The sequence below is a fragment of the Eschrichtius robustus genome, chromosome 1 (assembly GCF_028021215.1).
Source record: "Eschrichtius robustus isolate mEscRob2 chromosome 1, mEscRob2.pri, whole genome shotgun sequence".
Classification (NCBI taxonomy): Eukaryota; Metazoa; Chordata; class Mammalia; order Artiodactyla; family Eschrichtiidae; genus Eschrichtius; species Eschrichtius robustus.
Window position 1 is genome coordinate 45,457,435 of NC_090824.1, and position 138,824 is coordinate 45,596,258.

The following is a 138,824-nucleotide window of genomic DNA, read 5'->3' on the forward strand; positions in this document are numbered from 1 at the left end:
CCTTTCCAGTTCATCCCTGCCTGTATCTGGTCTCATCCACTGAGCAGGGAACAAAGCCAAACTGCCCCAGGGATTGGGGGCAGGGAGCTGCTGACTCTTCCAGATTTACTCTGGTTCTGCATTTTCTTTCAAATGGTAAAGTGAGGGGTGGGAGAGAATCTAGGCCAGGTATATCAGACCCTCTGAGCAAAAGCTGAAGGGGTAAGAATCCTTTATTTGGGTCCCCACGGGGGTGGAGTTGGGCTGAGCCTAGGGTCTTCGAGCCCACATTCTTACTTCCTTTCTTGTGAGTCCAGGATTCTGCAGCCGCGCAGGAAGGCAGGTAGCACTGCACTGTTGCAGAAGTAAAACGTGAGCTGGTTTCCCCAGCTTGGCACTAGGGGGCTCTGAAGCACAGCATCTTTCTCCTAAGAGGAAAAGCTACACTTGCCTAGAAATGAAGACCAGGGTGCCCTCGGGCCCCACCTGCCAAAATCCTCTTGTCATTCACACAGACACCCCTGGGAAGTGGGTCTTGCATCACGGTTCAAAAGGGATCATCAGTGATTCTGAGAACCCTGAGAACTGCATGCCAAGATGGGGTTAGGGCATCATTCTTCCTGTCCGTGGCTCTTGGTCAGTTCAGGCCCTCGCAGACTCACAGCTTGTGTCCCACGTGAAAACCACATCTAGAACGGCTGACTTGGGAAAACCACCTGGGCACATGTAGAAGAACCAAGAGCCAATAACAATGAAAGCTAACATTCCACACACCAAGCTGTACGAAGTCCTGCATGTGCACATCTCCTTTAATCCTAAATTAGGAGTCACAACAAACCTATTAGGAAGGTACACACAGAGACAGATTGCCAGTTTAGAGCAAACCACCGGGGAGGACGACAAGCGCTGGAAACTTCAGCCCAGGGTATGGAAAGCATTCTCATGTACCTCGGCTGGGGTGAGTCGTGAGGAAGGACCCCGACACCCTGAAGGGGAAGTCAGCCTTCGCAGCCTCTCCTGGTCCTGTGTCACAGACAGGCTCCAGCCGAGCATGTCGCAGGTATCATCGCGATGTGCCTGCAGGGCAGACTTGTTCAGCATCCAGAGACACTTTTCAGTTTCAGTCCCCCCTCTTCAGGCAAGAGCAGCTACCGCCTAAGGATAAGGTAAGAAAGAAGCTGCTCTGTGGCCACATACCACCTCAGCCACAGGTGAACCTGGCTCCCGGACTCCAGCCCTGCCCCACTCTGCTTGGCAGCCCTGGCCAAAGCATACTCCACCTTTCCATCTTTCTCCTGTGGGACCACCAGAGCCTTCACCCATCCCTTTCACGTGAGCCCCACCCCTGGCACATTTACCATCGCTTCTCCACAGCCCAGAGCTGATGCAGCTCCAAGGCTTTTTTGGTGGGTTCTCAATTTCAAGCCAACCTAGCTTCTAGGTCCTCCACAGCAGCTTTCTGGGGCCAGATACCTTCCAGCCCTGCCAAGCGTTACATGACCATAGGTCTGAATATATTCTCCATGACTTCTAAACAATTAACTCATTACGCATAGATAATAATACCTCATCCAACAGGAAATACAGAGGGTGCTGGGCAGACAACAAATTCAAACTAAGTGTTAAAGGGTTGCAAAAATGTAAGCTCATAATGTTAAGTGAAGATGGTCTCTTTCCAGTGGTAGAAAAGAATTCTCTCTCCCCTTACAACAACTCAATTTTTTTTTTTTAATTCTTAGGATTCAGTTCACAATATCCCTCATCAATATTACCTCAAAAAAAGAAAACACATCTGCAAAACTCAGGTCCCATTTAAGATGCATGTTTTTATTGAAGTTAAAAAAAATTTGTAACCAGACAGAAAGAATAAAATAGACAAGAATGTTATAATCTGACTATATAATATTCTCTCATTCTTGGTGAATCACTAAAATATAACAAAGGATTGTTCTCTATGCTAATTTTTTAAGGTTGTCCAGTTAAACCATCATTTGGTATCCTTTCAACAGGTTAACCTCAACTATTTAGAGTTTCTTCTCAGAAACATTCATATATTATACAGAAAACATTCATAGTTTATTTGGGAAACATTCATATTTTATACAAATTTGAGACGAGACCAAAAAAACAAAAAACCAAAAAAAAAGAAAACCACACAATTGTAGCTGCAACACTATCCTAGCTGCATTGTGGTGATTATGTTCAGTCAGCTGTCCGCTATTCACAACTGGATTTTAATAGTGTTATTTACAGAGGGGCCAAAAGCACTCATCTAAAGTAAAGGCGCTCGGGTTTAATGTGCACTTTCATAGCCCTATGAAAACACAACCATTATATACACTGTAAACACCACAGGGCATGAAATCCATCTCCAACCACAAACATCAATCTCACAGATCAAGCATACAAGGTCTAAGGTAAGGTGCCTAACTTTTCTTTGTAAGCATACTTTTCACCCAAGAGTACTGCTATTCTTTTCATAGGACACTATTCACTTATTTCGGATATGGTGCCAGTGCTCAAAACATGCCCAGAACCCCTTTTTGGGGATTGCCTGCATAGTCTGCGATGAACTCTGCTGAACATTCTTGACGGTGGCAAGTCTTCTTTGAACAATCCTTTGAAGAAGGATTTGGTTTGGGAAAACAGGCATAGTTATTCACAGCCAAGTGGATCAAACTGGGGGATACAACCCTGGATCAAACATGAGGCACCACTAGAAAACGATGAGACCGATTTTCTTGTACAGCTCGTAAATTCAGAGATTTACGATGCCTGAGCAATGGCGGTCCTGATGGAGTAGCAGAGATTCTCCTGGAGCGAAGACTGAGAGGCAAGCAACACTCACTGGAACGGCGTATCTCGGTGGTGTTTTGCAGTTTTAAAAATCAGTCCGTTGCCTCGCACATAAACTTTAGTACTCCTCTTCAGTTTCAGTCCCTTTTGCTTTCTTATGGATTGCCCGATTAAAGCTATGGCAAGCAGGGACCCAGTGATTGTCATGAAGCCCCAGCTTACAGCCAGGGAAGCCCTTCTGAGACCGGTGGCAGCACATCCAGTATCCCGGCCCATAGGGCAATGCCTGGCAATAGGGCTTGGGGTGCCACCGGCACAGGGACACATCCCCTTTCACATATTTTTTCTTGCACTGCTTGCACGGATCCTCTCTATAGCGTGGATCCCGAACCCAGCGAGAATCTGCTGGCCTGATATTGTAATATTCAATGATAAACTTGAAATAGCAGCAGGTACATTTAAGAGCCACTAAACTCTTAGTGGGAAGTAACCTGAAGATTTTCACCATAATGTGGTGGGGCAGAAAAGCCATATACTGCTGAGGCTCCAAAAGCTGCTGGATTTTAAACCTGGTCTCCAGAAAGTCATGCGACACCTGCTTCTTCCAACTGGATGCCTCAAGCACTGGTAATGTACTTTCCCCAGAAGCCAGTGGGACAAATGAATCAGCCGAGACACTTTTCTCCTCAGATGCACAGTCACCCTCAGCAGCATCGTCAAGCTGACTGGCCTCGGAAGACTCTTCTGTTGTGCTTTCATTCCGCTGGGAACAGCCCGGCTGGTGCTGACCCGATGGCAAAAAAAACAACATCCCTGGAAGTGGGTCTTCGCAGGACTTTGAACTGGAAGGCTGGTCTTTCTCTACCTTGGACACAGTGATACTGATGCACAAAGATTCTTTTCTTCTCTGATCAGGATTTTGGCTAGCAAGAGGCACAAGCTCTTCACTCATACCATCAATAGCATCTGGGGGCAATTCAATGGCTTGGGGACAGGTGCGAGGAGGAAAAGGTGACCCAACAAGTTCCTCTGTCATTTCCACATCATGTCTATTGCTGTTTTTCATGGCAGTCTGCTGGTCTGGCTCTAATTCTGCACTGTCCGTGTGCAAACTCACGCCTGCTGGCAATGAGGGACAGCCCCGAGGAGCGCCGTCCCAGGCCTGGTCCCCCTTGGGAGGACAATGGTCAGCCCTTAAGGGGCCACAGTCCACAGATACAGACCCCACAGTTTTCACCTGAGTGTCAGGTACCTCCAAGGCGCCTTTGTTCGTTTTGCTTTCCTCAGCCTGGGTGCCACTCACAAGCAACACGCGGCCCACGTTGCGACGGAAGCTGTTATTCCTCGAGAGGCTCCCAGGCTCACGCTGGCTCTGCCGCTTCAGGCACTCGGACTCTAGCCTGGCCACCATGTCAAGGACACGGACTGGCTCACTCTGTGGTTCACCACCCTCAGGATTTCTCCTTTCCATGGGTTCTTCACATGCTCCTGGGGCAGACAAGGGCTCGGGGGCTGGGGGCACACCTCTGGATTGCCCGGAAAACCGCACCACAGCAGGTGAGTTAGTGCAGTTTTTCGCACAACTGGCTAGCAGAGCACTGGCTCTTTGCTCGAGGAAGGCAACCATTTGTATGACCGACAAAGGCCTCCCAGCATAGACTCCGTCCCCGTTGTCACTCACGTAATGCACAGAACAGTGCTCGATGCCACACGCAAAAGGCTCAGGTTGGTAGCATCTGCTGTTGCCTTCCTTCATCCTTTCCAACTGTATCTTGGCTTTTTTAAGATCCCCTGATTTTTTCCTTCTTTTAGTAGCTCTCCCATCAATATCCCAGGAGCTTTTTATTTTCATAGATCCTATTCTATTACTACACTGGTGGGCTGCAAAGAATGCAATCTTTTCCTTGGTATTTCCCGGTTTCACAACAGCCCAGATATCAAGCGGCCCTTCCCCTTCTTCACCCTGGTGGATTGTTGCAGACGATGCATTCTTCTTGGTTTTAACATTCAAGCTGCTCTCTTCAGGACTCTTCCCACTCATACTGCACAGAACATTTGGAGAAAGGATTCCAAAAGGCTTTCGAGATGATGCTTTAGCAAGAGAGGCTGAAGGAAAGACACTTGGTTTCATACAGCTAGCTTTGCATTCTTCATCATTTATAGCCTGTTGGTGGCTCATAGGAGTTCTCAGAGTTTCCTTGCTGATTTCCAAAGGTCGCACTTTCTTCTGGAGTTTCCGGTATGGCTTTAGGTGCATAACAGAGGCTCTACAAGGAGGAAATACACATTTGATTAAGATACTGATTTCATTTTTAGAAAAGCTTTTTTTTTTTTTAAACTTACACTCAGATGGTTCTAGCAAGTAATAGAAACATTTTCTATCAGTTCACTAAATCTTTACCAACTCTCATTTCAGCTAGTTTTTAACGTACAAATCAAGAACAACAAAAGCAAAAATAACTACTTTCCGTGGTATACAGGCCGGAAAATAAATGGGTGAATTTCAGACTGACTAGACTACGTGAATTTCAGACTGACATTAGTTAACATTCTATACATAAAATTAGTGCTTTAAATGTAAAGAAATTTGAACTTACTAAAAACACTCAAGGGTCAGTACAAGGCACAGTAAAGAAACGAAAGTATAAAAGGAACCCATCCAGAATCTCTAGTATAGTAACACTATTTCTTTCTAAGTCATCACAACTAGCATTTTATTGATTGCAAAACAGTCTATCAAAATTGTTATATTGCTTTCTAAGCTATTCCCATACTGTTGAATATTTTAGATATCTGTATTTTCACTTGTCTGCTTATGTTGCTTTGCCCATCTATTAGTGTTGATTTTCTAAACAATCTACTTTTGTAAGCTCTTAACTGTTAAATTTTCTGCAAATTAAATACAAAGCCCCAATCTTTATTAATTCACTAGTTCAGAAAAAAACAGTGCCTGTTTTGTTCCCTGGCTAGGGGTGGAGATGGTGACCATTTTAGAAATTGTAAAGATGATTACATGCAGAGAGATGTGTTCTAGTCCTTGTCATATCACTAATTAGCTAGACAGGGTGATTTTACCTTGGGTAAGTCACTTCCTCTCTGGGTTTGAGTTGAAATGTTAACTGAGGGGTTGGAATACTAGATTATTTAATGATTTTGTCAATTTGTATGTCAAAATATCCCATTGCTACACAGAACACCCTGGATTGAGGAAAAAGTGTCTTGTAGGGATGCCTGGTCTCCTACAAAGTAAGCCTACAGACCAAAATAAACATCTGCAGTCACAGATGTGGAGCAAGAGCAAGAGCTTCCACAGGCCTAAGCACATGGGCTCGCACCCACTCTCGCTCCTGGGGACAAAGTCTGAGACACACACATGGGGCAATCCAGCATATCACTTTCTCATTCGCTCCATAACATTTACCCAGTGCCTGCAATGCGGCAGCCTCCATGGGAACTGCTTTCAGGTATCAGTTTTATTCATCAAGAATGAAAGTGATCATCCAGAACAAATTTACCTTTCACTTCAAATTTAATTCCTAGAGTCCAGTCTCAGCTAAAAGAAGAAATATGGATATGAGTATCTTCCAGCTAGGTAAAGAGAAATCTTACTTTTAAGGCACACAAAGTACCTTTTAAAAGATACCCCTGAAATAGATCAGATTGATTTGTTTCTTATCTTTAGCAATTATATCCTACATCTGTTGAGATCTCCCCCCTTTGTGCACTACAGCATTTTTAATAGCTTTATATTTTATAGAATTATAGAAACATTATATTCTATATTTATAATTTAGTCTTATAAAAAGAGCCACCCAGAATTCTTCAAGAACAAGATAAAGATATATGAATAAAATAAATGAATAAAAGAGGCACATCTAGTGCCATCTCTCTGTGTCAACAATTTTCTGGTTTTTCATATCCCTTCAATCCCTCTCTAAGTGAAATCTAAGAAATGGAGGTTGTTGAAAAATCCAATTAATTCTCACATAATGATCTCATTACAGAATGTCTGTGAATAAATTTAAACTTCAGTAATGTGTGTGCCATTCTGCATCACACAATATGTTCTCTTTGCATTCCTCCCCCACAAATTATTTTAGGTGCCATTATTGATAGACAGCAACATTTGGAAGAAACTAATGTGATTGCAGATGGCTTCTGTTTGCGTATATTAACCTGTAAAGTCAGCTCAACTGATACATTACTAATAGACAAGGTTTCAGCGGGATTAAAACAGAAGATGATCCCATGGAACAAAAGTGAAGAAAGGTACAACAGCGAATGAAAAAAGCCAATAAGGTCATTCGATGCAACCAGAGTGGCTGCTGGAGGGTGGGTGGTGATTCTGTGGGACCCCCAAAGGAAGCAGAACCTTTAGGCACAGGCTCACGTCCTCCACTGGCTGAAGGATGGCTGGAGTATTAACCTCTCCCCCTTCCTGTGCTGGGCTTGAAGGCCCTGAGACAGAAAAGTGCTGGCAAGACTCAAAGAAACGGCAAAAATCTGAGTCTGGGTTGAAATCAGTGGTGGACCATGAGGATATGATGCAGAGCATCAAGGGCATCTACTGCAAAAATTCATAAAATAAAAGCTTTACATCTCTAACAGATTATATCAGATGGTGGTGCTTTCCCCACCCCCCCAACTCACCCCCTCAAATACAGACAGGCACTGCAGAAAGCTCCAGCCAGGTTTCCATGGTTGCCAATCTCTTCGCACAAAAGTATTTTAAAAGTTCGCCACGATAAAGTCCTGCTTTATTAAAGTTCTGCTTTAATGCAGGGTTTATAGCACCTACCCATACATGAGTGTTCATTAGACACTCAGAAATGTCCTTGTAAAAAGTTAAGATCCCTGGGCCCATTGAATCAGAATTTCTGGGACTGGGCCAACAATCTGTTTTTAACCTTAGATTTAATTTGGAAGGGAACTTAAAGGTCATGTGTTAGATCTAAGTGTGTCAGGGGGTTTCTGGATTGGGGCTGGGGGGCTGGGCTACTGACAGGGGTGAGGTGGAACTGCCCAACAAAAAGCCAATCGGACAGTCCATACTGAAGCGTCTACTCTAAAAGATGCGTAAAGACAGACCCATCTTCTTACCTGTTATTCTCTTTAAAACACCAAAAAAGTCAATGGCCATTTTATTGCCAAACTTCCTCTCCAACTGCAACTCCTCAGTTTCTTTGACACTGCTTTCCCAGCTCTCTTCTTCTCCAGCCTTTAAGCACTGATGTATTCCTCAGAGTTCTTTCTTTTTCTAGACCATTATTACTCTTAAGCTATATATCTAAGTGACCTCATAGTTTTAATGACCACAGATTCATGACTCCCCAGTGGTATGCTCTCCCAAACTTCATATCCTATGACATGCCTAACAGACATACTCACCTGGATGTCAAAAAGAATCTCAAAAATCAAAATGACTATTCAATGACAGCACCAAGTACCTGGTCAACCAAGCCAGAAAGCTGAGTCACTTCGATTCCTCCTCCCATCCAATCACCAAGTCACCCTCCCTTCTTGTTCATCCCTAACACAACTGCCCTAGTTTTAGCTGTCATATCTTACCTCTGCTACACTGTTGTTAGCTACAGGAAAGCCTAACCTCTTTATCAATGAAATGCAAGGTCATGGAGCCCACCCCAGCCAACCTATCACAGCTTCACTCCTGCCCTACCATAATTCACTCCTGCCCTACCATAATTCACACTTTGGAAGCTTGTTCACAGACCATTACCACAGGGCCAAGTAGATGAAGGCCAATCATATCACCTAATGCACAAATTTTAAGGCAGGCAGAGCCATAAAACTAACGGAATAGCTTCAAACTTTTTTCATACTAACTGCCACCCATTTCTTTCTATCCATTTATTATCTGAAATTTACTAAACACTCTGGGCTGGATATTAGTGGTGCAATTATGAATAAGACATAGTTACTGCCCTTAAGGAGACAGAAAATCAAATAGGCAATTACGACAGCATGTGATATGTGTTATAAGGATAGTACAGGTGCTGGGAGTCCACGAGGGGAGGAAGGGGGAAGGAGAGGACAGAGAAGGAAGGAGTGTATGAAAGGAAGAGAGGAGACCACCAGCACCAAGCTTAGTCTTGAGGGTACAGAAACAGGTCAGAAAAGCCCTGAAGGAAGATAAACAAAGTCCTAAAAATTCAAAAGGTAGGTGAGGTAGGTGAGAAATAATCAAAGTCCCAGCTAAGGTGGACAGACAGAAGTAAATGGGTTAGAAAGGAAGAACAGGCAGGATTTTAGCTACTGATTGTAAATGGAGGTTGAGGGAGAGGAGTCAAGGATGGGTCCTCAAGGCTAGAGCAACTGGATGAAGAGTGGTACCTTTTAGTGAGATGGTGACAAAGGTAGCTGAGCAGATTTGGAGCAGGGGAAAAGGTAAGTTCAGTTTTTAAAAAATGCTGCATGCAAGCTAGAGATATCTAGTAGGCAGACTGACACAAATCTGGCCAAGAGAAAATGAGGAAAGAAACAAGACAGTTGTGACAGAAATTCAATGAGGAAAAAGTTTTCTGGACAGAGATTACATATGTCTTTTTCCAAAATTTTCACAATGAACATATATCGCATATATTACCGTTATAATAAGAAAAAATGTAGATAAATAAAGAGCAATCACACACCCTACAGCAAGGTCATATAAAGAATTCCGTCTGGGGGAATCCCCTGGCAGTCCAGTGGTTAGGACTCCACACTGTCATTGCTGAGGGCCCAAGTTCAATCCCTGGTTGGGGAACTAAGATCCCACAAGTCACACGGCGTGGCAAAAAAAAAGGAAAGAAAAAAAGAGTTGTGTCCAGTTAGTGATGGAGACCCCTGATGACTCTGCTGTGAGGAACTGCAGTGGGCGAGTAGGGCAGAGCCAAAAATTCATGGTGAAGGAGTGAATGGAAGGTGAAAAAGTGAATGTTAGCAACTTTTTCACGAAGTTTGGCTATAAAGGAGAAAGTCTTTGTACATACCTGTCACCTTAAATCCTTTCCAGGAATAAACTGAGATATAATAATGAATCAATTAAAACTTGAAAAACTTTCCTCCAGTAAAGACCAAAATCTTGCTTTCAAATAATTCCAGTATTCTTTATTGACTCTTAATTTCTGATTTCAGCTCAAAAAAGCTGGAAAAACTCTAACCTAAACATATTGTACTATCCAAAAATTAAGCCATGGAAGAGAATTTAACTTTGCAAAAAGGCCTAGATAAATGCTAAAGTCTAAAGAATCACACTAACTCTAGTCTATAGAGGACTGAACTTGATCAATGAGGAATCAAATGGCAATATGGGATCAGAATACAAGAAAGGACAAGATTTCTCTTAGTGCTAACAGACTTAGTGCTAATAGGAAGCCTAACATTGAAGGCCTGTTTCCTAACTTGTCACTCTTAGTCCACAGCCTTGCCCATCTAAACAGGCTAGAAGATAAGGTGTTTCCTTTTTCTTTCTACTTTATCAAAGCTTCAGGAGTGCTAATTCCAAAGAGGAGTCATTTATTAGTATAACAGGAGCTACTCTTTATTTACAAAAGGTTAGAGGAATAAACATAGAATAGTCCCTGAAAGATCCCTCCCATGGTACCTTCAGAGGGGAAAAAAAGTGTACAGTAAATAAATGACTGTTTCTTAAAAACATAAAAGCTCCCAGAGAACATCTTATGACCGCCTTCTTCACTGGACCTTTATAGAAACGATAAGCAATTTCAACAAAGTACTCCACGTATATAAACAAAATCCTTATTTTTTGCAAATGAGGTGACAGAGCTAATATGACTTTTGAAGCCCCACAGGTAGATAGTAGAAGAATTAAGATTAGAATCAGATAAGTCTCCCGGATCTATATTTTCCTTGCTTACAAAAATAAATAAATAAAAATTAAAATCCTAGGTTCAATCATGACACAAATAGAATTAAATAATTCTGACAGCATCTATTCAAAGAGCTTCTATCTTTCAAACTGGGGTCAGTTTTTCTTAAGTGCCACATAAAACCTCTACACAGTACTGTGATGATGTAAAGCAGACATATCATATAACGTAAGAAGCCACACCAATTTAAAAGTATGTAGAAACTGCTCCTATGGCTATTAAAGCAGAAAAAAATGCCAAGACCAGGAGGGTGTGAATACAGGTGGAGACATAAGAAAAGACTCCCATTAACCTCTAAGCACTGACGGAATGCATCCAACTCTCAGAGTACCTTAACAATAAAACAGAACAAACTCTAAGCCAGAAAAGACGGTATTTCTCAAACTGAGTTCCAAAATACTGGGGACTGGCTTTTTTCCGAGAGGGAGTTCACTCCTTTTTTTAAAGTAATATTACCTAAAACCATTTCATGGGAACTTTGAACTTCGCCTCAGGAGGATCAGATGGTTAGTAGTGCACAATTTAATGGAAAAATCCTTTACTGTCTGTTAATAGATACTGAATACAGAAAACAGCCTTTGGAAACACACATGCATGGTTTTCAAGAACTCACTGCTCACAGCTTTCATCAATCTCAGAATTCACAATGGTATTTAAATATAAGACATACCTGCTTCATAGTTATCTGCAACATAGATTCTATATGATTTAAAACTTCCAGAAAATGAAGGTTTATGATGAACTTGATGGGACAACAAAGTATCTAAAACATCCTGAAAAGGTTACAAATTAAGATGCATAGCCACTACTTTGCTCTTCTACTATGACTGCAACAGAAGCAACACCTAACACATTTTAATTGTATTGCAAAATACTGATTTAGTGATATCATCCAAGTTTACATGGGACCCCTCCCCCTTTTCTTAAAGTAAGGAGGAAAGGGAAGGGCCTGGAGGACAAAACACTCACTACAGCTCTTACCAATTATTAAATAACAATTGGGAATAGAGACAAGTGGAAGTATTAGGTTTTGTTAAATTTACCATGTTGTGAACAGTAGTTCACAAAATTATTCCCTATTGCTCCTGTGACATAATGCCAAATACTCACAAAACTCTGGCATATCACAATTTACTGCTATCTAAGCTGATGAGACATCTACTATTTGGTGGTCCCTGCTAGAATGAACATCAAAACAAATGAAACCTAATAAAAAGTTTAGTTCCCCCAAAATCATTAACGTATTTTGAAAAGTACACTGAGCATTACCAAGAAAATTTTGCTTCCACAAATTTTCAGATATTCAGCATTTCTGTTAAAACCCTACTGCTTACGTCGACTTAAAAAAAAATGCACCATGTAAAAGTTGTGCATTAAGTTTTATTAGGGGACCTCACTGAGTACTATAGCCCAGGAGACAGCCTCTCAGATAGCTCCAAGGAACTGCTCCAGAAAGGTAAGGGAGGAACCAAGATGCATATTTGTGGTTTATCAGCGTGGGGGCGGGGGTGGGGGGGTGGAGAAGCCGTGCAGTTAAGCAAAAGATTACTGCCAATCACAAAGAACAGACGTCTCAAGGGGATGCTTTCAGTGCTTTTCTATGTATGGGAAGATATAAGAAGCTGGGTTCATTGAAATTATTCCTTAGCTACGCATCTTAACTATCTAGGTCCATGTGTCCAAAGCACAAAATGCCTCCTGTTTTTCTCCATCCTGAATTCCCCTCAGGCTGGACTGCAGTTGCTAATGGCTTGATCCCTGTAGAAGGGGAACTGGAGCAGCATTCTTTGTTTACACTTATTTTTCCTATTCTAATATTTCTTACAAAAAACAAAGGAAAAGAAAACCTCTACTCTTTCGCATAGAAAGCTGTTACTTCCTTGAGTGTGCTGATGCTTTTTTTTAAACTTTGAAACGAATCATTCTTCCATACATTTTTAAAAGTATATTTATTTGTTTGGTTGCGCCGGGTCTTAGTTGCAGCATGTGGGCTCCTTAGTTGTGGCATGCGAACTCTTAGTTGCAGCATGAATGTGGGATCTAGTTCCCTGACCAGGGACCGAACCCAGGCCCCCTGCATTGGGAGCGTGGAGTCTTATCCACTGCGCCACCAGGGAATTCCCTCCATACATATTTTTATAGAATTTATATATTTTTAAGGCAACAATTTTTGATATCATTTGCACATGCAGTACTTTCAAAGAACTAATCAGAGCTTTAACATATGCCCTATTTGATCAAAATGTAACTCAGACATAAGGATGTCATCCCCTTTAGGGAAGACATGTTAAAAGATTCTAAGGCCAACCATGAATGCAGTTCAAAAATCCATTAGGTGCCAAATAACATTTCATATGAAAAAAATCAGAGAATAGCAACTAATTCTCGAGTATAAATAAATGCAGCACCACACTGTGCTTGACTGCCAATGTACTCACACCACTCAATCTCGAGCCTCGATATTGAGCCAAGCACCTAACATAGCCCACTGGGCACAAGCTGGCCCATTAACACTGTTATAGACAACTAAATTTTATTTTATTTTTAATTTTTATTAGAGTATAGTTGATTTACAATGTTGCATTAGTTTCTGCTGTACAGCAAAGTGTACTGGTTATACATATACATATATCCACTCTTTTTTAGATTCTTTTCCCATATAGGTCATTACAGAGTATTAAGAGTTCCCTGTGCTATACAGTAGGTCCTTATTAGTTATCTATTTTATATACTAGACATCTGAATTTTAAAATGGCTTATCCCCTCAGGAAGGGAAAAGGTAAAAAAGTAAAACTTCAGGGTAACAAACATTAAGGCATCAAGCAAAAACAGTTTGCATTATCAATGCAGACAAATGAGCTGGCAAGTTAAGATTTTTGTCAGCAATCCTGGGTGGCGGCGGAAGGGGTGGGGGATTACTTCAGAAATAGGACCCAGAGTGTTCATCAAAGAAATAAGCCTCAATCACAGTCCTGACTGTGCCCGGCTGTTTAGTATTTACTCTTCCTTCTACCACATCCCTCTAGAATCTGCTGAACCAAGACTGAAGTAGCAGTCTGCACTGCGTGGTTAAAGTACCCTTTGTTAAGAATCACCACTTGTAGAGAAAAGAAGTTTATGGTCAATAGAAACCTGAAAAAGTTGTTGCTTTGAGGCTCTTATTAGAGCTTACTAAAGCCAGTTTAATATTGAAGTTAAAAATGAGTATTTTTCCAGGGGTAAAAGTGAGAAATCTACACTACAGAAAACCAACCAACCATTAGGCACTGAGGAGCCCAAACTGTCACGTTATTGGACAAAAACTACATACTGGGTTTTATGTACTTGTATAAGACATCTCATAGAAAACTATTCCTTGAATACACACAAGGTCTGTTCATCTTTGCAACCCCACAGCCAATCCCATTCTGCAGAATGTAACTAAACCTGGAGCTCCCAAACCAAATAGGAAGAAAGGTAATGGTTTATAACATGATATAAAGAACTCAATTTCAGGGTTAACTTTGGGTCTTTAGAACCAGCTTTATATAAATCCAGAATCTGAAAAGAAGTCAGGGGGTTAAAAGAGCCCTTACAAGCCTTATCCTCTGGAAATTCCTGGATGTATGTATTTATTTAACATGGTTGTAATCATATTGTACATACAATGTTTTACTTTTCATCACAAATATTTTCCATGTTATTACACGGTCTTCAGACCCATCAACTGTAAATGTGTAAGTGCCAAAATATATTAAACCATTCCCTCCAGCCCTGGACATTATAAAACTACATCTTCGTGGATACAATCTCTTAAGCATTTAAGGGTATGTCCTTAGAAGATTCTCAGAAGTGGAATTCATGAATCAGAGTGTCACTATTTTTATGACTGGATATATCTTGCCCAACCATCTCCAAATAGGTTAACGCTAATTTACATTGCTACCACCACGAAAACCATGCCAGTTTTTTTTTTAATTTATTTGTTTTATTTATTTATTTTTGGCTGCGTTGGGTCTTCGTTGCTACGCGTGGGCTTTTCTCTAGTTGTGGTGCATGGGCTTCTCACTGCGGTGGCTTCTCTTGTTGTGGAGCAGGGGCTCTAGGCGTGCAGGCTTCAGTAGTTGTGGCACACGGGCTCAGTAGTTGTGGCTCACGGGCTCTAGGCACACAGGCTCAGTAGTTGTGGCTCACCGGCTTAGTTGCTCCACGACATGTGGGATCTTCCTGGACCAGGGCTCGAACCCACGTCCCCTGCATTGGCAGGCAGATTCTTAACCACTGCGCCACCAGGGAAGCCCCCAGTTTTTAAAAAAAAATAAATTTATTTATTTGTTTGTTTTTATTTTGGGCTGTGTTAGGTCGTCATTGCTGTACACGGGCTTTCTCTAGTTGCAGTGAGCGGGGGCTACTCTTCGTGGCAGTGTGCAGGCTTCTCATTGTCATGGCTTCTCTTGTTGCAGAGCACAGGCTCTAGGCACGCAGGCTTCAGTTGTTGTGGCACGTGGGCTCAGTAGTTGTGGCTTGCGGACTCTTGAGCGCAGGCTCAGTAGTTGTGGCTCATGGGCTTAGTTGCTCCGCTGCATGTGGGATCTTCCCGGACCAGGGATCGAACCCGTGTCCCCTGCGTTGGCAGGCGGATTCTTTTTTTTTTTTTTTTTTTTTTATTTATTTATTTTATTTATGGCTGTGTTGGGTCTTCGTTTCTGTGCGAGGGCTTTCTCTAGTTGCGGCAAGCGGGGGCCACTCTTCATCGCGGTACGCGGGCCTCTCACTGTCGCGGCCTCTCCCGTTGCGGAGCACAGGCTCCAGACGCGCAGGCTCAGTAATTGTGGCTCACGGGCCCAGTTGCTCCGCGGCATGTGGGATCTTCCCAGACCAGGGCTCGAACCCGTGTCCCCTGCATTGGCAGGCAGATTCTCAACCACTGCGCCACCAGGGAAGCCCGGCAGGCGGATTCTTAACCACTGCGCCACCAGGAAAGTCCCAACCATGCCAGTTTGATGACAAAGATTTGGTTATTTGAAGTGAATTGGTTTTGTGCCTAGAGAAAGAAATCAATGTAGAACTAGAGATAAAACATACAAATATGTGAGAATAATCTGTTTCTACTCTAGGATAATACTAGCTCTAACAGCTTTAAAATGTTTACCATGTGCCAGGCATTGTTCTAAGCTCATAATTTCCAAAAAAAACTTGGAAATTGTATACTCTTATTGTATACTCTGATTATCTCCAATTGCTGATGAAGAACCCAAAGTAGAGGTGTGGAGATTAAGGACTTGCCAAGATCACATGAGCACATCAAGGAGCATGGATGTGCACTCAGTCAGGAGCCAGAGGCCAGGCTCTTACCTACCACACCACGCAATGAGGAAGAGAGCAGATGAGGAACACGTGGATGGAGCAGGTACTCCTTAACAAGCTTATTCTCAGTGTCATGAATAAAGACTGAGAAGTCTGTGAAACAGCAGAATCTGGGCTATGGGTTCGATTTTGGATACTTGGGTTTGATCCCTTACTTAAAATTAATCTACTCATTTATCAAATATTTGATTTTCCTTGAAACCAGGTGTTGTGCTAGACCATGGGGCTTCAGCCTAAACAAAACTGATGGAATTCCTGCCCTCATGGCAAATTTGAGAAACACACATTGTTCCCTTAGCCTTTCATTCATTTCCAAATCTAAAAGTTTCCAATGTATCAAATCAAGTTAGCAGTAGAAGCAGACATCATTAGATATATTTAAATTTATTTCTGACAAAGAGAAACTTCAAAAATTGAATGTAAGTATGGTGGCCTGGAACAGAGGCCTAAGGACAGATGACATTACTGAATAAGGCTGGGCTGGAATGACTGTACACAACACACACAGAAGAATACACAAAGATATGTTCTGGTGTTGATTTAAAATAGACCTACTTATAAAAATTAGTTCCATAAAATGAGAAATGCTAGAGAATAAAAGAGACTGACATTAAGATATAACCATGGGCAAACGGGAAATTGTAAAAGGATAAAACAAATCAATAAAGAATAAGACCAATAAGAATAGAAATTAATATGTTCTATTGAGATTTCATAGGTCGTACCATCTCTTTCAGGCACTAGATTATGTGAAGCTATACACAACACTTCATCATTTGTCCCAAATGCACTGGGACAAAGAGAAATAGTTGCCTTGCTATAGTTTTCATTGTCACTCAACTGCTACTTCATCATAAGTGTATTAGTTTGCTAGGGCTACCATACAAAATACCACAGACTAGGTGGCTTAAACAACAGATCAGTTACTCCTCACAGTTCTGGAGGCTAGGAGTCCAAGATCAAGGTACGGGCAGGTCTGGCTTTGTTCTGAGGCCTTTCTCCTTGGCTTGCCAATGGTCGGCTTCTCATTGTAGCCTCACACGGACTTTCCTCTGTGCACAATTGCCCCCGGTGTCTCTCTTCTGTGTTCCAATTTCCTCTTCTTCTAAGGGCACCAGTTAGATTACATTAGGGACCACCCTATCTACCTCATTTTACCTTAATTACCTCTTTAAAAGCCCCTCTCCAAATTCAGTCACATTATGAAGTACTGAGGGGGTGGCGGGGGGGGGGGGGGGGTTAGGCTTCAAAATATGCAGGTGGGAGGAGTGCACAATTCAGCCGGTAACAATGGGGTAAGTGTAAGGACTCACAGGTTAAAGTGTGATGTTTTAAGAACACATGAAAGAAAAATAACAAGAAAACTATTTCAATTTGATCTCTGTATAACCTAAGGTGGCTCTAAAGAACAATTCAAATGATTCAAGAGCTCACTGCTCCAATAGTAAACAGCTGGACAGTCTTCTAACTTTCTGCAAAATATGTCTGGAAGGGAAAAAATGTCATCATTCCTATTAATTAAAATCTCTTTTATACAGAATACAGTGGTTATTAGCCATTTTGCAGTCCCCATAAGCACTTTGAAATTCTGATGAAAATAAAGAGGCCTCTCCTGAGTAAAGGGCACTTATCTACAAAGTTTGGCATCATTGTTTCAGGAGATCTACAAACCACACCTCCCTGAGGTTCATCAGGGTCCATGCATTCAGGTTAAAGAGGACTATCCTAAAGGACCACTTACTGTCTAAATTAAAAACCAAATTTGTCCAAAAATGGAACAAAATAGTTGAAGTTGAGATTATCTTGAAAAATACAGGATATGTGATAATCATTTACGTTTAGCTACTTCCCAAAGGCCTGGAAGTAGCTAATGATCAACCAAATAATATCAGAATAAATTTTAATCTTACTAGCCAACACTAAAGGTGGGCAGAGGGGAGAAGAGAGAAGAAATATTATTTCAGAAAATCTAAACTAAGAAAACCTATTGCAATTCAGCACAAAATCTTAGAATAAAAAGAAAATAACAATAGGCAGAAATCACTAGCAAGTCTCGTTTAGTGAAAGAAGCTCCATTATTTTCTACATACCAAACTCATAGCCAGCAAAGATAACATTGTGTTGTGAAATTTTAAAACCTGGCTTGTATTCTACTCTCTCTATGCAAAGGTACTCTCTTTGACTTTCCTCAAAAAGCAGCTTTGGACATGTTCAGACAATTGGGCAAAAGAGACATTTATGTAGAATTTGACCTGGGGAACTCTGTGGATAATTTCACTAAGATGTAACCTCCCAAGGACAGGGACCCTTAATCTGCCTGGTTTACCACTGCTGCCCAGAGTTTTACTCAAAAAAATGTTTGTTGAATTTGAATGAATGATGTATTCTAAATGAGACAGCCTGAATCTGGAAAACCGAGTGAGAATGTAACATCCATCTCTACTGTACAAGCACCTCAACTGGATGGCTATAGCCTGTTGGATCCAACAAGGTATTAGTGGCAAGATGAAGCCTCAGAAAACAAAACTGCTATTTGTTAAAGGGATACCATTATTTTCTAAAGAGTTAGGTAACTCTTTAGAGTTAGGTAATTAACTTGCTGAAGATCCATCTGGCAAACTACTGAAAAAATCAGGTTTATTCCATTGCAGATGTATCTGAAGAAAAAATTCAACCACACTTATTAGCTATGAATAGTAAGGTAAATTGGCTCACCTCAGGAGCACTGAGCTTGACAACAAGATGTGAAGAGAGTACAGAAGAAAGTCAGTAAGAATGTATGAGAGGAAAGAAGCTAATTATCTGGTCATTTTTAGATTTACTGAAGAAAACCTCCCCTATTAACCCCACCACAGATATTCTTATGAGCTTCATTGAGCTGCTCAGACCACTAGGCCTTAGATCACTCTCTAGTCCCCAGCTTCAGCTGCTTGCTTTAAATGAAATACGAATGAGGTGACTGGTTTTTTTCTAATAAACAAATTAATTCTTTCCATAAACAAAAATACTGTCATATTATAAATATTAATAGGAATATTTGGAAGGTCATCAAAGATACCAAGTGGGCCCCACAAACCAGTGAATAATACTCAAATGTAGGGCTTCCCTCGTGGCGCGGTGGTTAAGAATCCGCCTGCCAATGCAGGGGACATGGGTTCGAGCCCCGGTCCGGGAAGATCCCACATGCCGCAGAGCAACTAAGCCTGTGCGCCACAACTACTGAAGCCCACGCGCCTGGAGCCCATGCTCTGCAACAAGTCACCGCAATGCAGTGAAGAGTAGCCCCCGCTCGTCACAACTAGAGAAAGCCCATGCACAGCAACAAAGACCAATGCAGCCAAAAAATAAATAAATAATAAACAAATAAAAACAAAACAAACACTCAAATGTAAAACGTGGCAGTTATGAAATAGGACTAAAAAAATCAACAAAATCAGATCATCTTCCAAGCCTCCCTTCTACAATTTTACAAGAAAACTGCACAATTTTGAAACCAAGGTCTTCAGTAAGTAATACCAAAGTTAACTATACTAGGCAGACATATTTTAAGCACTCTAAGGTAATTTCCTAACTAGGTGAACTACATGGGTTTGAAGTCATTCTGAAGTTATCAGCTACCCAATATAGCATATTGCACATCTCAACACCAAATCATGTACTATATTTTAACCACTGCTACAAAGTCAGAGAGAGAGAGAATATTAATTCAAATAAATATTTATCCAAAATAAAATACACTTAAAGCCATTAAATGCCTTAAATTTTATTTCCCGACAGGTTTTGATTCAAAATAAATAGAAGGAATGATAGAAATAGACATCACCATTTTCCAAACTTTACTGAATTAACGGACCTAGGCAATGATCATCAGTAGCTGCTAACATCACAAAACTGAAACACAACCAGACACTATATGCTCCTGATGGGGGGGAAAAGACACTTAAAAAAAAAAAATCTATTCTAATCTGGTTAATCCTTTAAAGCCAGCCTCAGACGAAATGCAGGAGACAGAGAAATATGCTAAAAACTTGAGGAATACAAAATAGCAAAATCTAGATTGAGGGGAAACTACAGAACAAAATAAGACTGGTTTCTTCAAGCAAATTCCAAGATGGGAGGAGGGCTGGGGGGAGAAAGAAAGAGAGGGGAGCCTATACATTAAGATATTTAACCAACCAATCAGCCAAATATGTGGATCCTCAGTCAAACAGACATACCATAAAAATTAACATATATGTATGTATGTATTTTGAAGTCCTCATCCCTTAGATATACATCCTAAAATCTTTTTAGCTTAAATGATATGATGTCTTCAAAACAATATGGGGGAGAAGAAGAGATTCAGAGTATAAATCAAGCAAGACTGGCCATGAGGTGATAAATTGTTGAAGCTGGGCAATGGCAAAGTGGGGTTTTATCATTCTAGCTCTGTATTTTTGTTACACAACTAAATTTTCTCAGAATTAAAAGGGGAAATAAATAAATGGAAGCATTTGGAAACAATGGATGAATGAGCCCAGAAATGTTCATTATGCACACACAGTTGGAGCTGCATACCATCTGATCTGGAGTGAGAAACTGTGGAATTCACAGGTTCCCTGGGTAGGGCAGCTCTGCAGGGATCATTGTTAAGTGCATCCCCACTAAGCCCCAGGCTGTCTGACGCAGGGCACCAACCAACGTAAGTTCTTCTTGCCCTACTACACACCCTTTACTGAAAACTGAACAGGAAATAAACCAGAAGGCACAAAAAAGATAAGAAAAGGGAGACAAACACACAGGCAGTCAAATAAAAAAGAACTGAAAGACAACAGTGGTCAAGGCCAATCAACCCATTTCTTAATTAAACAAATATGGCTTTCAATCCCTCATGCTGTAACCTAAATGTGCAGCCTAATTAATACCTGACTCTGCCTTGTATAAGTGCACTTAACTTCCACAACTTTAAAGATAAACATAAATTTTTAAATAAATACATAGGGAATTTTACTATTTAAAGACATCTTACTGCAAATTCTTTTACAACAATAGTCGCCCTACATTCACTCATGGGGCAGGGGAAATGACAGTATTAATATTAAAATGTTATTATTAATAATGTAGCCGTTGATATTTATTGAGTACTTAAGCTGTACACTATTCTTAAGAACTTGATTATATATGCATATGTATTAGTTTCATCTTCAGGACAATTCTATGAGATACATAAAATTATTATTATTATTTATTATTCCCATTTCACAAATGTGGAAGCTGACCAACTAAGTGTAATGAATACTATGTGCTAGGTCTTTTGTGGCCATGCCACGCAGCATGTGGGATCTTAGTTCCCCAACCAGGAATCGAACCCGTGCCCCCTGCAGTGGAAGCGTGGAGCCCTAACCACTGGACGGCCAGGGAATTCCCACTAGGTCATTTTTAAAATGTGCTTCATAGTATTTTAAACAAGGCCATGTGTGTATATACAAACACGTACATTTATATAACAATTAATAGACGAGTCAAATGATTTGTCCAGAAGTCACTAAATCAGCTGTACAGAGGTTCCTAATTATAAGTACAGTATATTTATAACTGTCACAGACCAAAGTCACTTCAAGTTTATTTTAATAGAAATGTTTCTCTTTGCCCAGGAAATGGTCAAAGACCTGAAGATAACTGAACACAGATCCAAGCTGAACAAAAAGCCAAAGGAAAAGCATTACAAGACCATCAACTCCTTAAGGGCAATTCCCTGTCCGATATTTTATAAATACCCCATTGGATCAAGCACAGAACCCTTTACACACAGCAAGAGCTCCATGAAAAGTAAATGCCAGAACTATTCTACAATAGCATCCTCGTCTCCCACATCTTCATCAATCTGAACTCCAAATAAAGGGGGAAATAATGTTAAGGAGCTCCTGAAAACACCTGCCCTTCAGGGTCATACAGGGTTATTAATGGACCCACCTAACTTGCTAGGTGGGACACCCAGTTTGACAAGGCAACCTGCCCCCCTAGGGGGACCATTTCAAAAGCTCAGTTCCCCCAAATCCCACCCTACCTCCCACAAGGAAAACTGTTCCACATGACCTCCTTGTTTCTCTACAAAGCCTCAACATCCTCTCAGTCATCTAAGGTTGATAACTCAGCACAATGGTTCTCAATCTTCTTGGACCCTGGATCCTTCTCAGAATCTGAGAAAAGGTCTGAGTTCTCTGGCCCAGAAAAATGCCAGAGTACGCACATAAACAATTCTGGACAGAATTTGGGGGAAATCTCAGTGCTTATGATTAATAGCTTCTGCCTCCTCCTCCTTTTTCCTTCACCTTCACAGTAGCCATTTGACCTTTCTTCCCTACCTAACAACATCTTTGTCACTCTTTACCTACAGGAACTACTGAAACCCAACTGGGCCCTTCCCTGCCCAGGTCTCATGCACAGCCCCACCCACACCCATCAATGGTTACTATAAGCCTTGCTTGAATTCCCAGAACTACTCCCTTGGGACACTTACCATGGTCTATCTTGTCTTCATCTCCCCTACTATACTGTAAGCTCCTGAAAGGTAAGAATACTCTTACTGCTTTCTGTATCTCTCATAGAGCATGCAGCAAAGTGCCTTGCACATGGCAAGGGTTTTCGTAAGCATGAATGTCAAACCTAAGGACTTAAAAGAAACCAGCCAATCAGCAAGAACCTCTTAAATGGAACATTATGAGTGTCTGACTAATCAATGCTTGGGCAGCCCAGGAAGTTGATGCGATTAAGCAACTCCACCCATCATTTCCTGATCTAGCACCCTGCTCTCTCAGAGATGGGAGGTTCATGAGGCGGAGACACAGAGACTCTCCAAGCCACTTTTCTGCAAAGCAAAAATTAGTTTGGCTTGAGCAGCAGCTCTTTTCCAGCACTCTAGTTACCTAAAACATTCCTATGCAACATCAGATTTTAAAGAAAACCCTACTCTCAGCCATGCGCAAACACACAGAGCCACAATACTTAATACTGTCACTTTAACTAGAATAAAAACAACTTTCATTTTTTTCACACCAGACTAATAAAAAGAAATTTAAAAAAAAAAACAAAAAACAAAACTTTCATGTCACTAATAACCTCCAGGACAGAACAACCTAGACATGCAGGCATTCAGCTATGAGTTAGGCAACCTCCTCCTCATTTTCAAAGCCCCAAACCACATCCTTTAAATACTAAAATACATAGACACTAAGTCCCAACAAGAAACACTGTAAAGTCTCCCCATGACTCTTTACTATATTAAACACAGCTGTCTAAGGTCATGTTTACATATAGATTAAAAAAAAAAAAAGCCAAACCAACATCAGCATTAACAAAATGTATAATAAACAGCATTAACAAAATGTATAATGTATAATAAATGTATAATAAATTTCCAAACTAGAAAAGAAGACACCAAGAAATTTTTAAAACTTCCATCTTTAAGGTATATAAAACCATAAATTATGTCCTATTATCATGATTTGGTTATTTCTGTGTAAGTTTATATATATATAAAGTTTATGTGTGTGTGTGTGTGTGTGTGTGTGTGTGTGTATATATATATATATATATATATATATATATATATATATATCACAATGCTTTAATTACTCCAATAGAAAACCCTAACTTCCCTGGTTCTAAATTAGTTATAAAGCATGCAGAGTTCACACCCAGAACCTTAGGTACTTCAATTGTTAACAAACAAAACCACAAAGGAAAAACTGACACCCAAGATCAGATTTATAATAGATGCAAAACTATACACAGCAAGCAAAGCCAAACATGGTAGGAATTAGAAATGATACAAAACTCCTTCCCCCCAAATTTCTAGTAATAAGCTTATTCCTCTTTCCTACTGCCCAATCTTATATAAAAGATTATTAGCACAAATAAACTAACAGAAATCCTAATTCACAAACTGCTAGAATTTGTGGCTCATGGGTCCAACTCTTGCTTTCCATCCTCAAAGCAGGATCCTACTCCCTAGGCAAGATGGCCCTGTAGCTAACAAACACAGCCCACTGGAAAAAGAAAACAAACATCTTCCCTAAACATAACAGCACCTGAGCTGTAAGGAATGTTTTGTACCTACAAAGCACTTTTACAAACATCTCACTTGGCCCTCTTTCTGTTCCTCAGCTCATCTGCATCTTGGGGCCTTTGTACCAGCTGCTCCTTCTTTCTCCCCATCTCTGCATGCCCACCTATCCCCTTGTGGCCCTCACGTCACCACAAACTTCATATTCCTCAGTGTTTTTGTAGTTCACAGCCTGCAACCACTGTGCTGAAAAAGGAGATAAAAGCCCAGAAACTGAAACTTGCTCAAGATCACAGTAGTGATGTAGTCATTACTTCAGAGGTCAACATTTTCTGACACGCTAAAAATTTTAAACACACATTTTAAGTTATAAAAGATTTAAATAAAGTGGTTCACCAAGTTCTCCTTATGAAAACATTCTACAATATGTTTTATTTCAGGAACTGACATTCAGTCTCATCTTGTATTAAACACTTCCCTCCCAGTTTTAAAAAGCGTAGTAAAAGACAATCTGAGAAAGAGCTTTGTATCTGAAAAATCTTCTACAGTGATTAGCAAAGAACTAAAAATTACCCAGGGGCAAACCAGAAGCTAACCTGCATTACCTGGGAACTTATGGAGAGGTGATAGTGCTAGACCCAGGTTCCCATATAAATAGACCCTTTAAATCAGTCTATTCAGTGTTGCGCATAACAATGCCCTCATGGAGAGTAACATTCACTATAATTCTTACTTCTACTGAGTGGAATGTTTAGGTGAGAAAAATATTAAACACCAAAGCATAATCATATAGGATATTCTTCAGTTCCTGAATTCGCTTAGAAAATAATTATTTAATACCTACAGATATGCTGCCATATGCTTGAAACCCTAATTTAATGAGGGCAAAATGAAAGCCAAACAATGTGAGCAAAGGTTTCAGCAGCAGTTCAAATGGAGAAAAAGTTGAGAGTGAGTTATCACAGTCACATATCTTTAAAACACGACAAACATAAGAATATGCAGATTGAATGTCAGCATTTATATTGCATGTATCAATTTAGTTTTTCAAACTTTATTCAAACTAACATCAAAATAATATTGAAGTATTGTATATATTATGTACCTATTTGTTCTTTATAGTTGCCTAAGATCTAGAAGCATACAAGGTTTACTAGTTTTGTTCATTATATATTTAACTACATTATAATGTAATGTAAAAAAAATTTATTTTTTTCTTTTTTGGCTGCGCCACGCAGCTTGTGGGATCTTAGTTCCCTGACCAGGGATTGAACCCGGGCCCTCAGCAGTGGAAACGTGGAATTCTAACCACTGGACCACCAGGGAATTCCCTACAAAAATTTCAATTCTACTCATATTGAAGGGCCTCAGTAAATTTCTTCCTTAGGATGGGATTCACATGTTCCTCAAATTTACAAAACACTGCTCCAAGACCAGAAGTTATTCAGTAAAAGAGAGGATAAGAGCCGCATAGGAAAAACTATTAATTTGTAAGTGTATACTACAGTGATTTGATTAAAACTACAAAAAAGGTAGGCCCATCCTCATCCAGATCAGCAACACTGGTAGTTGCACTCAAATTGCTACCATCTGGAGGGGCGTAAAGAGATCGGGCCCCTTACCTTTGGGAATTTTCACCAATCCTAAACCTTGGTGAATTTTCTTCCATTTCACATCACAAGTATAAAACAATTTCTAGTCTCTAATTTGAATGTTCAAGCAATTATTTCTCCTTTTATTCAAATCTCACAGACAGCTAAGTTATCGAACAGATCTTTCATTCATTCACTTAGTATTATTGAGCATCTACAGTAGACAGTACCAGGAACTTTTCCAGAAATTGGGGATAGAGCAGTGGGCAAGTACAAAAATCCCCATTCTCATCAAACCTGTGTTCTAGGTGGGAGACAGATGAATAAAGCATATTATACATAAAGTTATCTATGGAGGGAAAGGGAAGCAAGAAGTATATGCATCATGTACTAATGATAATATATAGGCATAAGATTTCAGAAAGCTATGTTTAGTCACTGTATCATGAAACAAAAATGTAATAAATAAAACCCATTAGAAAGAATGTGAGTGCCCATTTATATGACAAATCCAGAAATGAGATGAGACTATCAGGATAACACACAGAAGCAAAATGGCACAAAAAGCAAGGTCTTTTTGAACACTGACTCTGATCCTGGTATGTGCTCAAACCATTCCTGAAATACTCTAAATAGATTTGAAACAAATTTTAGAAGGATATTTATGGAGACACACACAAAAAAAAATAAAGGAGAGATTGAGATAATATAGGGAAAGGAAGAATACCCAGGAATTAAGTTAAAAATAGGTAGATTATTCTGTAGGTCACTCACTGTTAGCCTAAGTGCACAGTATTTCCTCAAATTTCAATACTAAAAACTAATTTGGATAGAAAGAGGAAAGTGACATCATGGCTATCTGATGCCACTCAGCTCTAAATTTCTTTAATGGTTACAGAAAACACGCAAATCAAAACTATAGATAAATGCCTTCCACAGGCTCTTATTTGGGAAGATGGGGAAGGGAAGGGAGGGTCATCAGTAGTTAGAGGAACAAAGAACAAGCTAATCAAAGAAGAAAACAATTATCTTTGATTGAACTCAACATGAAAACAAAGGCTAGTCATAAGGTTAAAAAAAAAAACAAAACACTGAAATTAACATTTTTCCCAGCATAAAACTAGGACTAGAGGAAATGTGAAGGCTCAAGAGGCTAAGAGAAAATCCTCTTAAAATAGGCAAATTTTATTAGAAAAATCAAATTATTGTGAAATTTTCTTTTTTAAATCCCAAATGCCTTTTTAAAAAAGTTACACAGGTATTTTAATTCTAGCCCTCCGTCACATGTCTACCCACATCCCACAAAGCCCAGAAACAAAGAAAATTCAGTGACTCTCCAAAACAATACTGAATAGAAAGAAATGGAGTGTTTCAAAAATTTCAAGAAACATAAAACTTGGTTAAATATCCTTTAAGATCATGCAATTCTTTTATTTCATGTTCAAAACAAAAAACTGTGTGATATTTATTTGGTTTCCTGAATAGTACCTCCTTAGTGCTAGAATTATAAATCCTGAGAATCACAAAGGAATCATGAGATGACCACCTAGCCATAACTTCACACACTGATGGAGGACCAGAAACCCACTTTTATCACTGTGCTCTGAGTTGGCAAGGCTCCCAAGGCTAGCTCATACTATAAATCAGTGTGTCAATTTATTAAGTCGTAATGGGGATCAAAATTCCAATTTCAGAAATTGGAACACCTGAGTCCTCCATTCATACTGTCCCCTCTTTCTGATATTAAACCAGGAGGTTTGGGTTATACATGAAAAAAATAAAGAAAGAAGAATCTAAGGAAGAATTCAACCAAGCTATAATCAATTTCTATATACCACCCCGCCCCCGGCAAAGAGCTCACTCAACACAGGAAGATTCAGCCTCTTCCCCCACCCCTCTCTCTCCTAAAGGCTGGACAAACATGGCTTAAATTTTTGTTTTTAAGCTCCTCCTTAAGGCCTAATCAACTTCCATGTATTACATACTTTCTTCAGCTGATTAACTAAATGGATTTTAACTTCCTAGGTGTTCCTACTCTTCTGAGTTTGAACTAGTTCCGTTGACGGTTCTAAATCTAACTGCTCATTTGCTAGATTATGTTCCTTCTAAAGATGTCTGATTGCATCCAATATTACTCAACTCTCCCTAATTTTCTGAGAGTCATCTTATCTCAAAGTTGAATAGTATACTAACTTGAAAGAGAAGAGCCTACTTAACCATTCATTCTTGCCACAAATGTTACTCCATGGCATTAATTTGAACCATTTTTAAGGTTTAAGAATGGGATAATACATTAGAGAAAGAATGCAAAATATGCAAGAATTTTTGAAATAAACTGCTTTTTAAAGACATTTTGCACAAATACCCATCAGCCCTTTCCTGGCCCTCCAGGCAGTGGTTCTCTACCTTTCAGGACAGAGTCTCTACCCCACCCTCCAAGAACTTCTAAATAAGTAAAATCAGTTCTGCTATACGGGATTGACTGATATACTGGGGAACAATTTGAGTAAACTATGAATTTCGTGTTTGCTTACGTAGGATTTCTTCTGTGAGAAACACTAGGTGCACATACAAAACTGCACTCAGTTGATCCCAGCAGCACAGGACACACACATGCACATAACTCAAACATCTTTTTTAAAACTTAAAAAAAACACACGTCAAGCACATGCACCATCCGTAATGTTTTCCTGGAAATCTGAAAATAACCTGCAGCAACCCAAGTTGGCTATGATGCCTCAGGGCGCCTCAAACAGTTTGGGAACTGGCACCTTAAGTGCCCCACCCCCAGTCTAACATTTCTAAAAATAACCTACACAGTGCACAAAGTGGCCAGCTCCCAACCTCTCTCCAGGGCTCCGGGTCTGTAAACTGACTTTTCTAAATCTCCACTTGTATATCTAATAAGCATCTGAAACTCAAAACGTCCAAGACAAAATCCTGATTCCCTGTGCACGTTCCACAACCACCCTTCCAAAATCTTCCCCATTTTAGTAAACTAAACATCAATCCTTTTTCCAATTGCTAAAGCCAAAAACCCCTGAAACATCCTTGACACCCTTTTCCCTCTCACAACCACATCAGCAAATCCCATTGGCTCTACCTTCAAAATATAATCAAAATGCAACTACTGTTCACCACCTCCACTGCTACTACTCTGCTAAACCACTAGCATTTTTCACCTGCATGAGTCTATTGGTCTCTCTCAATTCTACTCTTACTCCCCATATGGTCTACTCTCAAACTCAGCAGCCAGAGTGATCCTATAAGGAAAAAGGGAAATTCAACAATATCATCTTCAATGCCAAACCCTTCAATGGTTTCCCCTACGATGACACCCCACCATCTCTCATTCCTTACTTGTCTCTCCCCCCTTTGCTTACTGTTCCAAAGCGACTGGCCTTCTTGCTCTTTGTCAAACACTCAGGCACAATCCCACCTCAGAGCCTTTACACTTGCTGTTGTTCCCTCTGCTTCTTCCCCTAGATACTTACCTGTGTCACTCTGACTTTTTCCACATTTTTGCTCAAATGTCATCTTCTCAAGAGACACTCCGTGACCATCCACATAAAGGAGTATTACTCCCCTGCATTCCCTATTCCCTTTACCCCTTCTTTACATTCTCTGCAGCACTTTCTCCTTCCCTCCTGATGTGTCTATATTGGTGCATCTTTCCTCTGCTAGAACATCAGCTCTAGGAAAAGACTTAATTTTGTTCCCTGTTATATCTACCAGGCCCCAAACCATATGGTACAGACACTCAATACTGTTGAATAAAAATTATACCAATTGCTTTAGGATGTTTTACTTAATATCAAAATACTCCCCAGAGTTTGTATTATTGGGAGTCTTTCTATCCTGCATCTCAAACTCCCCTGTTTTCCTGATAATAATTAAACTTATGCTTTTTTTGGCCATCATTATCCATACAGAAAATTATTTGGCTAGTCCACAATGAATTATATTTTGATTTTCCTAAGCTCTTTAATTCTATTCATAAGCTAAAAGATTAGATAAAATCAGGGTAGATGTTTCAGGTGGCAAGGCACTTCAAAATCTAACCACAGGACTTCCCTGGTGGCGCAGTGGTTAAGATTCTGCCTGCCAATGTAGGAGACACTGGTTCGAGCCCTGGTCCGGGAAGATCCCACATGCCGCGGAGCAACTAAGCCCATGTGCCACAACTAGTGAGCCTGCACTCTAGAGCCAGCGAGCCACAACTACTGAAGACCGGGCGCCTAGAGCCCGTGCTCTGCAACAACAGAAGCCACCACAATAAGAAGCCCGCAATGAAGAGTAGCCCCCGCTCACCGCAACTAGAGAAAAGCCCGTGTGCAGCAACTAAGACCCAATGCAGCCAAAAATAAAAATCTAACCACAACATGTTTAAACCAAAGATTACCTGTGGGCCCCACCTACACAATTTGGCCCAAATATAAAAGTCACTTTTTGGGGACTTCCTTGGTGGTCCAGTGGTTAAGACTCTGAGCTTCCACTGCAGGGGGTGTGGGTTCAATCACTGGTCAGGGAACTAAGATCCTGCATGCCACACGGTGTGGCCAAAAACTAAATAAATATCACTTTTAACCTTTGCCTCATTTGATTCTCTAGTCCCAGACCTTCTCTACCAGTTATCTTCAATGTGGATTGGGGGTGGAGTGGGGTGGTCATATTAATGAGCCTTAATAGGAAGCTACTTGATCATCACCAGGCAGAAAGTAAAGCCCATCAGGATCTGTTTGGAGTCTTCGTAATGTGATGGAACCTCAACTCAGGGGATTTTAGATTTTACTTCCTCTCCTCTACAAACTATCTCAGTTGTATTTTGTGTATGCTGAGGATATTTAGACACCCCCTTGAGCAGGCCTTCGGTCTAATCTATGAAAAGGTATTTGGATTGTCTTAGGTCCTTTTGAAAAGCAATGGAGTTGGCTCCTTGTTACTATGGTGATGAGGGCCCTAGGAACAGATGTAATTTCCCACTGAAAATTCAAAGCATTCAGTAGCTTTGTTTTTTATCAGGAATAAGGTAGGAGGAGCAGCAGAAGCAATTACAGAGTGTATTTATAAACATGTAAAGGAGTGTGTTTCTTAACTCTGAATAACAAGATTTTAAATTGTTTAGTTTACAAGAAAAAAATGAAGGGAATAAGAGAAATGAAGAAAATAAACATGCTGAAGTGTATTCTAACACATATAGCTCTACACCATCACTGAACCTGGCACTACCGATTTTCCAGAACAGAGGTTCTCAGATTGGTTTTCAGATTGGTCTGGATGGGAAGAAAAATCCATTGAAGTAACCAGGAAATCAACCAAAGCAAATAGTGGTACCAAGCCCAATGCTCCCAAAACATTAACAGTTTAAAGGAGAGATGCCACATCTCAATAAATTCTTAAAAGAAAATAATATTCAGCGTCTATTCCTGATTTTAAAAAGTTCTTAGCAAACTAGGGATAGAGTAAAACTTTACCTTAATAAAAGCACTCTACCCGAAATTTATAGGAAATAGCATACACAACAGCAAAATATTAAAAATATTTCCTCTTAGAACCAAGAATAAAGATGCCAGCCATCATATTACAAAAAAAGATTAAAACATTGAGGGAAAAGACAAAAATCTGTCATTATTTGCAAACTATATGTTATGGGGCTTTCAAGTTAAACAATCAAATTAAAAACTATTTGGTTTAATAGTACAAAAACTTACCAGATAAAAGATCAAAATTAAAAACAAAACAAAACAAATCTTAAAAAGAATTACCACATGACCCAGCAATTCTACTAAGTATGTACCAAAAACAGGTACTTAAACAAATACTTGAATGCAAAAGTTTATAGCAGAGCTACTTAGAATAGCCAAAGGGGAAAACAACCCAGATTTCCACCAGCGGATGAATAGATAAATTGTGGTATATACGTACAATGGATTATTATTTAGCCATAAAAAGGAATGAAGTACTGATATGTACTACAACATGGATGAACCTTGAACATATTAATGCTAAGTGAAAGACTCATAGGTCAGATAACAAGGTCACACATTATATGGTTTCATCTGTAGGAAATGTCCAGAATAGGCAAACCTATAGAGACAGAAAGTAGATTAGTGGTTGCCTAGGGCTGGTTGGCAGTGGGAGGGGAGAGAGCACAGAGAGATAGGAAATGACTGCTAATGGGCATAGAATTTCTTTTTGGAGTGATAAAATATCCCAGAGGAACTTCCCTGGCAATACAGTGGTTAGCAGTCAGCACTTTTGCTGCCGTGGCCCCAGGTTCAATCCCTGGTCAGGTAACTAAGATCCCACAAGCCACACAGAGCAGCGAAAAAAAGAAAGAAAGAAAGAAAGAAAATGTCCTAGAATTAGAGGTGATGGTTGCACAACTCTGTAGCTACACTAAACACCAGTGAACTATACACCTTAAAAAGGTGACTTCCCTGGTGGTCCAGTGGGTAAGACTCCATGCTTCCACTGCAGGAGGTGAGGGTTTGATCCTTGGTTGGGGAACTAAGATCCTGCATGCCACGTGTCACAGCCAAAAAAAAAGAAAAAAAAATTAAAAGAAAAAAAGGTGAATCTTACAGTATGTGATTTACATCTAAATTTACAAAGTAAATGGAAGAGAACAGTCAATAAGATTTGAGGTGGGAAAAACATAAAAACTCTAAAACATATGCTAAAACTATAGTAACCAAAACAGTATGGCAGTAGAGCAGAAACAGGTAAGGAGTTCAAGATAACAGCATCCTCAATATTAGAGATGCATAGTTAGTGGGAAAAGCAGAATGTTTGAATAAATTGAGAAAACCAAATATCTGAGCGAAAAGGTAGATGCCTACTATACCATAAAAACTTAAAAGTGCCATATTGAGTAAACTGTAAAATTCAATACTGTCAATTATGAGAATATGATTTTAAAATCTTAGTGGGAAGTAAATCCTTTCCTAAGCAAAAGACACAAAATATTGACATATCTAACTAAATACAAATTTTAAACATTTGGGGAAAAGACACCATAAAGTTAAAAGACAAGCAAAAGAATGGGAGAATATTTGCAACATATACAAAGATTAATTTCCATGACATTAAATAGTTCACCCTAGCCAATGGGGAAGGAGCTGAGTGTCAATATTTTAGCATAATTCTACTGGTGTAAAACAAACAAAACTGAAAGGACTATATACAGTTTGCCCAATACATAGAAAGACATATAATGCCCAGCAAACTGGATATTTTGGAAGGTGAGTTAGGGACATGTATTTTTTTACATCTATTTTCAACACTGTTTGTATTTCTGACCACAGTATGTTAACTTTATAATATCAAAAATAATTTTAGAAGGAAAAAAGTCTGAGAAGCAAAACTTCAAGTAGATGAGGGCCACTGAAGGATTTTTCAAAGGGAAGTAGCCTGGTTGGATTAGTGTTCTTGACAGATCTCTGGAGCAGCTTTACAAAGAAGGGCTATGAAAAGCACCAGTTTGGAAACAGGTACTGATTCATTTCTGGATTCAACAAATGCTGAACACCTAACTGGGGCTCGGCACTGAGCTGAGCACTGGGACCAATTAGAAATGTTGCGGGCTTCCCTGGTGACGCAGTGGTTAAGAATCCGCCCGCCAATGCAGGGGACACGGGTTCGTGCCCCGGTCCGGGAAGATCCCACATGCCGCGGAGCAGCTAGGCCCGTGAACCACAACTACTGAGCCTGCGCGTCTGGAGCCTGTGCTCCGCAACGGGAGAGGCCGCGACAGTGAGAGGCCCGCACACCGCGATGAAGAGTGGCCCCCGCTCACCGCAACTGGAGAAAGCCCTCGCACAGGAACGAAGACCCAACACAGACAAAAATAAATAAATTAATTAATTAATTAAAAAAAAAAAGAATCCTCCCCTCTGGCCAGTTTAAAAAAAAAAAAAAGAAATGTTGCAAGCTGTCTCAGCAAAAGGTCAAGTATACTAGGTTTACAATACTTTGGGGACTGGTACAAGGGACATAAGGCATCATTTTTAAGGCCTCTGTGGATAATATCCTTCTGATACGCCTTATATTACAAGAGGACCAGATATTGCTAATAAGTATAATCCATTTTTTGACAACTTGAATAGAAAAAGCAAAAAAAAGCCCATATCAGCCTGTTCTTACAAGTCTTGTTTTCAAGATTCTTTGACTGTGGAAACCCCATGTCCTAAAAATCTTTGAACGAAGAAATTTCAAAGCCACCCTTGGTCATTTTCTCTGTGTCCATTTTTTTTTTCATTCCTTGGTTTTGACAAAAGATGACTAAAAAGAGGACACAATATTAATAGTTAACCCAAAGGAAAAACATTTTAGTGAATCATATTAGAGATATTTTTAATTGTGATTTAATCTGCACTGGTTTCTTTTTACAGTTGACATGTTCCCATTTTTATCACTATTATTCCCATATTATCACTATTATCACTAGTATTTTTATCACTATTTCAACAGCAACCCAGTTTTAGCAAAAGTTAAAGACCATGACTATACATATAAATTTTTTAAGCTTTCTCATCTTAAAACTCATTTTTTAAAAGTGTCCACTAAGTGAAGGGAGGCAGGAAAAATAATAAAAACCCTGCTGGTAACCTTGACAAACAATTCACCCTACCATTTAGCTTAGGGGCATTTCAAAGATGTGAGAGGTGTGGCAGCAGCTCCAGGTTATACCACTACCTTAGGGCTAACTGCTTTATCATCTAGGGCTGAGAAAAGGAGCTCCTCTGAGGTTGCTGGTTAAGCAGGGAATCACTATCACCTAGACAAAGTCCACCGCCTGAATGAGCTTTTATTAAAGGTACCATAATGCTACCACTATTCTCCCCAAACCATACCAACAAAGTCCCTCATTTTTAGATTTCCTATTTCAAATGCATGCTGTGGGCAATGCCAAGGAAAATGGAGGTCAGTTTCTGAGGAAGAGATTATGGCAAGCATGACAGTTAGGACCTGCACACCCCCAGACAGTCCCAATTTCACAGTATTTTATTGTTTTCACATAAGATGCCTTGTTAAATATGTTATTCAAGATGATTTAATAGTCGTACTCATGAAAGATTTTTTAATAAGAATAAAGTTCAGGGCTTCCCTGGTGGCGCAGTGGTTAAGAATCCGCCTGCCAATGCAGGGGACACGGGTTCGAGCCCTGGTCTGGGAAGATCCCACATGCCGTGGAGCAGCTAAGCCCGTGCGCCAACTACTGAGCCTGTGCTCTAGAGCCTGTGAGCCACAACTACTGAAGCCCACGCGCCTAGAGCCCGCGCTCTGCGTCAAGAGAAGCCACCGCAATGAGAAGCCTGCACACCCCAACTAAGAGTAGCCCCTGCTCGCCGCAACTAGAGAAAGCCCTAGTGCAGCAACAAAGACCCAACTCAGACAAAAAAATAGATAAATAAATGAATAAATAAATTTATCTAAAAAAAAAAAGAATAAAGTTCAAAGCCCAGAAAAAAAGTCTTTTCAAACTCTCTGTAGAGAGCATATAATCATACGGAAAAAACCTGGCCTAATAACCCTGAGCCATCCTGAGAAAAAGAAGCATTTCTTCCCAGGCAGGAGATCACCAGAAATTACAACGGATTTAAAAAACAAAAATTAACAAATAACAACCAAAAAAACCCCCCAGCCATTAGCACATACAAAGTGTCTGACCTGTATCTCATAAACAGAGGGGGAAAAACTCTCTAATTAAACACGAGAGAAGCCACCACAATGAGAGAAAGCCCATGCGTAGCAATGAAGACCTAAGGCAACCATCCATCCACCCATCCACCCATCCATCAATCAATCAATAGACAAAGGAGAACTTAATGGACTATGAGGTGGCCTGGTGTGAAATTAAGGGTAATGAGAGTCTAACCAACCCAAACACATCAAATCTAATGGGGAAAGCGGGACACTAAATTTGAGCAAAAGAAGTTAAGAATGGAGACAAAGTCACAAGATTGGAAGACTCACTAGATGAGTGAGCAATAAATGTCTGCTGCAGAGCGGATGAGGTGACCAGGTTGCCAGATCCAGCCACTTGGGCAACTGGAACGGCTACAGAATCTGAGACAACTAGGTACTATGGTTCCAATTCTCTGTAATACCAACGTATGTGACCTGAAACTGCTCTGTATTTCCTTATGTCCCCACACATGCATATCAAAAACTAACAGCAGGTCATCTGGTTCAATATCTACTTACAGATGGTTACTTCTTCCTTTATGAAAATGAAAAGTATTCTAGAATCAGTAGAATTTTTTCCTGACTGCATTTATGTATGATTTGCAAACCAACAGGAGACTGGCTAAGCCTGCTGAGAACTCCTTTAAACTGTTGAATCTATTTACCTATTTTTTTTCAAGAATTAGATCCAAGACTTCTGGGTAAGGATGGTGGACTAAACACATAGCTATTCACTGATCCTTCCCCAAACACCAAGGGATAATTTTTTTTAAAGATATAAACCCACAGAGATGAAGAGATCTGAAGATTACAGCCACAAATTTTTGAAAGCTGGAAAATAAATGATTAAAAGGTAAAGGACCCAAAGACCCAAGAAAACTGAATCTTAAGGTAAGCTTCCGGGAATACTTCTCCAAAAGGCTCAGCAGGGATAAATGGGAAGAATTAACAGAAAATCTTTCTGAAACGCAATTCTCAGATTCCCTTTCACTCTCTCAGGCAGGCAGACAAATGCCCTTCCTTCACCCTTGCAAGACTGAAGGTAATCTAAGGAGGTTTATAAATAAACAGAGGTTTATATGGACTAGGAATCACCAGGTAAGGTGAAGGCAGTTTAAGTTAACATATGTACTAGATTCCAGTCCATAGTGTGTTGGTAAATAAATGTTTAACAACTGGCTGGGGTTTGGGGGGTGGGAGGACAAGTGTAGTTATTTGTAATGTTTGCTGTTTACTAGTATAGCTGCTTCAAGCTACCAAATGATGTCACTGAATGCAGAGTTCAGAAGAGATGTCTATTACTACATAGTATTCCCACCATATAGATAGACTGTACGTACTCTCAAGAGCATCCACAATAAAAAAAAAAGTAATACAATACATCGAAAGTGGTGGGGGTTTAGTACTTATTAATTTTTAATATAACATTTAATTATAAATCTGCATAACCTTTAATAATTGTTGTATGTAGCAACTCACTCGCAAAGTTCCTGAAAATTTAACAATTGTCTCTGATGTGCTAGTACTAGCCACTGACCCCAGCCCCCTCTATCAATACCTTTCCCAAAAGGCTGACAGCCAGGCCTTCACTTCCAAGCAGTGGAGATTAGAAGAGATGTCTCTGGGGAATATGACCAGTGATTAGTCTACAAGGAAAAATATAAAGATACTGAAAAGCTCCCAAACTAAATTTGACCAGACACATCATCCTACCTCAAAGCTCACAACTGGTAAGTCCTACTTGCATGTTCAGAGCTCGCAGTCAGCTTCTTAGGATCCCACTTTTAAATATTAGCAAACAGCCAAGAGTTGTTAGACATCTCTAGTATGAAAAATAGAAACAGAAACAGAAAAAGAAAGCTGAGAGAGAGACTAGGGTCAGCTTCATAGGCGTGTGACCTGGGCAGTCACATAACACCCTGTACTTGGAAGAGCTCCATGTTAGGTTTGACGCTATGCTCTTGCTGTCTTGGAATGCTTTAATAATGTTAAACAAGGGGTCCCACATTTTCACTCTGTACTCAGCCCTACAAAGTACATAGCTAGTCCTGATAGAGACTATGTAGGCAGAAGAAAATTCTGGGGAGACAAACACCATTAATATTTTCAGAAACATATGACAAAATATTACAAACATGAAGCCAGAAGAGTATGCTAAAAAAAAAAAAAAAAAAGACAAAACAGAGAGAGTCAGAAAGTGATCACAAGCATGCTTTCTTGGTAATTAAAAATGTAATAGCTGAAATGAAAAACTCAATAGAATAGCATAAGAATTCTGGAAGATTAGTCCAGGAGGTCCAATATCTGAAAAATAAGAGTTCAAGAGGGGATAAAAAGGAAAAAAGGGAGAAAGTCATCAACAAAACAGTTCCCAGATTGAAAGGGTTCATCAAGTGCTCAGCACAATGAAGGGAACCAAACTCACACTAAGGTACATTACTGTGCAATTTTAAACACTTAGAAATAAAAGAACTGATCATATAATCACGAACTTAATGGCTTTCAGCTTCAAGAGCAATGCAGTAAACATGGAAGAAATTAGAAAACAATGAAGTCATGCCTTGAAGATCTGCAAGCTAGAATTCTATAGCCAGCCAGCCAAACAATTAAGAGTAAGGACAGAGTAACACATATTCAGTCATTCAAGGTCTCAGAGGTGATTAAAAATCAAACTCCCATAAATCTTTCTCAGGCAGCTACTGGAGAATACATTCTGACAAAGTAAGACACAGGAAGATATGAGATCTAGAAAACAAGAAATCCAACACACAGAGGCAAAGAGTAACCCCAAGATGCTGGTGAAGGGAAGTCCCAGGATAAGAAGTATGCATAAAAACAGTGGGCAACCAGTCCAGATGGGAGCACACCTTCAGAAAGATGGAAAGCTAATGGAACACCTGAAGTGTCAGAATCCTGAAAGGGAAGTTGGGCAAGTTGCAATTTGAACTATAAAAGGAGTTAATATAAAAGTAGGCAACAAAGAAAAATATAAATTCCAGGGAAAACCAAAAGTTGTATAGAAAAGTAAAAGTGTTCACAGATTACTACATGGCTTAACTGTGAATAGCACATTCACTCTTTTTTTTTTTTTAAAGGTGTGTGTGTATGTGTGTGTGTGTATATATATATACACACTTTTTTTTTTTTTGGCTGCGCCAGGTCTTAGTTGTGGCACACGAGGTCTTTGTTGCCACATGTAGGATCTAGTTCCCTGACCAGGGATCGAACCCGAGCCCCCTGCATTGGGAGCACAGAGTCTTAACCACTGAACCACCAAGCGCAGAGTCTTAACCACTGGACCACTGGACCACCACTGGACCACCTCCAGTATTCAGTGTAAACATTGAATACTGATCTAAGCAGTTATGAACACCTATACCAGGACAGGAAAACAAAAACGGTACCTGAGGATGTGGAAAAAGAACTAAATCCTCATCTGCCATAATGGGAAATCAAGAGGTAATACCTGAAGCTGAGAAATTAAGAAATCAGAATACAAGAATGTTATTAAGAATGACAAGGTTCAGAACTTGCTACCCCAAAATAACGGTGCCTTGGCATAGTGAATATTTTAAGCTGAAGAAATCTGAGAAAGGACAGGTGCAGGAAGGACTCTCTGACCTTCTCTTCTACCCTGAAGCAGATCCTAAGACCCTCATGTGAGAGATGCCCTCCCTATACCTGGAGGAAGGGAGGATCCTCATTTCTGAAGCTGGAAGGACAAAGAGAGAAATTCAAAGTAACTGGCCTTGTTTCCCCAGTTTACTAACTTTAGCTCATGTTATTTTGTCCTATCACATTCTTCCATGACTTTCTACTCTTTCAAACCCAATATAAAAGTGCTCAAGCTAAACCATTTCTTCAGGTCTACATTTCCTCATGAAGACTCCCATGTTACACAAAACCTATATTAAATAAATTTGTATGCTTTTCCTTTGTTAGTATGTCTCTTGTCAGTCCATTTACAGGGCCCTAGCTAGAGAACCTAGGAGTAGAGTAGGAAGAAGAATTTTTACTCCCCTGCAAGAACAAAGAGGTAAGAATCAGCTATAAGAAATAAAAGTGTTTGCCTCTAGAGAGGGAGAAGTGGGGGATGAAGTGGGAGAACTGTTGCTTTTCAAAACAAGTCTTACAGAGCTATTGAATCTTTAAACTATGCACATTTAACACTTCGATAGAAAAAAATACAAAATAAAAACATGAGAAAAACTAGCAGAAGTTCAGTTTGATTTAGTTCATGATTCCTTTTTCAGATTACAAGTTTTCCCAACAAGAAATTTTTCTCCTTTCATTTGTTGTATTTCCAATTTTTCTACAACATTTACTACTTGCACAATAAAAAGTTAATAATCATCTTACAGATACTCCAACTATTATTTAGGGATATTCCTGTATCGTATGATACCCAACCTGGCCCAGCTCGGGAAAAGGTGGTAGCTTACCTCCCAGGAGTTACCACAGCAGTTCACACCAAATGACTCCCTATCTCACAATGGGTTTCCCTCTGCAAGCCTACATTCTTTCAAAACACTATAAAAAAGACTTTCCATTTAACCCTGTGAGAAATTCAAATAATAAACACAACAAACTCTAGAGTGTGCCTTTAAGGGCAACAAATTCAATTTCTTTCACATCTTTATTATTCCAGACACTAAATTAAAAGCTTTCAGTACGTGTAAATTACAAGATACCTTATTTAAACACAACTGGATAGCATTTAGCATTTGTTTTTATTCTTTCCTTATATAGCTGTCAGGTTGACTCTTATCTAGCTAGTAAAGTTATTATAGTCAGTTTACAAAACACAGTTCAGGTAAGTAAATGCTGTCACATCCTCTATGCACCTCCAGATTGAACGATGATGGTGGTCATGGTCAGCGTAGGATATTTAAGGAGGAATTTGCTTAGCACAGAGAACTGAGCCTATCTGTAGACAGATGTAGTCCAGCTCAAGCAGCTACACATGTTTTCACTTATTCCTTTAAGAGTGATTTGATTTGTTTGGATTTGGTATAGAATCATTTCTGGATTTAAGGAAAACTAAACAAGGTTTTACAGCTTGTTATGTTGGCAGGCAGGTAGCCATGAAGAAATCCTAATCTAAAAAAGATTCCTTTTGCACTTAAAATTGAGGTGGGACAGACATACCTGAAGGCATGGTCTACATTTCTCATCTTCATTCTGCCTAATCATGGCAAAGATTATTTTGTCTTCATTATTAATTAGTAAACCCTAGCCTAGGTAATGTGGCCTGTAGGATCATGAACACTCCTTACACACGTATACCTAATGCCAATAAAACATGCCTCTGACATAAAAAAAAAAAAAGCCTTAAATTTTTCTCAAACTGGCAACAAAAACAAGCTGCTACCAGAAGAATTACTTTTTTTGTCAAAGTGAAATTAAACTTTGCCAATATACACAAAGAACATACTTCCAGATTAGTGGCTGTTAACCAGCTTAATCTTAGGACACTCAAAACTTCATGTTCACACTAGAGTGCTTTAGGTAAATAATACTCATCTCTTCCAGCTTCCAGATAGCTCTCGGCCTTAGGAAAGTTCATCTGGTTTCTTGCCACCTCCATCCATCCCATCCAACCCTCCCCCCAAAAGCAGCTCTTTTTGTCACATTTTGTTTTCTGAAACGCTTGTTTTTTCCATTCTAAGTTTTCCCAAACTATTTCAGGGTTCTGACAATTCTGCCAGTGACTAAGTCTCCTCCTGGGAATAGCCTCATTATCACCATTGAAAACAGTCACTCCTAATACTGACTGATAAGAATCTGGAAACTCTTTGTAACTTCAGGAATGCAAATCCCACCCTACCCAATCTAAAGATAAATGTATTACAAATGGAATAACGACTCACCACAGGACAGAACTCTAGCAGTCTTTGTGTTCCAATTAAGCTATTGAGTTTTGTGTATAATCCTAATTCTTACTAATATGAAGAATTTACTATTTCCTTTCTCATAACCAATTAATACGTAAATTACTAAGAGTCAAGCAAGCACAAAAGAAAAATGGGAAAAAAAAAAAATCACCACACACACTCAACACAAAAACTCAGCAGCAAATGCCCGAATGTTTTTAAGGTGATACAGCCTTCCAACTGATCATCTGTTTCAGAAATATTTTGGGCAGTACATGTGTTGTGCGGGTAACTTTTGTTTTTGGCAAGCTAGTCCTCCTGGCTTGGAAAATCAACAGCAGATAACCTAAAATAAAAGGTCTTTTCCTATATCCCTCAAATGGAACAACTATTTAGAAACTTAATTCTTGCAAAAAAAGATATCCAAAACAGAGATGATTATGTATTTCTATCATCACCATTTTGCGTCTATCTAGCTTGCTCAGTATTCATGGAAAGTTACATAATCATAGTCCATTCATTCCGGAAACGTGAGAGAGCAATGCAGAGATGATTCCCCCAACCACACACAGCCCCCCGAAAAAGCAATGTCCAAAAGTTCTTTCACATCGACCAGAATCAACATGGGCCATTTTGTAGTCACAGTGGAGAACGTGTAGCTCAGGGGTATATAACCTTTTTCGTGCCACAAACTTCTTTGGCAGTGTGCAAACACTATAGACTCTGGAATTATTTTTTAAAGCGAAAATACATACACTGAGAAAACCGATTATACGGTTATCAAAATATTTAAAACTCATATAGTATTCAATACACTTCTTGTTTAATATATAAAATAGTGAGCTCTAATGACAAGTCTATTAACTACCATAATTTCCAAATTATGACCAATATAAATGATATTTTCAAGGTATCTATAACAACTACAATGTAATATAAAAATATCTGACTGTCAACTGATGACAAAGTCACAGGGACTGCTGACTGGCTGTGGTTTGAAGCAAATGGTACATTTCAGTTAGAGATTAGTGAAAACAAGAATCTAACATTTTTCTCATTCAAGCTCATGGATCGCTGAGGCTTTTAAAGTATGCTCATTCTGGAGCATTTAAAGAGGCATTTAGGGACTCCCCTGGCGGTTAAGACTTTGCCCTTTCAATGCAGGGAGTGCAGGTCGGATCCCTGGTCAGGGAACTAAGATCCCACATGTCGCGCGCAGTGTGGGGCTGCTCCCCCTCCCCCCGCCCCCGAAAAAGAGTCATTTAGAGATCACTTGGTTCAACCTCTTCATTTAAAAGATAAGGGAACTAAGGAGGAATTGATGACACTGCTTGCCTGAAGTATCTTCGTTCCAAATCACCGAGTTCTATTTAAACCACTGTTTTCTCCTGAAAACCTGAATCTCACATCTAGACATACTTAGCACTTACTTCAAACTTGCATCTCAGTTTCATCATCTGTAAAATAAAGATAATAATCCAACTTTGGAAGAATCTTAATGTGAAAACCAAATTTAAAAATCCATGTTAAAATACTATAGCAGTACCTTTAAAGGTAAGGCTAATTATCAATTAATTCCATGAGAAATCAAAGGCAAGTTATTCTTGTTCCTTAGTACACCTTAAATATCATCAAATTCTGATTTATTTACAACATTAAATATTTTATGCTATCAAGTGGATTTCCCAAAAGACAAACTGACCCTAGAAATAAGCCACTTTGAAACCGTGCACCTCAGATTGGGACTCAAACCCAGCCAAAACCCACAGTCTTCCAACTGAGATCACACACCTGGTTTCAGGACTTAATGAAGCTCGGGTTCTTGATGTCTCATCACAGAAAGAATTCAGTGAGAGACAAAGTGATAGGTAAGAAGTGGATTCATTTAGAGAGAAACACACTCCACAGACAGAGTGTGGGCCATCTCAGAAGGTGAGAGTGGCACCAGGGTATGTGGTTGTCAGTTTTTATAGGGGTGGGTAATTTCATAGGCTAATGAGTGGGAGGAGTATTCTAGCTATTTCGGGAAGGGGTGGGGATTTCCAGGAATTCAGCCACTGCCCACTTTTTGATCCTTATGGTCGGCCTTGGAACTGTCATGGCGCCTGTGGGTGTGTCATTTAGCTTGCTGACGTGTTACAGTGAACATATACTGAGGCTCAAGGTCTAGTGGAAGTCGACTTGTCCACCATCTTGGACCAATTTGGTTCTAATCAGTTTGTCATGTCCTCGGGCTATGCCATTCTTTCAAAGGTTGTGCCCTGCTCCCTTCCCTCCTGGTTCAACTTCAAGTAGAAAATATGTTTAGAACTAAAAGTATTGGCTTTGGAGTCAGACTCTTACAGGCTATGTGCCTGTAATTCTATGCAAACTGCTTGTTTTATCTGATCCTCCGTTTTTCAACCATATGAGACTGCCGTAATTAAACAACAACAATATGAGACTAACAACCATATTAGACTGCCATAATTAAACGTCAATCCCTTTTTCTTAAAAGGGTCAGTGAGGAATATAGGATTCAGATAACCTCATAAAGCAGTAAGGAAGCTTTTCTGATTTATGCATTATGGATATTTACTTTCTCCCCCATATTGTTCCTGGTGAATTTGAGGTTCTTGCTTCATCACAAAAGAATTTGGAGAAGTGGTGATAGGTAAGAAGTGGAATTATTTAGAGAGAAACACAGTCTACAGACAGAGTGTGGGCCATCTTGGAAGTCAAGAGGCAAGAAGCTTTGCAATATGGTTTGGTTAGTTTTTATGGGCTGGATAATTTCATAGGCTAATGAGTGGGAGGATTATTCCAATTATTTTGGCGAAGGGGCAGAGATTCCCAGGAATTGGGCCACTGCCCACTTTTGGCCTTTTATGGTTAGCCTTAGAACTGTCATGGTGCTGGTGGGTGTGTCATTTAGCATGCTAATGTATTACAATGAGTGTATAATGAGGCTCAAGGTCTACTGGAAGTCGAACCTTCCGCCATCTTGGACCTAGTCGGTTCTCATTAGTTTTCGCCATGTACTATGGCTATGTCATTCTTTTAAAGGTTGTGCCCTGCCCCCTTCCCTCCTGTTTCAATGTCACTTGATAAAATTATTTAAAATAGAATAAAGTGTGACACAAATAATATCCTCAATTCATGGTCAGTGCAGAATCTCTCAGCAATCTAAAAGAAAGCCAATCAAATAGCCAGCAATTTTTTCCATGTTTAGAAAGAAATTCCACAGTAAAGATAGTATTACTGTGCTTTGAAAAAGGAAGGGAATTAAAACCAAAGGCCATTCCCAAATTTCTAAACCAGACAAAAGCAAACAAACATTTGGAAGACAACAGTCACACAAAATAATTTAAGCTCATATTTAAGTATGCAAGTGGGGGAAAAAAAATGCCAATAGAGGCAAGGCTACTCAACTTCTTCCCACACAGTTTGTTTTGCTTGCCTCCACAAAAAGAATTCAAAGTGGTCGACTGTAGACATGTCAAAGTTATATGCAAACATTTTAGTTGACTAGGAACAATATACAGAAAATACAGTAGGTAGTCCTGGAAACACAAAAGGCTCACAGTCCAAAGCAGATTTGTTAAACACTAGGGGCGGAAAAAAGAACCATTATCTGTCATGCCCTCCTGTCACACCCGTTTATTTGTAGTCATAGCTGCAAGCTGTTTTAAAGACAATGGCAATGTTATTAAGGGTAACTTCATGCTGTGCCAAAGCACATATACAGAGCAATTCAGAACAATCAGTCTTACTTTCATAAGAGCAAAGGTTGCAGCCAAATGAAATGGGTGGATACCATATTAAACAATCTTGGAATTAGCTAATAGGATATGGGAAAAAATGATCATAATGCCGATGCTTAAGTTCCCTTCCTCCTTCACACAATAAAAATTTTTACTATTTGAAAAGCACTAGTCGAGAAAGGTTCCATTTACTAAGATGTAAATGTGGCCTTTTTTTAGGCACAAAGATGCTTATTATTTCCTTGTATAATCTGTAAACTTAAAATATATGCACGGGATACTAGATTTGACATATTTTCAAAAGGATACTATGTAGAAACAACTATAGTAGAAAGCTTTAAACATAGGCACTGCAATGCTAGAGAAAACCAGGTGTTTCACAAACATTTAATGAAAATGGAAACTGAATGAAGGCAATAAGTAACATAAAACCTAATGCTTGGTTTGTTGTGGTTATTCTACTGCTCTATTCCTCAGGAAACAAATTATTCTCCCACTGGTTTTCCTGACTCCGTTTTCCTAACCATAATGAAGTTCAAAACATTAAGCAATTGTTTTTGAAAATCTGGTAATCACATAACTTCATGGCTTACTTTCAAGCACAGTATAAGCTAATTGTTTTTAAATGATTGGGAAGAGGACTATGTATTATATACATGCACACATATTTAAGTAGGCCTTTCAGCTAGAATGTAAAATTTATCTGATAAAACAATGAGCTACTCTGTACTACTAGACTACACAGGTTTAAAATGCGGCACTTTATCTGTCATTGTGGCATGTCAATATTTTAAGCAATGTATTCAATCTAAATTAATTACAATAGTTGACGCTCTGTTAACTGGCTTCAAGGCAAAAATCAGAAAAGGGACAAAAAAGAGCTTAAACAATGATATGACCATAATTACATCAACAAAACTTTATACACAAACATAGTACTATTAGTAGTAAAATGGAAAGAAAATGAGGGATAAAATTCAGTGAAAACTTTTATACAACAATTTTAATAGGTTGCTTTTAAGACCCATATTTATGAAATATTATGTTCAGATACAATTCTAATGCATTAATTAGAACTTCTATTTTAGGCTAATAGCTAGTACGAGAGAGCTACTGCTCAAACTAAACTGAAAGGGGAGTGTCTTCTCAGACACGCTGTTTTTAAAAGACCCCACAGAGTTTAAGCTCTTCTTGGGCAGCTCCTCAGTAGGTTCAGTATCTACTGCCCTATTTTGCTCTAAGAATAGGAAACATTTATGAAAATTTCTGCCAAAAATCACAAGGTAGATAAAACCCATATTTTTAACAAATCTTTTTAAAATGTGTATTTTGAAAACCAGCCTCACACAGAGCTCCAAACCTAGAAAAAAGATTACAATAAAAATAGGTTGGGATGGTACTTCCCTGGTGGTCCAGTGGTTAAGACTCCACGCTCCCAACGCAGGGGGCCCAGGTTCGATCCCTGGTCAGGGAACTAGATCCCGCATGCCTCAAGTAAAAGATCCCACATGCCGCAACAAAGATCCCGTATGCCTCAACTAAGACCTGGCACAGCTAAATAAATAAATATTTTTTTAAAAAAAGGTTGGGGACTTCCCTGGTGGTCCAGTGGTTAAGACTCTGCGCTTCCACTGCAGGGGGCACCGGTCCGATCCCTAGTCGGGAAACTAAGATCCCGCATGCCGCCCAACACGGCCAAAAAAGAAAATAAATAAAAATTTTAAAAAAAGAAAAAAAAAAGTTGGCCACCGGGACTTCCCTGGCAGTGCAGTGGATAAGACTCTGCACTCCCAATTCAGGGGGCCTGGGTTCAATCCCTGGTCAGGGAACTAGATCCCACATGCATGCCACAACTATGAGTTCACATGCCACAACTAAGGAGCTGGCGAGCCACAACTAAAGGAGCCCTGGAGTTGCAACTTAGGAGCCCACATGCTGCAGCTAAGGAGCCCACCTGCCACAACTAAGGAGCCTGCCTGCCGCAAATAAGACCTGGTGCAACTAAATAAATAAATAAATAAATAAAAGGTTGGCCACCTAAATTATTTGTTGTTTACAGTGACTTTAGGCAAAATCATTTATCGTTAAGACTGAGGCCATACTTTTAAACTTATCCTGTAAATTCGGTGAGAACGATGCAAGAAGTTTAGCAGTTACCCAAAGCACTGCAAAAAGCAAAACAGAGGTACATCTCATGTCTCCAAATGGCATTCCAAAAAACTGCCCAAAGCAAGTATAATGCTGTAAATCTTTTCTGAATTATTTATTATAAATAATAAATTATTTTTAAAGCAAAATAAGAAAATATAAATGAATTCAATCTGTTTTATGTATTTGGAACCTACTTAAAGGTCAAAAGAAAAAACAGCTTAATTGAACAGAACATAGAAAACTAATAAATCATTCATTTCAATCAAACCCTCACCTCACCCTCACTACTTTGAAGTACAGGAACTCTGCTAATCGCTTGACATTTGTGGAAGCTTCAGTTTGGGGTATTTTGTTTTGTGCTTTTGTTTTGCAATAAAACTGACTGCTATGGATCAAAGAAAAATCATATGAAAACATAAAATTATTCAAGTTCACAATAAAATAAAGTGGTGGGAGAGTATAAGGAAATTGAAACACAGAAGAATTCATTGAAAGATTCCAGCCCCACTCCCCAAAATGACTTGAAATTATGTCTAATTAATACCCAAACTTGTATATTCTGAAAGATATTTTCATGGATGAGAATGACAGTGATGGTATTAAGGAAACTCAGGGCTGGTGTTTCAAGAATTAGAGATGATCTGCTATTCCCAATATAAAAAGTACAGCACTCAATTCTGGAAAGTCTTTTTAAATTTTTAAATGGTAGAATGGAGGTTACCATAGTAAAAGCTAAAATCACAAGCATAAACATAAACCTATAGCCAATTTTATTAGAATTGAGACATATACTAACTCATTAAACAATTTCATCACTTTACCAGCAGACATGTCACTGTAACTAAGCAATAAATCCAAATACTATTCTTTCCTTTGTGCATCCTTAGAAGGTATCAGATGGCTTGATTTATTTTCCGATGTAAAATCCTAAATCTGTTTAATGCATACAAACACATACACATTTTTATAAACACTCACTACTGAGACCTTCTTAAACCCACAAAAAAAAAAAAAAAAAGGGGGTCTTCCCTGGTGGCGCAGTGGTTAAGAATCTGCCTGCCAATGCAGGGCACATGGGTTCGAGCCCTGGTCTGGGAAGATCCCACATGCCGCGGAGCAACTAGGCCCGTGAGCCACAACTACTGAGCCTGCGCGTCTGGAGCCTATGCTCCGCAACAAGAGAGGCCGCGACAGTAAGAGGCCCGCGCACCGCCATGAAGAGTGGCCCCCGCTTGCCGCAACTAGAGGAAGCCCTTGCACAGAAACGAAGACCCAACACAGCCAAAAATAAATAAATAAATTAATTAATTAATTAAAAAAAAAAAGTTAGATGAGATGGTATTTCCGTCCATGATTTAGCTTAATCCTAAGAATATTCCTCCAGGATTCTGTCCAAAATCTAGCAATATACCTACATTTGGTTAATGCACCAGTTCAAGATACCTTTCATTTTAAAGTTACTTTATAACACCAATCCACTAAAAAACAGAAACTAAAAACGGATTTTATAGTCTAAGGTATAAAATCACTCATTATCAAAGTGTCAGTTCTCCCTCCTCAAAAGATTAAGTATGCAGGGGCTTCCCCGGTGGTGCAGTGGTTAAGGATCCGCCTGCCAATGCAGGGGACACAGGTTCAAGCCCTGGTCCGGGAAGATCCCACATGCCGCGGAGCAACTAAGCCCGGGCACCACAACTACTGAGCCTGTGCTCTAGGGCCCGTGTGCCACAACTACTGAGCCCGAGTGTCATAGCTACTGAAGCCCGTGTGCCTAGAACCCGTGCTCCGCAACAAGAGAAGCCACCGCAATGAGAAGCCCGCGTGCCGCAACGAAGAGTAGCCCCCGCTCACCGCAACTAGAGAAAGCCTGCACGCAGCAACAAAGACCCAATGCAGCCAAAATAAATAGATAAATAAATAAAATAAATGTATAAAAAAAAAAGATTAAGTATGCAGTTTTATAATGACAAAGTATACATTAACCTCGAAAGAAAGTCACAACAGTTGAATTTAATATATGCCAAAGCCCTCATTTCAGATGCTACCCTAACCCCATATCTAGTATGACAGGAGGGAGTAACAATCTGTGGTAGCAAACCCCCACAAAATTCTCTGTGCTGGTAGAAATAATCAGTAAAGAGAATCTGTCCTTCAACACCTACTGCGGGTGTTTATCAGACTCCTGGAAAGTGGCATGAAAGTTTTGTTTATCACAAGGAAACAGAGAAGTTTAGAAACATGGGACTTGCTCATTGGTTTATTCTAGAATCACTGATGGAGACCAGAGTAATAAACAAAACTCTCCAAGGCTAAAAGCAAATGCAATTTGCCCAATTTTGTACAGATACAAAGCTCAATTTTGTAAGCTAAAGAGAGACAAGTTCTGAGAACTAAGGAAGGCAATCATAATAAACACACTTATTTTAAGTCTCCTAAACCTCTGCAGTATAAATACAACTCCTGGCAACACCAACAAAATGCAATATTTCAGTTCCTAGCTTTTAAAGAAAAAATAGAAAAGTGTTTCAAGTTAGGGTGTTTAAATACATTTTGATAAAAGCTCCTTAAAGTATGCCTTTCCAAAATAACTAACAATCATTACTGAACACTTAGTATTTTCCAAGACTTAAACAAGCTCCAAACAACAAGTAAATTAGATAAGCATCATCCAAGCCCTCCTGTGGTGCTGACATTCTAACAGGGAAGACAGAAAAATAGTTATAAAACAAATAAGAGCTAAAACTATAAAACCTTTAAGTGTTCATTACCTTGGATTAGGCAATGGTTTCTTAGATATGACACAAGAAGTATAAGCAACAGAAGAAAAAATAGACTCCACCAAAATTTAGAACTTTTAATTTTAACTATCAAGAAAGTAAAAACATAACCTCCCAGAATGGGAGAAAATACTTGCAGCAAATAATGTCTGATAAAGGATTTGTACCTAGAATATAATGAATTCTTGTAACTCAATAAAATACAAAGAAATACAAATAATACAAAGAGATAACTCAATTTAAAATGAGGAAAGGACATTCTCCAAAGAAGATATACTAATGGCAATAAACATATGAAAAGATGCTCAACATAATTAGTCATCCGGGAAATGCAAATCAAAACCACTTCACACCCACTTAAGGATGGCTAGAATCAAAAAGAGATAATAATTGTTGGCAAGAATATGGCGAAGCTGGAACTGTCATACACTCGGGTTGGAAATGTAAAATATGCAGCAGCCATGGAGAACAGTTTGGCAGTTCTTCAAAAGACTAAACAGAGAGAGTTACCACATGATCCAGCAATTCCACTCTTAGTTATGTACTCTAGAGAAATGAAAACATGTATCTACACAAAACTTGTACATGGATGTTCATAACAGCATTATTCATAATAGCCAAAAAGTAGAAATAACCTAAATGTCCATCAATTGATGAATAAATAAATAGTGTATATTCATGTAGTGAAATACTATTCAGCCATAAAAAGGAATGAAGTACTGATATGTACTACATGGATGAACCTTGAAAACATTACAGTAAGTGAAAGAAGCCAGACACAAAAGACCACATAATGTATGATTCTATTTAGAAGAAATGTCCAGAATAAGCAAATCTAGAGAGACAGAAAGTAGATTTAGTGGTTGCTAGTAGCTGGAGGGATGGGGGAAATGCGTGTGACTGCTAATGAGTATAGGGATTCTTTTTAGTATCTTCATGATAGCAGGGAGTACTCTCATGACTTGAATCAAATGTTCTAAAATTGATTTTGGTGATGATTACAACTCTGTGAATAGCACAGAACTGTACACTCTATATGGGTTAATTGTGTGGTATGTGAATTATGTTTCAATAAAGCTGTTACTTTTAAAAAACAGGGTATTAAGGAAACATATAAAAGGAATCTTAACCTAATCTGGAGAATCAGGAGAGTTTAGTGAAGACCTGGATGCATAAGCGTTTTAAAACATAAAAGTGCATGGCACGTCTGAATGGCTACTAGTAGCTAAGAGAATTTAAGAATGGCTGGAGTACAGTGAATAAGTGGAAGAGATAGTAATAATGTAGCTTGCATTTACTGAACCTTTACCTATGTGCCAGGCACTTCTTACTCCAAACCCTTAATTATTATGTTTAATCCTAACAACTCTTTGAGGTATAGACAGTTACTATCCTCATTTTACAGATAAGGAAACTGAGGCATACTGGAGGAAAGTAACTTGCCCAAGGTCACAGCAAGTGGTGCTATCATGACTTGAACCAAAAGCATTCTGGCCCCAAAGCCCCCCACACTCTAACACTTAAAAACCTACCCCTTCCTGGAAATTGCCTATCAATTAATTACAACTGACCTAGTTTTATATATTCAATCCTGTACAGTAAGCAGATATATTATACATTTATACACAAGTTTCTTTGGTTGAGCACTAGGTGAAGTACTCAACTTGGGTTTAGAGACCTTGTTTTATAACACTTTTAACCTTTAAACTCTGGAGTCACACTCAGCAAGACAGGTTGATCACTTATTAGCAGCTCTGAGAATTAAGACTTCCTGAAAGACGTGTTTCACACAACTTAGGAGGCATTTATTCATTATATTATTAATATTATCACTATTTCATTTATGTGTATAAACCAGTAAAGTAGAATGTGGTTAGAATTTGTTAGTATTTGTGTAAGAAAGTAGATCAAGCTTAGGTTTCTAGTGTGAACATCTGCGTGGACAATAGTCCCTATGACTATGAGATATCAAAGTCAAAATGAATTAACATGCAGCTGGATCTGTGGACCTGGTCCTCAGAAGAACTGGACCAAGGAGATAAATTTGGAAGTTTGGGCATACAGCATGGTAACTCAAGCCATGATAATAGATTAAATACCTAAGGAGAAAGCACAGACAGAGAAAAGGTCTTAAAATATTGGTTTTTAAATTTCATAAGCATCACAATCACCTGGAGGGCTTGTTAAAACACAGATGGTTGGATCCCATCCCCAGAGTTTCTGACTCAGTAGGTCTGGGTGGGACCTGAGAATTTTCATTTCTAACAAGTTGATGTTGATGTTGCAAATCTGGGGAGCCACACTCGGAGAACCAATGACCTACAGCAAAGCCCTACAAAACTCTGATAGTTAGGATAGGAAACTTACAAAAGAGACCAAGAAGAGGCCACAGTAAGGTAGGAGAAATACTACTCCAATTAAATTATTTTTACCAAGGTCACCAGCAGCCTCCTAGCTGATAATCCAGTGGAAACTTATGACTCCTTAAAACTAATTCAATTCTACTTGCAACAAAAATGTATGGAGCACCTACCGTATGCTACGCAAGTCTGTCCCCTATAACTTGACCCTATCTTCTCCCTTGGCTTCCGAAATATCACTCACTCCCTTGTTGCTACTTCTTTTTTGAACACTTGTTCTCTGGTTCCTCTCCGTCCGCCCACTCAAAACATCTCAAGGTTCCCCAGAATTCTGGGTCTTCTCTTCTACATGCAAGCTCTCCCAAGGCAGTTTCACCTAATCCCCTAACTTTGAGTACCATCTAGCTGCCAATAATTCTCCCACACCTCATCTTTAGAACTGACTTTGCCTCTGGGCTTCAGATCCTATTTCCAACTGCCAACCCAACCACATATTTACAAACTAAGCCTCTTTCTTTCCATATTATCTCTTCAATAAGCACAACTATCCACCCAGAGGCCCAAGCCAGAAATCTGTGAATCTTCCTAGAGCAATCGTTCTCACCTTAGCAGCATATTAGAACTTCCCAAAGAGTTAAAAAAAAAACCTCACTCATGGGTCTAGTAATAATATGACAACAATAATCCTGTTCTATGTCCTTAACACACATGCATGTAAAGTGCCTAGCAAAAAATGCTTGTGAGCACTCAGGAAAAGGGAGCTATCTCTGTAAACACTTAAAATTTCAGCTCTTCTGAAGTCTCTTCTTAAGTTTCTGATCAGAATCAACATTTGTTTAAGCTGTTTCATTAACAAAAAACCAAACAAATGAAAAAATTTGTTTATAAGCCCCTCTAAGGTAAACTTTAAAAACTTAGGTTCAAATTCATATTCCTACTTTTTTCAAATATCCTTTGGTATACAGATCCTTATAGTTAATTTATAAAGGGAAGAGTAAAAGTTGTTAATTATATCACTTGAATCATAGATTTCTAGTTAAAATTTGGCCCATGGATAAGAGACAACACAAAACAGTGAGAGGAGTCTATTGTTCATAGAGCCATTCACACAGACACTTATTTTCCCTATAAACGGGAGAAAAAAAGAGACACCAATATAGTCAAACAAGCTAATAGGAGAAGCCCATTATATACAATACAAGGTTACTTAAAAGTGTTTGCAAATGAGACATTCAACTCCACAGTGATATCAAAGCTCCTCTTTGGTGTTACTTTGTATTTTGAGTATTTTCAAAAGAGAATGACGAAGATTTAACACAGCCGCTATCTTCCAAAGTATAATGTTTTGTTTGTGCCCCTTGTCCAATGATGTTAGCAAATCTACTTTTTCTTGAAAAGATGTGCAGGAATGGGCAAATGGTAAGTCAGTAAGTTCATTTAAGGCCGCAAAATTCTGCCACTTTCACCCAAGATAGCCAGTTTCTTATAACTTTAGCAATAACAGGAGAGCTCACAAATAGCCTGGAATATGACAGAAAACCAAAGAATAAAATCTACCAAAAATTTCGACTGGAATAAAGGGTAAGGGTTATTTTCCTTTGACTGTTGTTTGCTTTAGCTGAACAAATCAGCAGTACATCTGTGTTACAAATGAATTAGAATTAAGCTATATATTTTAAAAATAAAATGTGTATGCAAATACCACCAGAGTATATAAACACACTAAAAAACCATCCTTTTCAAAAAAAATTCACTGCCTGGTAAGTGGAGAGGGACTTAAAAGTTGTTAACTGAAATGGAATCAATGGAAATAAGCTTTATTTACATTTGGATGGTGGAAGCAGAGGCGGTTTGAACCCCCTTTTTTAATAAAAACTCTATGTACGAAGTAACCATATTTCCAAATAGGAGGGAAACACAGGTATTGATTAGATTATGAAAACCTAACGTGGGTGAGGAATGAGAAAAGAAGAAATTTAAAGGCTTTTTCCCAGTTTTATTTTTCTAGATTTGGGAAAATCTTTAATTTTTACATTTTATAAATGAACAAAATGTGTATATAATCTAAAGGTTACCTATTTTCAATATGATATTTTTTTTCCCTCTGAGATTTTAATGGCAGCCTCATTCTTAAGAACTGTTGGGGGATTCCCTGGTGGTGCAGTGGTTAAGAATCTGCCTGTCAATGCAAGGGACACGGGTTCGAGCCCTGGCCCGGGGAGATCCCACATGCCGTGGAGCAACAAAGCCCGTGCGCCACAACTACTGAGCCTGAGCTCTAGAGCCCGCAAGCCACAACTACTGAGCCACATGCCACAACTACTGAAGCCTGCGCTCCTAGAGCCCGTGCTCCGCAACAAGAGAAGCCACGATAATGAGAAGCCCTCGCACCGCAACAAAGAGCTCCCCGCTCACCGCAACTAGAGAAAGCCCGCGCACAGCAACAAAGATCCAACACAGCCATAAATAAATAAATAAATAAATGATTTATTAAAATAAAAAAAAAAAAGAACTGTTGGGTTCAATCAGTGGGGAAAAAATTAGTCCCTTTTATTATTTTAATTTACTTTTTGCACAGTCAGCTTTAATATTAGGATGTGATCATTTGGGGTGCCTTTTTAAAACACAGCCTTTCATACAGCTATAGTGTTTTTTTTAATTGAGGTATAGTTGATATACAATTATTATGTAAGTTTCAGGTGTACCAATATATTTTTATAACCCATCCCCTAAGAGATCACACAGCCTGAACCTCTCCAGTGGTAGGGAAGTCATTCCATGAGCAACGATTGTTCAACTTCAGAGAGCTTTGCCAAAGGACTAACAGCATGCTTTTCAAACTTAAAGTTTGAAAAACCTAAATGCAAAATGAGGAAGTTTATTTATTTCATACCATCATAGTATTAGACCCTGGTACATTCATAGTCCCAAGTTCATGGGGGTATATGAGATACATCTCAAATGTTTTTCAGCAGATCACCAATGCCAGGTGAACAGTTATGCCAGGTGACATAATCAAGTACTTTTCTCAAGAGTCCACCTGGGTGAGCTGTTCGCCCTGTGTCCTGGGTGGGAGACAGTGTGATACGGAGAGAGCAGAGGTAAGGGTCCAGCCACTGAGTCCTCTGTGCTCAATTTCTGGGATGTGCCTGCTCACATCCTCTTCCCAACACCCCGTTGTCCTCTGTTTACAAAAGAATTCATGATGCACCTCTTCCCTTCCCAAGCCCCATTTCACCCACCCACACCAAAAAGGAGCAAGACCTCCTGTTTGAAGACAAGATTGAGGATCCCCTCTCAGCCTCAAGGCTTGCTTTTTGTGTCCCGATAGAATCATTTACTCAATTAACAAAGTCTGTCGACTCAGCGCCTACTACGTGCTGCTATGGGTTCTCAGGACTGTTAGTTGTTCCGAATAGTGGGCATCACCCAGCAGCCTCCCAAAGGGAACAAGTTTTGTCTGAGGAAGCATCTGGAAGTGAGCTTCCAGTTCCACTCTGCCACGCCCTGTGTGGACCTGAGGAATTCCTCTCCCTCTCTAAAAATGTCCACCTGGATTCCCAGTAGGGAAAGGAACCATTAGAGTTGCAATAGCAACCCAGCAAAAACTTGTTGATTCAACTCACTTATAAATTTATTTACTATTATAAATGGATCTCAAAACAAACTGCTAAAATTTAAGGAACTGAGAACTGTTTCATTTTTGTTATTCTCTTCTGTCTATTCTATAGTGTCAGAACAACCCAGGCCACTGTGGGTACCTTCTACTCCAGGCAATGAATGCACAATGTGCTTGACTATTACTTAAGACTCCACACTCAGCTCCTATGTGCTCAACAGACCACTCACTATAGTTCAGAAAGAAAATACCTCTGATCCACTTGGACACAGAACAACGAGGGGCTTCCATCAGTCTAGTGAGACAACTCCTCTTTACATTAGCCCTATAGGATCCACATGAATGACAGTCTTCAAGAGGGACTGAAATTGTCTCTCTCTTTACTACCCTTGTACCCAGGCTTTCTCTTCTCTAAGGACACATTTCTTCTCAGGCAGTAACTTGGTCCTAGCAAACATGGCTTCCTGCCCTTCACACTTACAACACTTGTCTGAACCTGCTGGATTCACAATACCCTTAGCCCTCTTTCACAAATATGTTTATTTTTATTGGGGAGTGGGAGTGGAAAGATGAGGGAGAAGGAAATTAAGGGGATAAGGAAAAAACAAAACATGTTCCCATGGCTCCAAAACTTCCAGAAACTTTACAACTACAGAAATAGAAAGGGGATTCAAATTCTTCCCTTCCCAACAGCTCCCCACAGGCTAACGCCTACGAAACTAGAGACTCCAATCCTAGTTTATCTCCATGTTGGGGGGCACAGGGGGGTGTTGTCCCAGCTATCAAATTCTAATTTTTAAAACCTGGTAAAAGTTAGTAAATTATGATATCATAGCCTTAGATACAGTAAATTACTTAAATAACACCACACACACACAAATTTTTAAGCAAAATATCACCTCACTTCTAGTAAAGCCTGGACTCTAAGAATAACCATTTCTTAGTTCTATGGCCTTGGCAAGTCACTACTTCTGATATTTCAGAGTTGTGGTGAGGATTAGATCACTCAGCACAATACCCAGTTGATACTATAATCATGCAGATAGGTGTTGTCTACTTTGTTCAAAGCAAACCAAAACAAGTGCTCACTCTAGTATAATTATTTTTCAACAGCTGGAGCAATTCCTGTAATGATGATAACACATAAATTTTATCGAAAAGAATGAGCAGCCTGTGCTTAAAAGAGGGGGAGGGTCTTAAAGAACTCTAGAAATTAATACGCATTAAAATATTTTTTATCTGTTTTAACTAGGTTGTTCTATTGTATGAGAATAATGTAGGCCATGTGGATACCTTCTACTCCAGCCAATGAATGCACAATGTCCTTGACTATTTCTTACACTCCACTCTGATCCAATATATTTGTTTTCAGAGTTGTTCTAGAACAGGAACATAAAACTACCTGCTTAAATTAAGGAACACTAGGAGCAAACAGTGGTGGCAAGATTTACTTGCCTCAGAATCCCTTCACAAGCTGACAACTATTAGCCCCTTTACTATTTCATTATTCACCAGAAAAAGGAAACAGATTTAGTTCAAATCACAGGCAAGTCCCTTATACTTGGACATATTTGCCCAAAGACTATTAGATTGGATTTAGAAAGAACCTTGCCAACCAAGGGAAAACAATTTCTTATCCTTTAATCAATTCTTCTCTAAACCCAGGAAACACCATACAATTTGTTTCCCATATTTAGTAAGTAACCACTTAGCCCTACTTTCTTTTTTTAAAAATTTTATTTATTTATTTATTTTTGGCTGCATTGGGTCTTCGTTGCCGTGCACAGGCTTTCTCTCTAGTTGCGGCGAGCGGGGGCTACTCTTCGTTGCGGTGCACGGGCTTCTCACTGCAGTGGCTTCTCTTGCGGCAGAGCACGGGCTCTAGAGCACAGGCTCAGTAGTTGTGGCACACGGGCTTAGTTGCTCTGCGGCGTGTGGGATCTTCCTGGATCAGGGCTCGAACCCGTGTCCCCTGCATTGGCAAGCGGATTCTTAACCACTGCACCACCAGGGAAGTCCCTGCACTACTTTCTAATTATAAAGCCTACTCTAGTCACAGAGTATTCAGACCCACGTCTAGCTATGAGAAAAATAACAACTAAAGGGAGTTTCCTTGAGAACACTCCGCTATCTCTATACTTTCTCCCAAACAAAATACTACGGAATCACTTGATGTGAGCAAAGGCATTTACATTTCTATCCTATTAACTAGCCTAACATCATACAAATTTCCTACATGATCAAGCAGAGGCAAATTAACAGATGGTCATTATCCCAGGTCCAAATGTCTGATCTAGCTGGTAAACAGAAATAAAATCCAAAAGTCATCTCCAGCTGATGTCCCACAACTCAAACCTAGAAGCTTAGTTGGAATACTCTTACCAGTAAATTGTTTTTAGGTTGGTCTCATGAAAGAAACTATCATTTAAGGAGCCAGAAAGTGTTCCCCTATTTTTGTTCTCATTAGACTTTCTGCATATAACTTTGTAACCAGCTTGCTCTTGTGCAGCTAGAGCTACATCTACATCTTCTGGCCAGTCAGCTTGCTTGGTCCCTGGCTTCCCATGGCCCCCCCTGCTGCTTGTCTTCCCAGTAATCCAATCACTGTTCTTCCTGTACACCTAAAACTGATCTAATGCCTATCTTCTGAACTGTACTGTCAGACAGCAAAACCACTGGGGAGGGAGCTGAGGTGGGGGGGAGAGACCACAAGAAATAGTAGTGGACTATGGGTACATGTGGCATAACTCACCTGTTCTAACCAGCAGTTCCACAACCTGTCCTGACCAAGTGACTCAGATTGTACACCCTGGCTCACTCTAGCAGACCTGTTCTTGACCCACCCTAACCCTTTAAACTGGGTATGGTTTCCCTGGCCACCCATCTTGTACCCAAAATATTCTACTTAAGCAGAAGAGTCTCATGGTTAATTATGGCCATGCTTATAGAAAAGGAAGCTAACATTCAAGTATCTCTTCCACACTTTGTACTGTGCTAGGAGCTTTCTCACTCAAGACCCACCAAAGCCCACTGATATAAATATTGCCCTCATTTTACATGAAGAAACCACAGAACTCCACTATCTTCATATTTGAGAAAATAAAGCTAACTGTATCAGATATTGAATAATGTTAATAAAGATTCTTTTTAATGTTTCCCTTAACGGGGTTACTTTTCATGTTGTTCACTGTGTGAAGAGTAGTCCACTGCAGTGCCAAGGAATCTAGCTTAAACAATTTCTAATTAGCTACCACCTCACCTTAAAAATTCTGCTTCGCCAAAAAGAAAATGCCAGATCTTAAACGGCATCATATACTTATACACTATTTAAATTAAATTCTAATGGCCATACTACCCAAAGCAATCTACAGATTTAATGTGATCCCTATCAAATTACCCATGACATTTTTCAAATAACTAGAACAAATAATCCTAAAATTTATATGGAACTACAAAAGACCCAGAATTGCCAAAGCAATCCTGAAGAAAAAGAACAAAGCTAAAGGCATAAACCTCCCAGACTTCAGACAATACCACAAAGCTACAGTAATCAAAACAGTGTGGTATTGGCATGAAAACAGACATATGGATCAATGGAACAGAATAGAGTCCAGAAATAAACCCACACACCTACGGTCAATTATTTTTGACAAAGGAGGCGAGACTATACACTGGAGAAAAGACAGTCTCTTCAGCAAGTTGTGTTGGGAAAGCTAGACAGCTGCATGTAAATCAATGAAATTAGAACAATTCCTCACACCATACACAAACTCACAATGGCTTAAAGACTTAAATATAAGATAGGACACCATAAAACTCCTAGAAGAGACCACAGGCAAAACATTCTCTGACACAAATCACAGCAATATTTTCTTAGCTCACTCTCCCAAGGCAATGGAAATAAAAACAAAAATAAACAAATGGGACCTAATCAAACTTACAAGCTTTTGCACATCAAAGGAATCCATAAACAAAACAAAAAGACAACCTACAGATTGGGAGAAAATATTTGCAAGTGATGCGACTGACAAGGGCCTAATTTCCAAAATACACAAACAGCTCATACAACTCGGTAACAAAAAAACAAACAACCCAATCAAAAAATTACACTTCTGGGACGTCCCTGGTGGTGCAGTGGTTAAGAACCCACCTGCCAATGCAGGGGACACGGGTTCGAGCCCTGGTCCGGGAAGATCCCACATGCCGCAGAGCATCTAAGCCCGTGCACCACAACTACTGAGCCTGTGCTCTAGAGCCCGCGAGCCACAATTACTGAGCCTGCAAGCCACAACTACTGAAGCCCACGTGCCTAGAGCCCGTGCTCCACAGCAAGAGAAGCCACTGCAACAAGGAGCACACACAGCGCAACGAAGAGGGGCCCCCACTCACTGCCAACTAGAGAAAGCCCACGCGCAGCAACAAAGACCCAATACAGCCAAAAATAAATAAATAAACAAATTTTTAAAAATAAAGTTTATCATGGATTCTTTAAAAATAAAAAGACATTTCTCTGAAGAAGACTTACAGATGGCCAACAGGAACATGAAAAGATGCTCAACATCACTAATTATTAGAGAAATGCAAATCAAGGTATCACCTCACACCAGTCAGAATAGCCATCATTAAAAACTCCACAAACAATAAATGCTGGAGAGGGTGTGGAGAAAAGGGAACCCTCCTACACGGTTGGTGGAAATGTAAATTGGTGCAGCCACTATGGAGAACAGTATGGAGGTTTCTTAAAAAACTAGAGTTACCATGTGATTCAGCAATCCTACTCCTGGGCATATATCCGGAGAAAATTATAATTCAAAAACATACATGCACCTCAATGTTCACAGCAGTGCTATTAACAATAGCCAAGACATGGAAGCAACCTAAATGTCCATCCACAGATGGATAAAGAAGATGTGGTACACCTACACACACCCCACACACACACAATGGAATACTACTGAGCCATAAAAAAGAATGAAATAATGCCATCTGCAGCAATGTGGATAGACCCAGAGATTATTATACTAAGTGTAGTAAGTCAGACAGAGAAAGACAAATATCATATGATATCACTTACATGTGAGCTCTAAAATATGATACAAATAAACTTATTTACAAAACAGAAACAGACTCACAGACATAGAAAACAAATTTATGGTTACCAAAGGGGAAAGGGGAGAGGGATAAATTAGGAGTTTGGGATTAGCAGATACAAACCACTACATATAAAATAGAGAAACAACGAGGTCCTACTGTATAGTACAGGAAACTATGTTCAATATCTTGTAATAACCTAAAATGGAAAAGAATATAAAAAAGAATATATATGTATAACTGAATCACTTTGCTGTACACCAGAAACTAACACAACATTGTAAATCAACTATACTTCAATAAAATATAAAAAAATTTTAGGGACTTCCCTGGTGGTCCAGTGGTTAAGAATCCACCTTCCAATGCAGGGGACGCGGGTTCGATCCCTGGTCGGGGAACTAAGATCCCACATGTCGCAGGGCAACTAAGCCCGTGCACCGCAACTACTGAGCCCGCGTGCTCTGGAGCCCACACACCACAACAAAAGATCCCGCATGCCGCAACGAAGATCCCACGTGTCACAACTAAGACCCAATGCAGCCAAATAAAACAAACAACAACAAAATTAAAAATAAATTTTAAAAAAATCAAATTCTAAAATGTACAAATTAGTAATCTTTATATCTTCAGAATTACTAGTATATTTAGTATGCTTACTGGTGATATAACAGCTTAATAAAAACATATCATTCACTCTACACACAATAATTGCTTCTGGGGAAGACACCTAAAGGTACACTGTGAGAAAATGACTGACTTTTCAATATATACCCTTTTGTACCATTTTAAACCTTTATCATTTGCATGTATTATATATTCTATAAGGAAGTATGCCTCCAGATTCAATCACCAATTTACAGGAGATACAGAGGACATAAGAACATGTTAATTAAGCTAAGCCCTAGGGATAGAGTCATTAAAATCCAGACTCTGAGAAACTCTAAAGGACATAAAACCTGATTTCTTTAATAAACAGATTTCAAGGGAGAGAGAAAATAAGAGAGGCAGCAAGGGGAACCTCTAGATTAAAAGGGACTTAAAAGTCATTACCAACCAACTGCAAATTAGGGACTTTATATGGATACTGATTCAAACTATGATATCTGAGACAACCAGACATTTTAACACTGGATATCTGATGATATTAAGGAACTTAAGGGGGGTGAGATAGATAGATAGATAGATAGATAGACTTTTTTTTTTAAAGAGTCCTTATCTTTTAAAGATGCACTAGACTCCAAATGAAATGATACCTGGGATTTGCTTGAAAATAATCCAGGAGGAAGAAGAGGGGGAATAAATGAAACAAAATTAGGCATGATTTGATTACTGTCAAAGCTGGGTGATCGGTACATGGGGCTTTACTAATGCATTTCATCTACTTTTATGTGATTAAAATTTTCCATAACAAGTTAGAAAGTCAAATATTTGCAAGATGCAAATATTTTTATGTAAATGAAAACCAAGTCTAAAAATGATACCACATATAACTTGAACATATCTGGGTTTTAGATGACATAAAGGAATCTTATGATACTAAGATAGAGAGTAAAATTCAGAAGCCAGGTGTCAGATCAATCTGTTAATTTTGTTAGGTAGGATAATGGTACTGTGGTTATGGGGGAAAATGCATTTTTTAAAGACACATATTGATGTATTTAGGGCTAAAATGACATGATATCTAGAATTTGCTTTAAAAAATTTAATTGGGACAAGAATAAACAAGTCTGGCAAAATATTGAAACTAACTGGTATATATATAGGGGCTCAGTGACTCTACCTCTGTGTGTATTTCCATTTTAAAACGTAAATAATATGATTATAATAACAGTAACAATAATAGATTCTAAGAACTTCCTCCACTGTGTGGGAGAAGGAAAAAAACAAGATAAATAACCCGAACTAAAACATCTTAGTTCAGATAAGGGTCAAGTCTGGGGGGAGGAGGGCAAGAACCACTACACAAGAGTTTTACTGGGACTTCCCTGGTGGCGCAGTGGTTAAGAATCCACCTGCCGGGCTTCCCTGGTGGCACAGTGGTTAAGAATCTGCCAATGCAATGGACACGGGTTCGGGAACCTGTGGGCCGGAAAGATCCCACATGCCGCAGAGCAGCTAAGCCCATGCGCCACAACTACTGAGCCTGAGCTCTAGAGCCCACGTGAGCCCACAACTGAGCCCACGTGCCACAACTACTGAAGCCTGCGTGCCTAGAGCTGGTGTTCCGAAACAAGAGAAGCCATCGTGATGAGAAGCCTGCGTACCACAACAAAGAGTAGCCCCCGCTCTCCGCAGCTAGAGAAAGGCCGCACACAGCAACGAAGACCCAACGCAGCCAAAAAAAAAAAAGGAAGTTTTACTCCTTCAACTCACCTGAATTTTACAAATAGCAGAGGGTATGGTAAGGAAAATCTCACAGTATTCCACCATAATTGGGGCAACACTCGAAGCAAAGAAAAAAAAATTTTTTTTTCAAGAATTATTTCCTCCTGCCAGTCTTGCCCTAGATATCCATTTATAAAGAAACTGTCAATGTTTCTCAAGTTCAAGAAGTAGGATTGTCAGTGAGTGTTTTGTATGGAGACAAAGCTTCCTAATACCCTGAGCACATATGATTCTGATTGTACATAGAGTTTCTGGGCGTGAAAATGGTATTTTTTCATTGCTAGTTTTCTGGCTCCAAAACTACTTTTATCAAGTTATCTTGAGTGAGATTCGTTTTTGGAGGGAAGATGGGGACCTTTGAAAGACTTTTATGAAAACATTTGCCCATATACATCTCAGCACTTCAAGTAATGATACCAATGATACCACTTTGAGGTTCTAAAGAGAAAAACACAATCTAAAATTACTTAATCCCGCCAAAATTTCTGCTGTGGGCAATCACCACCATAATTGTTATTACTGGAAGGGAGAAAAAGAAATTAACACTTTCTGAGATTTTACTAAATGCCACTATTTAATATGCATTTTTAATTAAGTCCTCTTAACAACCTAATAGGTAGGTACTATTATTGTCCAAAAATTACAAATGAGAAAAGCGGGGCACTGAAAGGTTAAGTAACTTGTTAAGTAGCTTCCTATAACTAAGTGACAGAACCAGACTTGAACCCAAACAGTCCGGCTCCAACATCTGGGCTACTCTCTGCTATACTACTCTGTACCCTAACTTTTCACCCTGAAGCGCAGGAAAGATGACCACTTGAACATTTCTAGACCCTTGATCATTGACCCTCTTCACATTCCTGGTTACCTTTGAGATTTTACATTATTAAAAAAACAAAATAAACAAAGGAAACTAACAAAACCAAAAAAACTCTGGCAGGTCCTTCTTTAATGAAATTAAATAGTCTGGAGAGAATTAACGGCAGCTATTACATTAGAACTGACCAAGGCTAATAGGGCCCCCTAACTGCCCACCCTAATGCAAAGCTCACCAGCTGACGAACCCTGTCTAGATACAGAGATCCCAATCAGTTTCATATTGCTTCATTCTTCCATTTGATTGGTTAAATCAGAATCAAACATCTGTAACATGAAAGAGACAAGGAAACAAAAAGTTAAAGAAATGCGACAAAGGAATAAACAATTCATAAAACAGAACTTGTGAAAAGCTCTCTGAGATCCTCAGAAAGGCAAGATGTTGCATTCATAAAGCAAGACAGGAAGCTGTGAAAAGGCAAAAGAGTACAAGAAAAGACTCTTGAAAAAAAAATTTTTTAAAAGGCAGTAGGGACTTCCCTGGTGGCGCAGTGGTTGAGAGTCTGCCTGCCAATGCAGGGGACACGGGTTCGAGCCCTGGTCTGGGAGGATCCCACATGCCGCGGAGCAACTGGGCCCGTGAGCCACAATTACTGAGCCTGCGTGTCTGGAGCCTGTGCTCTGCAACAAGAGAGGCCGCGATAGTGAGAGGCCCGCGCGTCGCGATGAAGAGTGGCCCCTGCTTGCCGCAACTAGAGAAAGCCCTCGCACAGAAATGAAGACCCAACACAGCCAAAAAATAAATAAATACAATTTAAAAAAAAAAAGAAAGGCAGTATAAGGTTTTATATGGTGGAGACAAAACCTAGAAAGCAGAAACAGGAAACAGAGACAAGAAATTAACCGAATGACACACAGCATCAGTCCAGGAGGTCAGTACTTAACTAACAAAAATTCCAAAATGAAAAGAAAAAAAACTTGGAGAGGAAATTTTCAGAGAAATATAAATTTTCCACAGCTAAAAGATTTAATAAACTAATAGATTTATAGAGTCTTCCAATTAATAGGGGGCACTCAGTGCTCAAATGAATAGAGACCCACACCAAGTTATATCACTGGGAAATTTCAGACAAAGACAAAAAAGCCTCCAGAGAAAAGGCAGCTCATCTGCAGAGAAACAAGAATCAAACTGGCCTTCTCCCACGGCAATAGAAATAAAACCAAAAATAAACAAATGGCACCTAATCAAACTTACAAGTTTTTATACAGCAAAGGAAACCATAAATAAAACAAAAAGACAACCTACGGACTGGAGAAAATACTTGCAAATGATGCAACTGACAAGGGCTTAATTTCCAAAAATACAAACAGCTCACACAACTCAATAACAAACAAACAACCCAATCAAAAAATGGGCAGAAGGGCTTCCCTGGTGGTGCAGTGGTTAAGAATCCACCTGCCAACGCAGGGGACACGGGTTCGAGCCCTGGTCCGGGAAGATCCCACATGCCGCGGAGCAACTAAGCCCGTGCACCACAACTACTGAGCCTGCACTCTGGAGCCCGCGAGCCACAACTACTGAGCCTGTGAGCCATAACTACTGAAGCCTGCACACCTACAGCCTGTTCTCTGCAACAAGAAGCCACTGCAACGAGAAGCCCGTGCACTGCAACAAAGAGTAGCCCCCCCTCGCCGCAACTAGAGAAAGCCCATGCACAGCATCAAAGACCCAACACAGCCAAAAATAAATAAAATAAAATAAAATAAATTAATTAAAAAAAAAAAAAGAAAAATGGACAGAAGACCTAAATAGACATTTCTCCAAAAAAGACTTACAGATGGCCAACAAGCACATGAAAAGATGCTCATGATCACTAATTATTAGAGAAATGCAAATCGAAACTACAATGAGGTTCCACCTCACACCGGTTAGAAAGGCCATCACTAAAAAGTCTACAAATAACAAATGCTGGAGAGGGTGTGGAGAAAAGGGAACACGCCTTGCACTGTTGGTGAGAATGTAAATTGGTGCAGCCACTATGGAAAACAGTATGGAGGTTCCTCAAAAAACTAAAAATAGAGTTGCCATATGATCCAGCAATTCCACTCCTGGGCAGATATCCAGACAAAACTATAATTTGAAAATATACATGCACCCCAATGTTAACAGCAGCACTATTTAGAATAGCCAAGACATGGAAACAACCTAAATGTCCATCAACAGAGGAATGGATAAAGAAGATGTAGGGTGTGTGTGTGTCTAGACACACACACACACACACACACACACACACAAATGAAATATTACTCAGCCATTAAGAAGAATGAAATATGAAATAATGCCATTTGCAGCAACGTGGATGGACCTAGGGACTTCCCTGGCAGTCCAGTGGTTAAGACTCTGCACTCCCACTTCCGGGGGTGTGGGTTTGATCCCTGTTCGGGGAACTAAGATCCCGCATGCTGCATGGCGTGGGCAAAAAAAAAAAAGGATGGACCTAGAGATTATCATAATAAGTGAAGTAAGTCAGACAGAGAAAGACAAATACCATATGATATCAGTTTGATGTGGAATCTAAAAAAAAAATGATACAAATGAAATTATTTACATAACAGAAACAGACTCACAGACATAGAAAAGAAACCTATGGTTACCAAAGGGGAAAGGTGGGGGGGAGGGATAAATTAGGAGTTTGGGATGAACATACACACACTACTATATATAAAATAATCAACAAGGACCTACTGTATAGCACAGGGAACTCTACTCAATATTCTGTGATAACCTAAATGGGAAAAGAATCTGAAAAAGAATGGATATATGTATATGTAAAACTGAATCACTTTGCTGTACACCTGAAACTAACACAGCATTGTAAATAAACTATACTCCAATATAAAATAAAAATTAAATTTAAAAAAAGAAAAAGACAAATACCATATGATATCACTTTTATGTGGAATCTAAATTATGACACAAATGAACTTATCTACGAAACAGAAACCAACTCGCAGACATAGAGAACAGACTTGTGGTTGCCAAGGATGGGGGAGAGGTTGGGAATTTGTGATTAGCCGATGCAAACTATTATATATAGAATGGATAGACAACAAGGTCCTACTGTATAGCACAGGGAACTATATTCAATACCCTTGGATAAACCATAATGGAAAAGAATATGAAAAAGAATGTACAGATAGGTATAACTGAATCACTTTGCTGTACAGCAGAAATTAACACAACACTGTAAATCAACCATATTTCAATAAAATAAATTTTTAAAAAAAGAATCAAACTGGCCTAAGACTTATCAATATTGAAGAATACTAGTGAATAATGAAGCAATGCCTTTGAAGTTCTGACAGAAAATTATGTTCAACCTAGAATTCTACTCCCAGCCACACTAACATTCCATTTTAAGAATAAAATAAAAACATTTTCAGACAAGGAATTACTCAATATTTACCTCCCACATATCTTACCTTAGTATGTACCCCAGCAAAACAAGGCAATAAACCAAGAAAGACGACTCTATGCGAAATGAGCACAATGAAGGCAAGTCACAGGATGTTCACTGAGCAGCAGTTCTAAATAAAACAGATTGGAGCAGAAGATACAGGACATCAAGAGAGGGGTAACTATGAAAAAGGGAGATACCAGAAATTTCATTCTATCTTATAGAAAATGAAAAAATTAAGGTCAGTTATAAAAGCTAACAACACCCCCCTCCAAAAATATACAACAGAGAACTCTGATGTGGAGAGGTTGTGGCACCCTGTTTTATCTTTGTAGAACTACCTTCCTTCTCCCCACCCCAACACATGTGCTTTAAATGGGGCGGACTCCACACCCATCTCCATCTGGGCATGTGACCAGGCTCTAACTAATCTATTCTCTCCACCTTGCCATAGCAACTTGTTCAGAAATAAGCACAGAGCCGAGAATCAGTACTGGTGGGGGAGAGAGGTGAAGTAGGAGGTTACTGAAAATAAAGCCAAAGGAGGAAAGCACACAGATACAGTGAGAGACCAGTTCTTCAAAGTAACATTTGAGCACATGGATCCAATCCTATTCTATCCCCCTGGACTCTCAGTTCTGGAAACCAATTTCCTTTCTCACTTAAGTTCTAACTGAACTGGTTTTCTAACACTTATAAGGATCCCTAACCAAAACACTCCTCTTTCAAAGCCAGAAGTCAAAAGACACCACCTATTGTTAATGATATAAAAATAAACATATAGTATTTACTAAGGTGACCAGAGCTAAAAATGATGATATATAACTATTTCAAAAAGAAGGTAGGGAATGGGGTAGTGGTGTTGGGATATAATTCTTCATGGGTCTCTATGTCTTGCAAGCGAGGCGCTGACTGCTCTTTGCTCTGGAATATAATCTCAAGGATGTTCATATATCAAACCACCTTAGAAGACAGAAACTCTTCCTCCAGAGCAAAGAGCCAGCATACTACTGTCTCCCTCTGGAGCAAAGAGCAGGCATGCTTACTGCCCATTATAAAATATTTGCAATCCCTAAACTCAGAGTTTTTCTCCAGTAACGAAACTCATTATGTGAACAGGTGTTATCTGGCCCTCCCCTCAGTGCCCTGTGGGAACTGTGGCTCAGGACACTGGCACAAAGGAATGTTGATACCCTAGCTATGGCTATTGCTGTGAGTAATAAACTCTACTTCATCTCTGACTCTGTCTCCTACCAGAATAGGAGTCTTTACCTTCCACCAGCATCCATGAAACTGTGGCAGGCTAATTTGTTAGCTTCATGTAGAGTAAACTCTCAGATCCTTTCTAATTCCTTTTTTTTTTTGGCTGCGTTTGGTCTTTGTTGCTGCGTGCAGGCTTTCTCTAGTTGTGGCGAGTAGGAGCTACTCTTCGCTGCGGTGCACAGGCTTCTCATCACAGTGGCTTCTCTTTTTGTGGAGCACGGGCTCCAGGCGCGGGCTTCAGTAGTTGCAGCACACAGGCTCAGTAGCTGTGCCCTAGAGCACAGGCTGAGTAGTTGTGGCGCATGAGCTCAGTAGTTGTGGCACAGGGCTTAGTTGTTCTGCAGCATGTGGGATCTTCCTGGACCAGGAATCGAACCCGTGTCCCCTGCATTGGCGGGTGGATTCTTTTTTTTTTAAATTTATTTATTTTATTTTATTTTTTTTATTTATTTAATTTTTTTTGTCTGCATTGGGTCTTCGTTGCTGCACACGGGCTTTTCCCTGGTTGCGGCAAGTGGGGGCTACTCTTCGTTGTGGTGCACAGGATTCTCATTGTGGTGGTTTCTCTTGTCGGGAGCACGGGCTCTAGCTGCACAGGCTTCAGTAGTTGTGGCATGCGGGCTCTAGAGTACAGGTTCAGTAGTTGTGGCACACGGGCTTAGCTGCTCCGCGGCATGTGGGATCTTCCCGGACCAGGGCTCGAACCCATGTCTCCTGCACTGGCAGGCAAATTCTTAACCACTGCGCCACCAGGGAAGTTCCCTTTGTAATTCTTGACAGGTGGTAAATGGGAGCTAAATCTTAACTATCACTCCAGAAAGTCAATAGATAATGCTTAAAATTGACAAATCAAGAAATGGAAGTAGGGCTTCCATGGTGGCGCAGTGGTTAAGAATCCGCCTGCCAATGCGGGGGACACGGGTTCGAGCCCTGGGCCGGGAAGATCCCACACGCCGCAGAGCAACTAAGCCTGTGCGCCACAACTACTGAAGCCTGCGTGCCACAACTACTGAAGCCCATGCGCCTAGAGCCCGTGCTCCGCAACAAGAGAAGCCACCGCAATGAGAAGCCTGCGCACCACAATGAAGAGTAGCCCCTGCTCACCACAACTAGAGAAAGCCCATGAGCAGCAACGAAGACCCAACGCAGCCAAAATTAATTAATTAATTAATTAATTTTTAAAAAGAAATGGAAGTAAAAGCACATTAATATGGGGGATTATCACTAAAAGAATCAAATAGAGAAACAATTGAAGTAGTTCCCTCAGGAAAGGAACTGGGGAGGCATAGGACAAGAGGATTACTGTTTTCACCATAAACTCTTCTGAACCATTACATTTTCCCCCCACCATCATGCATTTGAGAAAGAAGCCTTTCTTGGCTCCTTTAAAGGGGAAAAAAAGAAGTGTACAAGAAAAAAATCTTTTCAGTACTTTCATCCCACTAAAATTGAATGGTAGCATCAAGAAAAGTACCTAATTAAGTATAATGCTCTCATCATAGTTCTGGAAACCTAAAAGGGAAACTCTCTCACCAGTGATCATCTCAAGCCAGAAAACAGTCTTAATGTATCTCCAAAAAAGTATGTCACGTCTTGCTTTGGAGAGGTTTTGTTCAATAAAATGATTCTACTACCTATGTACACAATAGTGTCCTACAACTTCTATGGAAAGCACATTACTGGCTTCAGCATATAAATATGTACCCTTAAGCATAATTTCCTGCAATTACAGATTCTAGGTTACCCTTAAATCACTAGTGTTTTAAAAGTGAAATTAAAATTAATTTATGGGAACAAAGAAGAAATATTCTTATGGCAAAGGGAATAAAATATGCCATCTTACAAGAAAAAAAAAATAGACAGTTAATTAAGGTTCAAAAAGTAATTCACATTAAAGAGTCAGAATTTTCTAATCAAAATTTGAAATTACAAATTATTTTGTATGGTAGGTAGTGCATGACTATTTCCATTTAGTATAATTTTATACAAATTACAGGGAAGTTTTTTCTTAAAAATCCAGAACAGCAAAGCCTACCCACTGTCTACCCCTCTACTCCTCCACTAAATTATACTTCCTATACAGCCACATTATAACTTTTGCCCTCCTGCTGAATCTAATTTTTAGGGGAAATGAAGGAAGAGCATACAAATTCTGCCCCAGAGATAAGCTAAAGTGTTCTTGGGCTAAACTATAAGTCTAAGTAAAAAAGGATCTGGTTAGGAGCTATCTCTGTTTTTATCTAAAATACACTTTATTTAAATTAGCATTGGTTAACTTTAACCTAACATTACTGCTTCAATCACAGTGGTCTCAGTCAATCTACTTAACTCTTGAGAAGCTGGAGCAAATAAAAGATCTCTGTGAAGTTAGAGTTTCACTAAGGTGTTGCTAATTTCTTTTTCACTCCTAGGTGCTCTTCACTAGGAAGGCTTTTTGTGTAGTGAAGTTCCTCTATAGTCAGACTGCGTGGGTTTGAAATCCAGCTCCAACACACTGCCTAGGCAAGCTGCTTAACCTCTAAGCCTCAGTTTTCTTTTTTGGAATTTTTGAATTTTATTTTATTTATTTTTTTATACAGCAGGTTAAGACTCAGTTTTCTGCAAGAATAAAGGGACACAAATACTTTCCTCATACAGTTGTTACCAAGATTTTTTTAAAAATACACATTAAAAAAAAATAAAAAATAAATAAATAAATAAAAATACACATAAAATATGTTTGGCATAAGACCTAGTCAAAAGAAATAAAGAGGGCTTCCCTGGTGGCGCAGTGGTTAAGAATCCACCTGCAATGCAGGGGACACGGGTTCGAGCCCTGGTCTGGGAAGATCCCACATGCCGCGGAGCAACTGGGCCCGTGAGCCACAACTACTGAGCCTGCGCGTCTGGAGCCTGTGCTCTGCAACAAGAGAGGCTGCTATAGTGAGAGGCCCACGCACTGCGATGAAGAGTGGCCCCCGCTCGCCGCAACTAGAGGAAGCCCAAGCACAGAAACGAAGACCCAACACAGCCAAAAATAAATAAATAAATAAAAGATGTACCAAAAATTCAGCTATCTACAGTCTACTTTGGGAAACCTCTAAAAAAAAAAAGAAAGGGAAGAAGACAGCTATTAATATTGTCACTACTTACTTCATGGAAAGCCACCTCCAGTAGGAAAGAGATGTTCCATCTGCACACCGTGGAACACAGAGACTCTTTCTTATTAAATAAACCACCACTGAAGGCTATGGAAAGGAACTTCACTACAAAGATGCTAGAAGCATGAAGCAGATGATGCATTTCAGCAAGCCAAACTCAGTCACTTTTCTACCAAGAGGACAGAGTCCTTAAACTTTGCACAGGTTTGTTTACCTTGGTATCATTATGGAACACAATGGTAGGCAAAAGCAAAACTTTTTAAACAATGGAAGTACTTTTAAATATAACTTTTTAATGTAAATTATTTTATAGCTAGCTTTCTCACATTACTTTCTTTCTGACCTTCATTCATTCAACAAACGTTTGTTGAGCATCTATGAGTCTCTTGGAATACAGTGAACAAACGATCAAAGCCCTCAAGAAACTAACATTTGGTGGTGAGAAAGACAATAAATAATCATAATAAGTAAATTTTATAGTATATGTTTCAAGGAGGTAACTATTATGGGGGAAAAACAGACTAGGGTAAGGGAACTTGGAAGTGCGGGAGGAGAGTGGCGGTTGCCATTTTAAACAGGGTGGTCAGCGTAGGCTTCCTTGAGAAGGTGCTAGTTAAGAAGAGATTTGGAAGAGGTAAGAAAGTTAGGCATGAAGATTTATCTAGGCACAGGTAACAGCCTAAGGCAAGCACCATCACCACGATCTAACAAATAAGCAAAAATGTTGTCTCTTAATAATATCACCTTCTCCCAAGAAAAACCTGTGCTAGCAAAACCAAAAAATATATATATATATATATATTAATTCATTCAACAAATGTTTAGCTAAGGACACAGAAGAGAACATGATATGCACCACTTTCTATTCTAAACTATAAAGACCTCAGCAAGGGGACTGAGGTTAACTACAAAGTTCTGAAGTGTAAGAAATATGTTTTTTTCCTGTTATTTAGCTTATTGGGCCTTCACTTCACTGCTTTTCAAAAAAAGAAAAAAAGGCAGATTTACAGACATCTGTCCTCCAGATAAGGTGGGATGATACTACCTACACTGAAAGTATCTCCAAGTCTCTATTCTTTAAAGCATAGATATTGGTCCCTTAAGTTTCTTCACCTAAAGAGTTGATAATTTCAAAAGTACTAACAATGATATTATATTAACATCTTCTCCCCCTGCCTCCAACAGGCCAAAACATTGCTACTGGGAGTCTAATAATTTTTCTAACACTTTTCCAAGATCCACTTCAACTATAGAAAAAATGTGATCTACCAAGTACAAGGTGCTATATGCCATGCACCATGGTAGCTAAGTAAGAGGTCTCTGCTCTCCAAGACCTCATCATGTGGTATGGAAAAACATATGCATTATATATCTTTTATGCTATTTACTACTTCAAAAGTAAGTATAGCTCATAATACCACTTAGTTGCAAAGAAAAATACTATGAATTTTTTTCCCTCAAATCCCAACCAAAAGGTTATATTTATAGAGTTGAAAACACATTTTACAAACCCTTACACTATAAAAAATTACCATCTTAGCAGAATATATTTTATATCATTTATCTGATCCCACTTAGCAACTAGAGAGTAAAAGCTTAGAAAGTTAAGAGACCCACAACAAGAAATATCATATAAAAGGAACCAAATGGAATATATTTATTGATTACTTTATTTTTCCCCAATTACGTTAACAGATATTTTAAGATCAGTTGAAAACACGTTTCTACATATTAAGGCATGTATGCAAGAGAAAACAGAGGACCAAAAGAAAAAAGAATAGCACACTTTAACTTCATGCCCTAATCTACTTTTTAATTAAGTGCACAAATCCTGAAAAACACTCCTGAAGTATTTATGGCTAGAAGCGTTTCTCTTCTAACCTCAACCATCAGTCTCCTCTTAGGACTGGCCTAAATAAAATGGTAACATGCTGTTATATGCTTCACCCAACTTAGCGTTACATTAGCTGGCTGTGTAGTCCATGTTTTCAAGGTATCGTACATAGAGCAGAAGTACTTTGTCTCTTTCTACTTAATTGGCCTATCAGGCATATTAGAGCTACCCTGTCATCATGTTTTACCAATGAGATTAGCAAATATGAAAACTGTCAGCAAGGATATGAAAAAATAGGTGTACTCTCAAACTGCAAATACTCTTTGACCCAGCAGTTCCACTTCTGGGAATTTATCCCAAAAGACAACCCATGAAGAAAATTATTCGCTACAACATTGTTTCTAATAGGAAAAGATAGCAAGACTCCATTTCTCAACCTCCCTTGCATTCAGATGCGGCTGTGAACTAAGTTCTGGCTAACAAAACATGACTGGAAGTGTCCTGAAGTAGCAGCTTCTAGAAACCTCCCTGTAAAAAGGCTGGCATGTAAACCTTTGCCCCTTCTTGCATCCTGCTGCTCAGAATGGGCTGCAGTAGTTGGAGATCCAGCTAGGTCAATGAGGACAAGGGCAACATGCAGCAGAGCAGTAAGAGCACAGAAAGAATCCAGGCAATCACTGCGGGGCGGTGGCGGGGGGGGGGCGGCTGACGGGCGGGGGACAAGGGGAATGAGGATAGACTAAAGGGCTATCTTGACTGCAGCGTTTGCTTACATAGGTACATCCAAATGTCAAAACTTGTCGAACTATCCATCTGTTTCTGTGAATTTTACTGTAATTATTATGCCTCAAAAAGAGAGAAAGAGAAAAGAGCAATGCCATGAGTGCTATACCAGCCCTAGAACACTTACCTAAACTTTTATAAGAAAAAGAAATACTTCATTGTTTAACCCACTGTTAGTTTAGCTTTTGTATCACTAATACACTCTTCATATGCCAATATGTAAAGAATGAAAAAATCAAGTGAAAAAGGCAAGATAACGTTACATAGAATATGCTACCATTTATTTTTTTTTAATAAATTTTTTTATTTTTTATTTATTTATTATTTTTGGCTGCGTTGGGTCTTTGTTGCTGCGCACGGGCTTTCTCTAGTAGCGAGCGGGGGCTACTCTTCGTTGCAGTGCGCGGGCTTCTCATTGCGGTGGCTTCTCTTGTTGCGGAGCACGGGCTCTAGGCAGGTGGGCTTCAGTAGCTGCGGCTCACGGTCTCTAGAGCACAGGCTCAGTAGTTGTGGCGCACGGGCTTAGCTGATCCGCGGCATGTGGGATCTTCTCGGACCAGGGCTCGAGCCCGTGTCCCCTGCATTGGCAGGTGGGTTCTTAACCACTGCACCACCAGGGAAGCCCTATGCTACCATTTATGTTTTTAAAGGTAGGGAAAATAGACTATACACCAGAAGACTATGTAAGAAACTAGTAACAGTGGTTGCTCTAGTGAGGGAAAAGTATGCCCAAGGCACAGAATAGAAAATATCTCACTTTTTGCACCTTTCACATTTTGAACCATGCAAACACATTACCTATTTAAAAAATAAATGTTCTTTAATCCTATTAAACAAAATTAAATATTTCGTTTAATTTTTTTGAAATTTTGGTATATGCAGATTTTAATGATTTGAAGACTTACATTGACTTTAGTTTCAAGATGATCCCACACTGAACTTAATTACTGAGACTCCTAGATACAAAAATGACAAAAGAATAAAAAGTGTTGGAAGGGGTAAAAAGGGAAGGAGAGTGCTGAGAACTCGTTTGAGGAAAACGGCAAGAAAACATTTTAACCAAAAAGAGAAGCACTGGGATCATTCTACTGCTGGGAATATATACTATATATCTTTTAATTTCTCATTATCTGCTTTTAATGAAAAACAAACAAAAGCAGCTAGCTAAATCAAAAAGGCCAACAAGGCTTTTCTCTGATTAGCTGAAGGAATCAAACAAAAGGTTCTTTCTTGTTAGGAGTATAGATTCTGAAGAGTTACAAATAGTAATGTGAAAGTCTCCGTATCAGATTAGAAATTGAAATAAAACGAGGATTTCTGAGAAATTTATCAAATTGACCACAGGTGGTTTTCTGTTCTCAACACTATTTTGTAACGTGTATATATAAACCCTGTTAAGCTTTTATGGTGTAAACAGAATAACAAAAGAGTTACTCGGACTTCCCTGGGGGCGCAGTGGTTAAGAATCCGCCTGCCAATGCAGGGAACACGGGTTCGAGCCCTGGTCCGGGAAGATCCCACATGCCGCAGAGCAACTAAGCCCGTGCGCCACAACTACTGAGCCTGCGCTCTAGAGCCCGTGAGCCACAACTACTGAAGCCCAGGCGCCTAGAGCCCGTGCTCCGCAACAAGAGAAGCCACCGCAATGAGAAGCCCACACACCGCAACCAAGAGTAACCCCCGCTCTCCGCAACTAGAGAAAGTCTGTGCGCAGCCACAAACACCCAACGCAGCCAAAAATAAATTAAATAAATAAATAAATTTATTTAAAAAAAAAAAAAAGTTACTGAAAATCTACTACTCTTAAATAGACCATTTAATTTTGTCAGTTGCCCAAGCCTTGGCCTATACATTCATGTATTTTTGTGTATGATTAGTATATATATTTTATATACCATTTTCACATACTTATTTCTATGTAATGATAATTAAGTTGAATGAAATAAAAAATATTCACTTTATAAATCCATAAAATTTTGGATTTTTATTTTTAAAAGGTAACTCAGTAAGAAAGTCCTATCTCTTGCTCTAATTCTGGAAGAGGATTATTCAGATCCTAAGTCAGAGGCCACCAACCATTTACTGATGATCCCAATTACCAACAACCTCTTAAGTGACAAATACATACAAATAAACCCAGAAAAAGGAGGCATCATTTACATGCTCTTGTTGATAATAGTAAAAACATTAAATTGTTTCTAACAGGGTTGGATGGTCACAAACAAAATCTCTAACCCTTTAGAAATTCCTAGTAGCTACTATGGAAATTTCTTGGGGCCTCTGGAACCCAAGTAGGCATAGACAATAATCATTAAGCCCTTCAAAGTCAATCCTTCTGAAGGCAAAGACTATATTTTCCAATACAGTACTGTGTATTATCCTATAAAGATTTCAGCAACATAGAATAAATGAACATTCAAATGTAGAAGGCTCAAAGTAGGCATAGAATTAACATTTGGTGAACTGAATACTAACAGTTTAGAAACAAAGACAATGCACATGGAAATGAAATTAAGCTTTACTTCTTTGAATAAGATATCTACACTAAAAGCATACAAATGACAAATTTCTTAAAAACTGAGTAATTATACTGAGGTTCATTAATGAAGGATTGACTTTTTCCAAAGGGGGAAAAAACAGATCTGCTATCTGCCAAGAACATTAAATTGAAATCTTCAAAAGTGGTACTGCTATTACCTTAGTAAACCAGTAACACTAATATCCTTTACAAGTAGAAAGGTGAGAAGTTATGCTCATTGTTTTTGAAAAATTGGAAAGGGAAAAGGTAAAGATTAATTTCCTCCTAACTTCTCCTGAACTATCAATTTGGAGGAAAGAAAAATGGACCAATCAAATTAATTTCATATAATATTCTCAAAGAATACAAAATAAACAGCATAAACACAAGGATAGGGGTTACTCAGATTCAATTCTAACAAATTATTACTTGATTCTATAGGAAACAATGATCAGTAATTGTCAGACCAGTCCTTAAGGGACTTACTCAAAAAGCCAAAATCTTAAGAATTCCATTGGACTATCAACTGTGGTCAAGAGGTAACATGTATCTAAATCAGAGCCATTTAACAAGAGAAAGACTCAACAGGTGTTTGGTAAAAGAAATGCCTGGAAACACTGGGAACACATGAAAAGACCTTTAATAAAATGAAACCATAATATTTAAGTAACCCAACAAATGAGTTGGCAAGCAAATTTTAATCTCCAAAATTAATCATATCTTTTAAAGAGGCATAGTCCCCTTCTTTCCATGTCCCCTAAAAAGGGAAAATCCATGACATTTTAATAAAGGAACAATTCTTTAAAAAGGCTTTACAACTCCTCATTCTCTACTAAAATAGAACAATTAAAATTCAAGCAGAATAGGGAATTCCCTGGCCATCCAGTGATTAGAACTCCGCGTTTCCACTGCAGGGGGCATGGGTTCCATCCCTGGTCAGGGAACTAAGATCCTTCAAGCTGCATGGCACAGCCAAAAAAAAAAAAAAAACAAAACATTCAAGCAGTATAGACAAGATAGTCAAGGTTGATTCACAAAATAAAACAAGGTAACAACTACAGTAAAAATCAAGTAACTTTTTGGTAATATACACAAAAATATTAGGTAACTGAGAACATTTTTAATACAGAGGCTAAGCCCCTAGATCAAATAAAGAAGAGAGGAAATAATTCATTTGTTAGATTCAGAAACAAAACAATAACTAACATGGCTAAAGTTTTCACTTAAATTCCAAGGCCATGAAATTTTTAAACATCAGTAGTTTAAAAATGTGTTATACAGTCATTTTTAAGTGCAAAAATATGTTATACTATATAGTCTTAAAATATATGCAACTAGAATGTAAAATTATGTTTTAATATACAACCTCCTACTAATACAAACAAAAATGTGGATTTTCCAGAAAAGTTAGTATTTATCTGGACTTTAATAATCAATTCTATTAATGATATCTGCCATACGGCAGGGGAACCCACAAGGTGTTAAGATAAACAATAAAAAGACAAAAGAATAAATTCTTAAATTTAAGACTGGTACTTGCCAAAGAATACATAGATCTGTAAACAGTGCTAAGAGAAAAAGTGACAGAAGTTAACTAGTGCACTGAGCATAATGCCTGGAGTATAAAACATGCTACCCTTTTTTTCAGTAGGTGAATAAATACACAGGCCTTGAAATTCCACAAGTTAAAAATGGTGGTATATAACCATTTTATCAAGCTAACTACATAGCATGTTAAATAAAACATAGGCAAAGAAAATGTCAAATGAAAGATAGGATTCCTAAAGCATAAAGCTATAGACCTTCTATGGACTTTTCAGGATCCCTTTTCACAGTCCTTGCAGTATCCCAAATAAGCTTCACTACTGTGATGATGGTATAGCTCTTCAACTAGAATACAGCCTGAACCAGAGAAACCTATCCCCAAAGGCTGAAGTGGTGTGTAGAAAGTACCTAGAACCTCCAGAGAACAATTCTGATGACTGAACTTGAAATCAAATCTCTTGCCCTACTTTGGAAACAAGCTTGCTTCTCCTGGTTCCTGGACAATAGACCAAATGTGTCCTTTGAGACTTCCTTACCAAACTCAAATTTCATCTTCAGAAACGCCAGCTTAATCAATAATTCCCTACAGTAGTTCCAAGAGTGATTTCAGAGCTTCAGATAGACTATTTTTATATTATTAATTATTTAAAATACATTATTTTTAAATTTTTAAATTTTCAAGAAGCAAATGAACACTTTAATACACAAAGTCCTATAACTGAATCTGCTAGAAGGTGTCTAAGTTAAACAGAAAAATAGAAAAAAAAAATTTTTTTTTTAATTTAAAGGTACAACTTTAAATAGCCCAGGTATGTCCTTAAAGATAAGGGGAAAAAGCTAAGCCTTCAATTATGTGTCTACAATTTTGGGATATAAGATATGAAAGCTTAGAATTTAGTAGAGAAGACTAATACACATGAAACAAAGAGTAATAAATAATGGTATACAATGAAGTGTTAAAGTGCTAAGTGGCTAAGTACTCAATTTGGGATGTCTATAAACTCAGATGAGGGGGGAAATTATCTTACTTTCAGTAACCTCCAACTGAAATTTAGCATTTCCTTCTATTGGGAATTCAGTCAGACAATAATATTAACAGTATCTGCCACTGTCAGTAATAGAAATCATAGATATTTTCCTATCACACAATCATAAGTTGCAGACACCTCCAAACAGTGATAATGTTCATCATTACTTGGAAATTATTAGACCCACGCTAAATCTTATTATTTAATACAGAAGCACGTTACTATCTCATAATTTAAAAAAATATTTTGATAACTGTATTTTAATGTAACTGGTTTTCTTTGTAATCCTATGTAATTTAAAAATACTACTCAGAAAACGGGTCCTATAGGCTTCAGACTGCCAAAGGTGTCTATGGAGCAAAAACTGTCAAGAGCCCTGCCCTACAGCTTCTATAGAAGCACTCTCCTTCCCCACCTCTGGATTTGATGGCATAAGGATGTAGAGCTTGAGGTGCTGACAAACACACTGTAACCACAAAGGGACAACACCATGGAAGCAGAGTTTATTAAATAAAGGAAATAAGAAGAAGATGAGATTCTGACCACCTAAGTACAAGTGGATCAAGCTTCATCTTTGGTCTTTTTAGTACTACAAGCCAGTAAATTTGATTCGGTTCTCTGTTATACTCACTACACTCAACATCTAAATGGCACAGCTGATTGCAATAGTTTCTATCTCAGGAAACCAGAGCAATACCCATTTCTTGGCATAGCAACAGCAACATTACAAAAGGATTCACTTTACCACCATTAGGGAATCTGGGGAAAATGAGTTTAGTTTTTCACAAACTAAGTGTGCTGAAGTCTCACTCAATACTCACTCCAATCTACTCTCACATGGACTTCCTATTTTACAGAAGCTGCATAGCTAAAAACTGCATTTTCCAGATGCCTTTGAAGCAAAGGTTTCACATAAGACCTAAGTGTGGCCAAGCAGACCACTTAAGATATAGAGAGCAGAAAGTAACATGCAATGATGTTACTGCCCAAGGAAGTTAAAATTTCTGCCACATACGGTGGTCCGTAATGGCAGTAGCTCCCTTATCAGGCAAGTTCTACAGTGTCTCTGTGGTGTTTGTTCTAGAAGTTCAGTCTAATCTGTTCATTCAGCCTACTCAACATTTACCTATCTCTTTCTTAATAAATCCCATTTGCTACAACCACTTAGAGCAAATGCTCTTGCTACAGATTCTTGAAAAATAAATACAAAGTAAACATGGATGTAAAAAAAAGCAGCATCCGTGTGATGAACGTGGAGATTGGGATTGACATATATACACTAATATGTATAAAATGGATAACTAATTAAGAACCTGCTGTATAATAAATAAATTTCAAAAATTCAAAAAAAAAAAAAAGTAGTATCCTATTGGCAGTTAGAAACCTAACAAGAGTTAACAGCTTATGGATACAGATATAGGCTTGACCTGGAAAGCATTATAATTGAGAAGCCCTAAGAGCTAAGGGCCAGATTACAAGGAGCACAACAAAGAGTCAAGAACAGAGCTTAGACAGACTCAAGATATAGAGAACAAACTAGTGGCTACCAACTGGGGGTGGGGGAGTAAGAGGTGTAAACTATTAGGTATAAAATGAGCTACAAGGATATATTGTACAATGTGGGGAATATAGCCAATATTTTATAATAACTATAAATGGACTATAACCTTTAAAAATTGTGAATTACTATATTGTACACCTGTTAACATATAATATTGTACAGCAACTATACTTCAATTAAAAAAAAAAAAAAGAGAACAGAGCTTTAGATAGTTTGGATCTGGAAGAGAAAGAATTGCCAGCCAAGCTGATAAATCAGAAGAAATCAGAGATAGGCAAAGAACCGAGAGGAGAGAATTCAAAAAATGAAGGTGTCTTCTGTACAACTAAATACCAAAGATGACAAATAGGCTAAGAATTTAACTAAAAGATCCATTTTTCACATTACTTCCTTTCTCAAAGATTGTCCTGGGTAAAAAATAATGCTCAAACTCCCTCCATAATTGGGTCCCTTGTCTGCTGCTGCAGCTTCATACCATAACTTTTTCTTTTTCTTTGTTTTTTTTAATACCATACTTTTAATCAGTCTTTTTTAAATAAATAAATAAATAAAACCTCTTCTCCAGATCCCAGAATAAACGTCCAATACAAGGCCCACACCTAGGAAACTTTGTCTGGCAGTTCCAGGTGCCTCCTCTGAATTCATGTAACATTTATTTATCAGACACCTAATTAAAATCCAAACTAAATTATAAGCTTAAAGAGAGCAGGAGCTATGTTCTTCATTTCTTTATATTCTGAACACCCAGCATAATGCCACTCAAATGCACTGCTAACAGCTAGGCCCTTTCAACAGGTAGTTTCAGAAGGGTGGAAGTAAGATTGCAGGAGATTAAAAATTTAATTAAATTGACTTGGAAGGTGAACAAAGAAACCTTCCGTAGAAATGGTAATGTTCTGTATCTTGACAGAGTTATGGGTTAAATAGATGTATGAACTTGTCCAAACTAAGGGACAAGTTAAACTATTTGTGTACTTATTTAATAAGTACACAAATAGTTCATGATAGGCATGCAAAAGTATTTACTGGTAAAGTATACTTACTTTGAAATACAACCAAAATATAAGATGCATTGATAAATACATAGAGGGTAGAATGGATGGATAAATAGATAAGCAAATAGAGCAAAATAAGAATTACAGAATCTACATTGTAGATATTTAGATATTCATATTCAATGTATAAACAGTTCTTGCAACTTTTCTGTGATTGAAATTTTCATGATAAAATGTTAGGGGAAAAAAGCAGAGTGGAAATAATGTGAGGCTCACATTATTTCAGAAGTTTGTCAATTAAAGGATTGACCTTAGAGAAGAAAAGGAAGGTATATATACATGCCTCTGAGAGAGGGATGTCTGGATTGTTCCTCTTCTCTCTACCTCTAGTCTTAGACTGCCTATACAGACTAGTTCTGGCCTTGAGTGCTTCCTCTTGCCTGAAAGAAAATGCTCACTCACTAAGCTCCCTTCATTCTAGCACAATCCAAACCTGTGGAGCCTGACCCCTTTGTCTGTCTTGGGCTATGATAATCTGTTCCCTATTCTTTTTACCTGAGCTTCTATAACCTCCTTAACTGACCTTTAGACAAAACCTCTGGCCAATCTGCATAACATAAATGGTTCATCCTCTTGGTCCAACTCTTGCCCTTCAGACCCATGGCCCCCACAGCAAGGGAATGTTAAAACAACGGTCACACAGTCCCTGGCTGAGGACCAGGCAGAGAGGTACTCAAAACATGTTTGTTAGATGAATAAAACCCATGCCTGATAATAATATAATACACACATAAATAGAGCTTAGTTTCACATTTAAATCTACATTGTGCTGAGGGTTGAAAACGTGTGTGCTAAGTTTCTGGAGTTGAACATTTAAAAAGGGAAGATCTGGAGCCTCTTCTGTGGAGAGCAAACCAGAAGACAGAGCTGGAAACGGAAGGTTGATAAACTCTTTCAACTGACATTAAGAAACACCTACATTTAAATTATTAATGCTTTTCCCAGATAATACAGTACGTTCATCAGCTTCAAAGTGCCATAAACATGAACTACAGGGGTAAAGATAAATTATGCAACAGTAAGAATTGATATGAATTCAATTTCCAATGACCTAAATGCACTTGGGAGTTAATTTGCTTTTTGTTACTGTAGCTTCCAAAGGACTGCAGATTATGCACTTGCTGAATTTTGCCTTTGTCACACATGACCTAACAAGGAAGGCATTCATTCTACCATAGTAGCTTCTCTCAAGTATCTGGTTCTAAACAGCTGCAAATTTTGGAAGATAACACTGAATGATGTTTCTAACCATTAGTACGTTCTCTCCCCAACAAATATGAAAACAAGATTAAGGTTTACTAGAGTATCAAAACTGTGCAAATTAAACTGGCTGAGCATAAATTTATTAGAAAATAAAGTAGAAAATTTGTACAAGAATTTAAATTCTAGATGTTATGTTAATAGAATTGATCCAATAAACATATCCTAAAGAATTTCTAAAATACAGCACTTTCATTGTTCACATTTGCTTTTATCTGTCAGAAAGATGCTGTATCACTAATGACTGGCTGATATAGTCCCTTAAATGCTGTAACTGGATAAAATGACAAAATATTTCAAAATAATACCGATCTCAAATAAATTTCCATTTATAAGAAGTAAAAGCTGCTTCCTAGACCCAAAACTGCTAGGCCTGGGTGAAAAATAACCTGCCAAAAGTAGAAACAAACTGTAAAAATGTTTCAGAGTGTTATGTGTTACAGCTGGTTAAACGGTTATACAACTAAACAAAGAAGCTGGTTTTTTTACACCTGTCATTGTTCCTAGGTCATATCAGAATACATGAAGACATTTATTCTCCACCTATCAACTCATTTTTTAAAAATAAATTTATTTATTTTATTTATTTATTTTTTGGCTGTGTTGGGTCTTCGTTGCTGCGCGTGGGCTTTCTCTAGTTGCGGCAAGCGGGAGCTACTCTTCGATGCAGTGCGAGGGCTTCTCACTGAGGTGGCTTCTCTCTTCTCTCGTTGTGGAGCACGGGTTCTAGGCACGTGGGCTTCAGTAGTTGTGGCACACGGGCTCAGCAGTTGTGGTGCACGGGCTTAGTCGCTCCACGGCATGTGGGATCTTCCCAGACCAGAGATCAAACCCGTGTCCCCTGCATTGGCAGGTGGATTCTCAACCACTGCACCACTAGGGAAGCCCCTATCAACTCATTTTTCATACAAAAAAATCATAACTGCTAAACACCACAGAGGAGGAAAAAATGTACTGCCAAGGAGAAGCTATTTTATTATCAGCATTTATATGTCTTTCAACTCACATGTAGTTTGACTTTCACCATATACCCTAGTACATTTAATTTACACAGATCCACGTAGCCTCCCCCAGAAAGGCTCCCTGGAAAAGACACATGCAAGTGTCCTTTCTGTACCTCCTTCAACTTCATTACATAATATCTTGTCATGATCCTTTCACTTTAAAGAGTAGGTTGATTAACACCCTCAAAATCAGCAATTTCATGTTAATTTGGTACTTATCAGTCTTGAGGATCCAAAAACCCAAATTTTGTCTTTAGAGCCTTAACACTGTCACCACACGATTCCTAATTTCTTAAAATAAATATATATATAAAATAATTTTCAAGTACTGCACACAATGCTATAGAATTTCCAAAGTACAGTGAGCATTAAAATGAGATTTACAGGAACACCTTGTTTTGTAAACTTCCAGTCAAATCTAATGGTAATTAACAAGGGTAAATTTTTGCTTTCATTTTCTACAAAAAACGTAGTAACAGAGCATGACTTCCACCAGCATGTTGATGCAGAATCTAGACAGACAATACCTTATCAATAACCTTTAAAGAGCAAATGAGAGAAAGCAGTATTAACAACAAAAAACCCCTAACATTACAAGTCAAGGTCAGTGGGGACGGGCTGAGGACTCCTATCCAAGCTTCCTGCTGAAGACACTAAATTGTAATTATGCTTCAATTTTAAGCCATCTACCTCTCAAACTAGATCCTATTTAAATGATTTTATAGAGAGGAAGAAATGATGAGCAAAAGTACTGATATGCTGCAATACCTGAAGAGAGTCATTAATGGCAGGTGACTAGCTTCTCTTCTGGCCTGATCTCTTTTGGAAGAAAAGCAATATTCATAGGCAGGGCATTTTTTAAAATTCTGTAGTTTCATATTTGAAAGCATTACAGACGAAATATTAGTTACTTGTCCAGGCAAGCAGTCCTGGTATATGTTATTATACTGTTACAGCCCAGTCTTAGTAAGAAAACAAGGAAAATCCTTGTTGTTGAGCTATAACCGTAGGAAACCCTCAATTATCCATGGACAGGGACAACCTGGATAAATTAAATCCCCAGGTAATTATTATTTAAGAAGAATGTTGGATTAATTCAGAACTCCTCCTCCCCTCTTTACAAAAGAAAAAGTTGACTTAAAATCCCCTCTCTCTCTTCCAGACCACTAACAAAAAAAGCAAATAGGCAGATAAATGATTTCAAAATTGTCTAGCAAAAAAGAGTAAGGCAAATAATTATCAGCACTCGAATTGGTTCTATTTTTTCCAGCAATTCCAATCACAAGTCATCAAACTATGAGTTTAGCTTTCTGAAATGCATTTACATTAAACACCCACCCATCCACCCCCCACAAAAAAAAAATCCCTCCTGATTGAGATTTTCCTAAATCAAATGGGTCTTATTGAACTGTACTAACAATGTCCGAAATGGAAGTTAAAGAACTTAACAACTATTACATTAAAATTGTAAAATGCTGATATCGAACAACTTTCGATTCAAAATCTCTGCTATGCTAGGCGTTGACAGAAGCTTTAACTTCCTTTTTCTCCCCTCCGGGTCCTCCCGGCCCTTCCGCGTGTCAAGCTCCCCGCCGGGGTCTGCAGTGACATCACAGCCCATCTCTTGGAAACCCCTGACGTCACAGACACACTGAACCACAGCACTATGACTTCATCGGGACTGGGGCGGAACCGCAGTCGACTTGCGCCAGCCCGGAGGCTAGAGAAGCTTCCGAGCCTCGGTCCTGCCAGGTCCCCGAAGAAGGTTAAGGACAGGCGCCAACTCACCTGCGCTGGGACCGGGAAGGACGGAGCGGTCGAGCCCCGGCGGGTGCGACCGGGCGAGGCTACCCCCACCCAGGGCCCGACTTCCTCACCGGCCGCCGGTCCCGGGGGTGGGAGAGCCGACCTGGAGCCTCCCCACGGCCTATCCCGGATCTCCTCCGCTTCAGCCCTGAGCCGGGACCCCACTCCCGCCCGCCGGCCCGCCCGACCCTCCGTGCCCCGCGGGGGCGCTCAGCGCCCGGCCCGTGTGCGGGCAGAGGACGCCCCCGGACGAGGTGCGGGCCGCCGGGCCCCTGCCCCAGACCGAGCCCCGGACCGGCGGGCGGCGCCCCCGCCCCCACCCGCCCGGCGCCCCGAGAGCGCAGGCGGCCGGCGGGAGGGGGCGGGGAGCGGCCACGGTGGCCGCCGCCAGACCCCGACCGCGCCGCTCTCGCGCCACGCCCCACCCCGGCCCAGACCCACCTGCGCTCCTGCCCCGGCCGGGGCCTGGCCCGGGGCTGCACACCGCGATACAGCGGCGGCGGCGGTTGGCCTGGCTCGCTCCCCACCGCTGAGGCGGACCGAGCGCCCAGCGCGGCGCGGCGGAGCCCAACGCTCGCCCCGAAACCCATTTGTTTGGCTAAAACGGCGTGACGTCACGCGCCGGCCCAATCGACGGTTGGCCAGGGGAGGGGCCGCGGAGCAAGGGAGTCGCAGCGCCCCTGCCGGGATTCTGCGGCACTTTGGACGCTGGGGGTGCGAAGAGTAGGGGACTTAAAAAGGGAGAACCGGGTGAGGCATCTTCGGGCCCCCAAGTGGTGAAGAGTGAAAGCTTGAGCAAGACCTGCAGAGAAAGGAATCAACCCCTCAGGCTAGCCAGAATGGTAGTAACGCCAGTGTTCAACAGCCAATAGACATGACAAGTCTACTAATACTCATGGGTGGATGTGGAGCTATAAATGGTGTTAGATTACTGTTAGATAACCTAGTAGACTTGAGTTCAAATTTTGCTTCTGCTACTGTCTGGGGAGGCTGGGCTTCAGAGTTCTCATTTGTAAAATGAAGGGGTTGAAAGAGTCCTTTATGTTATTCTTTTCTATGCAAATCATGGCAGGAATATCTACCAGCAAGCTGATAAACTTTGAGGTTGACAGTCTCAAAATGTGATCTTTAGAAGTTTAAGAGATTGTAAATGATGACTATAAGAAGTTTTTAGTATTTTACTTAATACTTTCAAATCAGAGTGCCAGTGAGGACCCTTTTACACTCAGCCTTTAAAATGCTAATTGCTTTCACTGTAAAAATAATTTTAACCACATCATAAAACATGAGAACAATAAAGAAAAAAAAATCCTTCACCCTAACACAGCCACTCAGCATTCAGCTTATTTTCTTTTAGACCTTTTGTCTCATGCATATGTATTTTACAATGTTGTGATCATAGTGTACACAAAATTTTGGATCCTGGTGGGTTTTGGGTTTTTTTGGTTTTTGGGGGGGGAGGGTTTCTTCCATAACTATTTCTCCTATTTCTACATAAGCTTCATAAACACTTTAACAGCTGCATAAAATTATATTAAGCGGACATACAAAATTTACCCAATTCTTTATTCTTGGACTTACTTATTTCCTTCCCTTTATGCCGTTATAAAGAAACCATAGGACATTCTCATGAATGTAAATTTTTAAAGATAAATACCAAGAAATGAAATTTCTACTTGAAAGAGTATCACCACTTTTATAGTTACTAATACAAACTGCCAAAATGCATTTTAAAAGGTTGTACCAAGTTTCATTTAAATCTGCAGCTTTGATTTTAGCCAGCCCTTTAAAAAAGTAGTTTGGTCCAGTTATAAAACTACTCTTTTTTTTTTTTTTTAATTTACTTATTTATTTATTTTTGGCTGCATTGGGTCTTCATTGCTGTGCGCGGGCCTTCTCTATATGCAGTGAGCAGGGGCTACTCTTCGTTGCGTGTGCAGGCTTCTCGTTGCGGTGGCTTCTCTTGTTGCAGAGCACTGGCTTTAGGTGCGTGGGCTCAGTAGTTGTGGCGCACAGGCTTAGTTGCTCCGTGGCATATGGGATCTTCCCGGACCAGGGCTCAAACCCATGTCCCCTGCATTGGCAGGCGGATTCGTAACCACTGCGCCACCAGGGAAGCCCTATAACTAATCTTAAAATATATATTATAAAACTTTAATATCAAAAAATTAAATAAAATAAATATTTCCTATGATCTCACCACCAAGAAATAACCACGTAACACCTCCATCTAGACTTTTATCTGTATAGATAATTTTAATCAAAGTTGGAGGGGGTCATATTGTACATACTGGAATTAAACCATATGCCTTATTTAATATCTGATCAATATTAGCTCAATGTATCATGATCACTTGAACCTTCTTTATGTCAATATTTGACTCAAAGTTCAATCCATCCTCTCAGGTTCATCTCAAACACTGTCCTCAAAACCTCTTGATTATTTCAATGAATCAATAATCGATTCCTCTTCCCTTATGGCCCTTATTTTACTCCATGCACATCTTGCATATGTGTATTTAATACACCCTACTCGATTCTAAACTGCTGGAGAATAAGGATTATACCCTAGTATCCACCAAAGGATCTTGCAGTTGATATTGCTTAAACATTTAATAATTAAATCCATGTTAATCACCTGCACTTTTCTCATGACAATAGATGAATATGATCTCCATTTTCAGTGTTTTCTGAAGTTGGTTAATAGCCACCATTTATTGCGTTTACAACATATAATCCAGACTCTATGTTAACTGTTTTGTATACATTATCTCATTTAATCAGAAAACACCTCTATGATATAAGTACAGTTGGTCCTTCATATCCATACCATTTTTTATAAGGTACTTGAGCATCCGCAGATTTTGATATCCACCAGGGGTCCTAGGACCAATCACCCTCAGAATCCATGGGACAACTATATAATGTTTCAATATTCAGTGTTCATCAAAGTGTGTTTTAGAAATGATACTGTTTCTCAAGTGAAGTGGGGATATTCTGTACATTAACCAATGCAGAATAAAAAATGTACTGTGCCTTGCCTCTTGTTTCAAATGTATAACCTTAAAGCTAAGTATACTACTGAGAGCTTATGAATATTCTGCAGTTTAAGCAAAATATAATATTAAATTTTCCATATAAAATTCCACACAGTATGAATGTATGGAATATATATATGTGTATGAAATATAAAATATGTATATATGTATGGAATATAAAATTTTCATACAGATGAGGAAACCCAGGCTTGAAGAGTTAAACCATTTGACCAAGATTAAACAGGTATTATTAGAGCCAAAGTTAGCAAAGACCCCAGAATTCTTACCATATCACTCACTGTATTGTTACTGGGAATTTCAGAGGGGTGAAAGACACTGAAACTACAAAACACAACACAAATATCATCAAAATGAAATGACAATGGTTTCCATGTGGCCAGCGCATCTTCATTGTAAGAGTTCCATTAGAGTCTGTGTGGTCTACGGGGTTTCCCTGGTGGCACAGTGGTTAAGAATCTGCTTGCCAATGCAGGGGACACGGGTTCGAGCCCTGGTCTGGGAAGATCCCACATGCCCCAGAGCAAATATGCATGTGTTCCGCAACTACTGGGCCTGTGCTCTAGAGTCCATGAGCCACAACTACTGAGCCCTCATGCTGCAACTACTGAAGCCCATGCGCCTAGAGCCCATGCTCCGCAACAAGAGAAGCCACCGCAATGAGAAGCCCACACACCACAGCTAGAGAAAACCCGTGTGCAGCAACGTAGACCGAACGCAGCCAAAAATAAATTAAAAATAAATTAAAAAAAAAAAAGAGTCTGTGTGGTCTAATGCAGTGTTTCTCAAACTGTCTCTGGTTAAGGACCAGTTGTGGGGTTTTTTTTTAATATTTAATACACTGCAAACTGATTATTTTGTAAAATATAGTAAAACTGAAACTACTAGAAATATGAAATTGTTTGAAAAAAAATAAAAGCTCAAATTCTTGATTATTAAACTCAGCACACAGAAAGTTAGTCAAATTGCTAGTAAGGTTTCTGAAACTCTTCCTCTCATTTCTGCTCTTATCACAGGCTGGCTCTAAAGCTGGCCAGTGGGCCACACTTCGAATAGCACTGGTCTAGGAGAAGGATCAGACTAGGAGGCAGTGAAACCACAAACCACTTGAGGCAAGTCCTTCCTTTGATTCTATTTCTCCATTTGTACAGTGGGAATAATCCTTGAAACAAGCCCGTAGAGCCAGTGCAGTGCCTCAGTCCTGGGAGGGAGCTCTTGGGTGGGGTTGGGCATCAGTGTGGGTGGCGTGGTGAGGTCATGGGACTGATAAGGTGCTGACGGAAGAACAGATTAAGGTGGCCTGAGATGGCACAGCCACAGAGAAGTTCTAAATATACGTAGTATATAACTTTGGTTATTTCATCAATGATTGGAACTTAGTCATCTCAAACCAGCAAACATCACATTACATTAAAACCCAGTGCAATGGGCTTATTTGTATAGACCAGGACTCTGAGCTCAGAAAAAAACTAAGAACCTACCACTTGCTCCTCAATAGCTCGCTCCTACCTCCAAAGGAAAAACACCATCTCATCTTCCTCCCCACCCCCAAACTCTTCATCCTTAACCCAACCTACTCCCTCCACTGCAGGACAGAGGAAACCAAGAGGCAGGCTCCACTGGACTTTGCCTCTAGGTCTCTTTACTACAGAACTACAACCCTGGGTGTGATCACGCCTTTCCCTACCTACTAACTGTATTACCATGAAGCTCAAATAAATGAGAAAAGTGAACGTGCTTTCCAAAACTTAAAGTTTACAAAGGCACGCACTTAACTTCGCCTGGAATGAAGTCGTTGGAGCATGTGTGAAGCGCTGAGCTTATGCCCAGCCTGTGCACGGATGAAACATGGTGGTGGTGAACGGAGACGGTAGAGGCTACACAGCCACAAGAAAGAGCTTCATTCACAGTAAATAAAAGAGCAACTAAAGAGAAACAGAAGAACCAGGGCAGCAAACTGCCAAGGGAGAAGAGTATATCTCGTAACTGAGATGTGGATTGTGAGGGATAGAAAGCTGAATAAGTATTGAAACCAGAAAAATACCAGAAAATCATAGTTCTTATCTTTCTTTTTGGATCTTGTGCCCCTGTGAAAATCTGATAAAAGTTAACAACCAGGAGTCTTCTCAGGAGAAAACAAAAACAAAAACTGATATATGCACAAATCATTTTGAAAATAATTTTAATTTATTCAAAAACTAAGTCCCTTAGGGGACTTCCCTGGTGGTGCAGTGGTTAAGAATCTGCCTGCCAATGTAGGGGACATGGGTTCAAGCCCTGGTCCGGGAAGATCCCACATGCCACGGAGAAACTGAGCCCTGCGCCACAACTACTGAAGCCCTTGCCTAGAGCCTGTGCTCCGTGACAAGAGAAGCCACTGCAATGAGATGCCCATGAACCACAATGAAGAGTAGCCCCCGCTCACCACAACTAGAGAGAAAGCCCGTGCGCATCAACAAAGACCCAACACAACCAAAATTGAATTAAGAAAATTTTTTTAAAAAGTCCCTTAGATCAACTTGCTTTTTGGTGACCTGCACACTTATAAAGGGAAGTAAAAGACAACAGCCTCCTCCAGGGAAATGCCAAGGCAAAACCAAATCAAGGTCTCAGGACTTCCTCTCTCCAAGGTATTGCCCTTAAAAGATCCCATTGTTGGGCTTCCCTGGTGGCACAGTGGTTAAGAATCCACCTGCCAATGCAGGGGACACGGGTTCGAGCCCTGGCCCAGGAAGATCCCACATGCCGCGGAGCAACTAAGCCCATGCACCACAACTACTGAGCCTGTGCTCTAGAGCCCGCGAGCCACAACTACTGAGCCCACGTGCCACAACTACTGAAGTCCACGTGCCTACAGCCCATGCTCCGCAACAAGAGAAGCCACTACAATGAGAAGCCTGCGCACTGCAACAAAGAGTAGCCCCCACTCACCACAACTAGAGAAAGCCTGCGCAGCAACAAAGACCCAAAGCAGCCAAAAATAAATAAATTAAATAAACAAATTTTAAAAAAACAGATCCCATTGTTGTCAGTGCCCTTTGACCTTTCAGCAACATTCAGATGATGGCTTCTACAACACCAACACAAACTGCAACACAAATTGCAACACCACAGCAATTTCCATATGTATCCCACTTCTTGATAACATAAAAAAAAGGGAATCCCTCCAGAAATCTTCACATTCTTATCATCATAATTAACACTTGGGTAGATTTGATACCCTGCCACAATGGTCTCCCTCCCTAATGTCTGACTTTTTACCAGAAATAAAGGCATAAGCAACAATCTGCATTCCTGATGTTCCTATATTCTAAATATCTGTATTGTCAATGAAATCTAAGAGTAGTTCAGCAAGAAATATTTTGTTAGCTCCTTTATCAAATCAGGCAATCTCTGTTCCATCTCAAGGCCTTTGGGCCTACATATCCCTCAGCCTGGAGGGCCCCTTTTCCCCTCTCAGCACCTGGTTAGCTCCGACACTACTTTACATGTTGGCTTAAAAGCTCTTCAGAGCATTGGAAGTGCCACAATATATTTAAGAGGGACCTTGGAGGGAGAGGAAGGTGAGCTGGCGAACTTGGCTTAAAGTACATTTGCCTAGCAAATCCAGTTTTTACTTAGATTTTATATATTTTTTAAACTTTATTGATGTATAGTTGATTTACAATGTTGTGCTGTACAAAACTTTCTGCTGTACAGCAAAGTGATTCAGTTATACATGTATATATTCTTTTTCATATTCTTTTCCATTATGGTTTATCACAGGGTATTGAATATAGTTCCCTGTGCTATACAGCAGGACCTTGTTGTTTATCCATCCTATATAAAATAGTTTGCATCTGCTAATCCCAATCTCCCAGTCCTTCCCTCCCCTAGGTTTTATTTTGATTTGGGGTCACATGGGGAGGTAGCTAAATCCTCTTCAAGCCATGACTTCCCTAGCCATCCTATCTAGTCTCTCTGAAGGAGAGCAGTACCCTGTGGGGCCCTCCCAGGTACAAATCCTTTCTGTGTCTCCCCCCATCCCCCCACCCCCTTTCTTGTTTGTAGGAAATAGGCTTCATTCAGCCTCCTTGACCTACCCTGAGTTCCAAAGTGCAAGTTCAAACAATTGCTTATCAGGGAAGGGAGGGAATGCAGAAACAAGGAGGAGCAGTCAAGAAACAATAGTGCAGGACTTCCCTGGCGGTCCAGTGGTTAAGACCTCATGCTTCCACTGCAGGGGGCACAGGTTAGATCCCTGGGAACTAAGATCCCATGACCAAAAAAAAAAAAAAAACAAAGAAACAATAGGGCAGCCAAGGGGCAGGGTCCTGGTTCCTCTCCAAGGAATGTACATAACAACACCTTTGAGTTCTCCTGTAGGAGCTAAGGCCCCACCCAGGTGGAGGATGGTAACTTCAGGCTGAGCACAAGATTCTTGGAGCACAGCCCTATTACCTCACCACCAACCAATCAGAAGAAAGTCTGCACACAATGGAAGACAAGGAAAATAACAAAGACCCTTACCCTCTCCCCAAATGGTTCTCCCTTTTTTTTTTTTTTTTGGTTCTCCCTTTAAAAACTTTCAAAGTTGAGCAGAATCTTCAGAGTTGGTTTTGGGACATGAGTCTACCTTCTCCACCTTGCCGGCCTACTGAATAAAGTAACCTCTCTCTTCCTACCAGCACTTGTCTCTCAAATATTGGCTTTCGAGTGGTGAGGAACTGAACTTGAGTTCAGTAACATCTCCCAAATTACCCTCTTTCACAAAATTGTTTCACAAAACTTCATAATACTAATTACACTACTTTTTTATTTATTGTAACTCCTTGTAGAGGGACTGAGTTTTATTCATTGCTCTATCTCAATGCCAAGTCCAGTGTCTGAGACTTAGAAGGTACTCAGTGAGTAATGTTTGAGTGACTTCTTTTTAAATGCTAGAAAGATTTTTCTGCAAGGACAGCAGTGATCTATATTCAGAATGGCTTAACTCCTGCCGTTATGAGAGGTAGAAATTTTTGAAGGGAGGTAGAAAAAATAGAAGGATCTTCCTGCTCCTAGAAGAATCTTCCTAGTGGGATTTTCCCCAGGAGATATTCTCTCCACAGCTAGTGGAATAAGATCAAAAGTGATGGTCCAGATAAGACCATAGACTCAGTAGCCTGTAGCCACTGATGTGAGAACACCAAGTCTAAAGCTAGATGGTGGGGCTTCTTACAGAACCAGGAGAACAGCTGTGCTTAAGAGACTAGAAGCCTGGACTTCCCTGGTGGCCCCATGGTTAAGACTCTGTGCTTCCAATGCAATGGGCATGGGTTCGATCCCTAGTCGGGGAAGTTCTGCATGCCACATGGTGGGTGGGGGGTGGGGAAGAGACTAGAAACCAAGCTGCAATGCTGTCTAAAGAAACAGAAGGAAAAGAAAATCACGAAAAGAGAATACAGGGACTTCCCTGGTGGTCAAGTGGGTAAGACTCTGCTCTCCAATGCAGGGGGCCCAGGTTCGATCCCTGGTCAGGGAACTAGATCCCACATGCATGCCGCAACTAAGTGTTCGTATGCCGCAACTAAGAAGCCCAAATGCTGCAAATAAAGATCCCACATGACACAACTAAGACCCAGCGCAGCCAAAAATGAATAGATAGATAGATATTTTTTTTTAAAAAGGAGAAAGCAGGTTTGCATATCCTGCTAATTATTATAGCACAAAGGAAATTAAACCCACTCAAGAATCATGCTGCATTCTATCAAACATACAACAGGCAAAAGGAAAGCAGTTCATCACACACACACACACAAACACACCATCCCCAAACCCATCAATCCTTCTTCCCGCTCTTAGCATAAAATTGGAACTCTTTACTACAGCACATTATAATTAGACATGTCCCCTTCCTCAGTCTCTCTCCATTCTGCCCCTTGTCTTGGCTGAAATGTTACCTCCTCAGAGAGCTTTCTCTAACTCTCCTATGGAGTATTTCAGCCTTGTCACTTTCCTTCACAGTATCCATGCCTGACACATAACGGGCGCCCAATAAATATCTGTTGAATTATTTAAAATGTTCATACTTTTTCACACCAAACAACTTAATCCAGGATGCATATGTTCATCACCAATGGATGACTAATAAAAGCAACAAGAGTAGAAGTTCTTGTACATTAGAAATAGAACCTGAATAAAGTCGGAATCTAAGGTATTGGTACAAGAAAATGACCAAAAGTAAGAACATCTGAACCCTGCAGAACCCAACCAACCAGTCATGATTTTAGTGCTTCAACACAAATTACGCTTGATCAAATTTTCTGGTTCACCAACTGACTGTAAGTATATTTATACTACCTACTTGGCATTTAGACGGGAACTAGTGTTCATTGGGTAATACCAGGTAACTCATTCTTATATCTTTCATATTTTTAATAAGGCTCTGATCCGTTTGTTGAAAAATGACAAGAAAGAAAATGGTGGGGGCAGGGAGTCACTGTCTATAAAATAGCAATTTCCTTTTTCTTCCTTGCTAACAGAATCCTGGTTTTGGGCACCTTCTGTGTGCTTCAGGGGAGCTGGGCCCAGATCCATGGGATGAATAATGATTGACCTAAGCCAGTGGTTCTCAGTGGGGTGACTGATTTTGTCCTCCAAGGGACATTCAGCAATGCCTGGAGATATTTCTGATTGTCACAACTCGGGGGGAAGTACTATTGGCATCTAGTAGGAGAGGCCAGGTATGCTGTTCAACAGCCTAAAATGTACAGTTCGGCACTGCCACCACGAAGAATTATCCCTCCCCAAAGGCCAAAGGTGCTAAGCTTGAGACACACTGCACTAAAGTAATCGGTGTGGTCCCGAACTCTTTGTCAGGGTTTGGTTCAGGCACAGGTGTGTGATGCAAATCTAGCTAATAAAATGCAATGGGTAGTTTACTGAGATACTTCTGGAAATGGTTTTTCTTACCCTTAATTAAAAAACGTTCATTTTTGGCTGAAATGCATTACTTTCCTAAATACAATTATATTTAGGGACAATAAGAGAGAGAGAGAAACACACAAGAAGAAAAAGTCCCTCATCTGCTGCTAGATGTCATTGTGTCTGCATGTGGTGCCTGGTACTATGACTGCCATCTTGGGGCCATGAGCGTTGTTAGCTGCAGAGAACATGAGAGAATGGCAAAGCAGAAAGATGGAAGTAACTTGCATCCTTGATGACATCGTTGAACTTCTGATTAAAACAGTCCTTGAGACTTCTTTTTATATGAAATAATAAATTATATTACTATTTAAGGCATTTATAGGACTTCCTAAAAAATTTGAAAGTAGCTGAAAACATCCTGATACATATAATATATATTTGTGGGTGGGAGTTTGTCATATAGAAAATAAATCAGTGGGGAGAGACACTAACCTATATCTTTGGGTACAAGTGCTACCATAACCTAATAATAAAATAATTTTGTTTTGCTATGCTTCTGGAAGAATCTTAAACTAATGATACTAGAAGTTGATAAAACCAGTGGGAAAAGAATCTCTGTCTGTCAATGCATGTTTGTGTTCTTTATTTTTTTAGTTAATTAATTTTATTTATTTATTTTTGGTTGCATTGGGTCTTCGTTGCTGAGCACAGGCTTTCTCTAGTTGTGGAGAGCAGGGGTAACTCTTCGTTGCAGTGCGTGGGCTTCTCATTGCAGTGGCTTGTCTTCTTGAGGAGCACGGGCTCCAGGCACGCGAGCTTCACTAGCTGTGGCACATGGACTCAGTAGCTGTGGCGCACCAGCTTAGTTGCTCCATGGCATGTAGGATCTTCCCGGACCAGGGATCGAACCTGTGTCCCCTGCATTGGCAGGTGGATTCTTAACCACTGCGCCACCAGGGAAGCCCTGTTTGTGTTCTTTAAATAAATGAGTAGGAACTCGTGACACTTTGAAATCTTTAAGAAAATGATATTTTCGAATCATTGAAATTTAATCTGGGGGAGCCTGTGGCATTAGCACAAGACTAGCCAGCCTGTCCTAATTCTTCCTCAGCTCTAGCACACCTAATTCACAGGCACCTGCTATAGCAAAGGAAAGGCTGCCTGGTTAAAGTAACGTAGTTACATCAGCTTGTGAAAATGGTCCAGGGCATAGATTTTGCTCAAAAGTGAGTTCTTTAAAAAAAAAAAGCCACCAACATATTCTGCAATTTTAGAATTTGCTGACATTTTCTACCAGGCGTAACTATGCTCTTAGTGCCAAGTCTTACTTTGAAATACCAAAGGTACTTTGCAAAAAGTACAGAGCTCAGTTACCAGCATTTCCTTGCTAAATCATTTGTTTTATCAATGAGTAATGTACTAATATTAAAGTAATCAACTAGATATTTTCCTTGGAAAAGTATACAGTGGTTGGCTTCTTTTGAATGCACCACCACATGGACCCCATCACACTACTGTATTAGAGTTTACCGTTACTCTAAGAGAATCCCACCAATTTTTCACCCCTCACTCCTTGCCCCTTCTTAAGACTGCTGGGTTATATGTAATGTTTTGGTGTGCCTTCAGCAAGACACATGTGATCAACAATACATACATGTATTGTTAAAGCAAATTGAGCCTGTTTTGTCCTTTCTTTAAGTGCCCCTCCTCTCAACAAAGCCAAAGCGTGCCTTCAAAGTGGCATAATGACCTTATAAAAGAGTGGGAGCATCTGACTGAACCCTCTCATTCAGAGCCACTCTGGCTTTCTTATCTCGGAGCCCCCATTTTCACACTCAGATTATATGCTCCTTAAGGCCCCATTCATTGCTCCTGTGGCTTTGCCATCTGTTCCTTTGACTACTGCTGCACTTCTCCAGCTTTCTGTATGTTGTCCTTCTCTCTTCTGCCTCTACCTTTACTATACCTCCCATATTTCTCGACTTTCTTACCAAATGACTTGACTTTTATAATCATTGCTAGTCAAGAAGAAGACTCCTGTTGGTCCATACATGATACCGTGCGAGTCTCTACATATTGAGTGTAGGTTTGAATCCTCTCTCTTTCTCAGTGATTTCCTTCATTCCCTGCTACTCAGGGGCTACTTTTGCATGGCTGCATGCATTATTTTTTTCACATTTCCAGTATTGGCAAAGCTCTAGAGCTCCACTCTCTGAATAAAATCAATGTGTGGTTAATATGTGTGGTAAGAATCTCATTCTTAAGTTCATTAAATACTTCTCTGAAATGTCCTAAATATATTTCCACATATGTGTTATTCTGTATGTTGGCACATCTGATTCTTAATTTCCTGCTTTGCGGAGGAAGTTGTACTCTGATGATAAAAGCCTTGTTGGAACATCACAGGAAAAAAAAATTGTTTTTCAAGCTCCAAAATTATTGGTTAAGCCACTCCTCATTTAAGAGGCATAAAATGAATAAAACGGGTATTCTTCATCTTTTACCTTTTTGCCCTTGCTCTTACATTAGGGTGGCTATCCAGCTGCCCAGAGAAGACACAAGTGCTGTGGTTCATACAAACATGTTATTTACCTACTACAATATCACGACTCCGATGACTCATTCCCTGAATCCCTAAGCAAAATTTGCCATCCTCCCAATCTATGTTTCATGGTAACTTGTTCCACTTTTGCTACTTCACTTAAAACATTTCGGTGTACTTTATTATGTATAGAGTTTGCCTTCTCCTCTGTGAACTCTTTAAAGACATAAACTGATTTGTTGAATCAGTGAATGAATGAGCTACGAGAACACTTTTATTGACTATACCAAAATATTCAGAGGTAAAAATATCTTTTCATTAAGTGCAATGCTATTTAAATTGCCAAACTTGTCAATTTTACCTAAATGGAACCAAATTAAAGAACATGACCCTCTCCAATGGTCATAGCTTTGTTATCCTTCCCCGAGTGGTTAACTTGTCTTCATGCCTGAAGTGCTGCTTGTTGGCCTTCCAAAGGCTCACATTTTTCCTCAGTGCCTTCTCAAAAGTAAAATGACTTACATGTTCTCTCCAGAGACACTGATGCTATAAATTAACATTGGGTTTTATCCTGCATTGGACTATAATTTGTGCAGTGTTGTCAAAGATGAATTATTTGAATCTTTTTAAAAATTATTAAATTACAATTTAATGAATTTGTGGCAAGTGTTGTTTTCTTATGTGTTTTAAAAGCACAATTTAATATTCATTTAGGCAGTAATTGAGCCTGCCAACTTTAAATTTTATTCCAGTCGGGCTCCCCCTTCTCTTTTTCCCTTGTCATTTTTATAAAACTGTCAGTCAAGTTTAAATCCAGAGCAGGAATGACTAGCACCTAATGAAGAAGGAAGAGGAGGAAGAGGAGGAGGAGGAGGAAGAAGAAGTAGAGGATGAAGAAGAAGAAAGCTGTTTTCAAATACTTAAGAAAAAGTAAATTATTTTCATGTATATATAACTTGCCCTTATTTATAGGTGTAAAAAAAGAAGAAAAGGAGATCTGGACAAATAGGGGATAGATGACTATGTGGGAATATATTCATACAATGGAATAAGAAACAGTATTAGAATTAAATCATTTAGATCTATATGTATCAACATGGTAATTCTCAGAAAACATTTGGTTCAGTGATAAAAGCAAGTTGCAGATGGATACACACTATACATTTCCATTTACACAAATCTTAAAAACATGCAAATAAAACACACACACAACAATGCTAAGTATTGTTTATGGACAGCTACAATCGCAATAAAAGTATAAAGACATGGGTGAGAAGGGTCCAAAACAACTTCAGAATAATAGTTACTTCTGAGAAGAAAGGGAGAAGAAACTATTAGAAAGAGGCACAAAGAGGGACTTTGATCATATCAGAACATTTATTTAAGAAAGAAAATATCTGAACCAAATATGAGTGGTTCACTATTAATATTTGCAAAAATCAAAATGGTGAATACATAGATATTTGTAAAATTATTCTGAATTTTTCTTTTGCATCTTAGATGTATTTCATAAATGTAACAAGTAAATGAAAAATTTTCACTTGAAAATTTTAGAAGAGGTTGTGATGTGAAGAATACCCTTGGGAAGAAAACCAATTAACTTACTTATGACCTATAGGTAATATTGATGCAAAGCAAAAACCTTCAGTTCATTCCTCTTTTTTCCCCTCTTCCCCCAAAGTATTTATGACACTATTAGTGAAACACGTAAAAGTCTTACTGTACAAAAATGATATTTCTTTGTTAAGTGGAGGAAGTGAAGTTAAGATTTCTGTCTTTACTTACCCTGGCATTACTGCTCCATTTTTCCAGTGAGAAGGCAATGACAGATCTCAGGCATTTATAAGCCACCTGGAATGTGAACTCTAGGGGCAAATGCTTCCTTAAAGAGGTTTAAAAGCACACACAGAATTGGCAGTGAGACAGAGTATCAAAGTTCTCTTCTCATCCCTAAATCATCCTCCTATCAGCTTCTTTTTTTGTTTTAATTTGTAAAAATTTATTTATTTATTTATTTTTGGCTGTGTTGGGTCTTTGTTGCTGCACGTGGGCTTTCTCTAGTTGCGGCGAAGAGGGACTACACTTCGTCGCAGTGTGTGGGCTTCTCATTGCAGTGCCTTCCCTTTGTGTGGAGCATGGGCTCTAGGCCTGTGGGCTTCAGTAGTTGCGGCACACGGGCTCAGTAGTTGTGGCTCGGGGGCTCTAGAGCGCAGGCTCAGTAGTTGTGGCGCATGGGCTTTGTTGCTCTACGGCATGTGGGATCTTCCCAGACCAGGGCTCGAACCCATGTCCCCTGCATTGGCAGGCAGATTCTTAACCACTGCGCCACCAGGGAAGTCCCTATCAGCTTCTTTTCTGGTTAGTTCCATGCCCTCTAGAGCTGTACACAAACAAAGCACAGAAATATATGTCTCACCTATGACAAAGCATCATTCAATGACTAAGCACTCTGGAGGGCACAGGGAGCTAAGACGCATGTAAGGAGACACCCACACGATTCCATCATGTGTCTTTACGGAGCTGTGGCAAAGGCACTGTCTATGGTCACCCCACCAAATGCCCAAACCCTTGACCCCTATGCTTCATGCAAAATAAATTTCAAACATATTGTTAGGGCTAATGAACTCTCAGTAAGCTCTAAACAAAAAGCTGATTAATCATTAAAACCTTTTACTTTTGCCTGAAAGATTTAAAAGTCTTATGAAAAAAAAAAGCAAAGAGAAAAGGTCCTACTTATTTAAATGAGTTAGTGCCGGGGACTTACGTCAAAAGCAATGGTGCAGCATAAAGAAACCATGCAGTGATAATGTTAGAGAGCTGATGGGAAGGAGAACTGATAACACCCAAGCATCCTCAGGAGGGATTTGCAGCTGAGAAAAGCCCGTGGCTCTGTGTAAGGCATTCTACAGTCTTCTCACGTACTGTGTTTACTTGCCTCAGGAAAGAGAGGTCCCAGGAAATGAGAACTCAGAACTTGATCAGGTAGATTTATTTTTCCATAAAGAAGTGTTAAGGAAACATCCAAAGGTCTCTTGCACAATAAACAGATCAAAGGCTGGTTGAAAGTATTTATAGGCAGTGGTTCTGAACCTTGGCTATCATTAGAATCATCCAGGGAGTTTTTGAAGAGTAGGATGCCAAGGCACCATCCAGACCAACTGAATCAGAATCTCTGGGAGGAGGAGCCCAGGCATTTGTGATTCTGGCGCACAATAAGATTAAGAATTGCTGCTATAGGGCCAGGGATCTGCTAGTAAAGTGTTTCTTGAGGGTGCGGGAGGGTTATTCCAGGGATTCTGATTCATACAGCATGTGCCCGTTTCTTGGTGTAAATACTCCCACCCTGGCCAATTTCAGGCTACTAATGTGAAGAGACAACGTGGAATTGGGAAGAGATGTGCATAATCGGCCCCCACAAGCTCCTGAGTGCCAGCTCCAGCAACCACCTTTAGGAGCTTTTGATGATGAAGTTACAGTCAGGGGTGAGAAAGCAATAAATTACGTCCTGGGGCTTTTTTACATACCATAGAGCCTTAAGTCAAAGATCATTTCCTCATGAGAATATGAGGAAAAACTAACATTATATTAAACCATGACTTATCTACAATTTCATCAGTTTTTGCTTGTTCTGAAACAGGAGGGAAGGGGGCAGGGCACAACCTTTGAAAGAATGACATAGCCTGAGGACATGACATAAACTGATTAGAACCAAATGGGTCCAAGATGGCGGACAAGTCGACTTCAACTAGACCTTGAGCCTCAGTATACGCTCACTGTAACACATCAGCAAGCTAAATGACACACCCACAGGCGCCATGACAGTTCCAAGGCCGACCATAAGGATCAAAAAGTGGGCAGTGGCCCAATTCCTGGAAATCCCTGCCCTTTCCCAAAATAGCTGGAATACTCCTCCCACTCATTAGCCTATGAAATTACCCACCCCTATAACCCCATACCCTGGTGCATTTCTCAGCTTCTGAGATGGCTTACACTCTGTCTGTGGAGTGTGCTTCTCTCTAAATAAATCCACTTCTCACCTATCACTTTGTCTCTCACTGAATTCTTTCTGCAGTGAGACATCAAGAACCTGAGCTTCATTAAGTCCTGAAACCAGGTGCGTGATCTCAGTTGGAAGACTGTGGGTTTTGGCTGGGTTCGAGTCCCAGCCATGCGGGTTCAAGTCCCAGTCTGGGTTTTGGCTGGGTTTGAGTCCTGGCACATGGGTTCAAGTCCCAATCTGAGGTGCACGGTTTCAGTTCCACTCTATTCTTTATTGTTTTTCTATTTTTTTTGTTTTTTTAAAAATTTTTAAAATTATTTTTTATTATTTTTTTATTGTTTTTCCACTCTATTCTTTAAACCAAAATTTATTTTTTAAATATCACTCTTATAAATAGAATTATATCTTTTTCCACTTTACTAATAATTAATATTTGAAATTAGGTCATTTTTGCAATAATAATTTATTTAGATTTATCAGTCTCATAACTAGAGTAAATTTAGTCTTTGGTGTATAGAAATAAACTATGAGTTTCAAATGTCTCTGGTTGTGAGACATCTCATATAAAATTGTTATAACAATTCATGTTATGGAAGACTTGTTAAACAGAAACAACAGAAATGTTGTCTTTATACCATCCAGAAATAGAAGAAAAGGAAACCATTAACTTGTGAAAGTCATTTTTAGATAATTACATTTTAAAACACTATCCTGTGAATTATAATCCTATCAAGCTTATCTCTGAGCAAGTGTATAACTACTTAACTATAGCAGAGAAACTAAATGAGAAAATTCAAAATCACACTGTAAGAGAGACCAAAAAAAAAAAAAAAAAGTGCTGTTTCTGGATCAATAGAAGAGATTTGTTAAACAACAATACAAAAATACCATACACTAGCTAGAAATCAAATAAGATGGAAACAATTTATTAATAAGATTCACATTTATGTAGTGTAAAAAGAATTATAGTCCTATTAAGTTTCTATTTGGGCTATTGTATAATCATTTAAACAAAATAAAAAATCAAATATTATTTTAGAAGCAAAAACTCATGTGTTTTGAATTATTTTAATGAATCTATTAACAAAGATGAAAATATTGTAATTATTCTATCTACAAATATTGTAAAATGAAAGCAATTGATTTTTAAAAAAATTTATTTGGCTGTGTCAGGTCTTAGTTGCGTCACGCAGGATCTTTGTTGCAGCCTGCGGGCTCTTCGTTGTGGCATGCGGGCTTCTCTAGTTGTGGCACTCGGGCTCAGTAGTTGCAGCATGCAGGCTTAGTTGCCCCATGGCATATGGGATCTTAGTTCCCAGACCAGGGATGGAACACGCGTCCCCTGCATTGGAAGGCAGATTCTTAACAACTGAACCACCAGGGAAGTCCAGCAATTGATTTTTGAGATTCACATTTTAAAGATCTACCATTGTAAAACATTATCCTAAGAATTTATAATCCTATCGAGCTTCCATTTGAGCCACTGTATAATCACTTAATAGCAATAAAACTAAAAGAAAAAAATGTAATTTACTTCAGAAGAGAGAAAAAAAGTAACCTGCTGTGGTCTTGGATCTTCAAAAGTAGACTCATTGACGGCAGATCAACTTGGAAGGTGATACACTTTGTTTTCAGGCTGGGTGGATAGAGACTGAGCCTTGGTGTACAGACCTTTTTTGTTGCCAGTGGGATGTGCTGGGTCAGGAATTTGCCCAGGGGAGTGTGGAAAGAATTCCTGGGGAGCTTTGTCCTTACTTTCCAGAATAAGGGAAGAATAGGGGGACCTACTTCTTAGAAATTGCCGTGTGTCCCCCCTGCAACATCTAACCCCTGACAGGAGGATGAGAGAGGAACTGCCTGGGTCAGAGGCTCCCAGTTCAGTGGGAAGTTGAACCAAAAAAAAAAAAAGAAAAAGATCCTAAGCATCTGTCAGTGTAAGGAGCACCAGGAAAACTCTGTCTTGCTCCTGGTAGAGGATCCATATCAAGATGAAGTTGGCCTGGGAATTCCCTGGCTGTGTAGTGGTTAGGACTCCAAGTTCTCACTGCCGAGGGCCCAGGTTCAATCCCTGGTCTGGGAACTAAAATAGAATCCCACAAGCCGAGTAGCATGGCCAAAAAAAAAAAAAAGATGAAGTTGGCCTTATGGGTGGATCCTTTTTCTGGGATCCAGACCCTGAAACCGAGCAGAACCCTGTGGGGCCCTTCCGGGTACAAATCCTTTCTCGGTCTACCCCTCCCCTCCCACCCCTTTCTTGTTTGTAGGAAATAGGATTCATTCAGCCTCTTGGACTTTCCCTGAGTTCCAAAGGGCAGATTCAAACTGTTGCTAATCAGGGAAGGGAGGAAACGCAGAAACAAGGGAGGAGCAGTCAGGAAACAATAATACAGTCTTGGGGCAGAGTCCTGGTTCCTTCTCAAGGAATATACATAATAATATCTTTGAGTTCTTCTGCAGGAGCTAAGGCCCCCACCCAGGAGGAGGATGGTAACTTCAGGCTGAGCACAGGATTCCTGGAACACGGCCCTTTTACCTCATGACCAACCAATCAGGAGAAGGTCACACGCCCTGCAGCCCTCACCCTAAATTTTACCTATAGAAACTCCCCCAAAACCACTGAGGAGTTCAGGGGGGAGTTTTGAGCATGAGCCACCCACTCTCCTTGCTTGGCCCTGCAATAAACCTTTCTCTGCTCCAAACTCCCATGTTTAGGACTGTTTGGCCTCACTGTGCATCGGGCACAGGAACTTGCATGTGGTAACAACCCCTTGGGGGTGGCATTTGGTCCATATAGGACCCTGGCCCTCATGGATTGCTGCCAAATATCCTATTTGGAAGAACAGGAACATAAGGATCTTTTTCCAAACGTCTTAAAGCATGCTTTTCTCTTCTTAAATTATCAAAGTTTCTCTCAGCCAACAGCTCTCAACCCATTATGTGAGCCTTTCTCTCATGGAAAATAAACTAGCATTGATAATAGCCAGCAGTTCTTTTGAATTTTTCTGAAAGAACTTTGGTTTCTATTTCGTAGGACTTCAGCTCTTCACATGCATAGCTGATCTTCACATCTGCTTTGAAAAGGTTTTCCTCTATCTTCCGAGGGTAAAATGGTTATTTGGTAAAAATTCATTTTTTTTTCTTGATGCAGTTCAGAAAGAACTTGGAGTTTCAGCCAGACCGTTGGCCCCTCCCTTGCCCTGTTTTTTTTTTTTTTTCCTCACTTAAAGGCACTTACATTTACAGACTTTTAATGTGATCTTAAGTGCATCAAGTAACTTACCTTCTTCCATTAATTCAGTGTACATTTGGTTTCTTTTTTCTTTAAAAAGTTTTAAATAAATATTTAACTCACATGTATCAATCCACTTCTTCAAAATCCCTTTCATTCATCTTCTAGGAGGTGAACATTTTCTAAAGCATTTGTTATATCCAATTCCAAGTGCCCACCATGTATGTAGTCTTAAGGATGGCAGCCTGATGGCTCATTGTTAGCACATGCTCACCAGAGCCTTGCTCTGACTTTATCATCCAGAACTTGTTCCATGGGCATTTTAGCATATTCTAACTTTTTTTTTTTTTCTGTTGGATTAGTTTGGTCATTCTTCCTTTCTATTCTTCCTTTTCTTGTGAGTAGAGATTTATGTTTCCCTGAAAATCAGAATTTTCATTCAAAGCATCTTTTAGTGCTCCTGAAATTGTTTCTCACTCTTGTCATGTATATTGAAGGCTGTTTTGGTTGCAGTTACTTGAAATTTTGTGTTTTGATGCCTCTTCTTGTAACAGGGAAGAGCCAATTTTGACTCCATGTTGGATCTGTTTCTTTGAATTTAACTTTGCTTTTTGTTGCTTCTGTTATTATAATCATACATAATGGCATGCCTCAGGGAACCCTGCCCCTCTGCCTGAATTTTAAACTAAAGTGCCTTTGTTCAGCTCACAGGGAGACGTTCTGACCCTGCCCACCTGTGAATGGCTACGGAAAAGAAGAAAGTAACTCATTCTATCCCCGATGCTGGCCAACCAGGCAAAACTAATGGCATTTTTACTTTACTTCCTCACCTCCTCCCTCTCTCTGTTCTATAAAAGAAACTGGCATCCAGACCCCATAAGATGGTTATTTTGAGACATTAGTCTGCCATCTTCTCCTTCTGCTGGCTTTGCGAATAAAGTTGCTCTTCCTTGCCTCAACGCCTTGCCTCCTGATTTATTGGCCTGTCATGCGGGGAGCAGAGTGAGCTAGAACTTGGTAACATTCTAAAGACTGAATCTTTCTTATAATGTCAATCATCAGCTCAACTTGTTTTAAGTGTTTACGTTTCTCATCTTTCGTTTCTTTTCTCAATTTCTTTAAGCCCCAAAAAAGCATTGGAAATTTCCAACTCTTTATTAATGATTTCCAGTTTTTAATATTTCTGATCATTTGTCCTCAAATGTGGCATCCATTAAAGTTGATTTGAGGCTTCTAATTTTTTTTTTTTTACCTGAATTGGATCCTTTATTTTGCATTAAAGGATACTACTGGGACATTTGATAAAATTTAATGGGCTCTCAGGATTGGTTTGTATTATCAGTGTTAATTTCCTGATTTTGATGGTTGTATTGTGACTATGAAGGAGAATGTTTTATACAGACCCCTAAACTATTGGGGGATGATGGGGGCATCAGGTTGGTAACTTACTCCCGGATGGTTTAAGATAAAATGTTATCTGTATTGTACTTGCAACTTTTCTGTAAGTTTCAGATTGCTTTTTTTAATTAATAAACTTTATTTTTTAGAACACTTTTAGGGTCACAGCAAAATTGAGCATAAGGGACAGAAAGTTACCATACACCCCCTGTTCTCTCTCACACCCACACACACACCCCTCCATTATCAACATCCCCCACTGAAGTGGTCCATTTGCTACAACTGATGAACCTACTCTGACACATCATTATCACCGAGAGTCCATAGTTTACATTAGGCTTCATTCTTAGTGTTGTACATTCTTTGGGCTTTGACAAATGGTATCCCTCATTATAGTTTCATACAGAATAGTTTCACAGGTCTAAAATTCTTCTGTGCTCCACCTATTCATTCCTTTTAGCTCCACAACCCCTGGCAACCACTGATCTTTTTATTGTGTCTGCAGTTTTGCCTTTTCTAGAATGTCATGTGGTTGGAATCATACAGCATGTAGCCTTTTCTAAATTCTTTTTGAATGAGGCTAAGCTTGTCAAAAACTAGATGTCTTTCTCCAGAAGGGCACAGACTCCAGTAGCCAGTTCTTTCTGTCTACTTGCATAAAGTAGCATTTAATAATTAAAACTATGACTATGAATATAAGTACATCATTTCCAGGAATCCATGAGGATCTGGGCCAGGTCTGCATTCCCCTGTCTGTGCTGCCACCACCTGGCACAGTGTCTCTGGGACCTGTATGACACAGAGAATCTCTTGGAACACTTCATGTTCCCAGGACCCTGCCAGCTACCTCAGACTGCAGAGAACACACCAGATCATTTGGCCCAGAGCCAAACCAGTGGCTGGCAATAGGCATAGACCTCAATGGAAGTGGGGAAGAAGAGCCAGTAAAACATTGGCCAATGGCTCTCCCTTTTTTGAGTAAACATTTTATTCTGAGGCCTTGGAGGCCTATCCTGCCCACAAAGCTCACAGAAAACTCCCTATTCTCAGCTCCCTTCCTTGGTTTGTGTCTGGCTGGCCTTTGAATGTGAGTGAGAAGAAGTGCTGAAGGGGTTACAGAGTTTCAACTTCACTAATTTTACGTTTAAAACTAAGGGAGAGGGCTTCCCTGGTGGCTCAGTGGTTAAGAATCTGCCTGCCAATGCAGGGGACACAGGTTCGAGCCCTGGTCTGGGAAGATCCCACATGCTGTGGAGCAACTAAGCCGTGTGCCACAACTACTGAGCCTGTGCTCTAGAGCCCGCGAGCTACAACTACTGAGCCCGCGTACCACAACTACTGAAGCCCGTGCACCTAGAGCCCATGCTCCGCAACAAGAGAAGCCACCGTAATGAGAAGCCCATGCACCTCAACGAAGAGTAGCTCCCGCTCGCTGCAACTGGAGAAAGCCCATGGGCAGCAACAAGCACCCAACGCAGCCAAAAATAAATTAAATAAATAAATTAAAAAAAAAAAAAACTAAGGGAGAAGCAGCTGGTATTTTCAAAGTCTTCACGTTTCAAGAATGTGCAGTCCAACTGGGATCAAAGAAAGCATGATTTTCAAACTATGCCTGTATATAGTGGTAAAATGATTGATGACCCAGAAGGCCTTCAGGTGCTGTTGTTCAGAGTGAGAATCTTAGGGGCTGTTGTGTGCTGGATGGATGCTCCTCTCAGCGGCGGGAGTATTGGGCCATGTGAGCGTCTCCTCAATGCAGAGCCTGGTCCTTGAATCATGGGGTACCCAGGTCTGGTCCAGCTCAACGAGTAGCTCAGTCTTGTTGACAATAAAACTGTGGGTCATCTGGGCATTGGCTGGTTTTAACTAGTCAGGGATGAGTAGGTCTGATGGCCACTAGCTGGCCTTGCTTACATGTCTCAAGGTTACCTGGGGGTGAGCTGATCTGGGCTGATCTGGACCGTGCTGCTGATCTTGGCTAGATTTCCTCATGTGTCTTGGGGTGAGTGGATGTAGGGTAGGCGGGGCTAGACTAGCTCAGTGTATCTCTGGGTCAGATGGGAATCAGCTGATGTAGATTGGACCCTGCTCTGCACTGAGCTCTGCCCTACCTGTTCCATATCTTCCTCCTAGAACAGCGGAAAAGCCCAGTCACACATTCCCTTGGCAACGGCAGAGGCAGAAGGGAGTCTTTGCATTTTAAGAAGTTTCCTCTGGCTGTGAGATGTCAACTGTTTTGATGGCCTTTTCTTTTCTTTCCATAGTCCTCACCCTCTGGGAGACTAAAGGCTTTTTGGAACTGGGATACAGAGTAAGAGCAGCTGTTGATGCCCATCTCTTCTTTTGTTTCTATGGTTCACTTCACCAGCTCCAGAATCACACCACATTTGCTAGGATCTGCAGCTGCAAAATGCATACCCTGAACTCTCTCTCTTTGTGCATAGAACTCCATTCTGAAACAAAGTCTTGAATCTCGTTAGCAGAATTTATATCACATGTCTGCACCGTAACAAGAAGGAAAGCTGGGTAAGGGAAATGGTTCCACACTGAGAAGGCAGGATTTCTACTGTGAGGAAGTATGATTATGGAGAGAGAATGATCAGAAGATTTGGGGCAGCCATGAATGACAGATGCTCATTACAGTTGCCATACTTGGATCATGTGACCTGGCTACACAGGACATAATGGTTCATCTATAGATTAAACATAAGGAAAATTTATTTGCCCTTGAAGTGGCTTATAGAAGAACTCTAATAGGGACATAAAGGGTCAAAGTGACACAGTATAACCCTGTCTCAGGGAATCTGAGTGAGACATACAAAGAGATGAGCAGTTAGCAAACAGAGAAAAGTAGGGTTACAAGAATGGGGAGAGACAAGGGACTTCCCTGGTGATCCAGTGGTTAAGAATCTGCCTCCCAACACAGGGGACACAGGTTTGATCCCTGGTCAGGGAACTAAGATCCCACGTGCTGAGGGGCAACTAAGCCCGCATGCTGTAACTACTGAGCCTGAGTGCCACAACTAGAGAAACCTGCGTGCCACAACGAAGAGCCTGCATGCCGAAATGAAAGATCACACATGCCGAAACTAAGACACGATGCAGCCAAAAAAAAAAAAAAAAAAAAAAATTTAAAAAAGAAGGGAGAGAGACAAGAGCAGGGAACAGAGAGCCACACCACCTGATTCAGAGGTGATTCTTGCAAAAGCCATTGTGGTATTGCCAGATTTGCCACAATATCCAGACTAACGTTCTAGTTCTAAATGGAGCCTGACATAAAACTCACATCCCAAGAGAAGACATCTCTGAACACATCTCTGTTCCTGCAATCTGAAATGTGCAATCCTCTGCACACCCCAAAGCCAAGCAAATTCCAAATGTCCAGGGGTTGCCCATTAGATTTGAGTTCCTAAGGGACCCACGTCTGGTTAATTTCATCCCAAAGCATCTAATATTTATGGAAAGTGCTCAGGAGATGTTTGATGAAAACTGAAACGAGGATGTAAGCCGTAAGTGCTGTGGGATTCAGAATAGGGAACAATCGCTGTTCTAACTCCAGTGTGTGAGGTACTCTGGGTTGGTCCGCTCACCACAAATTCATTATCTGCTCTTCTCTGCCCTGCTTTCTGTGCCTTAGAAGGATGACCTCCAAGGACTGCATGCCCTGTACTCCCTTGGGAATAGCCAAAGAGAAGCACTGTTCCTGATAATGGGAGGGAGGGAAGGAGAGATATGGGAACTCATTGCCTACAACCCTGCGTGGTTCTGGCAGAGGTCATGTTACTCTATGGCCGCACCTACTGCCAGGGAGTCTCTCTTCCATGGTTCCAACTCCCCGAGTCTCTATTGACACTGCTCACTTCCCTTGCCTTTTCAGATCTATGGTGGTAACAGCTCTCAGCTGTTGCTAATCCCTGGGTACTTTACCAGCACTGTGTCGGGACACTTAACCCTGCCCACACCTCTGACAATAGTCCTTGTTTAAACTCTTCAGTTAACCCCATTGAGTGTGCCATTTATTTCCGGCCAGCACGCTGACTGATACATTATATTGATATTCTGGAAAGGAGGGGATTGTACTGTACTTGTCCCCAGGTAGTCTTACCACTTGGAGACAGGTCTAGTTCATACAGACTGAAAGAATGTGCAAAACAGCCTTTAACATCTAGCACGGGAGATACAGGAGTGACTCCTCTGTTTTCTTATATCAGTTTCTACTCCCCAAATTCCTTCACTGGAGCCAGACCTCAACCTCTCCCTCCCCCACCTCCTTATCAGAGAAGCCTCCTCCCCTATAGCTACAGAGTTTTTTGTTTTTTAATCTCCCTTTCTCTGGCTTCAGGGACCCATTTCTTCTTGTGCCAATTGTCAGTCTTTTGACCAAGTCCCTTGGGGTTTCCAACCTTGGAGGCTCAAGATGGAAAGAGAAAAAAGAGAACTTAGTGGTCTGCACTCAGGTTGTGGTATCCGTAAAATAATCAGATCATCCATAGATATGGTTAAAAATCCTGTAAGTGTTTCCTGCACTTGCTAGAAGGTTTACTAAAAGGCTGGATGTCTTCTACTAGGCTGGCCTGACATGTATCTAACTCTGGGAGAGAAAGGGAGGAATTGGAGAGGGGACCTCTATTCTACCACCCAAAAAACTACTTCTTTGAGGAAGCAGAACTTGAGCTTAGCTTTAAAGGAGAAACATTAGGCAATGGATAAGGAAGAGGGCATTTCGGAAAGTGGAGAAGGATATGAGCAAAGAAGATATAAGTGCAGCAGTTGGGAAGAAATGAGTACAACACTGTGCTGGTTGATGTAAGCAAGTACCAGTTTGGGAGGCCTTAAATGCCAGGATAAAGGCTTTAAGGAGTCTTTAAAGCTTTTTATTTATTTTATTTTATTTTTTTAACATCTTTATTGGAGTATAATTACTTTACAATGGTGTGTTAGTTTCTGCTTTATAACAAAGTGAATCAGCTATACATATACATATATCCCCATATCTCCTCCCTCTTGCGTCTCCCTCCCTCCCTCCCTATCCCACCCCTCCAGGTGGTCACAAAGCACCGAGCTGATCTCCCTGTGCTATGCGGCTGCTTCCCACTAGCTATCTCTTTTACATTTGGTAGTGTATATATGTCCATGACACTCTCTCACTTCGTCCCAGCTTTTTAGCAAGACAGTTTTTCAGAATTCACATATAAAATAGATTGGAGGTGCAGAGAGAGGATGACAAGTTAGAAAATAAGTGCAGTTATCCAGATGTGAGGGTGTGAAGGTCTGTGCCAGGGTAGTGGTCCTTGAAAACATCACAAAGGAAGAAACTACACTTTGGTTACAGGGTACATGTGGTAGAAAAGGGAAAGTAGAACATAAGGATGACAAGCTTTGGAATTGAGAAACTGAGAGAATGATGGTGCAGAGGCAAAAATAGAAAACTTCTTAGAGAGAGCTAGTTTTAGATGAGAAATTATTTAGGTTTTAGGTACATTGCATTTAGGTGGCTCCCGTACTTCCTAGTGGAGGTGGAAATGGAGGCGTGAAACAAAAGGAGAGGGCCGAAGACATGACTTGAAGTCATAAGAGTGAGCAGCACCTCTGAGAAAGACTTCGTATTAAATCAGGGGGTCCAGGACTAAACATTAGGACATGCCCACCTTTAGGGAGTTAGAAGAGAAAACAGAGAAAATAAAATAAAGGGGTCAGTACAGAAACAATGTGAAAAATGGGCAGAGAAAAAGGTGAGAAATGAGACAGCATAAGAAAACCAAGGAATGTTTCCAGAAAGGATGAACTCTATATTTGATTTTTTTTTTTTTTTTTCTGGCCGCACTGCAGGGCATGCGGGATCTTAGTTCCCCAACCAGGGATGGAACCTGCACCCACTGCAGTGGAAGCGTGGAGTCTTATCTGCTGCACTGCCGGGGGGTGGGGGGTCCCAACATTTGGACTTTAACACAGACACCTCAGCCTTTGCAAAAGGATCCTTCAAGATTTTGAAAATAAAATTAGAGTATAAAGCAACAGGGTCACCAATATGAACAAGTTGTGTTAAACTAGGACCTCCTGGGCTTCCCTGGTGGCGCAGCGGTTGAGAATCCGCCTGCCAATGCAGGGGACACAGGTTCAAGCCCTGGTCTGGGAAGATCCCACATGCCGCGGAGCGACTGGGCCCGTGAGCCACAACTACTGACCCTGCGCGTCTGGAGCCTGTGCTCCGCAACAAGAGAGGCCGCGACGGTGAGAGGCCCGCGCACCGCGATGAAGAGTGGCCCCCGCTTGCCACAACTAGAGAAAGCCCTAGCACAGAAACGAAGACCCAACATAGCAATCAATCAATCAATCAATAAATTAATCAATAAAATAAATCTTTAAAAAAAAAAAACAAAAAAAAACACTAGGACCTCCTGTCAAAAATACTTCCCTGGAAATGTTGATTTGCATTATTGGATACTGATATAATCCTGAAGCCATTGGAAGGTATATTAGTTAAGATGTCTTTAGATGCAGATAACATAAAAACCAATTCAAATTATCTTAACCAATGTAACTGAAAGTTTGCTGGCTCACTTTCCTGAAAAGACCACTAAATGGGCAGGCTTTAGGGTTGGTCCAAACTTAGGGAAAACACCATTTACCCACATTTCTCTTGGTTTCTCTTCACCTTCCTCCACAAGCCAGCTATATCCTCACCCCAGTTTCTCTAAAGCTACCTGCTTCAGTGTTTACATCTAGGGTTACATCCTTCTCCCAAACATCACACTGTTTGTATCACACCTGAACCAACTGCTAGGGCCAGGGGAAAGCCATAAGCTGATTGCCTTAGGTGCTCGTCATTGAACCAATCACGCTTACCACCTCACATGGCAATAACCCAGATTGGCTGGTAATCAGTCATGTGACCTCTAGTTGTGGGGTTTATGGTCAATCTCACTCAACCACCAGGCCGGTTCCTAATGGCAGAAGGCTTAAACAAATGTTGGGAAGACAACTAGGATTCCACAAATGGATGCTGAATTAGGATGTGACTGGACAAGTCAAAGTATCATTAGCTTAAACAAAGTAGAAGTTTTCAATCTCTCTCTCTCCATTAAGAGTCTGGAACTTCGTAGCACAGGATTGGTACAGCAGCTCTGCTCCATAACGTCTTGGGACCCAGAAGTCTCACTCTAGCTCACCATCCTAATGACATTCCTAGAGTGTAGCCCTAATTCTCATTGTCCAAGGGAAGATCTCTCCTGCAGTCAGCAGTATGGAGGAAGTGACAAACAAAAAAGGGCAAAGGGGCACATTTGAAGGAAGGTTCCTAGAAGCTGTCACACATGGCTACCTTACCACATGATCATACTTACCTGCCAGCTAGGCTAGGGAATGAACTTTACTCTGGGTGGCCATTTTCCCGGCTAACCATTCTATTACTGCAGAATGAGGGGAAAATTAATATTGGGGGACAAGCACTCTCTGCTGTGCTGGAGAAATGAGATCTGAGTTGATTGAATAATCTCAGGCTAATTAGTAAATTACTTGGGAAAGTAGTTATCCATTTGTAATCTGGCCAACAGGACAGGAGTGAGATGAGAGAAAAATCCCAATTCAGAGGAATGAAATAGTGAAAAGGAAACAATAAGTTATGTGTTAAAAAAACTATGTTTACGTCCCATTTTTGCCACCTAATAGTTGGGCAGTCCTTAACAAGTTGCATAACCTCTATAAGCCTGTGATCTTATCTGTAAAATGGAGATAATATCATCTACTCTACAGAGCTGGAAAAAGATTAATTGAGATAATATCAATAGTTAAGTGCTTTATAAGCAGTAATTCTCATACAGATAAAAGTTATTATCTGCAAACAGTAGCTATCGATTATGGCAAAGCTTACAATAACATTGTTAATATTTTATAGACACATTTATTGAGTTAAATTCGTGTTAGCTTTTTTTCCTTTTTTTAATTTATTTTGGCTGTGTCAGGTCTTACTTGCCGCATGTGGGATCTTTTAGTGCAGCATGTGGGCTCATAGTTGTGGCATGCAGCCTCCTAGTTATGGCATGTGGGCTTCTTAGTTGCGGCATGCATGCGGGATCTAGTTCCCCAACCAGGGATCAAACCTGGGCCCCCTGCATGGGGAGTGTGGAGTCTTACCCACCGGACCACCAGGGAAGTCCCTGTGTTAGCTTTTTTTTTTTTCCCATTTTTTTTTTATTATGGTGAAATATACATAATATAAAATTTACCATCTTAGCCATTTTTAAGTGTACAGTTCAGTGGCATTAATAAACACATTCACATCATTGTGCTCTGTGTTAGCTTTTTTTTTTTTTTTTAGTTTCCAGCGGCAACCCAGTTCTGTTTCTTTTCCTGAGTCTTAGTAAATTTTCTCTCTTCTTCCTCAAAAATGCACTGACAATACTTTCTACTCTCCTGTTTTTATTATTTATTTATTTATTTTTATTTATTTATTTATTTATTTATTTATTTATGGCTGTGCTGGGTCCCCGCCTCCGTGCGAGGGCCTTCTCTAGCCGTGGCAAGCGGGGGCCACTCTTCATCGTGGTGCGCGGGCCCCTCACCATCGTGGCCTCTCTTGTTGCGGAGCACAGGCTCCAGACGCGCAGGCTCAGCTATTGTGGCTCACGGGCCCAGCCGCTCCACAGCATGTGGGATCCCCCCAGACCAGGGCTCGAACCCGCGTCCCCTGCATCGGCAGGCAGACTCCCAACCACTGCCCCACCAGGGAAACCCTGTGTTAGCTTTTCAAGATCAGTTTTTCAGTACAAGAAGTGATTTTTGTGGCTAATTGAATTTTTTTAATTCTCACTATATTTTTTTCCTACTAGTCATGTCTCATCTATCAGACTGTTTGATGTATACCTAGAAAGCAGTTGAGCAAATATTCTCACTGTGTCATAACAAACACATAAACACAAACCCAGAAATTTCAGTTAAGAAAATTTGAGTTATAATATTTATGACATTAATTTCTACAGTAAAATGAATCTTTTAAGTTTTGATAAATTATATTAATGGAATCCCAAGTTTCAGATATACTCTCTTTTGCATGAAGACTAGGAATGAGTTGAAAAAAAGTATCTCGTGCTTTGTATTGGTATAATGCAGTTCACACGTTATAGTGGGAAGAGAAATGGAGCTGGCTGACTGGGAGAGGCCTCATTTCCACTACACGTTGGCCTCAGTGGGGAGTGATGTCTCAGTCTGCCATTAGGTCAGGAGATTGATGGCATACAGGAAGATTAAGTAAGTATATTGAGACAATGGGAGCTAGACTTCTCAATGTGGAAAGGAAGAAAACTTGGCCTGGAAGAAGTGATCCCCTAGTAGTAATGAGCACTCCTAGCACCCAGAGGGTGGCTTCTGAATATTGTTCGCCACTAAAATGATCCAGAACTCCTTGAAGAAATGGTTGAATTCAGGGCTGGGACAGGGAAAGTATAATATGTTCCTGGAACATCTTGTTGAGCATAAAAGTAAAGAAGTACACAAAAAACGATGAGGACATGTTAGAAGGACAAGAGCCAGACTGAAGAGTTTCTGTTAGCTAAATCTGGGACAATTTAAACTTTTTTTTTTTTTTTTGGCCACACCATGTGGCCTGCAGGATCTTAGCTCCCCAGTCAGGGATTGAACCTGGGCCCCCTGCAGTGGAATCACGGAGTCTTAACCACTGGACCTCCAGGGAAGTCCCTGGGGCAATTTAAACTTAAAATGAATAATGAAAGCAACAGATTATGATTCTTCGGATAAAATAAGAATCCATGGGTCTATCCTGATGTAAATATATGTAAATAAATAAATGGGGCAAGAATAGAAGCTTTATTTTAGAGTACGACAATGCCAACTAATAAATGTAGAAAGAATGATGGAATTAGAATATCACCATTTGCCAACCATTATAGTAATAATTGGTTCAGCAAAGGACCAACGATGGACATGAAAACTGGGAGTGAAAATGTGATGAGGAAAAAGACATTTACATAATATCAAAGTAGCTTTCCATAAAATACTTATTAACAACGTATTAATTAATAAGTACAAGATACTTATTAATTTTACAATGAAGAAGTTTGGCAGACATCATTTTAATGAAATGATAATAGTCAACACTGATAGAAATGGGACAAATTAACATTTGTTAATTTGCCTCCTGATAATGCACTGAGAAGAACATAGCATCATGTCTCTGGTACTTCTCCAAAAAGATGAATAACCTGAATCCAATCATAATAAGTATAAGGCAAACTCAAATTGATGGACGTTCTACAAAGTAACTGGCCTATTCTCTTTTAAAAAGTCAATATCAGGAAATCTCTGGCAGTCCAGTGGTTAGGACTCAGTGCTTTCACTGCTGTGGGCCCGGGCTTTGATCCTTGGTCAGAGAACTAAGATGTCCTGTAAGCTGCGTGCTGTGGCCAAAAAATAAATAAATAGTCAACATCATGAAAGACATGGAAAACTGAGGAACTGCTCCAAGAAGGAGACTAAAGACACGTAAAATTAGGTACAACACATGATCCTCTATTGGATCTGGGATTAGAAGGGAATGGGTGATTTAATGGTACATAACTAGTGAAATTCGAATGCAGGCTATGGGTTGGATGGTAGTTTTGTGTCAATTTTAATTTCTCGATTTTAATGATTTTACTGGATTTTACTATACATACAAAATAATTGAGTGAGAAAGAGATAAGTGAGAGAGAGAGAATAAGACAAATAGGGTAAAATGTTAACAACTGATTAGAGAATCTGCATAAAGGGCAAACTAAAATCCTTCATACTGTTCTTCTCAATTTTCTGTAAGGTTGAAATGATTTTATAATAGTTATTTTGAAAAAGCATAATGTGTAATATAAAAATAATTAAATTTCAGTCCATGGAAAGTTATATTGGGCTTCTAGAAAGTAACAGCATAGTTTTTGGATCTTCTCAAAACCCTACATACCAACAGAGAAATTGAAAAGCAAAATTAAAACCCATGGATAACACTTACAGCAAAACAAGATGATAAGTTATCCCCACAAAATATGAGCAGGTGGGGACAAATCGCCAACAACCACAGGACCATGATATTAGAGTCTACGCAAGAGAGCAGAGGAATCAATCAATTATATATTCAATGAACCAGAAAACTGGAGAATCCCGAAGAGAAACAGATATTTGCTGGAAAGCCAATCTGAGAATAGCAAATGAAACTGGGTGGGGTTTTGTCCATTCCAATAGCAGATGAGTGCAATGGAGTCCTCGTAAGACCTGAAAGGGTGGAAACAGTCTCACCCATATGAATTCTCAATGCTGACCAACCAAACCTCCTTTCCAGGACATACCTCTGAGGAGAAACTACTGGCCTTGGAATAAAAACTGATAAGGATAGGGACAACACTGATGAAGTAAAGAGGAGATCCAGATAAAAAGTAGTTGAGGAGAACAGGGTCAGGAAATCTCAGAAAGCAGTCATATTTTTTAAACATTACATAAAAACAAGAAGAAGCACCACAGTCAGGTTAGATAGCTTTTCTATTTTCTTAGTAATTGGTGATAATATTAGTAATATTAATATCAACAGTAGTATTAGGTGGTTTTTTTTTTTCGGTTCTTATTTTGTTTGTTTTTTTGGCTGCACCATGTGGCATGAGGGACTAGAGATGGAACCTGTGCCCTCTGTAGTGGAAGCACGGAGTCTTAACCACTGGACCACCAGGGAAGTCCCAGTATTGTTATTCTGAGACAACTAGTATTGTTATTCTGGGACTGTTGTTGGTATCATGTGGGAAAAAGTAAATGAAAACTATGGAATATGCTGACTCTATCATCCCCTGTTACCTTGAGAACCAGGGTTCTTGGTGTGGAAGACAGAAGATACAGATGTAATATATTAGCAGAGGTTAAGTAAAAACTATGTCGTCCTGAATTTAAAACAGAAATATGAATATGAACTTGTAAGGTAATATATATTCTACTAAAGATGCTTAGAAATAGCAACTATGTTGTGGTCTTGAAACATTTCCCATTCAAAGAAACCAGGAGTCCTCGGGAAAATGGTTGATTCTAGGGTTCAAAGTCCGCGGCAGAAAGTGGAGCATCTTGACATACCAGCTGGCAAGAATGCTATTGAAAACTATTATGATCATGTCCAAGGAGCCAATATGAAGAGTCCCCACAGTCAAACAAGGGAAAATTGAAACTTCAAAAAAGATAAGAGTTGGGGAATTCCCTGGCGGTCCAGTGTTTAGGACTCTGAGCTTCCATTGCAGGGGGCGTGGGTTCCATCCCTGGTTGGGGAATGAAGATCCTTCATGTCAAACGGTGTGGCCTAAAAAAAAATGGATAAGAGTTGCAATAAACTGAAATCTGTTAAATATGTTTATTTATTTATTTGGTTGCTCCAGGTCTTAGTTGTGGCAGGTGGGCTCCTTAGTTGCGGCTCGTCGGTTCCTAAGTTGCAGCATGCATGTGGGATCTAGTTCACTGACCAGGGATCAAACCCCGGTCCCCTGCATTGGGAGTGCAGAGTCGTATCCATTGTGCCACCAGGGAAGTCCCTTAAATATGTTTAAGTTCATTATAATATTTTAAAAATCTCATTGAAAATTTTAAAACATGATAGGGAATCAATTCATTGTACCAAAAACTAGGGAAGTAAAAGGGAAAACTCAAACATTTTTCCTGCCTTTTTTGTAAAAACTGTTCCATTGGATAACCAAATAGTAGATGAAGGATAGCACCTCATTATACAATATCATGTATCTAAAGTCATACATAAAAGCAAAATGGTAGAAATAGAATATCATCTTTTTGCAACTCTCAATGAATTAATGAATCTAAATATTGAGTATCAATGGCTGCTAATGCTAAAAGGAAAGAAGAGTGAAAAACTAGACTTCTTGAAAAAAGAACGCAAAGGAATCGAACCTGAGCCTGATGAAGCCTCTGGATCCAGTTGCCAGCTTCTAGGAAAAGCAGAGGGCACAGGAACGTGCTGAACTATATCATGAGTGTGCAATCAGCAAAATCCAGTTGGTAGAACAGTCTATGTGCCAAACAGACTGAGTTTATAACAGATAAAATATAAGGAAAAGAAAGGACAGAGGGAGAACTTGTAGATTAAAAGAGATTTAAAAGACATAACAAGATGGGTTTTTTTCTTTTTCTTTCTTTTCTTTTTTTCTTTTTGGCTGCGTTGGGTCTTCATTGCTGCACGCAGGCTTTCTCTAGTTGTGGCAAGCGGGGGTTACTCTTCTTTGCGGTGAGTGGGCTTCTCATTGCAGTGACTTCTCTTGTTGTGGGGCACGGGCTCTGGGTGTTTGGACTTCAGTAGTTGCAGCATGCAGGCTCAGTAGTTGTGGAACACGAGCTTAGTTGCCCCGGCATATGGGATCTTAGTTCCCCGACCAGGGATTGAACCTGCGTCCCCTGCATTGTAAGGTAGATTCTTTACCACTGGACCACCAGAGAAGTCCCTCTACTTTTTAAAAAGTTACAGTGGTTTACAGAGATAAATCAACCTGGAAAAGGTAAGAAAAAAAGTATGTCCAATAGACCCTTATTATTTATTTATTCATTTATTTATTTAATTTATTTTATTTTTGGCTGCATTGGGTCTTCGTTGCTGCATGCAGGCTTTTCTCTGGATGCTGTGAGCAGGGGCTGCTCTTCGTTGTGGTGCACAGGCTTCTCATTGCGGTGGCTTCTCTTGTTGGGAGCATGGGCTCTAGGTGCACAGGCTCAGTAGTTGTGGCTCACAGGCTTAGTTGCTCCGCGGCATGTGGGATCTTCCCGAACCAGGGCTGGAACCCGTGTCTCCTGCATTGGCAGGCGGATTGCTAACCACTGCGCCACCAGGGAAGCCCGAATAGACCCTTATATAATATAGTTGATTATTATTATGTATTTGGGCAAGTGCAGGTCCATTTTTGTCTTCCAAAACTTAACCATATAAAATAAAACTAAAACTGATATAGAATCATAGAATATAAAAACTATTATACATAAAATAGATAAGCAACAAGGATTTACTGTATAGCACAGGGAACTATATTCAACATCTTGTAATAACCTATAGTGGAAAATAATCTGGAAAAATATATATATAACTGAATCATTTTGCTGTACATCTGAAACTAACACAATACTGTAAATCAACTATAATTTTAAAAAAAGAATCATAGAACATATATAAACAGAAAAACAGCAATACAAAGAGCTCTTACAGTTCAGTATTTTCTAAAACTGGCTTCTTTGGAACATTCATTCCACAGGAGGTTAAATGCTATCCCAAAAATGAGGGGAAAAAAAGCCTAAATGGTAAAATAAGTCAGGGAAATGGAGTTAAAGAGTTTCTTTTATTGGCTAATATCTTAGGGGCTTTAATATACCACTGTGTAATTTGAAGCATTAAGAAGAGACTATAGTTGCATTATTTCCCAAACTTATTTGACCATGGTTTTTTTTCTTTTCTAAGGACACAAATATTACAAGTTTATTAAATAGAGTAATGCCTATCTCTAACATCAGCAAATAAGGGATTTTATCATGTTTCGTAATACCCTCTTCTCAATGAGATCAGGGACTTAGTTCTATTTATAACCTCAGTTCCAGTGCCTACAGCTGTGCCTGATACACAGTATGTGCTCAAAAACTACGTATGAATGAATGAATGATTTCTCAACACGGCAAGCAGATAGGATTAAAGATCTTTTTTTTGTAGAGAATCAAATTCATTTGTAGATTTTGTAGAAAAGCAAAGAGTAGTGGCCTGATTAACAGATCTGCTGTCATCTCAGTGGCCTTATGTGTTCCTTTCACATTATTGTGTTTCCACCAATAAATTTACAGGAACGATTATTTAAAGAAAGCTGTAATAGCCAAGTGCTAAGTTCTATTCCTTTTATGAATAACTTTCATTTTATTGTCTAAACATTTGCCTTTGCGCCTTATGCATCTGGGGAGGCAGTAAACATCATAGTTAATTAATATCACAGGCTTTGGAGTTAGGCAGTGACACCCCATTCTACTTATTTCCTTCTATTCTTATAGGAGGAAATTTTAATACCACAACATACTCTGACATCATGCTAGAAAAGGAACCAAAGATTGTCAGCTGAATTAACATAACCAGAGATTCTGCTGCAATGACTGTATTTCCATGCTGCCCCACTCTCCTATTTATTTCAGTTTGGCATTTTGACAGAAAAAATGATCTCATGAGTACAGCCTTGAACTAAAATTAGAGTACTATTTTTCATTTCCAGTGCTACCTCTGATAAGCACTATTACCGAGGGAAAGTTATTTAACTTAAGTGCATTTCTTTCTTCATCTATAGCAATGACAAAATTCTGACCTTCATGGAAGCAGATAAGATGATAACAAATAGCATAAAGTGCTATTTTTTATCTCAGTATATTAAGGAAGTAGCAGGGTGTGGTGGAAAGTGCAGTGGGCTGAAAGAAAATTTGGATTCTAGTTGTGATATGTCACTAGATGGCCGGGTAGTCTTGTACACATTACTTAACCCCTGTGGGTTAGAATCTAGCTGCTAGATGACCTCTGGGATCCTTTCCAACTTTTAAAAAACAGTCTAAGATTCTAGTCATTACTCTGGCAATTACTATTGTGCATGTCTAAAACTTGTCTGTAAATTGTTCCTTCTATTGCCCCATGCTCAGGTCTTTAAAGGGACCCAACATAATCACCCCTCTTCCCTGCCTCAATTCTGAGCCAATTGAGGAATAATATAAAGTCTAAGGCATTTGGGGCTGAGATGAACCAAAATATCACCTTTATTATTAATAAAGGCTAGAGTGGAAAATATGGCATATACCTGTGGGCAAGTAGACTTCTTAAAACTGAGTCCCACACTTAGAAGACAATCTCACCCAGGCCCAGACATTGGACTATCCCAGACCTCTCTACATAAAATCAGGTAAAAGTAGTTTTTGGAATGGAAGAACAAAGGAAGGTGTGGGCTCCCAGGAGAAAGACTTTTGTAGATGTCCTTTGCTAGGTTGAGAAAGTTCCCTTCGATTCCTGGTTTATTGATTGCTTTTATCATGAAAGGGCATTGAATTTTATCAAATGCTTTTTCTTACATCTATGGTTTTGTCCTTTATTCTATTGATAAAGTATATTACATTAATTCACTTCGGGTATTAAACCAACTTTGCATTCCTGGGATAAGTTTCTTGGTTATGGTGTACAACTCAAATCCAAGCAATATATTCCAAATCCCATGTTATTCTACCATCCCATACTCTCTCTGACAAGCTGTACAATCATCATGTATTGCTTAATGGACAATAAAGTGAGAAGCGTCAGAGAAATTAAACACCATTGCTCTTATTCAGAATGATATGAGAGCACGTGCTTCCCTAATTAGAAAGAGATTAATACCAACCATCAGCTGCTATGAGTTTATTAGTGAGCATGGAGAGACACATACTACTAAACAGGATTGACTTATAATTTCCCGATGTGAAAGAAAGGATCTATTAACGTTTTTCTATATATACCATCGAAGATGATAATAAAAGCAATTTAAGACATTAAATATATCTTCAAGTCTGAGTTTACCCATTTCACCTGAGAGCTGAAGTTGAAGGAATGTAGGAGTCAAGAATCAGGGAGTCGAACAGAAGGTAAACGACAGGCACAGATTTATGGAACAGTGAGTTCCAATAATTAAATAACCAAAAGGTAATACATAAGTAAGAGAAGTTGCAACTCGAATTGTAACCAAAAGTGCCTTGCAGTTTTCTGTGGAGAGAATAGGATTATGGATACCTTACCATAAGGGTCTGAGAAGACTTTGTAAACTAGGGATGTCTTTCCATGTGTCTTGAGTGAAGACTGGTTTTCTTCAAATTCTCATTTAAAAAAGCCGAGGTCTGGACAAAAAAGCTTAAAGACTTTGCCACCTTCTAAAAATTGTGAAATATTGGAAAACAAAATGACTATCCTTATGCGGGATTTAAACTTTTCTACAGTAGCTGGACTCTTTTCAAAGGAAATTTCACAAATAATTTGGAGGAATGCACATCTTGAGGCAAAAATTCTTCATTTAGGGACATTTAGATGGTGAAAGAAAACAACACCTCCCACCCAGGGATGCTGTGATAAAGTGTTGCTAGATTTTATACTGTCATGAAAGAATGTTTCACAAAAAGATTAAGCATGTAAAATAAAAAAATACTTCTGATTGTTCCAGAAGAAGTAAAAATATCATCAGTTTATGTCAAAAAGCCATTCCTAATTTACCACACCTGCTATAGTCCTTGTTCACTCTGTAATTTATTGCTTATTTATACAGGACAGTTCAGCAAATGTCACATCTGGTTATCCTACAGGTTTGGAGTTTTAGTTTTTTTTTAGCCGGGATGGCATGAGAAAGTTCAGTGCCTTGAATGAGCTTACACTGCAAAAGACTTTAACCTGAACTTTGTTACATCTAAGACTTTACTGAAACTTTAAGATTGACCTGAAAAGGAAGAGAAAGTGAACACTATTCAAAAGAAGTAGGACAAGGAAGATAGGGGGAAAGAAACATCAGTACTGGAACCCTCCAGATTAACTGTTCACCCTGGACCTCATACAGTTATTAATGCTTTATCAGATAACCCGGTTCTGTGCCGTGAGCAAAAACCTTTCAATGAAAAATGTTTGGCTATTATACATAGTGGTTAGCACAGTTTTCAAATCACAGTTATCTGAATTTAATTTAATTTTACTGTTAGCCCCTCTTAATATTTGGCAGGCAAAGAGTTGTACAATCTGGAAAGCATCATAATGCAGGGTACCAGAAATAGCACTATTCTTTGTTTCATTGTGAAACAAAAAAAACAACAACAAAGCTATATTTGAAAGTTAGCTGCAATAACTACCTAAACTAAACATGATCAAAAAACCACAAAAAACAAAAAACAAAACCCACCCTCCAAACATGACAACACACATACACACACACAGAGGCTAGAAGTCACAAGGCAATAATTTGATTAAAAGTACTTCTATTAAAATTATACAACTCCAAAACAAAAATACCAGAAACAGAAAGGATATGGGTAAACAGGAAGCTTCATTTACTGCCAGGGAAAATAGAAATTGTATGATACAACCTTTTGGAAGAGCAATTTGACAATATCCAGTACAGAGATGTGGGTCTCACAAAGCAGCAGTTTCACTTGTAGTCAGACAAACTAGTGAAATTCTCAGACATGTGCACAAGGAGATTTGTTCAAGGCAGCACTGTTTTTACCAGAAGAGAAAAGAAGAATCTAAATGTTTATTAATTAAAAAATGGAAAATCAAATTCACAGAGGGAATACTATTGAATAGATAAAATGAATCAACTCAAGCTATTCAATACATGTATCAACACGGATAAATTTTGAAGTCATGCTGAATAACCACGATGAGCCGCAGAAGAATATGCACAGTAAGAAGTAATTATTACAAACTTTACAATTTTACAAAATTATGTTATATATATTTTAAAAGAGATCTGTGAAAAAAGTATAAAGCCATAGAAGTATACTGTTTAAGACGCTTGTCAAAATCACAGGTGACTCCCTCGTTTAGGCTAAGCCTAATTTGGGATCTTTTAAAAATAAGCAATGATGGGACTTCCCTGGTTAAGACTCTGCGCTCCCAATGCAGGAGGCCCAGGTTCGATCCCTGGTCAGGGAACTAGATCCCACATGCATGCTGCAACTAAGAGTTTGCATGCCACAACTAAGGAGGCCTCAAGCCACAACTAAGGAGCCTGCCTGCCCACAACTAAGACCCAGCACAACCAAATAAATATTTTTAAACTATTTATTTAATAAAATAAATATTTTTTAAAAATAAACAATGGGGTAGAAGTTTCAGAATGTTTTCAAAAGACTAGAGATTATTCAAAGATTTTTTAAAAACTCTTTTAATTCTTTCTGCAAAAATGTTCAGACATGACCACAATGGTTTCATCACTCTATTTAAGAAATTTCTTCTTTTCATATGTTCAAGTGAATCTGAGCACCCCTGCCCCCATGACCATCACTGCTTATATAGAAGGCTTTGACCCAAATTAACATATGCTTTAAAATGGGCAAAATGTGGTACTATGACCCTTTAAAAAATAACTTCTCCTGGAGTCAAAATAAATTATAGTATAATATATAATATATCCAATCATAACCTCATTTGGGTCAAGTTTGATGGGTAGATTCTTCTTTGTTCTTTATTAGCAACCTTAATCAGAAGGCTGGCACACTTTGTGAAGAGCTTCTCACGGGAACTTTGCAAGCCCTACTATTGGAATAATGTGAATTAATCTTAGAAAGATGCTTGCAGATCCTGATGAGACTTACTTGAGAACAACTGTTAACAGTCAATTTGTTATTGCTGTCTTTTTTTTTTTTTTGAATGACGTAGGAAAATATTTAAAACCTTGGTGCATAAAAGGGGGTTTTCAAGTATACAAAGGGTCTCCAAAAACAGATGCACATCACCTTCAAGGTGGTGATTACCTCTGGGGAGAGGTGGAGAGGAATAGGATCGGTGAGAATATAAAAGAAGCTTTGATTGTATCTGTAACATTTTATTCTTTCATTTTTAAAAAGTGAAGCAAAATTGCAAATGATAACATTTTAAAGCTGAATTGTGGGCATACGGGTGCTCATTACATAATTCTCTCCTGTTTTCTGTATGCTTGAAATGTTATACTAGAAAGAAAGAGAGAGAGAGAGAGGGAGGGAGGGAGGGAGGGAGGGAGGAAAGTAAAAGAAAGAAAGAAAGGGGAGGGAGGGAGAGAAATAAAGAAATGTTGAAGGACAAACTTGGAAAAATATATTCAAACCATATGTGAGAAAAGGGTCTATTTTCTTTCTTTCTTTCTTTTTTGGCCCTGCCCCACTGCATGTGGGATGTGGGATCTTAGTTCCCGGACCAGGGATGGAACCCATGCCCCCTGCAGTGGAAGCATGGAGTCTTAACCACTGGACTGCCAGAGAGGTTTCAAAGCGTTTATTTTCTTAATTTATAAAGACAAATCAATAGGGAAAAGACAGATATGACCCAAAAGAAAACTGACAAAGGATATGAATGGGGAATTTATAGGAAAATAGTTAATTTATAAAATAGGCTAAGTATGTATGGGTCTCTCCATTTGTGTTTTGTGTGTTATACATTCATTAAAGAAATGCATATCAAGGAAACAATACTGCTTTTCATTTTCATATTGGCAAAATTTCTTAAATTTCACAAAACGCAGTGTTCGCAGTGGTGAAGAGAAACATTTTCTGTTTCTGAGAAGAGTGTGAATTGGTGTAATTATTCTGGAGGGCAAAATTGTTAACGTACATTCCCTTTGAAAGAGCAATTCCGTTTCTAGAGTTTTTTAATAATTGCATAAATGCACAAAGACATGTATCAAGGTATTGTTTATCAAGGTGAAAACTGAGGAAAAATTAATTTCTATCAGTGGAAGACATTAAATTGATGATGATACACTTACAGACTACTTTGCATCGACAAATGAAGATGTCCACAATACAACGTAAGATTAAAAAAAGCAAGTGGTGGAATACAATCTTATCTTCATGAAAAGGCAAATGTCTGAAAGAAATGTAACAGTGATTATCTTCAGGGGATGAAACTGGAGGTTGGGGAATAGGAAAGAAATCTTTTATTTCCTCTTAGACTTTTTTGTATCAGTTAGGACTCTATTGCTGCAAATGATAGAAAACTGAAACTCAAACTGCCCTTAAAAATGAATGAATTTATTGGCTCAATTTTACTGAAAAGTCCGTGAGGAGTTTCAGTTCATCTTGAATCAGGGCTCCACAGTGTCACCAGGATGCTTTTTCTGGGGGCTGACTTTATCTTTTACACCTGTAATTGATGCCCTCTGCCGGTGTGTATCTGACAGTCCTGATTGTCTGGATGGCTTCCCTCAAATTAGCAACATAGTGACCATAACCAAAGGCAAGAGTGAATGCTTCACTTTTCCAGAAGCCTCTACTTAACGTCTCTCAGGAGTTCATCAGTTATAATTGAATTATTTGCCTATCCTTGAGTCAGTCATCATCAATTGTGGTCATGGGCTTGGGGTCAGTTCCACCCAAACCGAATAACATAGAACTGGGTCTGGTGATTTCCCAAAAGAAAGAGGAACGCTGGCCAGCAAACAGCAGATATCCAATATTGCTAGATAATATTTTCCCTAGTGCACATAATTATCTATCTATCTATCTATCTATCTATCTATCTATCTATCTATCTATCTATCTATCTATGTCTGTCTTCCTGTCTGTCATCATCTTACAGTCCCTTAGGGCCTAGACACTGAGTTCCACAGGAAACGACTATGTCTGTGTCATTCATTAGCCTGTCCTTTGGGTCTAAGTTGGGTTCTGGCTGTCAGAGAATATTTGTAGAATAAAAACAAAACAACCTCACTTGCAACTTCACACTCCTACTAATCATTGCCTATGAATTAGAAAAACTTTAGTCACAGAATGAGCATCATCAGGGCTATCTTCCACAATATCTTCATCCAAAATCCTCAGAAGAGATGCTGATCCAGTGAGAGAGCTGCAATATTTAGCAGAAACACTGGTGGCTCTATTAAATAGTTGCTGATATTGCTTTTTGTTGGCAGAAATTATTCAATAGCTTATGTCGATTCATTGCTTTTGAACTATTGCAACAATGGTTAAACTCAGCAAATCCATTACTCTGTTGTTCAAATAGGGGTTTAGGATCAGGCTAATTTATTTTAAGACTTTTCTTACCAGAGGGGCAGAAATAGAGACACAGATGTAGAGAATAAACGTATGGACACCAAGGGGGGAAAGTGGCAGGTGTGTGTGTGTGTGTGTGTGTGTGTGTGTGATGAATTGGGAGATTGGGATTGACATATATACACTAATATGTATAAAATGGATAACTAATAAGAACCTGCTGTATAAAAAAATATATAAAATTCTAAAATTCAAAAAAAAAAAAAAAGGACTTTTCTTCCTCCTCTTTCCTTTCCTTGATTCTCCTCTGGTTACTCCACTCAATGGCCCACTGAGAACTGGTTCTGCCTGTGCAACTCGCCGCATAATTAGTGTTGCCACCACATAACTGGTGTTGCCAGACTAAGTAAGTATCCCAGATATTGCATGGGATCAGATATTGAATGGGGATATACTTATCCTAAAAAATTAGTCGTTGTTTACTAGAAATTCACATTTAACTGAGCTTCCTGATTGTTATTTGCTGTAGTTTCTTATTTTATCAGCTAAATCTGGCAACCCTACATATAATGCCAGATGCCTGTGACTACTTTCAGCTTGCCAGAAGATAAACCCCTGGGCTTTCTGGACTGTAAAAAACCTGATTATTGGATTTTTACCTTTAAACCTGCCTCTTTTACACTTCAAGAGAAATTATAAAGCAAACCCCTGTGTAACCACCACCCAGGTGAAGAAATATAGCAGAATGATGCCAGGACCTTAGAAGCCATCTGTGTTCTCCTCTGCAGATGGCATCCTCCTCCCTCCCCTCAAGGGGTAACCACTATTCTGCCTTTTATAATCATTCTGGTGTTTCTTTAGGTTTACCACCTATGCATGCATCCATAAACAGTATTGTTTATTCTGACTATTTCTGAACTTTATATAAAAGTTTATATATAAGTGACTTTTGTGACTTGTTTCATTCACCTAATTTGTGTTGTGAGAGTTATCCATGATGATGCATGTAGCTGTGCTTCCCTAATTCTTATTACTGGATAATGTTCTAATACGTGATTATACCCATGATTTATCCATCCACTGTATTGTTGTGCTGTTGATGGTCCAGTTTTAACTGCAATTGACAATTTTAATGTTGGCAGTTTCAGAATTTTTTAAATTTATTGCACTAAGTTAAAATAACTATTATTAAATAGTTTCATAATGTTTAGGGAAATTGTTAATACATAGTACTCCTCTGAAATTTTTTTTAAAATATTTTTTTATTTATTTATTTTGGCTGTGCCTGATCTCAGTTGCAGCACGTGCGATCTTTTAGTTGCAGCATGCAGACTTCTTAATTGCGGCATGCTGACTTCTTAGTTGCATCATGCATGCAGGATCTAGTTCCCCGACCAGGGATCGAACCCGGGTCCCCTGCATTGGGAGCATGGAGTCTTACCCACTGGACCACTGGGGAAATCCTCCCTCTGAAATTTTTTGTTGTTGTGTTCAATAATAGGGAAAAGTTTAAGGTGGCTTATATAAAACGTTTTTCATTTATAATCACTTAAAATTTTTTTATTGAGGTATAATATACATATAGTAAAATGCACAAATCTTAGATATATAGCTTGATGAATTTTTATATATGTATATACCTATGTAACCACAACCCTGATCGAGCTATAGAACATTTTTAGCGTTTTTATTTATTTTTTAAAATAAATATTTATTTATTTATTTGGTTGTGTTGGGTCTTAGTTGCAGCTCGAGGGCTCTTTAGTTGTGGCATGTGAACTCTTAGTTGTGGCATGCATGTGGGATTTAATTCCCTGACCAGGGATTGAACACTGGCCCCCTGCATTGGGGGCACGGAGCCTTAACCACTGTGCCAGCAGGGAAGTCCCTAGCATCTTCTAATACGACTGTTTCACAGCTCTGTTTGTTTCCTGTTGCTACCTACAAGATAAGCTGCCTGCCTAAATTTTTAAATACAGGCCTGATACAGGTCTGTATGATGCTGGTTTCTGGGCTTTCGTGTGCCACCACGGGGTAAGTCTGCTGTACTGCAACTTGGTTCCTTTAAAGAAGGACTCCAATAATTAGATTTCCAGAATGAAAAGTGATAACACAGATTCTGATGCAGCTAACAAAGTAGGTGAACTAACGTTTCTATTAAAAAAGAAAAAAGATTTATCTTCCAAAATGAGGATTTAAGATCAGGTAGATAATAACATCACATATATTTATAGTTAAATTGAATATATAACTTTCTGCATGTATATTTAGCATATAAAGAAAAAAATGACTTATTGCAAATAATATCAGCTGCTAGCTGTAAAATACCTTGAAGCTGGTAATGTGTGGAAAGTATAAGAATAAAATTATATGCAAGTAATTTATTCAAACCTTTGAACTTATTCATTTTTTAAAATTATTGTACTGTATTCTGACTATAGATTGCTGTAATCCCCTTTGGAGTTATGCCATTCTACAATGGCCACATAATAGTATAGTAATATGTCTTAAAATGTATGCTGAAATTTTTGAAAGCTCACTAGAGATACATCATTCAAATAGGTCTTTCCAGTATTTTACATTTTCCAGTTTTTACATTTATGGGGAGAAAAGAGAACTAAGGCACTGAGAATTTTAATGAATATTAAGGAAAAGCGTACAGATGATAAATTAAATGATTTTGTGTGTATATGCAATGCATGTTGAAGAATAAAGGAAGGAAGAAGAAAATGGATAGACGCTAAACAGTGTTTTATTCCTATAAATTTGGTGTTTATTAAGACTCTCTAAGGGGGGATTTCCCTGGCGGTCCAGTGGTTAGGGCTCTGTGCTCTCACTGCCAAGTGCCTGGGTTCGATCCCTGGTCCAGGAACTAAGATCCCACAAGCTGCGCAGTGTGGAAAAAAAAAAAATCTCTAGGAAAAATTCCAGGTCCAGGTGTAGACTGTGACACATGACAAACCCCACACCCTCCCACTGGAATAAGACATATTTTTTAAAGCACAAAGCCATATCAGTAGAAAATGATTAGAGTATCATCAGTGTACCAGAAAATTTGAGGACTACCTGGAAAATAGAAAGCAAATGGGTTTGAATTTCATGAAAAAAATCAAAAGAGAAAAAATTGCATCTCAGGACAAAAGGCAAGCCAGGTTTCTTCTAAGAGGCTCAGCAACAGCAAATTCTAAGACATCAGCTGTCTGTGGAGCAACCATCAGTGCAGTTCATGAAGGATGCTTTCTGCTAAGAGTATTGGCGCCTCAGAGAAAAATCAAAGCCAGCCTTGTAATAACTTCAGAATTTGGGCCAAAAAAGCGTTAAACACGATACTTTATAACACTGAAGGGGAAATTCACAATGGAGATATAAAATCTATCCACTGAAGAACACAGCATTAATATTCATAAAGCAAAAACTATAGGCGATACAAGGAGAAATAGAAACACACAAGAAATAGAGGCTCCAATTCACTTTTCTTAATCTCTAGCAAGTGGAGAAAAAGTAAGCCTATAGAAGAAAGTGGAGGGAATTCCCTGGCGGTCCAGTGGATAGGACTCCACCCTCTCACTGCCAAAGGCCGCGGTTCAATCCCTGGTCAGGGAACTAAGATCCCACAGGCAGCGCAGCCAAAAAAAAAAAAAAGAAGAAGAAGAAAGTGCAGTAATGTCTTCAAAGATCTAAGGGAAGATTTTTTTAAACTTAGCCTTATTATAAAATAAGCATGAGGACAAAATAAATATATCTGGGAATTAAAAATTTACCACTCATGCTCCGTACATGAAAAAAATTACTTGAGGAAGTGCTTCAGCACAAAAATAAGAATCCAAGACATCAGGTTATACAACAATCGTGGCAACTAAGCAGAAGCAGAAAAAATTAAGGAAGGATTTAAGCAGCAAACCTTTTTTTTCTTTAATTAATTAATTAATTTATTTATTTTTGGCTGTGTCGGGTCTTCGTTTCTGTGCAAGGGCTTTCTCTAGTTGCGGCAAGCGGGGGCCACTCTTCATCGCGGTGCGCGGGCCTCTCACTGTCGCGGCCTCTCTTGTTGCGGAGCACAGGCTCCAGACGCGCAGGCTCAGTAATTGTGGCTCACGGGCCTAGTTGCTCCGCGGCATGTGGGATCTTCCCAGACCAGGGCCCGAACCCGTGTCCCCTGCATTAGCAGGCAGACTCTCAACCACTGCACCACCAGGGAAGCCCAGCAGCGAACTTTTAATGTTGTAGGATTCAGTTTCCTTCTAAATTAGTCCAAGCACAATATTTGGTTCACAGTGAATAATACTTATGTAATCATAACAGCATATGTGCTAGCTATTCATTTTCACTTTTGGGTATCTAACAATGCCCAAAGCACAGGAGATTTAATAATTATATTACAGATGTGCATATAAATGTCATAAACCGTGACAATTTAAAAATTATGCGGCAGGGTATAAATCTCAGGCAACATATTCAAGTATATAAGAAATATCACTTTATTCTCTACACTTCAATTTAATTTTTGCCTCTGGAAAGTATTCCCTTTCTCTTCCAACCTCCCCCATAAGCCCTGATTGATGGGAAAATGTAAGCACAGATATTCTTGGGGTTCCTCTGCCCTCCCTGGGTCCTGTCAAGGTATACAGTTGCCAAAGCATCAGAGAGAACGGGCACTGTCCAGACATTAGTAATCTGTACACCCAGGTAACTGAGAGCCTCAGTGAATGATTGTTTCCAATGCAGCAGGTCTCTGCTCCTTTGAGGCCCCATGTGTGGCATGGGAGTCCTAGCAGAGGTTGGGGACCCTGTGCTAGGGTCCTGCCTTCTCCAGATACCTGACATCGCTACCTCTTCCGAGGCTTGCCTTCTCAGAGTTCCATCATGGAGCAGTGTTTAAGTCGCACACAAATTATCACCACAACCCAGCCCTCATGGAATCTCTAGGGGAGAAGCCTATCCCCACCTCCTGCTTCTCCAGGTCATCAAGCTTTCTCCCTCAAATCCTGAGCTCCTCAATGAGCTTAGGCTTATGGGAAACAAAAGCCATAACAAATTTTACAGGCGAATTCTGCTTTCCTCCCTGTCCTATACTTCCCCTGAAGTGCCAGAGCCTGTTACTTGCTTGAATGGAGAAATGGAAAAGGGAAAATACAATATAATTCAAACACATATGAATACAACTAAGAGAAACTGGGAGGTAGATAGAGAGAAATAGAAAGGAGGGTATTATTCTCATTTTTCATTGGGGGTACTCAACCCATACTAAATTTGATAAATCAAGACCTAAACATTTAAACATGTTATTTAAAGTAAATAAGGCAGGATTTCCCTGGTGGCGCAGTGGGTAAGACTCTGTGCTCCCAATGCAGGGGGCCTAGGTTCGATCCGTGCTCAGGGAACTAGATCCCACATGCGTGCCACAACTAAGAGTTTGTGTGCCACAACTAAGGAGCCCTCAAGCCACAACTAAGGAGCCTGTGAGCCGCAACTAAGGAGCCCACCTGCCGCAACTAAGACGTGGTGCAACCAAATAAAAATAAATAAATAAATAAAACTAAAACTTAAAAAAAAAAATAAAGTAAATAAGGCAACCACTAGAAAATAAAAATATAACAAATAAGCAATAAAATTCAGAGATGGAAAGGTAGCTAGATTGTGATAAATTCCTAACCTTTTATAATAGAATATCAATAGATTCTGTTAAATTTGATAGAACTTGAAGAAATATGAAGCAGAAACTGTTAACAGGGGTGATTTCTGGGAAGTGAATTAGGGGATGAGGAGGAGAGGTGGTAGCTGGGAACAGGAGGGAGACTTCTTTATTTTCATTTTAACTTTTTTATCTTAATTTTTTTAAATAGATCTTTTTTTTTAAATTAATTAATTCATTCATTCATTTATTTTTGGCTGTGTTGGGTCTTCATTGCTGTGCACGGGCTTTCTCTAGTTGTGCTGAGCAGGGGTTACTCTTCATTGTGGTGCATGGGCTTCTCATTGTCGTGGCTTCTCTTGTTGCAGAGCACGGGCTCTAGGTGCGCAGGCTTCAGTAGTTGTGGCACGCGGGCTCAGTAGTTGTGGCTTGCGGGCTCTAGAGCTCAGGCTCAGTAGTTGTGGCGCATGGTCTTAGTTGCTCCGCGGCATGTGGGATCTTCCCGGGTCAGGGCTCGAACCCATGTCCCCTGCATTGGCAGGCAGATTCTTAACCAGTGAGCCACCAGGGAAGCCCCAATAGATCTTTATTGGAGTATAATTGCTTCACAGTACTGTGTTAGTCTCTGTTGTACACCAAAGTGAATCAGCCATATGCATACATATGTCCCCATATCCCTTCCCTCTTGAGCCTCCCTCCCATTCTCCCTATCTAACCCCTCTAGGTGGTCACAGAGCACCGAGCTGATCTCCCTGTGCTATGCTGCTGCTTCCCACTAGCTATCTATTTTACATTAGGTAGTGTATATATGTCTATGCTACTCTCACTTCACCCCACTTTCCCCCTCCCACCCCATGTCCTCAAGTACATTCTCTGTGTCTACATCTTTATTCCTGCCCTGCAAATAGGTTCATCAGTACCACTTTTTTTTTTTTAGATTCCATATATATGCGTTAGAATACGGTATTTGTTTTTCTCCTTCTGACTTACTTCACTCTGTATAACAGACTCTAGGTCCATCCACCTCACTACAAACAACTCAATTTCATTTCTTTTTATGGCTGAGTAATATTCCATTGTATATATGTGCCACATCTTCTTTATCCATTCATCTGTCGATGGACATTTAGGTTGGTTCCATGTCCTGGCTGTTGTAAATAGTGCTGCAATGAACATTGTGGTACGTCTCTTTTTTTTTTTTTTTTAATATATATATATTTATTTATTTATTTTTGGCTGCATTGGGTCTTCGTTGCTGTGCGCAGGCTTTTCTCTAGTTGCGGCGAGCGGGGGCCACTCTTCGTTGCAGTGTGTGGGCCTCTCATTGCGGTGGCCTCTCTTGCTGCGGAGCATGGGCTCTAGGTGCGCGGGCTCAGTAGTTGTGGCTCGCGGGCTCTAGAGCGCAGGCTCAGTAGTTGTGGCGCACGGGCCCAGTTGCTCCGTGGCATGTGGGATCTTCCCAGACCAGGGCTCGAACCCGCGTCCCCTGCATTGGCAGGCAGACTCTCAACCACTGCGCCACCAGGGAAGCCCTGCTCGAATTTTTAAGCTATTATTTATTGTACAAAAATTATTACAACACTGTTAAAAATTAAAATACAAGAAAGGTTCACACAGTCTTGCCACATCACACAGTTCCTTCCAGGCTTTGTCAGTGTGTATGTATAACTTCTAAATCATTGCAATCTGCCAACTCTGTATTTACACATTTTCAGAGAATAGAGAGGTCAGAAATAAACCCATGCTTATATGGTCAATTAATCTATGACAAAGGAGGCAAGAATGGGGAATGGGGAACAACAAAGGGGAAAAGATAGTCTCCTCAATAAATGGTGCTGGGAAAATCGGACAACTACATACAAAAGGATAAAATTGGGCCACTTTTTTATTTTTGTATACACCATATACAAAAATAAACTCAGAACAGATTAAAGACTTCAATGTAAGACCTGAAACTACAAAACTCCTAGAAGAAAACACAGGCAGTATCCTCTTTGACATTGGTCTTAGCAATTTTTTTTTGGATATGTCTCCTCAGGCAAGGGCAACAAAAGCAAACTAAAAAGTTTTTGCACAGTGAAGGAAACCACCAACAAAATGGAAAGGCAACCTATTGAATGGGAGAAGATATTTGCAAAAGATATATCCAAAAAGGGGTTGATATCCAAATATATAAAGAACTCATACAGCTCAATATCAAAAAGACAAACAACCCGATTAAAAAAGAGGACCTGAATAGACATTTTTCCAAAGAAGACATATAGATGGCCAATAGACACATGAAAATGTGCTCAGCATCCCTTATCATCAGGGAAATATTGATACAAATCAAAACCACAATGAGCTACCACCTCACACCTGTCAAAATGGCTATTATCAAAAAGACAAGAAACAACAAGTGTTGACAAGGATGTAGAGAAAAGGGAACACTTTTGCACTGTTAGTGGAAATGTACATTGGTGCAGGCACTATGGAAAACAGTATGGAGGTTCCGTAAAAAAATAAAAATAGAACTACCATATGATCCAGTGATTCCACTTCTGGGTATTTATCTGTAGAAAATGAAAACATAATTCAAAAAAATATATACCCCTATGTTCATTGCAGCACTATGTACAATAGCCAAAATATGGAAGCAACCTAAATGTCCATCAATGGATGAGTCGGTGGTGTAATAAGATGTAGTATACACAGACACACAGACACACACACACACACACACACACACAGGAATGTTATTCAACCATTAAAAAAGAATGAAATCTTGCCATTTGTGGCAACATAGATGGAACTGGAGGGTAATATGCTAAATGAAATAAGTCAGACAGAGAAAAACAAATACCATATGATTTCATTTATATATAAAAACCAAAACAAACAAACAAACAAAACAAAACAGAAACAGACTCATAGATACAGAAAACAAACTGTTCGTTGCCCAGGGAGGGAGTGTCAAGGAAAGGACCAAATAGGTGAAGGGGATTAAGAGGTAAAATTTTTCAGCTATAAAACAAATGTCACAGAATATCGTAAATAATATTGTAACAACTTTGTATGGTGACTGATGGTAACTGGATTTATTGTGGTGATCATTTCATAATGTATAAAAGTATTGAATCACTATGTTGTTCACCTGAAACTAATACTGTATGTTAATTAGAACTCAGTTTAAAAAAAAAAATTCCACACCTACATTTCCCCAAGTGAAATAAAACATGACCACAAAAAGATTTGTACAAGAATGTTTATAGCAACTTTATTCATAATAGCTAAAAATTGGAACAATCCAATATCCATCAACAGGAGAATGGATAAGCAAATTATTCAATGGAACACTTTTCATCAGTAAAAACAACGGCTGATTCATGTAACAGTAGGGATGGATCTCGAAAACATTACAGTGGGAGAAAGAAGGCAGACAAGAAAGAGTACCTACCACTCCTATTTTTAAGGTGATAGAAATCAGAAGAGTGATTGTCTAAGCTGTGGGAGATTTGGAAGGGGGCTTGAGAGAACCGGGTGATGGAAATGCTCTATATCCTGATTGGGTGGTGGTTACACAGCTGTTTACACTTAGCAAAACTCATCAAATCATATACTAAAAATACTATGCTTTTCACTGTATTTGATAATTTTACCTCTATTTAAAAAGGAAAAAAAAAAAAGGACGAGGAAAAAAAAAGACTGGTAACGCTGAAATGTAACAGTAAAAGATGTAAGGAGAAATTTCATGTGGTAATAAGCCCTTTCTTTAAAACGTTAAGTGAAGAAAATATTCCAATAAGCTCTGCTGGATTTATGTAATTAAATAAGGACATTAAAAAGCCCTGCAGACTCTGAGTCCCCTCTTCTCCATCGGAGTTCCTCTGTCTTTTCTCGAATACCCGCGAGGCCCCGGGAACTCCAGGGCGGTTTCAGGCGTAATCCGCTATCAACCGCCGGCCACTGTAGCT

At 39.5% G+C, this 138,824-nt stretch overlaps 1 protein-coding gene across 6 annotated transcripts; it reads right to left on the reverse strand.

Moving 5' to 3' along the window:
* Positions 1 to 1,877: 1,877 nt before the first annotated feature.
* Positions 1,878 to 86,985, reverse strand: FBXO34 (F-box protein 34). 6 transcript variants are annotated; one of them, XM_068545168.1, is made up of 4 exons: positions 86,848 to 86,936; positions 67,635 to 67,739; positions 64,400 to 64,478; positions 1,878 to 5,042 (listed from the first exon to the last, which is right to left on the reverse strand). In XM_068545168.1, exon 4 carries the CDS (start codon positions 5,030 to 5,032, stop codon positions 2,894 to 2,896), a length of 2,139 nt encoding a protein of 712 aa, XP_068401269.1. In that variant the 5' UTR covers positions 5,033 to 5,042; positions 64,400 to 64,478; positions 67,635 to 67,739; positions 86,848 to 86,936; the 3' UTR covers positions 1,878 to 2,893. The 6 variants fall into 6 exon arrangements, with proteins under 6 accessions (XP_068401269.1, XP_068401249.1, XP_068401279.1 ...); XM_068545148.1 differs by having other exon boundaries at positions 64,388 to 64,478; XM_068545178.1 differs by lacking the exon at positions 64,400 to 64,478.
* Positions 86,986 to 138,824: the final 51,839 nt, after the last annotated feature.

Bases quoted from the DNA above. Each gene is read 5' to 3' on its own strand.
- FBXO34 (XM_068545139.1), bottom strand. From the start codon at position 5,032: ATGCACCTAAAGCCATACCGGAAACTCCAGAAGAAAGTGCGACCTTTG.